The sequence below is a fragment of the Nomascus leucogenys genome, chromosome 25 (assembly GCF_006542625.1).
Source record: "Nomascus leucogenys isolate Asia chromosome 25, Asia_NLE_v1, whole genome shotgun sequence".
Taxonomy (NCBI): Eukaryota; Metazoa; Chordata; class Mammalia; order Primates; family Hylobatidae; genus Nomascus; species Nomascus leucogenys.
In genome coordinates this window covers 3663680-3807858 of record NC_044405.1, presented here as the reverse complement: position 1 = coordinate 3807858, position 144179 = coordinate 3663680, and the positions used below count along the sequence as shown (strand labels likewise).

The following is a 144179-nucleotide window of genomic DNA, read 5'->3' as shown; positions in this document are numbered from 1 at the left end:
GAATCAGAATCCCAGGATCTGAATTTTAAGTACCTGCTCAGATGATTCATGTACATGTAAAGCTTGAGAAGCATAGCTCTAAGGGTCTGCCCTTGGACATTTTCTCTAACCTGCTTTCTTTCTATTCTCAATAGTCTGATCCAAAACTTCAACTAACCAGGCTGAGCATGGCGGCCCACACCTGTAATCCCAGCACTTTGAAAGGCCAAGGTGGGAGGATCACTTGAGCCCAGGAGTTTGAGACTAGCCTGGGCAACATAGGGAGCGGTCATCTCTACAAAAAAAAAAAAAAAAAAAAAAAAAAGTTAGCTGGGTGTGGTGGTGCACACAGTCTCAGCTACTGGGGAGGCTGAGATGGAAGAATCAGTTGAGCCTGGGAAATTGAGGCTGTAATGAACCCTGATGGTTCCACTGCACTCCACCTGGGTGACAGAGCAAGGCCCCGTCTCAAACAAAACAAAACAACAACAACAAAATGCTTTAACTAATTATAAGCAAAAATCCCAAGATCTACTCTTCTGACCATGAGCTCCTTCCATCCTGTATATTATGTCTCCATTTTCAACAAGCTTTTGAACACGTGATATGTGTTTTTATAGACAAGCTATCATCTTCAAAGTAAGTCTTAATCTTTTCTAAAAACTGTTGTTTCTTCCCTATCTCAATTAATGAACATTTTCCCAGGCACTCTGTGTTACAATTTTTTGTTAACCTTGATTCTTTCCTCTCTGCAGATGGCCCTCATATAATAAAGCATACAATCGTGATGGTTTCATCATTAAATGTCTTTTGCATTTCTGTTACTTGGCAAACATAGATAGATAGGTAGGTAGACAGATTGATGTGTATATATAATCACTTATTCTGAGTTATCATCCAGGTGATCTTCTAAGAGCTTTATGAATACAAACCTGATATGGTTTGGGTCTGTGTGGCTGCCCAAATCTCATGTCAAATTGAGGGCCCTCCCAGGTGGGGCCTGTTGGGAGGTGATTGGATCATGGGGGTGGTTTCTCACGAATGGTTTTGTACCATCCTACTAGTGCTGTTCTCATGATAGTGAGTGAGTTCTCATGAGATCTGATTGTTTAAAAGTGTGTAGCACCTCCCACCTCTCTAGCCTCCTTCTGCTGGGCTCTGTAAGATGTGCCTGCTTCCCCTTCACCTTCTGCCATGATTGTAAATTTCCTGAGGCCTCCTCAGAAGCATAAGCCACTAGGCTTCCCAGACAGCCTGCAGAACTGTGAGCCAAGTAATCCTCTTTTCTTTATAAATTACCCACCCTCAGGTACTTCTTTATAGCAGAACAAGAACAGACTAATACAGAAAATTGGTACTAAGGAGTGGGCCATTGCTATAAAGATACCTGAAAATGTGGAAGTACCTTTAGAATTGGGTAAATGGCAGAGGCTGGAACAGTTTGCAGGGCTCAGAAGAAGACAGGAAGATGAGGGAAAGTTTGGAACTTCCTAGAGACTTGTTAAATTATTGTGACCAAAATGCCAGTAGTCATATGGACATGAAGTCCAGGCTAAGGAGGTCTCAGATGGAAATAATGAACTTATTGGGAGCTGGAGTAAGTGTCACTCTTGCTATGCTTTAGTAAAGAGCTCGGTTGGATTGTGCCAGTGCCCTGGAGATCTGCAGGACTTTGAACTTGAGAGTGATGATTTAGTGTATCTGGTGGAAGAAATTTCTAAGCAGCAAAGCATTCATGGTGTGGCCTGGTTGCTTCTAGTAGCCTTTGTTTATATGCTTCTAGTAGCCTTTGTTTATATTTGTGAGCAAAGAAATGACCTGAAATTGGAACTTATATTTAAAAGGGAAGCAGAGCATAAAAGTTCGGAAAACTTGGAGCCTGACCATGTGGTAGAAAAGAAAAGCTCATTTTTAGGGGAGGAATTCAAGCAGGCTGAAGAAATTTGCATAAGTAAAAAAGAGCCAAGTGCTGTTAGCCAAAACACTGGGGAAAAGGCCTCAAAGGCATTTTAGAGACCTTCACAGCAGATCCTCCCATCACAAGCCTAGAGGCCTAGGAGGAAAGAATGATTTTCTGGGCTGGGCCCAAGGCCCCACTGCCCTGCACAGCCTTGGGACCCTGCTCCCCTTGCATCGCAACTTCTCCAGCTCCAGTCTTAGCTAAAGGGACTAAGGTATAGCTTGGGTCACTGCTTCAGAGGGTGGAAACCATAAGTCTTGGTGGCTTCCACATGGTGCTAAGCCTGTGGGTGCACAGAGTGTAGGAATTGAGGCTTGGGATCCTCTGTCTAGATTTCAGAGGATGTACAAAAAAGCCTGAATGTCCAGGCTGAAGCCTGTAGCCAGGGTGGAGCCCTCACAGAGATCCTCTACTAGAGCAGTGCAGAGGGGAAATGTGGGGTTGTAGCCCCCAACACAGTGTCCCCACTGGAGCACTGCCTAGTGGAGCTGTGACAAGAGGGCCATTATCCTCCAGAGCCCAGAATCGTAGAGCCATCAACAGCCTGCACTCTGTGCCTGGAAAAGCTCAGGCACTCAGTGGCAGCCCATGAAAGCAGCTGCAGGTGCTGAACCCTGTAAAACCACAGGGGCAGGGATGCCCAAGGCTTTGGGAGCCCACCCCTTGCCCCAGTAATAACCTGAATGTGAGACATGGAGTCAAAAAGATTATTTTGGACCTCTGAGGTTTAATTACTGCTCTGCTGGGTTTTGGAATTCTGTGAGGCCTGTAGCCCCTTTCTTTTGGCCTATTTCTCCCTTTTGGAACAGGAGTATTTACCCAATACCTGTACCTTCATTGTATCGTGGAAGTAACTAACCTGTTTTTTATTTTACAAGCTCATATGTGGAGGGAGTTTGCCTGGTTCCAGATGAGACTTTGGACTTGAGACTTTTGAGTTAATGCTGAAATGAATTAAGACTTTGGAGAGCCTGTGGGGAAGCCATGATCATATTTTGCAACGTGAAAAGAACGTGAGATTTGGGAGGGGCCAAGGGGGGAATGATATGGTTTGGATCTGTGTCCCCACCCAAATCTCATGTCAAATTGTAATCTCCAATGTTTGAGGTGGGGCGTGGTGGGAGGTGATTGAATCATGGGAGTGGTTTCTCATGAATGGTTTAGCACCATCCCCCTAGTGCTGTTCTCATGATAGTGAGTTCTCATGAGATATGGTTATTTTTTAATTTTTTAATTTTAATTTTTATTTTTTTTGAGACGGAGTCTTGCTGTCGCCCAGGTTGGAGTGCAGTGGCGCCACCTTGGCTCACTGCAGGCTCCGCCCCCTGGGGTTCATGCCATTTTCCTGCCTCAGCCTCCCGAGTAGCTGGGAGTACAGGCGCCCATCAACTCGCCCGGCTAATTTTTTGTATTTTTAGTAGAGACAGGATTTCACCGTGTTAGCCAGGATGGTCTCGATCTCCTGACCTCATGATCCGCCCACCTCAGCCTCCCAAAGTGCTGGGATTACAGGTGTGAGCCACTGCGCCTGGCCGAAATCTAGTTGTTTAAATGAGGGTAGCACCTCCCCCTTCTCTCTTCCTCCTGCTCAGGCCATGAAAGATGTGCCTGCTTCTCTTTCACCTTCTGCCATGATTGTGAATTTCTTGAGGTCTCTCCAGAAGGAGAAGTTGCTACGGTTCCTGTACAGCCTGCAAAACTGTGTGCCAATTAAATCTCTTTCATTTATAAATTACCCAGCCTCAGATGTTTCTTTATAGCAGTGCAAGAATGAACTAATACAACCTACTTAAACTTGATTTTGTTGGACAAGGTTATCTTATTAACTTATTCTCTTTAAGACTTTGGTCACATTTTATCTGGATCTCTGCCATTGCCCAACTACTCTGGTTATGTGCCTACTTGTACACTCTCCCTACCCCAGGACCATCCAGAACACTTATGATAAAAATGCTAATATTTGTGTAGTTCTTTATAGTTTGCAAAGTACTTTCACATAATCATCTTATTTAACTCTCACCAAAAACTATGAACATGATGTTATTTATATTCTCATCTTTTAAATTGTATATATTTTTTACTTTTTGTGAGAAAGGGGCTCACTCTGTTGCCTGGGCTGGTCTTAAAATCCTAGCCTTAAGCAGTCCTCCCATGTCAGCCTCCCAAAGTGTTGGGATTACAGTTGAGCCATTGCACTCGGTTTCCATTTTATAAATAAGTAAAATGATATTCTAGGTATATATATGATTTGTTCAATACCAACATCTGACTCCTTACACTTTGCCTGTGCAGCTTTAGCTTTCTAAAGCACAGATGGAGTCTCCTCTTAACAAAACAGTGTTAATGTCTTCTAATTACCTACAGAATGATGCAACCTACCTTTCCAGTTTTAAATCCTCCACAACCTATTCTACAATTACTCACTATTCTTAGACTGTACAAGTGCTTTCTCAACTCTATTTCTGTTCACACTGTTCCCACCACCTGTAATTCCCTTTTTTTCAATCACCATCTGACAAAATTGTATGCATATGCATCACTCAAGGCCCTGTGCAAGTGGCCTTGCCTTTATGGAGTCCTTTCTCAATTAACCACGACATACCCAACCAATGCATCCTTTCTCTCTTTTGCCAAATCATCCAGAGCAGGGCAAATAAGAATATTGCTTCTGGAGTCCGAGAACCTGGATTCCAGTGTGGCTGTGCCATTTCTGAGCCTTGGGCTTCAGTTCCTATTGATGAAATAGGAATGATAACAGTATCTAGTTCATCAGATTATGATGACATGCCAAACATACTACTAACAGATATACAATAGTGACCAAACTGGCAAGGTTTCTGTGGCTGTGAAACTTTATATCACGGGGGAAATAAACAATAAATTAGTAAACATAAACGTTAATATGTAATGTCTTAGCCGGTCATCTATTAAAAGGTCCCCTGAGAAGTGAGGAATGAGCAGGAGCTGGCCCATTCAACGTGCTGGAGGAAGTGTCCTGGGAGGAGCAAAGAGCATGTGCAAAGCACTAGAATAAAAGAGGCAGATATGTTTGCGGAGCTGACACGTCCAGTAACAGAAGCACAGCAAGGAGAGAGCAGAATAAAATGAGATGAAATTGGAGTGATAAACCAGGCCTCATAAACTGTAGCCAAAAAAAAAAAAAATTCATTGTATTTGATTTATTTCTTTTTAGTTATTTATTTATTTTTGAAACAGAGTCTCGCTCTGTCATCTAGGCTAGAGTGCAGTGGTGAGATCTCGCTCGGCTCACTGCAACCTCCACCTCCAGGTTCAAGCAATTCTCCCACCTCAGCCTCCTGAGTTGCTGAGTTGCTTGAATTTAACCTTAAGCATTTTACAGTTTTGATGCCACTGTACATGGCAAACTTTAATTTTAATTTCTGATTGTTTATTGCTAATATAAAGAAACACAATTGGTTTTTGATATTGACTTTGTACCCTGCCACCTAACTAAACTCACTTTCAGTTCTAATAGCTTATTTGCAGATTCTTTAGGGGTTTTTGATAGATGATAATATCGTCTGTGAATAAATGGAGATTTATGTCTCCCTTTCCAGTCTATTTGCTTTTTATTATTTCTCTTTCCTTATTATAGTGTTAGAACCTCCAGGATAATGTTGAACAAAAATAGCGGGAGTGGCCACACCCAACTAAATTTTGTATTTTTTAGTACAGACAGGGTTTCACTGTGTTGGCCAGGCTGGTTTTTTTTTGTTTTTTTTGTTTTTTTTGAGACGGAGTCTCGCTCTGTCGCCCAGGCTGGAGTGCAGTGGCACAATCTCGGCTCACTGCAAGCTCCGCCTCCCGGGTTCACGCCATTCTCCTGCCTCAGCCTCTCCGAGTAGCTGGGACTACGGGCGCCCACCACCACGCCCGGCTAATTTTTTTGTATTTTTAGTAGAGATGGGGTTTCACCATGGTCTCGATCTCCTGACCTCGTGATCCGCCCGCCTCGGCCTCCCAAAGTGCTGGGATTACAAGCGTGAGCCACCGCGCCTGGCCTGGCCAGGCTGTTTTTGAACTCCTGACCTCAGGTATCAATCCACCTGCCTTGGCCTTCCAAAGTATTGGGATTACAGGTGTGAGTCACCACGCCTGGCTGTATTTGATTTATAATGAGAAGTAGTGAAACATTTTAAGTGAGCAAACAACATGGCCCAATTTTTCTTTTTAAAAAAATTATCTGGGAAAAGGGAAGGAAGGAAGGAGGGAGGAAGGAAGGAAGGAAGGAAGGCAGGCAGGCAGGAAGGGACGCAGGGAGGGAGGGAGGGAAAAAGAGTGTTTTGGCTAACATTTGTAGAAGTGAAACAACCTTGTTCAGACATTAGCACATGGGCATGTAAGCACTTTCGTGCAAATTATATCTGGCATTCTACTGTCAAGAGGTGGGGTCTGACCAGGGGCAGTTGCTCAGGCCTGTAATCCCAGCCTTCAGGGAGGCCCAGGCAGGTAGATCACCTGAGGTCAGAAGTTTGGGACCAGCCTGGCCAACATGGTGAAACCCCGTCTCTACTAAAAATACAAAAAAAAAAAAAAACACAAATTAGCCTGGCGCAGTGGCAGGAGCCTGTAATCCCAGCTACCCGGGAGGCTGAGGCAGGAGAATCACTTGAACCTGGGAGGTAGAGGTTGCACTGAGCCGAGATCGCACCACTGCACTCCAGTCTGGGTGACAAAGTGAGACTTGTCTCAAAAAAAAAAAAAAAGAAGAAGTGATGGGAGACTTAAAGAAAAAAATGTGGGGTCAGGTCCTCTCCCCTTGAAGAGACGTAAGCCTATGACTACAGCAATAGTAACACCATGTGATATCCAAGGCTGAGTCATAAAAAGCAACTCAGCCACCATTCTGTGCAGATGCCAAGCAGCTACACAGAGGAGCCAGTGAAGGTGTTTCAGGCACTGTCCCAGTGGAGGCACCAGCTAACAGCCAAAATCAACTCCCAGACATGTGAGGAAGCAAGATTTCAGATTATTCCAGCCTTAGTCCTTGAGCCACTGCAGCTGATCCCTGCCACAATCCAGACCTGAGCATATCAAATGTCGTCATTGTTTAAGTCACTGGACTTTGCCATGTTTTGTTGCACAGCATTAGATAAATGAAACAGCAACTGTTAGTATCAATATCACGTCTGCTAATTAACCGATAACCTCTCTCCTACCTTCTAAACCTCAATTTTCTTTGATGCAGCAAAATAACCAGTTACAAAAACTTGTTTCCCCAGATACCTCACAATGTGACATGTTAGTTGACATGTAATTCATTTCTGATTAATGAAATGTAAATGAACATTTACCGGTTAGATCTTCCAGGAAAGCTATTTTGTTCCTAATGAAAAGGGACAGAATCAGTTAGTATATACCTTTTGCCTTCAGCTTTTGATCTTACTGCCCAAAAACAGGACTCAAAGTCTGGAGCCATCTTGCAACACTGCATCCTTTGGAAGCAACTTAATTAATTAATTTTAAAAATTAACCATTGCAGATGGCCACTCCTGCTATTTTTGTTCAACATTATCCTGGAGGTTCTAACACTATAATAAGGAAAGAGAAATAATAAAAAGCAAATAGACTGGAAAGGGAGACATAAATCTCCATTTATTCACAGACGATATTATCATCTATTAAAAAACCCTAAAGAATCTGCAAATAAGCTATTAGAACTGAAAGTGAGTTTAGTTAGGTGGCAGGGTACAAAGTCAATATCAAAAACCAATTGTATTTCTTTATATTAGCAATAAACAATCAGAAATTAAAATTAAAGTTTGCCATGTACAGTGGCATCAAAACTGTAAAATGCTTAAGGATAAATTCGACAAAAGATATTCAAGACCTGTACACTGAAAACTATAAAGCATTGCTAAGTAAAATTAAATATTAGAGAAGACCTAAGTCAATTAAGAAATATAGCATATTCCTAGATTAGATCACTCTATATTGTTAAGACGTCAGTTCTTTCCAAATTGATCTGTATATTCAAGGCATTCTAATAGAAATCCCAGCCAGCTACTTTGTAGAAGTAGCAAGCTGACTCTAAAGTTTAAATTAAAGTGCAAAAGATCTAGAACAGACAAAACAACTTGGAAGAAAAAAGAACAAAGTTAGAGGACATTTTGTGTGTGTGTGGTTTTTTTAAAAAGTTTTTTTTTAGGAAGTAATTTCTAAGAGTAGAATTAGTGGATAAAGGGCTAGAAGAAAGCTCAATATCTTATTAAAAGAAATTTCATAGCTCAAAAACTTTTTGATTTGAAATAATTTAAAAATAAATTTGAAGATCTCATGAGCTTGAGCAGTGCCCAAGTGATTCCACCCTTTGGAGACCAGGGGATAATGAAATGGGATGTGGTGGGAGGATGGAGTAGGATTACCTGCTGGTGACATAAATGATGAATGGGAAAGAAAAATTCTGATTTACTAACTAAATTAATATTGTGGTAAATTTACTAATAAATAAAAGGAAAAACATCCTACTATATAGAAGATATTTTACAAATATTTGATGTTTATAATTATGCTTCAACAGAGCAAAGACGATCTTAACATTAATTTTTAGAAGCTCTAGAAAATGTACTGAACTGGGAACCTGCTGATGTAAACTTTAGTGCTCTGTGTGCCACTAACCAGACAATTGACTTTGGGCAGGACTTTACGTCTCTAGGTCTGAACCTTGACATTTTCAAAAGGAGTTATTAAAGGACTATTTTGAGAGTTATACCACAGATTCTATTTAGGCCTTTCTATTAATATTTCATTACTATTACATTTTGATACAACTTCCATCCATTTCTTCCCTATAGAATCCAATTCCTTATAATTTATCTTTATTAAAGAGCAGTACCATGGGATTACGTCCGAGGAATCAAGGGTTCTAAAATGGTCTTCCCCTTTACCATCAAGGATCAGTAAAGAAGGCATTTAAGCCCAGCATGGTGGCATGCAACTGTAGTTCGAACTACTCAGGATGCTTAGGCAGGAGGATTGCCTGAGCCCAGGAGTTCAGGGTTGCAGTGTACTATGACTGCACCTGTGAATAGTCACTGCACTATAGCCTGGGCAATATAGCAATATCCCATCTCTAAAAAAAATTAAAAATTAAAAATTAAAGTTTGAAAAAGAAGACATTTAGCATGTCTCTACCACTCGTTATGGAAACTTCTGTTTTTGCTTCTTTCTGCAGTCCTCCAAATGTAGTCTGTGATATATCATAGGCATGGAATACCACCATTATTTCTCTCTAGTGATTTCTAGAACAGTCTAGAGTATTGGAGAATACATAAATAAACTAAAAACAAGTTCAAGTCCACCAACTGACCTTTCTCTAGCTACATCTGCAAAGCTTTGTCTCATATTTTTGTAAGTTCTGATTGCTTACTTACTGGGAAAACTACTGGGCTCATAACAATTTTACTCCGAAAAGAGCCCTGTTTAGGCTATCTTATTTTAGTGCAGAGAGTCAGACTTTAAAAAGATACGCAACATGAACAAAATTTTGCAAAGTCTTAAAAAGTACTTTGTCTTTTAGCTATGATAGAATGAGGTACAACTACATTATTCTGCCCAAGGTAGGCCCCAGATGAAGGATCCCCCCATATAGGACTTCACTATTTACGTAGAATTTAAGAGATAGGACATCTCTCCTCTGAAGATCATACTCTTGGGTTCATGAGCTTTTAAAATTTTATTTCCTCCTCTGTTATTCCAGACTCTGCCATCAGCCCAAATGACCTGCTAATCTTTACTAGTGTATGTGAGGCTATTCTGAGATATAAGCTTCACATAGCTAATGAAAACTTCAGGGCTAGTCTCACGTTGTTGTAAGGGCAAAAGGAACTTTCTTTTCACCTCCTGAAGGTTTGAGAATTCGAATCTATAAACAAACTTAAGATAGATTAATGGGAGAACAGGCATACAAATTTATAAATGTATAAGCACATGGGAGTCAGACAAAGTATAAAACTCAAAGAAGGGCCAGATTATTGAAGGTTAAATACCTTCTTCATAAGGCAGAGGGAAGGAGGGGATGTAGGTAATTTTAGAGGAAGAGTAGATAATTTTTAGGGGAGGTGAATTGGCTCAAAGAACAGACAATAGCCTGGGACAAAGTTAGTTTGGGTTCTGAGAGAGATGGTGACAATTTATGAGAAGTTTAGTGGCAGAATTGCACTGTGAACAAAGGCTGTCTAATTATGCAGAGAAAGTCTCTCAGGCACCATTCCTCAGAAGAACAGATAAAAAGTGTGTCTGGGACTATGTGGGGACAATCTTTTCTTTTAATTTTTGTTGAGGGGTCTTGCTTTGTTGCCCTGGCTGAAGTGCAGCGGCACGATCACAGCTCACTGCAGCCTCCACCTAGCTCAAGTGACTCTGCTGTCTCAGCCTCCTGAGTAGCTGGGACTACAGATGTGCACCAACTCACCCAGCTATTATTTTTTGTAGAGATGGAGTCTCACTATATTGCCCAGGCTGGTCTCGGACTCCTCGGCTCAAGCCATCCTCCCACCTCGGCCTCTCAAAGTGCTGAGCATATAGGCATGAGCCACCGTGCCCAGCTGATAATCTTTAATTTCTTCTTTGGTGATTAATCTTCCTTGGTTAGTGAGATTTCAGACAGGAGATTGAAGACAATTATGTTTCTTTTGGAAGGAATTCCCTCAGTCAGAACTTTAGGGAGAGCTCTCCCCGTGCCTGGGGGAAGAAAACAAGGGAAGATCAGAGAGACCTTGATTCTGAGGCAGCTTCTCAGGCCTTCCAATTTTCTTTAATTCACTGTGTTCAACATGCTATAGAGCCACACTATGAGACATCGTTTTCTGAGCCCCAACATTATCCAATTATCTTAGCACAGGTTTAGAGAATAAGACCACCTAAACCTTGGGACCACTGTGATTATACACCTAGCCAAATCTGAGCACCCTCCTTCAAACCCTTCACACCCTTCTCTTCAGGTTTTGTTGTTGTTGTTGCTGTTGTTTTGAGACGGAGTCTCGCTCTGCCGCCCAGTCTGGAGTGCAGTGGCGCGATCTCGGCTCACTGCAAGCTCTGCCTCCTGCGTTCACGTCCTTCTCCTGCCTCGGCCTCCCAAGTAGCTGGGACTACAGGCGCCCGTCACCACGCCCGGCTAATTTTTTTTTGTATTGTTAGTAGAGATGGGATTTCACCGTGTTAGCCAGAATGGTCTCGATCTCCTGACCTCGTGATCCGCCCTCCTTGGCCTCCCAAAGTGCTGGGATTACAGGCGTGAGCCACCGAGCCCGGCCTCTCTTCAGTTTTAAGTACAGGTTAATGACCATATGACTTGCCAAGTTTGTTTGTGTCTCCTAAATGTTGCCCTTTGGAAACCTTGACCAGTTTGTTCTAAACCCCTTTGAGTTGAGCCTCCACATCAATATGCAACTGTTATTCTGAGTGCTTTCCTTATCTGTTCTTTTTATAGTTCTTCTTATCCTTGATCTTTCTTAATAGGCTGTTCACTTACATGGTGTTCTCTTAAGTTTCCCCCCAAGCTCTTAAACTTTGTTTTTCACAGACATTTTCATTCAGGCTTCAATCTTAACGTAGACTATAAAACCTTTCAAACTCTTGGGAAGAAGTGTGAATTTTGTCAACTGCAAATGGTCCACTCTGAATCTTTCACTATGTGTTACTGAAACTGGAAATACGTAAATAAATAAGTTATTTATACTCAAATTCTCAAACATGTTTGCTGCTTTCTGTTAAAATTTCCAAATTCAGGCCGGGTGCAGTGGCTCATGCCTGTGGTCCCAAGCACTTTGGGAGGCCAAGGCTAGTGGATCGCTTGAGCCCTGGAGTTCGAGACCAGCCTGGGTAACAGGACAAAATCCTGTCTCTATAAAAAATTGACAAATTAGCCAGGTGTGGTGGTGCACGCCTGTGGTCCCAGCTGCTCAGGAGGCTGAGGTGGAAGGATCTATTGAGCCCAGGAGATAGAGGCTGCAGTGAGCCACGATCCAAATTCAAACATTTTTTAAGCCTCATCTTCTTTTCATTGTCATCATAATCAAGTGGTATCTAGTCTACCACACTTAGGGGTAGCTGAGCAAAACAAATAAATGTCTTTAGCTTAGAGCCTATCTTAGATGGCAGTAATGTGGAGAAATGTATAAAATGACAGCAATACCAAGAGTGAATATAGAAAGCTAAAATCATTAATACTGTCATGTTAATCTCACCAGATCTCTATGAGAACGAATATTTGATATGTTTGAGGTGTCGCTAGAGTTTACACTGATTACTAAACCCTGAATTTTCAAAGCTGATTCTGACAATGCTTTAGTATATTTAGAATTCATCAAAATTATTTCATTAAAAAAGAATACAAGTTGACATCTGTGAGTGCTATCTCACACTTGAGTAAAAATGAAGTCAGCTGCTGCCTGGCTGCAGCAGTACTTTTATTTGACACTTTGAAATACTTGGCTAAAAACGAACTAGTGTGCTGGCCAACAAAAAGCAAAAGAGCGTGAAAAGCAGTGGGATGATAAAACTGGGTAAGAGCAGACATTTTCAGTTCAACTGTTTTATTTTATAGTCTAAGACTATAAAAGCAATGAACTGTAAAACTACACGAACCTATTTACCACTGAATTTTACATGATTCTACCGTAAGTGTCATAATCTATCTTTTCCTCAAGAAAAAAATGGTAAGTTCTATATTTAGGCTAAAGAACCCACAGTGCTAATGTAACAATCTATTTAGTAGGTTCAATACATTTTACTATTCGGATTTCCATCATTCTTTTAATATAATACTGACTTTTTTACAACTATCTTAGAGAGTCTCAAATTTGGTTCACTTTTTTTGGTAAGTACAAGGGAGCCAGGGAGTTGGCTTATCTCTCTCTGAATCATCTCTCTTTCTCCATTGCTGCTTTCTTTGTCTTCTTGTCCGACACCCTGCATTTCTAATTCTGCACTTCCTTCCTCTTTTCTGTAATCCATTACCTTCCTGGAAAGCATCTCCTAAGTTCCTTTGCTCTCATAATTACCTTTGACTTAAATCTGAGTAGGAAGCAGAATTTCTGAAAGAATACAGTGAAATGTAGATTATATTGCAGAAAAAATAACTTAAAATGAATATTATAACAAATTCAATATATGGAACATTTTTAATGACAATAGATGCATTTTCTTCAGCAAATCAATACCATGAGAAACCAAAAAAAAAAAAAAAAAAGAAAGAAGGAAGAAGGAAGTCTTCTCTACATTTAAAAGACAGGAGAGTCAACACATTTAAATATGTGGACTTTGAGTTACCATTCAACTAACCAAAAGTATACAGAAATTTTTTAGACAGTCAGGGATATTTTAATATTGCTGGGTATTCCATAATACCAAAAATACCAGGAATTACTATTAATTTTGTTAGATGTAAAAATGGCATTATGAATTTTTAAAAGACCATATTTTTTAGGGATGCATCTTGAAGTATGTAGGAGTGAAATGACAGGATTTCTGAGATTTGTTTTCAAATATTTAGCAAAGAAAGAAAAAGCAGTTACGCAAGTGTGACACAATCTTAGTAATTTTAAATCTCGATGGGTATTGGGCTTCACTGTGCTTTGCTCTCTATTTTTGGATATGTTTAAAATTTTTCACTTCATACAATTTTCTAATTTAGAAGTAAAAAATAACATATTCCTGTTCTTAGGTCTCTTGATAAATCCCGAATCTTAGAAACTTTCATTCGAGTGTCTTTTTTTAATTCAAGAAAGAGCCCAATATATTTTTGGGTAGCCTTGATTTCTTAGAATCTCACTCTTAATGTCCCAACTACATCCAACCCCCACAAGCCCATTTACTTCCCACCTGGGGCAGTTTGAGACATCCTGGGTTATTCTGGCAATGCTCAGACAGCTTGATAGCCATAAATAAAATGGCCCATCTTGGTGTTTTCCTAAACAGAAACTATTTTCCCTGTAACTTTATTGACTTCACCTTTCTCCACAGGCAGAGTTTATCACCCTCCACTTTGTTTTACTTATTTATTTATTTGCTTATTTGTTTGTGTGTTTATAGCGCCAGGGTCTCACTATGTTGCCCAAGCTGGTCTCAAACTCCTGGGCTCAAGTGATCTTCCTGCCTCAGCCTCCGAGTAGCTGGTATTACAGGCATCCACCACCATGCCCAGCTCCTCCATTTGGTGTTTTCATAGAATTAAAATAAAGACCTAAGGCCGGGCGCGGTGGCTCACGCTTGTAATCCCAGCACTTTGGGAGGCTGAGGCGGGCGAATCACGAGGTCAGGAGATCGAGACCACAGTGTAACCCCGTCTCTACTAAAAATACAAAAAATTAGCCGAGCGTGGTGGCGGGCGCCTGTAGTCCCAGCTACTCGGAGAGGCTGAGGCAGGAGAATGGCGTGAACCCGGGAGGCGGAGCTTACAGTGAGCAGACATTGCGCCACTGCACTCCAGCCTGGGCGACAGAGCAAGACTCCGTCTCAAAAAAAAAAAAAAAGACCTATATTGGACTATTAATTACAAGTTGCAATTTTATTTGTCTGTTTTGTTTTTTCTTCTTTTTGGGTTTGGTTTTGTTTTGTTTGAGACAGGGTCTCACTCTGTTCCCAGGCTGGAGTGCAGTAGCACAATCACAGCTAACCACAGCCTCAACCTCCTGGACTCAGGTAATCCTCTGATGTCAGCCTCCTAAGTAGCTGGGACTACAGGCATGTACCAACATACATGGCTAATTTTTTAATTTTTTTTTTTTTTTTTTTTTGAAACACAGTCTCTCTCTCTCTGTCGCCCAGGCTGGAGTACAGTGGTGCCATCTCGGCTCACTGCAACCTCTGCCTCCCAGGTTCAAGCGATCCTCCCACTTCAGCCTTCTGAGTAGCTGGGACTACAGGCCTGCATCACCATACCCAGCTAATTTTTGTATTTTTAGTAGAAATGGGGCTTTGCTATGTTGGCCAGACTGGTCTCAAACTCCTGGTTTCAAGTGATCGGCCCACCTCAGCCTCCCAAAGTACTGTGATTCATTGGCCTCCTTGTCTCTCACCCCCAGTAAGTTGTAAGCTCCTTGAAGACAGAGACTATGATGGTTAATTGTAGATGTCAACTTGACTGGCCATAGGATGCCCAACTATTTAGCCCAGCATCATTCAGGGTGAGTTTGTGAGGGTGTTTTTGGATGAGATCAACATTTAAATCAGTAGACCTAGAAAAGTAGATTGTCCCCCATGCTGTGGATGTGACTCCTCTAATCAGTTGAAGGCCTCCACAGAACAAAAAGGCTGACCCTCTCCCAAGTGAGAGAGAATTCTTGCTGCCTGATTACTTTCTAAGAACTGGGACATTGGCTGGGCACAGTGGCTCACGCCTGTAATCCCAACACTTTGGGAGGCCAAGGCAGGCGGATTGCCCGAGGTCAGGAGTTCGAGACCAGTCTGGCCAACATGGTGAAACACCATCTCTACTAAAAATATAAAAAAATTAGCTGAGCTTGGTGGCGTGCGCCTGTAATTCCAGCCACTTGGGAGGCTAAGATAGGAGAATCGCTTGAACCCTGGAGGCAGAGGTTGCAGTGAGCTGAGATCACACCACTGCACTCCAGCCTGGACGACAGAGCAAGACTCCGTCTCAAAAAAAAAAAAAGAAAAGAACTGGGACGTTGACGTTTTTCTGCCTTTGGACTCCATCTGAAACGTCAGCTCTTCCTGGGTCTCAAGCCCTGCCGGCAATGGGACTGGAACTACACCATGGACTCTCCTGGTTCCCAGGCTTTCATACTCAGGCTAGAACTACACCATTGGCTCCCCTGGGTCTCCAGCTTCCCAACTTATCTTACAGATCTTGGGACTTGCCCACTTTCATAATCGCGTGAGCCAATTCCTTAAAATAAATCTCTATATATATTCATACACATCTTATTGGTTCTGTTTCTCTGGAGAACCCTGACTAAAACAGAGACCATATCTTATGCATTTCTAAAGGCCCAGAACTTGGAACAGTGCCTAACAAAGAGTAGATGCTTCTTTTAAAGGTTTGCTGAATGAAATGGTGCTTTTATAGTCTCTTAAGTGTATAACTTTTATTTGATTATTGATTTGTTTGTGTATAAAAAAAGTTGGGCTTTGAGAAAAGGAAAAGTTGAGTTCTACATTAGTGTGAAAAAAAGAGAATTACTTGCTTTTAGAAAAAATCAACTAAAAAGTTAATCAACTAAAAGAAAGAATCTACTGAACTAAACCAGAACTGGACTTGTTTCCATATTGTATTGACCCAAACTTTAAATTTGTTCACACATCCATACTTTTACCAATCTGGGTCTTAATTTTCTCATCATGGTCCACAAAGCTGGATCCTAATCTGGCATCTCACTGGCTCTGGACTTTTGTCTCTCTCATCTTTCGAAGTAGCAACTACAAGTTAATTTTCCTAACACTGCTTTAATCTTGTCTCAAAATTTTTAGCAGCTCTCTAATATCTACTCCTTTTGCTCTGGTATTCAAGTGACTCACAATCTTATCTTTTATTTACTTTTAAATATTTTGTAGAGACCATGTTTCCCGATGGTCTTGAACTCTTGGACTCAAGCAATTCTCCTGCCTTGGCCTCCCAAAGTGTTGGGATTACAGGATGGTGAAGCCAGGTGCATGAGGTGCCACATGCAGCCTCACAATCTTAACTTGGCTTTTCCAGCCTGTCTTTCATCAATCTCTCAATCAAGTCCTTTGTCTTTCCTTGTTGGTTAATGACAACCCATTTATTACACATCTAACTAAATTTACTCCAGTTCTCTCTTTTTTTTTTTTTTGAGGTGAAGTTTTGCTCTTGTTGCCCAGGCTGGAGTGCAATGGTGTAATTTCGGCTCACTGCAACCTCTGCCTCCTAGGTTGAAGTGATTCTCTTGCCTCAGCCTCCTGAGTAGTGGGGATTACAGGCATGAGCCACCACGCCTGGCTAATTTTGTATTTTTAGTAGAGATGGAGTTTCTGCATGTTGGTCAGGCTGGTCTCGAACTCCCGACCTCAGGTGATCTGCCCGCCTCGGCTTCCCAAAGTGCTGGGCTTACAGGCATGAGACACTGCACCCGGCCTACTCCAGTTCTTAAAATGCCTTACCCCTTGCTTGTAGCCAGTCCAAATTCTCTCATGGGATAGTGGAGAAAGCACAAAGTTTGAAGTTAGGAAACCTTGCTTCTTGTCTCTTTCAATACCACCATGTTGTGTGACATGGGGCAATTGTGTCAATTACTCTTCTGGAACTCAATTTCTTTATCTATATGATAATGGGGGAAAACAAAAGGGTTCTAAGTTCTTTCTCAACTAAAAAAAAATTATGGTTTCTTTACCTTTCAGCACAGCTTTTGTCATTAATTCAACAAACAGTTCTTGAGTGCTTTTTATGAGCAATAAACACCTGCTCTATGAAGCCAGCCTTAACACCCACTACCCCATTCCCAGCAGCTGCACTTGCTGACTCAAGTGCGCTGATTGTCTATGCCACTCATTATTTATGTTACTTTTATGCCATATCATCTTAAATATAGTATTAGCTCCTTATCAGCAGGGACTTATGCTTCTGCATATCCTTGACAGATAAAGTTGTCAGGCTTTGAAAAGTATAACCTGAGAAACTTGCTAAAAAAAATGCTGATTCCTTGGGAAACTTTTCATCAAGTAAGAAATAAAGAAAAAAAATGTTGATTCCCAAGTCTCCCATCTACCCCCTTCTAATTCTGATTGAGTAATTGGTAATTTACATGGTAATAAATATCATTATCACCACCCCATGATTCAGATTCAGATGGTCCAGGAACCAACTTTGAGAAAAAACTGCTCTGCAGTATATAGCACATTTTCTTGCTTACATTTAGCATGTGCTCAAAAATTATTTTTAAAAAAACCTGTTTTAATTCCAAGGGGATAGGTATGTTTGCATTGACAAAGATCTAAAACAGAAAATGGCTCATGAGAAATGGGTAACTCTAAAATAGTCTGTCTGTATATGAAAAATAATACCCATGAAGAAAGAAAAGGGGGAAATGCATAGGAAACTGAAAAGACTGCATAAGGTAGACCAGCTGCAAATGAAAAAGTCGTTGGCTGAAACCCATAACAATGGGGAAGGGAAGGCTAAATGTCAAAAATGGGCTGATGGTACTCAAAAAGCTGTTTTGCTAAGTTCAGAGAAAGTCTTCAGACTCCCGCTCAGTGCAGATGGAGGCAAAAGGAAAATCTTCAGAATCTCATTTTGTTTCATTCTTTATTCCAAGAAAAGCAACCTTAAATAAAAAAGAACAGAGCTAACGTCCTAAGGTGAGGAGTTAAAGAAAAAGAAGAAATAGTAACTGTGAGGGGATTAATATCTCTGGTGCTAGAATCATTTGTAGATTTAGGGTACACTGTTGATAGTAATTAAATGAGGAAATGTTTAATATAAGAGAAATATCAAGAATTTGCAAATGGTGTATGTCCTGATTTTGAAAGAAGATGAAAAGTGATTCGAAAACTACAGACTTGATCTCGAGCTCTTTAAAGATTTTAGCACAGATTAATAAAAAGTTTATCAGCAATTAGAGATGAAAGAGACGAACATGGCTGGGCGCGGTGGCTCACGCTTGTAATCCCAGCACTTTGGGAGGCCGAGGCGGGCGGATCACGAGGTCAGGAGATCGAGACCACGGTGAAACCCCGTCTCTACTAAAAATACAAAAAATTAGCCGGGCGTGGTGGCGGGCGCCTGTAGTCCCAGCTGCTCGGAGAGGCTGAGGCAGGAGAATGGCGTGAACCCGGGAGGCGGAGCTTGCAGTGAGCCAAGATTGCGCCACTGCACTCCAGCCTGGGTGACAGAGCGAGACTCCATCACAAAAAAAAAAAAAAAAAAGAAAAAGAAAAGAGACGAACACTTTGAGCTAGCTTAGGTATACCAAGGACAGTAATGCCAAGCTACTTCTTTTCTTTTTTGAAATTAATATATCAATTATATATCACAGTTGTACATAGTTTGGGGTACAGGGTTATTTTGATACATATATACAATGTGTAATGATCAAATGAGGGTGATTGGGATATTTATCACCTCAAACACTTTTCTTTGTGTTGGCAACATTAGAATTCTCCTTTTTTATCTATTTTGAAATCTGCAATACATTTTTTTCTTTCAGAGCTTCAGGAGATACCTATAGAAGTTGCTATAATGACCTCAGCAAGGCATTTGACAAACTAATGGTATTCCTATGAATGAGTTTTTTTTTTTTTTTCTTAAAAAAAACCAAATAGTTCCTTAGGTAAATTCAGAGGTTGCGGACTCATGTTTTTGCCCAAACATGATTAATGCAGTGGGGCCTCTGGGGCTTTTTTTGGTGATTCAACAAATATTTATTGAACATTTTACCAAGTACAAGAAACAGATCTAGGTAGGGCAAATCCAGGAGTGAATAAATCAAAGTTCCTGCTCCCAAAGGTCTTAGTAGAGGGAGACATATAATAGATACACAAATATATTCTGTCAGATAGTGGTTAGAGAAAGAAAACAAACACATAATAGATACACAAATATATTCTGTCAGATGGTGGTTAGAGAAAGAAAACAAAAAGCAGGTTAAGGGGTAAAAAAAAGTGTAATGGGGGATGTTTCTTTTACAGGCTGGTCAGAGAGGCTGATAGGATCTGGTGATACCTGGGCAAGGACCTGCTGTGTAATGAGCTTTGTAATTATCCAGGGGAACAATATTCCAGGTAGCAGGACAGCAAGCATATGGGCCCAGAGATGGAAGCATGCGTGGCTAAGAGACCATATGGTAGGCAGATAGTGGTGCCCCAAAGATGTCCATGCCCACATGCCTGGAACCTGTCAATTTGTTACATTATGTGGCAAAGAAATTGCAGATGGAAATGGCATTTCAGACCTTAAAGAGATTAGCCTAGAGTATCCAGGTGGGTCCAATAGAGTCATATGAGCCCTTAAAAGCAAAAAACTTTTTCTGGCTGCAGCAAGAGAGATTCAGCAGAAGGGAAAAATCAGAGATTGCAAACATGAGGATAGCATGCACTGTTTCTGGCTCTGAGATACGGGGACCCATGAGCAAGGATTGTCCTCTAGGAGATAAGGGTGGGTGGGCCCTAGCTGACACCAGTGAGGAAACAGGGACCTCAGTCCTGCAAACTGAAGGCACTGGATTCTACCAACACAGGAAACAGCCAAGACAGTTCAGACTTACAAACTACAGAACTGTTAGATAATAAATTTATGTTGCTTTAAACTGCTAAGTATGTGGCCATTTGTGGTCATTGGTTATGGAAGTAATAGAAAACTAATACTGTGAGACTTGATTGAAATGGGAGAGGAGTATAGCAGGAGATGAAGCAAGAGAGGGAGAAAGCATGGGCTGGGGGAAGAAAGGAAATGTGGGGTCAGCTACTGTGGGGCTTAGTAGAACACTGGAGACCTTTGTCTTTTACTGTGGGTGAAATGGGGAGCCTATGGGGGTTTGGGGCAGGGCATGACATGATCAGCCTTACACGATAAAAGGATCACTGTGAACTACCCTGTGTAGAATGCAATTAGACAAATGTTGCCATCGTTCATGCAACAGCTTGAACTAGGGAAATTACAATAGACATAGGAATGGTCAGATTTTGGATACGTTGGGTTGAACCATTTAAAACTGCTACTTGAGTGTCTCAAAAAGAATTGAAAATTAGGTTGAATCAAGAGGATTTGCTCAGGGATAGCTTATGGGGTGTTGGGGAAAGAGGGGTGTCATTGTTGACTCCAAAATTTTTGGTCCGAGCCATGGAGAAAAAAGACATAATGAGATAACAAAAAGGAGTGGCAAGTTTAGTGGGAGTTGTGGGACAAGGGCAAACAAGGGTTTATCTTGGGACATTGTATGTATGAAATGCCTATCAGCTATCCAAATGGAGATGTCCATCACATTGTTAGATACACAAGTTTGAAGTTCAGAGGATTATCAAGAGCTGGAATGATTAATTAGGGAGTCCTCTCACACAGGCAGTACTCAAAACCATGGGGTGAGTTCAAACACGGAGGAAATGAATGTAAAGAGAGGAGTGATGCTGCCTCTGGGCTTAATTGTTTTCGAAGGTCTCTCTTACGTTACAATTTTTTTTTCTGATTTGTGAATACAAATATATCAGTAAGCACACACACCAAAATATTGTTTAAAACATTTAGTTATGTATTTAATGAATTATCTGTCTATAAGATAATAAAATTGAATTAAAAATACATCAAAGAAATAAAGGGTCCAGAATAAATACTTCCAAAATAAAGAGTCATCACTTTGGCTGGGTGTAGTGGCTCACACCTGTAATCTCAGTACTTTGAGAGGCCAAGGTGGGTGGATGGCTTGAACCCAGGAGTTCAAGGATAGCCTGGGCAACGTGGTGAAACCCCATCTCTATAAAAAAATACAAAAATTAGCTGTGCATGATGGCACATGCATGTTGTCCCAGCTACTCAGGAGGCTGAGGTGGGAGGATTGCTTGAGGTGGGTGACACAGCAAGATGCTGTCTCAAAAAAAAAAAAAAAGAGTCATCACTTAATTTTAGATATTCCAAATTAAAGAGATTATATACTTGAGGATCCCCAGTGAAATTAGCATAAGCTACACACCCATATTGAAGGACCAGTGAATATATTCTCCCAATAGTTGTTGCTCTGAAACATTTTAGTGTCTTAGAATGGTGCACCTTTTTATATCATATTTATGTTGAAAATTCAGTGAGAATTATTCTCTCCTATTCGTTCCTCAGCTCCATGATAGTTCAATATTTACAAGTCTACAATTACAAACAAAAACAAAACAAAACAGAGTCACCAATCTAACAACTTCGTTCTACTCTCTTTCCTTCTATACATAATACCTCCATTGTGTTTTGGTCAATGCTAATGATACACATCATAGTTTATTAGTCTCACCAACTTTCCCTCTGAAAAAAAAAACCAGTTATTTGTGAGCACATCAAGCTAGGATAAAAACACTGACAAAAAATGTTCTGTCAGAAATCTCTTTTCATGCCCCCCTGAAATAAAGCATATACATATATGCAGTATATATAGGTATAGACATGTCTTTTTGCATCACAAAAAGAGTTAGTTGTAACTTCCTACAAGGTAAAGAAAAACCTGACCTGCTGCAATTACCTCCTAAAGCACTTTTATAAGCACATCATTACAAAATATTTTGCCAACCACATCACAAACATTATTAATGTACTAACTAGAGTCCAAGTTTTGAGCTCCTCCTGGGCTGGGGTGGGGTGGGAACAAGCTCTTTATGGTAACATTTTATTGGGTCATCTGCTGACAAAGCACAATTTTAAAAGCCTACCCGTAATCACCCTAATTAAGCCATCAAGTGTCAGGACTTGCTGTGTGAATCTGATTAATTCTAGCCATCTCTGTGGTGCAACTGATGTTGCCTGTATTAAAGGAGTGACTCTGCCTCAGAGGCAATTTCTTTATGTTTATGCCTTCTCCCTTTCCACCAGTCTGTATCAGAAAATTACAAAGAAGGTTTGCAATGATGCCCTCATAAGTCTGTGAAACTTCCTTTCAGCTGGGAGCCCAATCACATACAAACCCTTTTATATACCTACACCATTATTGTCTTTATACTTTAATGTGGTATTTAATTCATAATACAACTTGTAATGTGTAAAGTAGATTGCTCACATATGTCTTAGTCTGTGCTGCTACAACAAAATACTTGGAACTAGGTAATTTATAAAGAACAGAAATTTGTTTCTCACAGTTCTGGAGACTGGGAAGTCCAAGATCAAGTTGCCAGCAGGTTCTATTATCTGGTGAGAGGTGCATCCTGTAGAGAAGAGGAATGATGTGTCCTCACATGGCAGAAGACAAGTGGGATGAAGAGCCTCCATCAAGCCCTTTTATAAGGGCACCTAATCCTGTTCATGAGAGAGGAGCCCTCATGGCCTAATTACCTTCTAAAGGTCCCACCTCTTGGTACTGTTGATAGCATCAGCAACACCTGAATTTTGCAGGGGTCACATTAATTTATAGCAGTATCTTTGACTGGATTGTGAGCAATTTATTGTTTCCTTTTGATCCTAACGTGTGCACTGTTCCCAATGCTCTAGCACAAATATTTGACATGGTTATGCTGCAGATGCTCCTGAAAACACACATCCAATCCTCCTTCCCCCATCCCCACCCCATCCTCACTGCCACACAATTGACTGAAAAGAGCAAAGAAAAATAAAAGCAAGGTAATTTGTTTTCTTAATAAAGGCATGCTTTATGTCATTCACTAGGGGATTTATGTTTTAAAACCTATTTATCATCATGCCTGTAAGAAAATGCTATTGAATGAAGGTTGTCGTGATGGTTGATTGTATGTGTCAACTTGGCTAAGCTATGGTGCCCACATCCAAATTGCTAGATGTGAATGTGCTTAATATTTATACTCAGTTGACTTTAAGTAAAGAAGATTATCCTGAATAATGTGGGTGGATATCAATCAGTTGAACACTTTAAGAGCAAAAACTGAGGTTTCTTAGAGAAGAAATTCTGCCTCAAAACCATAACATAGAAATCTTGCCAGTGGATTTTGGGTTTAAGACTATAACTTCAACTCTTGCCTGAGTTACCAGCCTGCCAGCTTGCCCTATAGATTTCGAACTTGCTAGCTCCCACAGTTGCATGAGCCAATTGTTTAAAATAAATCTCTCCTCTCTGTCATTTTTCTTTTAAAATTATTTATTTATTTTCTCTCTGTGCCTCCTATTGGTTCTGACTCTAGAGGACCCTGATTAATGCAGTTGTATTTCAAGCAGTTATTTTTTTTACATTATTTCTGAACCTTTTGCTAATTGAATGCAGGCATATCTAGTTTTATTGCCCTTCACTTAATTGGAACTTGCAGATACTGCATGTTTTTTTACAAATTGAAGATTTTGGCAACCTTGTGTCAAGCAAGTGTATAAGCATCATTTTTCCAACAGCTTGTGATCACTTTGTGTCTCTGTGTCACATTTTGGTAATTCTCACAATATTTCAAACTTTTTCAAAATTAATATATCTGTTAAGGTGATTTGTGATCAGTGATCTTTGATGTTACTATTTTGATTGTTATGAGGTGCCATGAACCACACCCATATAAGACAGTTAACTTAATAGATAAATGTTACGTGTGTTCTGACTGCTCTACCGACCTTTGCCATTCCACTGTCTCTCTCTCCTTGGGCTTCTCCATTTCTGAAACACAACAACATTGAAATTAGGCCAATTAATAACCCTACAATGGCCTCCAAATGTTCAAGTGAAAAAAAGAGTCACACATCTCTCATTTTAAATCAAGAGCTAGAGATGATTAAGTTTAGTGTGGATGGCAAAAGTCAGTGGAGACAGGCTGAAAGGTAGGGCTCTTGTGCCAACCCGTCAGCCAAGCTGCGAATACAAAAGAAAAGTTCTTGAAGGAAATTAAAAGTGCTGCTCCAGGGAATACACGAATGATAAGATAGCATGATACTGCTGATATGGAGAAAATTTTAGTCTCTGGATAGAAGATCAAACCAGCCACAACATTCCCTTAAGCCAAAGCCTAATCCAGAGCAAGCCCCTAACTCTCTTCAATTCTACCAAGGCTGAGAGAGGTGAGGCAGCTGCAGATGAAAAGTTGGAAGCTGTCAGAGGTTGGTCCATGAGGTTTATGGAAAAAAGCCATCTCCATAACATAAAAGTGCAAGGCGAAGCAGTAAATGCTGATAGAGAAACTGAAGCAATTTATTCAGAAGATCTAGCTAAGAACATGGTTGAAGGTGACTACACTAAACAGCAGATTTTCAATGGAGACAAAGCAACCTTATAATGGAAGCAGACGCCATCTAGGCCTTCATAACTGGAGAGAAGTCAATGCCTAGCTTCAGATCTTCAAAGTATAGCCTGAATCTCTCTCTCTCTTTTTTTTTTTTTTTTTTTTGAAACAAAGCCTTGCTCTGTTGCCCAGGCTGCCAGACTGGAGTACAATGGCACCATCTTGGCTCACTGAAACCTCTGCCTCCTGGGCTCAAGCGATTCTACTGCCTCAGCCCCCCGTGTAGCTGGGATTACAGGCATGCACCACCATGCCCAGCTAAATTTTGTATTTTTTATTTTTAGTAGAGATGGGGTTTTGCCATGTTGGCCGTGAACTCCTGTTGGTCTTGAACTCCTGGTCTTGAACTCCTTGAATGCTATGTGGGTCTTGAACTCCTGGTTTTAAGTGATCCACCCACCTCACTTTCCAAAGCGTTGGGATTACAGGCTTGAGGCATTGCACCCAGCCTGGCTGACTCTCTTAATAGGGGATAATGTAGCTGGTGACTTTAAGTTGAAGTCAGTGGTCATTTACCATTCTGAAAACCCTAGTGCCCTTAAGAATTATGCCAAATCTTCTCTGCTTATGTTCTAGAAATAAAACAACAAAGCCTAGATGACAGCACATCTGTTTACAGCATGGTTTACTGAATATTTTAAGCCTACTTAAAATAAGCCTACTTAAGTGACTTATTGCTCAGAAAAAAATATTCCTCTTAAAATATTACTGCTCATTGACAATTTACCTAGTCACCCAAGAGCTCTGATGGATATCTACAAGGAGATTAATATTGTTTCATGCCCTCTAACACAACATCCATTGTGCTGCCCATGGATCAAGGGATAATTTAGAATTTCAAGTCTTATTATTTAAGAAATACATTCACGGCCGGGAGCGGTGGCTCACGCTTGTAATCCTAGCACTTTGTGAGGCCAAGGCGGGCGGATCACGAGGTCAGGAGTTCGAGACCAGCCTGGCTAATATGGTGAAACCCTGTCTCTACTAAAAATACAAAAATTAGCCGGGCGTGGTGGTGCATGCCTGTAATCCCAGCTGCTTGGGAGGCTGAGGCCAGAGAATTGCTTTAACCAGGAGGCAGAGGTTGCAGTGAGCCAAGATTATGTCAGTGCACTCCAGCCTGGGCGACAGAGCAAGATTCCATCTCCCCCCCAAAAAAAAAGAAAAGAAAAAGAAATATATTTATAAGGCTATAGCTTCCATAGGTAGTGATTTCTCTGATGGCTCTGAGCGAAGTAAATTGAAAACCTATAGAAAGGATTTACTATTGTAGATGCCATTAGAAACATTCGCAATTCACAGGAGAAAGTTAAAATATCAACATTAATAGAAGTTTGGAAGAAGCCGATTCCAACTATCATGAATGACTTTGAGGGATTCAAGAATTCAGTGGAGGAAGTAACTGCAGATGGGGTAGAAATAGCAAGAGAATTAGAATTAGAAGTGGACCCTGAAGATGTGGCTGAATTGATGTAATTTAATGATTAAATTTGAATGAATGAGGAGCGTCTCCTGTTGCCCAGGCTGAAGTGCAGTGGTGCAATCATGGCTTACTGCTGCCTTTAACTCCTTGGACTCAAGCGATCCCTCCCAAGTTGCTAGGATTACAGGTGTGAGCCACGGTGCCTGGCTACAAAATGGTGTTTTGAGATAGAATCTACTTTTAGTGAAGATGCTACGAACATTGTTGAAATGACAACATAGAATTTAGAATATTACATAAACTTAGTGATAAAGCAGCAGCAGGGTTTGAGAAGATGGACTTGCATTTTGAAAGAAGTTCTACTATGAGTAAAATGCTACCAAACAACATCACAATCTACCAGAGAAATCTTTCATGAAAAGAAGAGTTAATCAATGGAGCAAACTTCCTTACTGTCTTATTTTTTTAAATTGCCACAGCCACCCCAACCTTCATCACCCGCCACACTGATCAGTTAGCAGTCACCAGCATCGAGGCAAGACCTCCACCAGCAGAGAGATTAGGACTCCCTGAAGGCTCAGATGATCATTAGCATTTTTAGCAATACATTTTTTTTTTTTTTTTTTTTAAGACGGAGTCTCGCTCTGTTGCCCAGGCTGGAGTGCAGTGGCGCAATCTCGGCTCACTGCAAGCTCCGCCTCCCGGGTTCACGCCATTCTCCTGCCTCAGCCTCTCCGAGTAGCTGGGACTACAGGCGCCCGCCACCACGCCCGGCTAATTTTTTGTATTTTTAGTAGAGACGGGGTTTCACCGTGGTCTCGATCTCCTGACCTCCTGATCCGCCGGCCTCGGCCTCCCAAAGTGCTGGGATTACAAGCGTGAGCCACCGTGCCCGGCCAGCAATAAAATATTTTTTAATTAAGTACTTTTTAGACACAATGCTACTGCACACTTAATAGACTACAAATAGCATAGACATAACTTATAAATATGCACAGGAAATCAAAAAGTGTGTGACTTGCATTATTGCAATATTCACTTAATTGTGGTGGTTTGGAACTGAACCCGCAATATCTCTGAGGTATGCCTGAACACCTATATTCTTATTATATTCTTAATTTTGTTGCACTAAAATACAGATAGGAGTTGTGCTCACTTCGGCAGCACATATACTAAAATAAGGATAGGAGTTTATGCATTACTCACTAATAAAAGTCAGTTTCTCTGCTGGCATGGAGAATAGGAGAGTATTGCCAAACAACAACAACAACAGCAACAACAACTATAATGGCACCTCTCCTGCCAAGCTGGGAAATTTTACACCAGGGATTTCCAATATGAAGCTCTACCCAAGAATAGAGTGGCCCACTTGAGTGTCATAACTTATACATCACCCTAACCTAGTTCGCATAAATCCTAACCAATTACCAAACAATAATATGAAAAGTTTGATCAAAACATTTTCTTCTGAAAAAGATGAGCCAAGTTTGAGGCCTCTTTGAGGTAGGGAGGAAAGTTTCCACAGTTAATGCAACTCAAAATAGGAGGTTGGTGTGCCCAGTTTCCATTGCCTCATTCATCAAGAGAGTTTGTGTTTTGACTTTTGGAAGTCAGTTTTATGGCATGATGTAATGGAGAAAATAATGAAGATTGCAAATTTTCTTTATGCTTATACTTTAATCACTGCTGCTTTACGGATATTTAAGAAGCTAATGCAAGAGAAGTAGATTTAGTCTTTTTAAATTTAGTTACATGGCTAAGTTCTAGAAATTTTTGAAGAAATGTGTTGAAGTGTTCTTAAAATTATAGTCTTAGATCCTACTTGCTGAACCTCCAAAGACCCCAGAAGGCTGCACACACTTTTCCTTGATGTTACATAGCATAATGTAACATATGCAATGTAATGTAACATCCTCTATGTTACATACCAGTTTCCGTACATAGCTAATGCAACTAACATAACACAAAATCCTCCATGTCCATTATAAAAGTGACTGTTTTGGCAGATCAAGGTCAGGAGATCGAGACCATCCTAGGTAACACAGTGAAACCTTGTTTCTACTAAAAATACAAAAAATTAGCTGTGCGTGGTGGTGGGCGCCTATAGTCCCAGCTACTCAGGAGGCTGAGGCAGGAGAATGGCGTGAATCCGGGAGGCGGAGCTTGCAGTAAGCCAAGATCACACCACTGCACTCCAGCCCGGGCAACAGAGCAAGACTCTGTCTCAAAAAAAAAAAAAAAAAAAAAAGACTGTTTTGTATTCAGATTCAAACTTGACAAGTGAATTGAGAAGATAGTACCCAAGACTGTTTTCTTTTTCTTCTTTTCTTTTTTAGATAGTGTCTTGCTCTGTTGCTCAGGCTGGAGTGCAGAGCACGATGATCTCAGTTCACTGCAGCCTCTGCCTCCCAGGTTCAAGCCATTCTCCTGCCTCAGCCTCCTGAGCAGCTGGGATTACAGGAGCATGCCACCACGCCTGGCTAATTTTTGTAGAGATGGGGTTTCACCATGTTGGCCAAGCTGGTCTCAAACTCCTGACCTCAGGTGATCCACCTGCCTCAGCCTCCCAAAGTTCTGGGATTACAGGCGTGAGCCACCATGCCCTGCCGACTGTTTTGTTTTTAATGCTGAACTCTTGAGTTCAAAGGATTTTAAAGAATCACATATTTAGTGAAAATAAGTCCTAATTTTGAAAGCTATTTCACAGATTTTGTTGATTCTAAGTTGCATTCTCTGAAACTCTGAGATACAACCACAGGATGTGTGTGATGATTCCTGTGATTATAAAGCCCTGGACCTATCAGAGTGGCTCATTTTCATAAGAAACCACTTGTGCTAAAAGCAAACTACACCATTAACACACAATAGAAGTAAGTATCTTAAAGTTAGCTGTGAAATGGAAATACATATTAATGAGTATAGTAGTTCCCTCTTATCCCTGGTTTCATTTTCACCAGTTTTAGTTACCAGTGGTACAGTACAGTAAGATATTTTGAGAGCGAGCGAGCATACATTCACATAACTTATTACAGTATACTATAATAATTGTTCTATGTTATTATAATTATTGTTAATCTCTTACTGCTCCTAATTTATAAATTATACATAGGGTTTTGTACCATGTGCAGTTTCAGACATCCACGGGGGATCCTGGAACATATCCTACTGTGGATAAGGGGGAACTACTGTAATTATTTACATCAGCTCTGCTCCTGTCTTATTCCAGGATGCTATAACAGAATACTACAGACTGTGTGGCTTAAACAACAGAAATTTCTCACAGTTTGGAGGTAGGGAAGTTAAAGATCAAGGTGCCAGCAGATCCGGTGTCTGGTGAAGGTATGCCTTCTGGTTTGCTGTCTTCTCCTTGTATCCTCACTTGGCAAGAGAGCAGAGAGTGTGATCATCTCTCTCATGTTTCCACTTACAAGGGCACTAATCCCATTCATGAAGGTTCCACCCTCATGACCTAAGTGTCTCCCAAAGGCCCCACCTCCAAATACCATCACATTGGGGATTTAGTCTCCAACATACGAATATTGCGGGGGACACAAACATTTAGTTTACAGCAGGTCTCCTCTTTCAGTCCCATAAAGAGGAGGGCTCTGCCTTGCCAGACCAATTCATTTGTGATTTTGTGATTCCAACTCAGAAGGAAAGAGAGCTGGGGCAAAGCATCTGAAGCACACAAGAGCAAGGCAAGTTTTGAAAGAGACATAAAAACAAATACTGTGTGTGCAAGAGAAGTGGATGAGAGAAAAAGTGTTTAAGATATATTGTTTGCTATGAGAATATAGCAACAATTCTATTCACAGTGTTCAGCTATGAGAATTTTTTTTCTTTTTTTAGACACAGTCTTGCTCTGTCACCCAGGCGGGAGTGCCACAATGTCATCATAGCTCACTGCAGCCTCAATTTCCTGGGCTCAGGTGACCCTCTCACCCCAGCCTTCAGAGTATCTGAGACTACAGCTGCATGCAACCACACCTGGCTAATTTGTGTATTTTTTGTAGAGACTGGGTTTCATGATGTTGGCCAGGTTGGTCTTGAACTCCTGGGCTCAAGTGATCCTCTCTCCTTGACCTCCCAAAGTACTGGGATTACAGGCATGAGCTACAATGCCCAGCCTGAGAATTTTTTAAAAGTCATTTTGAAATTGGGTTTCAGGTTCTTGCCTGTGTTTTTTGAATATGGTACTGCTCTAAGACTGGAAAATGTGGACCATAGATTTATAAATACTACACAAAATACTAATCCTAAACTACAGAAATTTCTGGACAAATTTTGAGTAATGTGGGTGGTTACCTAGCTATTTTATGAAACTGCAGAATTAAAGGCCTTTATCTGTAAAAATAACCTCATCAGATTGTTATCATTTTAAAAAAACATCTTCACACCTCCTAGAAGACTCCAAGGTGTAAATATCCTCTTTAAATGTACCAGTAAGTAGACTAAGCCCTAGAATGGTATAATTCTTTTTTTTACAAATAAAGTTTATTGTACTGTTTGGGGGATGGTATATTTATTACTGCCAAAAAAATTATCATTTTGAATTGCTAATAAGCTATAATAACAAACATCAGTAATAAAAACTTAAAACATTCATAAAACTGAGCTGAAAACATGCTCCCAGGCCTAGTAAGGAATCTGGCCAATATACTGTATAACTTGAACGTTCAGTTCCTAAGTTATTTACAACATGTTTTAGCCCTCTTTTAATAATAATAACAAAAAGGTAGGAATATCTTGTATTCCTCCCGCTAGTTGGATGTATTAAAGTGCTTTCACAAAACTAAGACCATGGTGCTAACTCAATATAAAAAGGTTGAAAAAGATGTTCCTTCTTTTCTTCAGAAAGTTAATGTTCCCTCTCCATATCTGTATTTGCTCAAAGATGAAGCTTTGCATCTGGGAAGTCCTTGAGTAGAGTATCTCAGAAATAGAAAGCCTAGACTCTCAAGGCTTCATTCCTTTGGCCAACATCTTTGGAGCCTCTCCTTTGTGCAAAACACAGTGGCCGGTGCCAGGGCAGCACACAAGCGTCCACAGGAGGCAATCCCTGCTGTGAGGGGCCAGGGAAGGGCCCAACTAGGAGTGCCAACGACCGCCTAAAATACAGCAGGGCGGCTGCACGGCTAACGTGCGTGTAATTGACTACAGCAAGAAGGATGAGGATCTGTCCATAAATGCAAAGTTCCCCTTCCCGTCGAGTCCGTGTCCCCCATGAAGCCCCGGGTCAAGACAGCTGGGTCTAGAGAGCTGGGTCTAGAACTCGCCATCCCGCCCTGAGGGTGTCAAGTGCAGCGTGGAGAGATCTGAGGGGGAAACAAAAAGGCCGAGATAGCCGAAAGGACCAAGCCCGCGCGACCCCCGAAGGCACTGACGCACGTAGCGCGGCCGGGCTGGGGTCCCACAGGCCCTCAGCGCCGCTTTTTGCCGGGGAGGGAAGCCCGCGGTTCTGCGGACCGCGCGGTCGCAGTCGCGGGTCTGCGCCAGGCTCAGGACAGGGCGAGGGTGTGTCGCCTCCCGTGCGGCTAGGCCCGGGGTTCGGGGGCGGCCTCGCGGCGAAGCCCCGCCCCCGGCACCGCCCCTCAGGCGCGCGAGCAGATCCCGCGCGGCGCCAACCCTTTCCCGGGTCATCGCCCCTCCCCTCTTCCGGGCCGCGAGCCCCCTGCGCGCCGCTTTGGGGCTGCGCTCACTCGTGTGCGCGCTCGCCCGCCCGCCAGTCCTCTCAGCGCGCGCTTGGCCGCCCGACGACGCGGGAGCGGCACGCGCCGGACGAGGTTCGCTGCGCTCCCTGTTGCCCAGCGCGGGCCCGTTGAGGCGGAGCCCTCAGTTCCCGGCCAGGACACGGTCTGGGCCGCCGAATCTCCGGCCGGAGAGCGGCGGCGGCAGCGGCGGTGAGGAGACCGGGCCGGGGAAAGGCAGACATGGCGGGGCTGTGGGTATCGGGGGAGGGTGGTCCGGGCGCCCCTGCGGCCACGTCGAAGGCTCGCTGGCGGGCGGCGCACCGGGGACAGGGGAGGGGCAGGGGATGGAACCAGGTTGCATGGGCTCCGGCTCGGCGCCAGAGCAGGGCTGCGGGCCGCGAGGGCGGCCCGCGAGGCTTTCCGCGGGACCCTCGGCGGGCGCCTGAGGAAAAAGACGCCGCCTCAGGGCTCCTGCCACGTTTCCCACAGCGCGTTACCTTCCGCCTCCGGGTGGGCGACAGCCCCGCGGCTTCCCACTCTCTGCCCACCCCCTTCGCGTCGGTGGGTTTTCTGGAGCCTCGCTTGTTTGCTGGAGAGTCGCGCCTCTGGGAAGCCGGGTTCTCGAACCCAGGGCCGCCCGCTGGGGACAGCGGACCTGCGGGCCAGCGGGGCAGGCGCACCCTGGCGAGGATGTTGTCGGGGAGGCTGGGCGTTGGGCGCCAGGGCCCTTCCCCTTGAACTTGGGGAAAACCGGGATTGCAGAAGTTGGGCGCAGCTCAAGGCGGTTCTTTCAAGAGTGGGTGGAGACGTTTGATCCCTCCTCACCTACCTCTCTCAAAACCCCAGCGGGAGAGCCTAGCAGCAGGTTTCGATGGTTTCAAAAAGTCCAACTCTTAGCCCCTTGGAAAATTATTTCCCGTCTTCATGGTTTGGAGCCCGCTTTGTGGCGCCGCTGAGGCCGGGCCGGGGCTCCTCACCCCACGGGCCAGTCTTCTCGCGCCCTCCACCTTGGGAACGTCTATCAGGAGAAAAATGTGTTCCTAGAAACGTTTGCGATTAGCTTTTCGTTACAAGGGAGGGAAAAGTACAAATTTATAAACTTCTGCGAGGCCGAGCTTGATTCTGGATTCCCTTTGGGTTTTATCCACGCAACCGTGAGCAGAGGAGCCTTGTGGAACAAAGTAGAACTTGAGGAGCAGCCGCCGCGGTGACGAGGTCCCAGGATGACGTCACCGTGCGATATTTAAAATGGGAGCCTTTTGCTCTGAGTGTGGGTGGAGGACGCCTACTTACTCAAGACGCCTGAGGTCTTCTTGGCCCTGCTTGCCTCTGGTGGTTCTCGCCCTGACTGTAACTCTCCCTCTTTCACCTTTTGGTACTCCTAGAATACTGGTGGGAGTGGGCTTATTTTTCAGCTGTTCCAGCTATCATTTCTTCAAACGGGGAAAACAAAAGTCCAAGTGAGTCATCTTGTGTTACAACCAAAAGCAACCACTAAGTGGTTCTTTCCTTCTTTTCTATTTTTTTTTTTATATGAAGCAGAGCAAACAAAAACAAATCCAGAACTCAGATATGTGGCACATAGTTGGCAAATGTAATGAATGAGGAGAATGATCTAGTTAAAGATTCAGTAAATTTCTTTAGTGTGGTTCCTTGTTTGCTTTGCTGGAGTGGAGGCTAATGTAGTTCCATCAGCAAAACTTTCTTCCCAACCCGTATATTAAATTGCCTTGGGTTTTCTTTTTCATTGTATGGTGGTGGAATATAAATGTAGCTTTACAAAGTGGAAATGGCTCACATTTTTCAGGAGGAGGCTGCACAGCAGTCGTGGTGGGCTGGGGTTATGTGTACTTGCACACTCGTGTGTGGACCCATGCCCAGTGCCTGGTAGCTGGCTGTAGAAGGTGAATTTCCCATTCTAGGGTTCTGGGAGGAAGATTTGTGTGCCTTCCCCTCCAGGATCAGGCTATCTGTGGATGCCAGCACACCTCTCAGATAACTGTGTAGAATTTATTTAACAGTGAGGTTCCTTGTTTGAATTTGCACTTGGAATAAAGGAGTCACATTCTGAAGAGAGACTTAAAGAGCAATTTGAGAAAAGAAAGCTAACAATCAGCTTTATTTTTTTGGAAATGTGGGAACACAAACTACTGCTAGGTTAGTCGTTTTTATGCTAAACATAGCAGAAGCTGTATGTTTTTAATACGTAATTGGCTCCCAATAAGGTGATGTTGCTTACTAAATGCAGCATCTTAATAACTCCAGGTTACAGCAGCCAGATGAATGAGCTCACTGAGACAGAACATACATCAAAACAATCTTAGGACAACGGTTTGCCTTTAAGGATTAATCAGTGATAAATCAGATATACCATTTTTAAAGTCCTTTGAGGCAATCCAAAATGTAGCTAAATCTCTGATTATTTCTTTTAGTTTGTTTTTCTGTGGGTGACCTGAATTTCCATTTCTTAAATATGTCCTGATAGAGCCACTAGTTTTTGTGTCTGTTAACTTCTGGATAAATGTATCTCTCTTCCTGAAAGAGTACTTTCGGAAAGTCAATGCTGAAATTTTTTATGTAGAACAGTTTTGGGATTTAATTTATATACCATGCAATTCACCCATTTAAAATATACAGTTCAATGGTTTTAGTATATTCACAAAGTTGTACAACCATTACTATAGTGAAATTTAGTAAATATTTTTATCACCCCAAAAAGTAACCCTGTACTTATTAGCAATGCTCCTTTTCTCGGCTTCCCACTTCCCCATAGGCCACTAATCTGTTTTCTGTCTATATACATTTGCTTATTCTGGATATTTCTTATCAGTGGAATCGTACAATATGTGGTCATTTGTGACTGGCTTCTTTCCCTTAGTGTGATGTATTCAAGGTTCACCCGTGTTGTAGCTTATATTAGTACTCATTCGTTTTAATTGCTGAACAATATTCCATTACGTGTATACCACAGTATTTGTCCATTCCTTAGTTGGTAAACATATAGATTGTTTTTACTTTTCAGCTGTCATGAATACTGCTATGGGCATTTCTGTATTCAAGGTTCACCCATATTGTAGCTTGTATTAGTACTCATTCCTTTTCATTGCTGAATAATATTCCATACATGTGTATACCACAGTATTTGTCCATTCTTTAGTTGGTAAACATATTGTTTTCACTTTTTAGCTATTAAGAATACTGCTATGGGCATTTCTGTACAAGGTTTTTGTGTGGACATATGTTTTCATTTCTCTTGGGCAGATAGTTAGAAGTAGAATTGGCCGTGTCGTATGATAACTCTGTTTAACCTTTTTAGGAACTGCCGAACTTTTCTGTTATAAAATAGCTCTACAGTTCTAGATTTTAAAGTAGACTTTTTTTATGTTTTAAAGTTCAAATCATTTCACAGAATTTTAAACTTACATTATTGCAGCTAAATATTGACACACACAGTAACATCTATGTCGTATCATTTATTATAGTGCTTCTCTTTTACTGATAGGTCTGGTTTTATTTTGGCCAACAGGAGCAATGTGCTGTCTTTATGGAATTTCTTCATGAAGCTAAGTGATAAGATTTTTAAGTAGTATTTTATAATAAGGCCTTTATGGCTTAAAGATAAGTAGATTGTTTTCTACTCCAGATATAAGCCAAAGAAATACAAGATAAAAAAAAAAAAAAAAAAAAAATAAAAAAATACAATGTTTATGGTTTGCAACAGGTAATGTTTTGGAGAGGAGAAACTTGGGTCGATGAAGACTTAGGTAAAGAGAGGATCCATCATGCCCTGTAGTAAGGAGCTCAGTGGAGTTTCTTACTCAGAGCTTCATCTTCCCAGTTTTTATATTTTGGTTTTTTGAGAAAACATGTTTTATCTTTGCAGGGAAAAAAATGAAGAACGAAATCGCTGCCGTTGTCTTCTTTTTCACAAGGCTAGTTCGAAAACATGATAAGTTGAAAAAAGAGGCAGTTGAGAGGTTTGCTGAGAAATTGACCCTAATACTTCAAGAAAAATATAAAAATCACTGGTATCCAGAAAAACCATCGAAAGGACAGGCCTACAGGTAAAGGATTAGATTGGATTAAGCAGAGGCTGATCAACCCCTGAGGTGGGTTCCAGGCCAGATGATTAAAGGGCGTGCAGACCATGTCTACAGGTGTTTCATCTGCAAAATATAGAACTCTGGGGTGTTTGTGTATTTTGTCTTTACTCATTTTAAAACAAGTATTTGTTGGTGGAGTGGTAGAGTCCCACTGCCTGGACGCAGGAGGCCAATGCTATGGGGTCATAGGAGTTAGTCTTTTGTGGTTATAGCCTGGCTCCTAACAGTGCATTTCTGTTTATCACACATACTTAGGGATTTTCACAATTCTAGAGGACCCCTAATAACACATTAATGGGCATGGTAGGAGTTGAAAGAAGTGAATCTTGCATCTAAAAGTAAATTACATGTTATATGTTCTTTGAAAAAAAAAGTTTTATGGAAAAGGGGAACTAAGATTATTAGACACCTGATATGTCGTTAATACAAGAATAATCTCATTTATATATTTGTGGTAGAAGTCAGTGTAACTATTTTCTAGATGAATGTGACTCACCTGTGATCCATGACTAGTAAATAATGGCTCTGGGATTTGCTTTTTTGGGGGCTTTTTTTTTTTTTGTGGTATTGTTTTTGCTCTGTCACCCAGTCTAGAGTGCAGTGGTATAACTATAGCTCACTGCAGCCTCAAACTCCTGGGCTCAAGCAATCCTACTGCCTCAGACTCCAAAGTAGCTAGGATTATAGACATGCGCCAACACACCAGGCAAATTAAAAAAAAATTTTTTTTTGTAGAGATGGGATCTTACTGTGTTAGCCAGGTGAGTCTCAAACTCCTGGCCTCACGCGATCTTCTGCCTTTGCCTCCCAGAATGTTAGGATTACAGGCGTGAGCCACCATGCCTGGCCAAGGTTCTGGGATTTGAACTCAGGTCTACATGACACCATGTTTTCATGGGCTTTCTGCACACCACAGTGCTACCACTGTTTTGGCACTGAGAAGGAAGATAATTCTCACTTGCAGCTGTCTTTTGTACTATGCTTTATAAGGTACATTTACAGGTTAAAGAAGAGCAGACTCCTATAAAACATGCCCTGGCATGCTCACTGTAGTATTTATGTGACTGCTCAGGAACCTCAGTTGAGAATGTTCTGCTAAACTTAGCTGTCAAACATTGTCCCATTTGTGGATGTGGCCACAAGAAATGAAAGTGGAACAGTGACTATAGTGATAACTACAGAAATTCTCTTTTATTTGTATATATTGATGTCCCCAAAGTTTCCTACACAAATCAACACTTTGTGCTTTGATGTCAGAAAGACTTCCTTTCTGCCACTGAGCTCTTGCAAGTACAGCACTATTCAAGGAATCTAAAAAGGAGGCAAACATATTATTTGCTAATTTCTCATGTACTGAAAATCAAATGAGCTTGTGTTCTGTTGACAAGGAGAGAATCAAAATAGTATATTTTCCTTTTCATTTTTAATCCAGAGATTTCCAGTAAATTGGAAAATGTGAATTAAAATAGAAATGTGCATGCTAACACAGGCTCAAGTCATTTTTTATCTTATCACTTGATTCTCTTAATTTTTTTTTTTTTGCATATTTTCATTTCTGATAGAGTGAACAGCTTTCGTGAGTTAGAACCATTGAGGCTTTTTACTTTGATTTAATTGACATTGGATGAAGGCTTTTTGGAAGTGCCAAGCCACCATACTATTACTGAAAAAAGAGGCACTGTCAAGTAAATACTTAAAGGTCAGACAGTGTACAATTTCATTTCCATTAATTCTAAAAACTTGAGAAAAAAAACTGAAACAAGATTAAATTGGCATGTGATCAGAAGTATCATTACTGAGTCATTTTAAAGCTGTATTTGAAGTAGAGAAAATAGTGGGTTGTTACTGTTATAAAAATGAATAGAATATAAGATTAACCAAGTTGGTAGAGACTTCAGTCCATAGAATAGGTGGAGACTCTTCAGTCCATAGAGTAGGTGGAGTGTTCTTTCTCTTACAAAATGTTTGTAAGTTGAAATTGTTTTTCTGCAGTATAAATAAGATACTTGTGGAGAGCAATTTGGCAATATTATCAAGATCTGTAAAAATATTCATACCTTTTGAACAGTAAGTCTCCCAAGAATCTATTCTAGAAGTATAATTAGAAATGCAGACGAACATGTATGAATATGGATGTTTCTTACACTTTGTAATTGCAAAAATGGAAAGAACTAAACTGTCAACATTAAGTAAATGATACAATATTTTTATGCAACTTTTAAAATTTTGTTTTTGAAGAGTAGTTAATGGATAAGTAGTCAGTATGTAGAGTGAAAAAAACAGTACAAAACATGTAAGGTATGCAGATTTTGTTGAAGCACAGACTCTCTTTAACCATCTATATTTATATATAATTTGTAAGCTTAGAGCCTGTATCACCTTCATTGTAGATAAGAAAACACACACATCTAAGATATATCTTTTTATCCTTAACCGTTTTTTATCTTTTATCCTTAACCAGAGCACATGGGATCTTTCAAATTACCCTATACAATATTAGAATCTATAGCATAAGACCATGTGTTTAAAAGGACTAAGCAGTATTTTACATACTAGAAAATAATTTTTCTCACTTAGCCTTTGTTATATTGTTAATGGTGATGCTAAGATAAGTACATATATACAGGGTTGAGTATTAAGGAAATAACTTGCCCTTTGGAGTCTGGTGGCCTGGATTTGAACCCTAGATCCATCACTTACTAGCTGTGTAATGTTGGGAAGTTACTCAAACTCTCTCTGCCTCCCTTTTTCTTTATGCTGAGGAAAAAAGTATCTAACTCACAGGATGATCATGAGAATTAAGAGTTAATACATGCAAAGCATTTAGGAAATTGTCCATTGCATAATAAATTCTTAAAAATGGTTATTATTGTTAATATTACTATGTAGAAACATTTATTCCTATTACCTATTGAGAACTTTTTCATTTTTTATTTTTATTTTTATTTATTTATTTATTTATTTTTGAGACGGAGTCTCACTCTGTCCCCCAGGCTGGAGTGCAGTGGTGCGATCTCTGCTCACAGCAAGCTCGGCCTTCCGGGTTCACGCCATTCTCCTGCCTCAGCCTCCCGAGTAGCTGGGACTACAGGTGCCCGCCACCACGCCCAGCTAATTTTTTGTATTTTTAGTAGAGACGGGGTTTCACCGTGTTAGCCAGGATGGTCTCGATCTCCTGACCTCGTGATCCATCCACCTCGGCCTCCCAAAGTGCTGGGATTACAGTGGCTCACCACTGCGCCCAGCCAACTTTTTCATTTTTTAAATAGAAATTAAAACCAACTAATAATTTAACTTTTACAAAATCTTTAAATAGCACATTAGCCTTTATATCATTGTATTTTACAGCATAATTACTATTTATCAATTAACTTGTATTTCCATGTTGTATAGTCTCAGGTCTGAGGAAGCGGTATGGTGACTTAACTAAGCTTACCTGATAAATACTAGGATTAGTGCTGAAATCCAAGTTCTCTTGATTGATTCTGGATTGTAGGCAGTAAATACTTTTCCTTCATAGGCCCTATTTCCCTACTTAATCAGAATGCTTATCATTTAACAGAATGCATATTTTTGTATTTATTAAACATTCCATTAGGTAGATGTCGTATAATAGGTTAAAAAAAAGATGGGACAGGGGCTCTATTGGTTTAGAAATTTTCCTCACTTAATTTTGACAACTATTTAAATAAAAGTCCTTGGGTAAATAGAAGTTAAATGAAATAAGCCAATAACATGTTAGTTAGGTATTTTAATCATAAGTATGTGATATGAATGAATCTGTGTCCTTCACTTACCATGTATTTATAGAACAATTATAGGTAAAGCAAGGGTGTCCTCTTACCACTTTACTATCTGAGATATAAAAGCAAGTTAATGACAGATCAGAACTTGTCATAAGCATTTCCAAATACCATCTGAAACATTAGATGAGGAGGCCTTTTGTTAGAGATTTTTTTGTATAGGAACTTGGCCTACAGAAACTTTTACCTTCAGAGTTCTAAAATTTTGTGCAACTTTCATATTCCTTGCTCATTTAATGTACATGGGTGGTCAAGTCTCTGGGTAGACTGAGGTAGACCCAGTACCAGTGATTTCCTTGGGCTCACATAGGTGCCATCTTTTTTTCAGGCTGCCTCTGTGCCTGTAGTTCACATTTATTATCTCTTTAGGATAGATATGCTCCTAGGTTGTCTACCAGGGTATTTTTTTATTACTGTTTTATTACTCATCTTGGCAAGTATGAATAGATATTACGGCGTTTATGATTAAATTCATTTAAATCCATTAACGTAACTCCACTTTGTTGTAGATGTATTCGTGTCAATAAATTTCAGAGAGTTGATCCTGATGTCCTGAAAGCCTGTGAAAACAGCTGCATCTTGTATAGTGACCTGGGCTTGCCAAAGGAGCTCACTCTCTGGGTGGACCCATGTGAGGTGTGCTGTCGGTGAGTTCTCAAGTTTAGAGGCTGAACGGATGATCATGCTGGAACTAATTTTATGACATTCTGTCATGTACGGCCTGCCTGTGTATCTTTATGGCCAGGAGCTGGTGGTTTAACTCTCTCAGATGTAAATTTTATGAAATACTTTTCTGGAGGTGATGTTGAAGGACTAGTTACATTCCTGCTTTATAGCTGAGAAAAGAAACTGATTAGGCGGGAGTTTTCTAGTAGTGCTTTGCCAAGAAGCTTATTGTAGACCAAGAAGTAGACACCTAGATTCCGCTAGGTGTCTATTATCTTTAATTGGCGGTGCACTTGTCTATCTTCAAATTAAGAAGCTAATCCCAAATAATACTGGCTAACCACTTTTGGTTTGTTTCTGTTTCTGTTTATTCTCCCTCTCTCCTCTTTTTTTTTTTGGGACGGAGTTTCACTCTTGTTGCCCAGGCTGGAGCGCAATGGTGCATTCTTGGCTGTCTGCAACCTCTGCCTGCCGGGTTCAAGTGATTCTCCTGCTTCAGCCTCCTGAGTAGCTGGAATTACAGGTGCCCACCACTGTGCCTGGCTAATTTTTTTTTTAATGTTTTTAGTAGAGACCGGGTTTCACCATGTTGGCCAGGCTGGTCTCAAACTCCTAACCTTGTGATCCGCCTGCCTTGGCCTCCCAAATGCTGGGATTACAGGCGTGAGCCACTGCGCCCGGCCTCCTCTTTTTTGATTATGTAAGTGACTGAGTGATACTTTCGTGGTTTTATTTTTACAATGGAAGTTATTTTTCACATCTAATGAATAGAGTTGTGAAAGATCAGTGCTAGGTATGAAATCTTTTTGAACTCCGCTTGCTCAAAAACCATTATTTGTGGACCAGGCACTCTCAGTTGTGGGGTTTTCAAACGAAAGCAACATTCTGCTTTTAGGTAGTTCAGTTTGAAATTAAGGAGAAGAAAAGTAAGCAAATTCGTTATCTGATTTATGTTAGAAATGTGTACAAAATGCAGTGGTAGGTTGCACAAAGTAGAAAGTTACTGCATCTATTGAGGAGTCAGGAGACTACTGAGTAGGTGATACTTGAGCTGGGAGGTGAAGGATGAGCCATGGTTGACCACGTGACAAGGTGGGAAGGATGTTCTAAGTAGGAAGAAGATGAACAGAGGCATGGAATTCCTGCAAGAATTTTCCTGTGGCTCTACCTTTCGGATGTTTCTATTTGGTTTTGAGGTACAATTCACCTGACCACCTGGCCTCTTTATTGATTGTAGTAAAGCTGCTTTTTGAAGGAACCCTAACTATGTACTCCTAAGGTGGTTGCAGACTGACCTGATTCCAGCAATGAAGGTGGAGGCGAAGACATGAGAGCTGAATTACATGATTATTCTTCCATTAAATTTTGTCAGGACCACCGCTTGAGGTTACTACCTGATTTGCCAGTGGTTGGTGTAAGTTTACTGCTTCGGGAAACCAGGTGTAGGTGGTAGAGTTTTGTGATAAACATTCTCCAATACTTCTTTCTCGGGTAGAAAAGGGGAGCAAGCTATCTCAAATTTAGGTCTGAGAAAATAAACATGTTTAGATTCTGGGACTAATTAAAGACTTGCTTTAGGCTAGTTTCAGACTTGGAAAACTTTGGCCACTGAACTTGTGCAGAAGACCTCCATTTATAAGAAATAGCTGTCAAAAAGCTACTATATTGAATTGTTTACTTTTTAATTTGACCTGCACTTAGATCCTAGTTGGCTCCTGTTTAACACACAGTTAAGTTAGTTGTGTGGTTTCTTAACCCATGAAATGTGAGAAGCAGCATTTGAAAGAACGTTGATCAGTCAGATGCTACCAAAAAATGTCATGTGGTCTGACATAGAGGCAAAAATGAAAAAGCTAAAAAATCAGCACAATTATCACACAATCAAATAGTTTATGTTCAATGTAATGATCCTAAACCATCAGGGGAAAGTTTTTATGTCCAAGGATGTTTAACAAGTTACATAATTATATAAACATTTTGGACCTATGTATTTAAAATGCTTAAAATAAGTCTCAGTACCTGAACATAAAAACTTTAGTTATACGGACAGTCTACTTCAGTAGACATTTCATTACTTGATGATGCCTGGTAGGAAAAAACTGCTACTTTGCTTTCATCTTATTAATCTTAGAAAACCTTTGCATTCAGGAGGCTTCTAATTTATATGTAAAATTTTGCCAAAAATTGGCTCTGATGTGATTTTTTTCACAGCTAGTAGAAATCACCTGCGAGTGTCAGGTGTTCAATAACAGAACCCCAAAAAGAAAGACGTATTAACCGTTGAGTAGAGGTGGTTGATATAACAGAGGAAAAAGACATTGAGAAATGTTTTTTCACCAAAACTGGAAACATAGATATTTTGAAAATTAAAGCTGATCTAGCAAGTATACAATTGATCAAATATCTGAGAATCTTTAAAAATAATAACTCATTGGTATACTAGAGACTAAGATTGTAAAAAAAAATTGAGATGCACTGAGAACATTCTTCATAGTCTTCACTTACTCTGACAGAATAAAATGTTGCAAGAGTACAAAGAGTGCCATATAGTTAGAAAGGTTATCACTTAGTGATACAGAATAGAAAATAAATCTTGCCTATGATGAGAAGTTCTGAGAATAGATGCCAGCTTCATTATCTACTCAACATATTTTACAACTTTTTTTTTTGGGTGATTTCTGCAATCCTTTTTCCCCCAATACAGAGTGTTAGATACTATTGATTGTTTCTAAATAACTAAATTAGCCTTGATGTTTTACCAGTGATCATTGAAAAATGGAAAGTTTATCACATTCCGGGGACTGTTGTGGGGTGGGGGGAGCGGGGAGGGACAGCATTAGGAGACATACCTAATGCTAAATGACGAGTTAATGGGTGCAGGAAATCAACATGGCACATGGATACATATGTAACAAACCTGCACATTGTGCACATGTACCCTAAAACCTAAAGTATAATAAAAAAAAAAAAAAAGAAAAAAAAAAAGAATCAGAAAGAGAAAAAAATAAAATAAAATAAATAAATAAATAGTAAAAAAAAAAAAAAGAAAAATGGAAAGTTTAAAAGTTGTCCAGGTGTTTACTAATTCTCCTAAGAGATCGACTGCACATTGTAATGTTATAGTAGTATAGTCAGCAGCTTCTCTTACCATGAAGAGAGAGCCCTCATACCAAAATAGTACAAAGGGAGAAATGCAGAACCGAATTGGGTGTCAAAGAAATCTGAGTTAATAATGCTGATCCTTCAATCATTAGATATTTGCCCTTGGTTGAGGTTTCTTTCTACAAAGGCAGGAATTTTTCTCAAATTTCTTGCCGTTCCATTTTTGAATTTTGATTCCATTAACGGGCAAAACTGAAGATAGGCCTAAGCCATTGTTACGTTAGTGTCATTAACACATGAATTAACCCTTGATTGTCTTGAAATTTGTTGAGTCTTCCAACTGTGGAGAGGACATGGAGTAAATGTGTATTGCTAAAACCTTATGCTAAGTAAACTTGAAATTAGAGAACACAAATTTTATGTTGTGAGGAACTCAGTTGTTTAGGAATTTTATTTTTTGTTTTGTTTTGTTTTGTTTTAGAGAGAGGGTCTTGCTCTGTTGTCCAGGCTGGAATGCGGTGGCATGATCATAGCTCACTGTAATCGTGAACTCCTGGGCTCAAGCAATCCTCCTGCCTTGACCTCTCAAAGTACTAGAGTTACAGATGGAAGCTACCATGTCCAGCTTCTGTTTAGGTATTTTATACTACGAAGAGTCACCAGCCGTAGATCAACCACTATCTAGCCAGCTCCAGCTTCCTCGTCCAGCATATAGGAAACTAAGGCCTAGGGAAATTAAGTGACTTGCCTGTGGTGACCAGAGCTAGTCAGTGGCAGAACCAGAATGAGAAACTAGTCTAATGCCCGCCACCCCCGCTTTTATTTATTTTATTTTTTTTTTGAGACAGAGTCTCGCTCTGTTGCCCAGGCTGGAGTGCAGTGGCACCATCTCAGCTCACTGCAACCTGTGCCTCCCAGGTTCAAGCAATTCTCCTGCCTCACTCAGCCTCCCGAGTAGCCGGGATTACAGGTGCACACCACCATGCCTGGCTAATGTTTTGTATTTTTAGTAGAGATGGGGTTTCACCATGTTGGCCAGGCTGGCCTCGAACGCCTGACCTCATGATGCGCCCGCCTTGGCCTCCCAAAGTACTGGGATTACAGGCGTGAGCCACCGCGCCCAGCCCCTGTAGCAACTTTTATGAGGTAAACTAAAAAAGAATAGAAAAGTGAAGTTATGTACTATATTTAAGTAGTATTTATAGTTTCATTTGGCCAATAGGAATGGAAGACAGCATAGCCATCTGAAGAAATAGAACTCATCTATCTGATCTATGAGACTACTAGATTTCCACATACATTTTTTCTGTTTTTTAATTTTTTGTTTTTTTTTTGTTTGTTTGTTTTGTTTTGTTTTTTTGAGAGACAGGGTCTCGCCATGTTACCCAGACTGGTCTCAAATTCCTGGGCTCAAGCAGTCTGCCCACCTAGGCCTCCTGAAGTTCTGGGATTACAGGTGTAAGCCACTGCACCCAGCCTCATGTACATTTTCAAAGGCTTTATAGCAGTTAAGCCTTTCACTTTATAATAGATAACCATTCAGATTCAGAAATAATTTGAGATGTGTGCTATCTTGAAATGAATTAACATCAGCTAACTATTTTTATTGAATCAAAAGCTTGGCATTATTTCTACTTAGAGTTACTTATTTTTATCTTTTTTCAAACTTAGAATCACTTTAATTGCATTTCTAACTGTATATGTTTTGTAAGAACTGCTTAACAATATCCTTTGTCCTGATGCTAGAAATTGTTTGATAGTGTTGACATTGTGCAATCTATTTAAATAGATTTGTGGATTTCTCCTATGTCCACTGAATAAAAACTCTTGGTTGTACTTGAGTTTATTACACTATTTTCCTACGTTTCAGATTTTCTTTTTAAGTAACCAGCAGCATAGGTTACATATTTTGACAACTTAAAAAAAAAATCAAAAATCTTCAAAAATGTTTTGGAAGAATAACAAGATATTTTCCATCTAACCTTAAAAAAAAATTAAGATGAGAGGTGAGTAGTTATCCTAGGAAACTCTGAAGTAAGCAATATAATTTAAGCAAAACCTCTATATTCTTCAACAACTATCTTTTTTCTTTAATCTCAATAACTGCCTCAGTTCTCATTTTTGTGAGTATAAATAACAGGCCCCCTTTTTTATTTAATTGGGGTTAAAGTCAATTTTATGGGAAATTTCTAGTTGATCTGTGACTTGAATTACTAGGATATATATTACATTTATAAGTACAGCTGGGGCTGGGCGTGATGGCTCATGCCTATAATCCCAGCACTTTGGGAGGCCGAGGCGGGTGGATCACCTGAGGTCAGGAGTTCAAGACCAGCTTGGCCATCGTGGTGCAACCTCATCTCTACTAAAAATAGAAAAATTAGCTGGGCGTGGTGGCGGGCACCTGTAATCCCAGCTAGGTTGAGGCAGGAGAATCACTTGAATACCTGGGAGGTGGAGGTTGTAGTGGGCCGAGATCACACCCGTTGCACTCCAGTCTGGGCAACAGAGAGAGACTCCGTCTCAAAAAAAAAAAAAAAACAGCCAGTGGCGCATGCCTGTAATTCCAGCACTTTGGGTGGCTGAAGTGGGTGGATCTCTTGAGCCTGGGAGTTCAGGACCAGCCTCAGCAACATGGTGAAACCCTGTCTCTTAAAATGTATATAAATTAGCTGGGCATGGTGATACACTCCTGTAGTCCCAGCCTCTTGGGAGGTTTGAGGTTGGAGGATCGATCACCTGAGCCCAGGAGGTAGAGTCTGCAGTGAGCTGTGATTGTGCCACTGCACTCCAGCCAGGGCAACAGAGTGAAACCCATCTCAAAAAAATAAAAATACATCAGAATGTTTTATTGTACAAACAATTTCATTGGTACATACAAAAATGTAATCAAAACAATGGACTTTTTTGATGTTTTAAACAATTTTTTTTTTTTAGAAATTAGTAGAAAGAAAATAAGGAAAGAAAATGGGGTTACGTTTATGAATACTTAAATAGACCAGAAGTAGAAAACTGTGGTTTGCTTGCTGGCATTGAGCTGTATTAGGATATTAAATGTGTAGGGTCAAGTTCTATGATGATTCCATCTTTGCCTTGTATTGATGGCATGTCCATATCTCTTTGTTTTTATGGACATTTTTTGCTTGCTGATGTGACTTCAAGATTTGTAAGTTTTTAATTTTATTCTTAGGTATGGAGAGAAAAACAATGCATTCATTGTTGCCAGCTTTGAAAATGAAGATGAGAACAAGGATGAGATCTCCAGGAAAGTTACCAGGGCCCTTGATAAGGTTACCTCTGATTATCATTCAGGATCCTCTTCTTCAGATGAAGAAACAAGTAAGGAAATGGAAGTGAAACCCAATTCGGTGACTGCAGCCGCAAGTCCTGTGTACCAGGTAACCATGAAACAGCTCAGTTTTAAAGGCATGTGCAGGGATTGCCAGGACCTTTCAGGTAGTCCTACTTGGCATTGCCCAAGGTTTCTGATTTGAGATTCTGGATAATAGTTCTTGCCTTCCCCCATGCTAAGGGGAAGCTGTTTCTCTGGCACGTAAATAGGCATCCTGAGTCATTTTATCAAAGGTCAGCTTCACTATACAATAACTAGGATAAATATATTTCAGAAAAATTGGCAAAAAGTAGAAAATTCATGATGGTAAAACATTCCCGATACTTTAAAATCTCATTCAAAAGTTACCACTTATTTTTTGTAGTATGTAACACTTTGTTTTGTACCTTTGGGTTTAACTTTCTATTCTCTCCCCTTCCATGATTAAACAGAAACCTCTCTAAATTTATTATATTATAATTAATATTTTACTCAAGCTGAAACATTGTCTCCCTTTTTGCTTTACTAGTTAAAAGTCATATAGCTAGTGTGCCTGCACTTACAGATCCATTCACTTATTTACTACTTATATCTACATACCAAAGAACATTTAATGGACTTTAAAAAATTGTTGACCAAACAGCATTCTTCAACAGGAAAGATATTTTAAAGTCAGAACAATTTATAGAGATTTTTTGAGTTAAGCCTTATTCTGTACATGTACTTATTATTAATTTTTAAAGGTACCTATTTTTACTTACTTGCTTTGATTAAATGTAATGAAACATACCAGGTTTGTGGAAAGGTTGAGCTGAAAATGAAAATTTAGACCTAATGAGTAAGAAGCAGAATATTGGAGCTTTTAGTATGATAAATTAAACTTTTAAATTCAGCATACATTTACATAATGAACATTATTTCAGTGTAACTTAATTTTTGGTTTCTCATTTTTTTCTTAGTTGAATTATTCTTCCTAGACTTGAGGGGAAGATTAGTTCCGAAGATTATTATAATTTAGGGATATATGTATATGTGTATGTATATGTATATGTATATAACATGTACCTGGCTTTATGAAACTTCAAACAGTACAAGACAGTATAATAGTGAGAAGTCCTCTTTCTCCCCAACCACCAGTCCTATGCACTTCCACAGAGACATTCATTACCAGTTTTTTTTTTCTTTTTTTTAGTGTCCTTCCAGAGAGATTCCCTATATAAATAAGTAAACATAGTAGTTGTACTTCAGGATCATTTTTAAAACCCTTGCCATAAATATTTGAGGCTTTGTTTTTCTCTTTGTGATGGACTATATGTTGCAAATTATGTATATTGAATTTTCTGGAATTCATCCAAATGTGTGGCAATTTTACCTCAGAATTTTATTTGTTGTTAAGCAAGAATGTAAGTCTCAAATTAAATTGATTGCTGCTAATTTTTTACAAGCAAATTAACCTTTAATTTTTAAGATTTCTTTTAAAATTAAATTGCATTTATTTTCCCTCATGTTGAAAGACTATTAGGATAACAGAAAGGTATGGAAATTAAGGTGTCTCTTACGTGCTTTTTAAGGAAAACATTTCTCCTTGGCATAATACTCATTAGCAAAACATTTTATAATAGAGAAACACTACTACTGTGAGTCCTTGTGTGAAAGCTAGTGCAAATGGCCCACTTTGATTTTCTTCTTTCTAGTATCTTGAATCTGGCATTGCCACAAGCTTTAAAAAAGTTTTATCAAATAAGGACAAAAAAATTTCTAGCTTGGAATTTTTGTTCTCTACTGTTTTATAAAAGGTATCCCAAGAGGGGATAAAGAATTATTCATATCTTAAAAAATGAAGAAATGAAGATTGTGTCGGTTCTCCTGAAATAGATCTGTAGATCCAATTCAGTATCAATGAACATCTTAAAAGGTTTTTTTCTAGGAAGTGACAAATTGATTCAAAATTTTTAAAAAGGAGTATCAGTTGGAGGGCTCACACTAGTTCAAAGCTATTATATATTCATCAAGACAGTGTGGTAATGGTTTAAAAACATACAAATATATTGATGGCACAGGATAGAGTCCAGAAGTAGACCCACATACATACAGTTAGTCTTTTTTCTCCCTTTTAACAAAAATGCCAAAGCAATTCAATGGGGAAAGTCTTCAAGAACTTGTGCCGAAACAACTGGATGATCTGTGTAGGAAAAAAAAAAAAAAAAAAAGAACCTAACTTAGCTGACACCATACACAAAAATATTGATTTGAGCCGGGCGCGGTGGCTCACGCTTGTAATCCCAGCACTTTGGGAGGCCGAGGCAGGCAGATCACGAGGTCAGGAGATCGAGACCACAGTGAAACCCCGTCTCTACTAAAAATACAAAAAATTAGCCGAGCATGGTGGCAGGCGCCTGTAGTCCCAGCTACTCAGAGAGGCCGAGGCAGGAGAATGGCGTGAACCCGGGAGGCGGAGCTTGCAGTGAGCTGAGATTGCACCACTGCACTCCAGCCTGGGTGACAGAGCGAGACTCCGTCTCAAAAAAAAAAAAAAAATTTTGATTTGAGATGGATCGTGTACCTCGACATAAAAGATAAATCTCTGACACTTTTAGAAGAAAACAGGGAAATATAATCTTTATTTTGTGACAGGCAAATATTTCTTCTAGAGGGTCACAAAAAGTAACTAATAAGGGAAAAAAATCGACAAACTGGACTTCATCAAAATTAATCTTATCTTTTTGTTCATCAAAGAAACCATTAAGAAAATGGGCAAACCATAGACTAGGACAAAATATTCTCATTACATATATCTATAAAGGAGTTATTTCCAGAATATACTTTTTAAAAAATCACTAACAAATCACTAGTAAAAGGTAAATGACGCAGTGAAAAATAATGGGCATATCCTGCTGTAATCTCAAAAAAAGGGTGGGAGGAGCAAAAGATGTGAATAAACACTTTACGAAAGGAGTTATGTGAATGGCCTCATTTATCATCAGAGGAATGCAAATTAAATCCATATGAAACACTAGTTCTTCCAGAACTGCCCAATTTAAAAGTCTGACAGCATGAAATGTTAGCAAGGATGTGAAGCAGCTAGATTCATAAACTTGGTAGCCGTGTAAAATAGTACCACTACTTTGGAAAACTGGCACTTTTTAATGTTAAATATGTAACTCTTCTATTACTCAGCAGTTCCACTCCTAAGTATTAAATATTTACCAAAAGAAACGAAAATATGCCTATAAAGCCTTATATTAGAATTTACTGTGCTGTTACTCATTGCAGCATTGTTTTGTTCATTGTATATCTTTTTTTTTAATAGTAAGAGACTGAAAGCAGCCTCAATGTCCCATTACTAGGAGACCATTTAATTTATAGTCATTGCTATACTATCTAGCTATAGAAAAATGAGAAAGATCTTTATGTATTGATATATTTCTGAAATGTATTATCAATGTAAAAAGCAGGATACAATCCAGTATACATACATATTTTTAAAATGTGTATAGATGTGGATAGAATATCTCTAAAGGTATATTTTAAAAAATGTTTGGTGTCAGTTGCCCTTGAGATGGGTTAAGATAAAGAAGATGAAGGGTGAGATAAAAAAAAGAGGGACTTTCCACAGTTTACCCTTTTGTACCTTTTGAATTTTCTATCATGAATGCAATGCTATATAGAATATAATTTTTAAAAAAAATCCTATACTTAGAAATGCAGATTAGAGATTAGCAAAATCAGAAATTTAAGAAGATGTGGCATTGTAGGCAGAGAGGTCTAAAACTGCTGATAAAAACACTTTGAATAATGTGAACCTGATGTGCCCATCTGATTTATGGGATAATCTAAAACTATTATTCCCAAATACTAAACTGGCTACATGAGAATTACCTGGGGAGCTTTGTCAAAATACCTGGCCTCTAGTTCTGAGATTTTATTATTGTTCATTAGACCAGTGCTAGGGCATGAATGTTTCGTGTTTATCTATTTTTTTTTTTAACTTTTATTTTAGGTTTAGGGATACACATGAAGGTTTGTTCCATAGGTAAACATGTGTCACAGGGATTTGTTGTACATATTATTTCATCACCCAGGTGTGAAGCCCAGTACTCAATAGTTATCTTTTCTGCTCCTTTTCCTTCTCCCACCCTCCCCTCTCAAATGGACTCCATTGTCTATTGTTTCCTTCTTTGTGTTCATAAGTTCTTATCATTACCTCCCACTTACAAGTGAGAACATGCGGTAGTTGATTTTCTGTTTCTGCATTAGTTTGCTAAAGATAATGGCCTCCAGCTCCAATGTTTTGTATTTAAAAGCTTCCAAGTGACTCCTGGCTTAGCCAGCTGTGGAAACCACTGGACTAAAACAAGGATGTCCTTACAAGCTTCCATTCGTTCCATGTTTTGGTCTTTTCTGGTTGAAGTTGTTTAGGAAATACCGTGTTTGAGTGTATTCATTTCTTTATGCATCAGAAAACACTGGTCACCTGTTACACATTATACGCCTATTACACATGAGGTTTTTAACGTATTTAGACCTGACAATAGGAATGTCACTTAGATGTGATCTTAGGGTTGTGGGTAACTTTGTTTGTCTTTAATGAGAAATCTGGAACATAGATGATGAATTTTTCCTTTGAATTAACTTAATGTGTTCTCTTCCCTACAGATTTCAGAACTTATATTTCCACCTCTTCCAATGTGGCACCCTTTGCCCAGAAAAAAGCCAGGAATGTATCGAGGGAATGGCCATCAGAATCACTATCCTCCTCCTGTTCCATTTGGTTATCCAAATCAGGGAAGGAAAAATAAACCATATCGCCCAATTCCAGTGACATGGGTACCTCCTCCTGGAATGCATTGTGACCGGAATCACTGGATTAATCCTCACATGTTAGCACCTCACTAACTTCGTTTTTGATTGTGTTGGTGTCACGTTGAGAAAAAGGTAGAATAAACCTTACTACACATTAAAAGTTAAAAGTTCTTACTAATAGTAGTGAAGTTAGATGGGCCAAACCATCAAACTTATTTTTATAGAAGTTATTGAGAATAATCTTTCTAAAAAAATATATGCACTTTAGATATATTGATATAGTTTGAGAAACTTTATTAAAGTTAGTCAAGTGCCTAAGTTTTTAATATTGGACTTGAGTATTTATATATTGTGCATCAACTCTGTTGGATACGAGAACACTGTAGAAGTGGACGATCTGTTCTAGCACCTTTGAGCATTTACTTTATGGAGTGTATGTAAGTTATTTATATACAAGGAAATCTATTTTATGTCGTTGTTTAAAAGAATTGTGTGAAATCATGTAGTTGCAAATAAAAAATAGTTTGAGGCATGACAACGCGTGTTTCTGTTGTGTGCATAAAAAAGGGAAAAAGAACAAGGGTATTTCCCTTCAATGTATTTAACTAAATAGCAAAAACAAACAGAATGTAAGAATTTTAAAATTTCCTTTGAAAAATCAGCTATTACCCATACTTTTCCTAAAAGACCACATATCAAAATATGCATATGAAAAGTTAAAAATTTGTTAGTGGTAGTTATTGAAAATATAATAAAACATCTTTTAACTATCAGTGTCACTATGCATAGGGTTTTTTTAACCAAGAATTTGGTTCGTACTAATTTTGACATGACATCTGACTTACATGTCTAATGCCATTGCATAAAGTGGCTGTGTTCTTACAGCTGCTCTAATCTCTGTGCCTTGTGCTTTTTAAAAAAAAAAATTTAAGTCTTTACTAGAGGCCTAAAATAAAGTCAAATAATACAATACTTCAGATTCTTCAGTAGTCCTTCATATTTATACAACTGTAATTCCATCAGTCTTGTTAGGGTACTTGAACTACAAAAAGAAAAAAAGAGATACCTCTATAAGAGTTTTGATTTTTCTCCAAAGGTAAATTTTTAAAAACTAAGATCAGCAATACTTTTTCCATTACCTTCATCTTTAAATTTGCAGTCTTAAATTATTTGACTTACCAGAAAAATCACAACTTGCTAATCATTGCATGGTCATGGCTATTTCACAAATTATTGTTATTTTTTAGGAAGATAAATTCTATTGAAATACAAAACTGCACAAATCATAAAGGTATAGCTCAATAGTATGAAAATGTAAAGTCAGTTTTTAAAGTTCGCAACTTCAGAAAACTCATTTTTAAACCTTGAGACTTCTAGTTTTAATATTGTACTCTTTGTTAAGCCATACACGATTTTAACATCTCTCTAAACCATATCTACTTTTTTCCTGAAATCTAGTGACTGCCTATTCAAACGTGAGCATGTTTATTAGTGTCACAAGGGAGATGTGTTTTATCAGTTTTTTTAACCAAAGTTATTTAAAGAAAAAAAGGAAAAAAAATTACTTTCAAAGCCATCACACTGCTTCCTTATGGGTCCTTGAGAGTTTTGTGGTGATGACAGATTTGTAGGTGATGGGTGTAAAGTTGGAAAGTTTCAAGTATTTTTATCATGAAGTTAGCAGGTAGAATTTATTTGTTGCTTTGCTTATGAGCATATTGGTCCTCATCTGTAGGTTTTTCATCTGTATTTAACCATGTATGGAAAATATTCAAAATAAAAAAATACAAATTTTAAAATATAACTATTTACATTGCATTAGGTATTATCTAGATTTAAAGGATGTACATAGGTTATATGCAAATACAAAGCCATTTTATATAAGGCACTTGAGCATCTGAGGATTTTGGTATCCAGGAGGGTCCTGGAACCAATCCTCCAAGGATACTGAGGGGGACGACTATATAGGCTTGTTGGGAAAATCAGAAGCATAATAGTGTCAAGAAGGAAGTGTTATTTTTGGCACATACCTAGTAGCCAGAACATTCCACGTTACTACAAAATCTCCTTAATTAGTTCTGATGATTAAATGACAGGGCCTCTTGGGGAAACTACTAGTTTTGAATTCGACTGCATACAGGTAGATGTATTACTCAGAAGATTCTGCCAATGTTTCTATTACCCATCCTCCACCGTGTCCTGAAACTTTAGAGCAAAAGAAAGCTCTCATAAATAGGGCTTTTCCAATCTATTCCTAATGAAATAAAACAACCCCATCAAAAAGTGGGCAAAGGATATGAACAGACACTTCTCAAAAGAAGACATTTATGCAGCCAAAAAACACATGAAAAAATGCTCATCATCACTAGCCATCAGAGAAATGCAAATCAAAACCACAATGAGATACCATCTCACACTAGTTAGAATGGCCATCATTAAAAAGTCAGGAAACAACAGGTGCTGGAGAGGATGTGGAGAAATAGGAACACTTTTACACTGTTGGTGGGACTGTAAACTAGTTCAACCATTGTGGAAGTCAGTGTGGCAATTCCTCAGGGATCTGGAACTAGAAATACCATTTGACCCAGCCATCCCATTACTGGGTATATACCTAAAGGATTATAAATCATGCTGCTATAAAGACACATGCACACATATGTTTATTGCAGCACTATTCACAATAGCAAAGACTTGGAACCAACCCAAATGTCCAACAATGATAGACTGGATTAAGAAAATGTGGCACATATACACCATGGAATACTATGCAGCCATAAAAAATGATGAGTTCATTTTTTATGAACTCATTTGTAGGGACATGGATGAGGCTGGAAACCATCATTCTCAGCAAACTATTTCAAGGACAAAAAACCAAACACTGCATGTTCTCACTCATAGGTAGGAATTGAACAACGAGAACACGTGGACACAGGAAGGGGAACATCACACACCGGGGACTGTTGTGGGGTCAGGGGAGGGAGGAGGGATAGCATTAGGAGATACACCTAATGCTAAATGATGAATTAATGGGTGCAGCACACCAACATGGCACCCGTACACATATGTAACAAACCTGCACGTTGTGCACATGTATCCTAAAACTTAAAGTATAATAATAAAAAATAAAAATAAAAAATAAAAGAACAAAAACAAAAAAAAAATTAATAGGTATTTGGCTATCCATTTTTAAAAATTAAACCCCTACTTCAAACCATAAAAATAGATTCCAAATATATTAAAGAAATCACGTAACCACAAAAACCCTAGAAGAAAACCTAGGCATTACCATTCAGGACATAGGTATGGGCAAGGACTTCATGTCTAAAACACCAAAACAATGGCAACAAAAGCCAACATTGACAAATGGGACCTAATTAAACTAAAGAGCTTCTGCACAGCAAAAGAAACTACCATCGGAGTGAACAGGCAACCTACAGAATGGGAGAAAATTTTTGCAACCTACTCATCTGACAAAGGGCTAATATCCAGAATCTACAATGAACTCAAACAAATTTACAAGATTAAAAACAACCCCATCAAAAAGTGGGCAAAGGACATGAACAGACACTTCTCAAAAGAAGACATTTATGCAGCCAGAAAACACATGAAAAAATGCTCATCATAACTGGCCATCAGAGAAATGCAAATCAAAACCACAATGAGATACCATCTCACACCAGTTAGAATAGCCATCATTAAAAAGTCAGGAAACAACAGGTGCTGGAGAGGATGTGGAGAAATAGGAACACTTTTACACTGTTGGTGGGACTGTAAACTAGTTCAACCATTGTGGAAGTCAGTGTGGCAATTCCTCAGGGATCTAGAACTAGAAATACCATTTGACCCAGCCATCCCATTACTGGGTATAAACCCAAAAGACCATAAATCATGCTGCTATAAAGACACATGTACACGTATGTTTATTGCGGCAGTATTCACAATAGCAAAGACTTGGAACCAGCCCAAATGTCCAACAATGATAGACTGGATTAAGAAAATGTGGCACATATACACCATGGAATACTATGCAGCCATAAAAATGATGAGTTCATGTCCTTTGTAGGGACATGGATGAAACTGGAAACCATCATTCTCAGGAAACTATCGCAAGGACAAAACACCAAACACCACATGTTCTCACTCATAGGTGGGAATTGAACAATGAGAACTCATGGACACAGGAAGGGGAACATCACACACCGGGGACTGTTTTGGGGTGGGGGGTGGGGGGAGGGGGGAGGGATAGCATTAGGAGATATACCTAATGCTAAATGACGAGTTAATGGGTGCAGCACACCAACATGGCACATGGATACATATGTAACAAACCTGCACATTGTGCACATGTACCCTAAAACTTAAAGTATAATAATAATAAAATAAAATAAAAAAAGAAAAAAAAGGAAATCATGTAAATTATGAAACTATAGGAGTACTGAGAAGAGGCTGACTCACACCTGTAATCTCAGCACTTTGGGAGGCCAAGGTAGGAGAACTGCTTGAGGCCAGAAGTTTGAGACCAACTTAGGCAACAAAGTGAGAACCCATCTCTACCAAAAATAAAAATAAATAAAAGAACTGAGAGGAAATATGGAAGGATATATATATATATTTCCACATATATATATATACATTTCCATATATATATTTCCATATATATATATACTTTAGTTTCGGGAAATATTCCCAAAATTGGAAGACAGGCCATTTGGAATGGGGAAAAAATTTTAAATTTTCACAAAATGTGTAAAAGAAAATGAATTAATGTCACTATATACAAAAAGGGTCTGTATATAATTAAAGTAAATCATTTAGTGGGGCCAAATCAATAAAGAAACACAAATGGCTAAAAACATTAAAAGATGTGACAATGGCACACTAATGAAAAGGGAACTATAAACTGAGACCATATTTAGACCAGGTGAAAAGGAATAAATCTCCTATAAAAATTACTGGCCACAAGAGGGCATCAGATTTCCCTTTCCAACTTAGCCAAAGATTATATTCGCAAAGAATAATCTAGCTTCTACATGAAAAGTGTTAGTGGTTATAATTTAAATCACTTATTTTCCTATGGGTCTACATGTAAAAATTGTCACTGGTAATGGAGAATTTTAATGAATTATGTCATAATTATACAAAACATTTATTATGATTATTTTTCTGTTAATAAAAGTAGTATTGTTCATTTAAGAAAAGAATTAAAACCCGGCGCGGTGGCTCATGCCTGTAATCCCAGCACTTTGGGAGGCCAAGGCAGGCGGATCATGAGCTGAAAAGGTCGAGACTATCTTGGCCAACATGGTGAAACCCCGTCTGTACTAAAAATACAAAAAAATTAGCTGGGTGTAGTGGCACGCACCTGTAATCCCAGCTACTCAGGAGGCTGAGGCAGGAGAATTGCTTGAACCTGGGAGGCGGAGGTTGCAGTGAGCCGAGATCGCGCCACTGCACTCCAGCGTGACGACACAGCGAGACTCAGTCTCAAAAAAAATAATAATTAAACACCCAGAAGCACAAAGACAGATCATCAGAATCGAAAACCACTATTAATAGTTTAATGGATGGGGGAGCTTTTACTTTATATACTCCTATACTGTTGTATTATGATATGAAATATATTCATTTTATGGTCACACAATTCGAAAACATGGAATGTTTTCTTATGCCATTGTTTTTTTTTCCTAAAGCATGATTTTTTATAGTTTCACCGTACTCATGTATGTGCCGTAATTGATTTAACAAATCTTTGTTACTAGATTTTAAGCTACAAATCTCTTTCAGAAATATCTTTTCAATCATATATCTCAATGCATACCAATGTTAGATGTTGGTCAGGAGTATTCATTTAAATTCCAGAAATAAACAGACAAGTTAATCTCAGAACTACCAACTTTATGAATTCACACATAAAAAATATAGACAATACGTTTTTCAGAGTTAATTTAATAAGTAAAGCCATAAAATTCAATGGAAAAACAGCCAGTGTGATTTTGTTTTACTAAACTCTATGGAAAAAACAAACATTGTTTTTGCATCTTGTAAATCATCCATCAACCACTTCTAAAGAAGAAGTGATAAAATATACTGATTGAAAATGAAAATGTGTTTAAAATTTTTGAACTTTTGTTTAAAGTGACTGTAACATGAAAATATAAAGTCAGTTTTGTTATTTGAGTTTTTGTTTGTTTGTTTTTGAGACGGAGTCTCTCTCTGTCGCGGAGTGCAGTGGTGCAATCTCGGCTCACTGCAACCTCCGCCTCCTGGGTTCAAGCAATTCTCCTGCCTCAGCCTCCAGAGTAGCTGGGATTACAGGCGCCCGCCACCATGTCCAGCTAACTTTTTGTATTTTCAGTAGAGACAGGGTTTCACTATGTTGGCCAGGCTGGTCTCAAACTCTTGACCTCGTGATCCACCCGCCTCGGCCTCCCAAAGTGCTGGGATTACAGGCGTGAGCCATCACGCCCGGCCCAGGGGCAGGACTTTTTAAAACTTTCAGATTCGCAAGACCTTAATGATAGTAAGATGTCCAAATCCATTAGGAACCATTTGAACGTTTGCAAGACACAATAACCAAACTTGTGAATGCAGGATGGCACCATGATGTGTACATTAACCACCCTGAGCCACAATACTCTCCTTCCTTAGAAGATGATCTTCACATCGCTGTTACAGACCAAAATCAATAAAATAAAAAGCCAAAGCTACGTCTTTAATTAAAAATCACCACTTATTGGTGGCTTCATACCAGCCAAATGCTGGGCTAGGTGCTTTACATGGCCTATCTCATGTGTGTTCTTCAGGTCTATACAGTTTGTTCTTCACTTGTTCAGTGGCTGAGCCAGGATAACCTCTAACTCCAGAGTCCGAACTCTTAACCATTACATTTACTTCTTCTAACAGAATCCTTCCATTTATCTTAAATCATGAGTAAGCACAAATCTTTCCCACCTGAGTTGATTGCATACACACGCACACACACACACACACACACACACACACACACACACACACACACACCCAGGAATAAGCATGTCCTATGTATGCAAGCCTCGAAAGCACTAACGTGTGACTATAATGGATCCCTTTCTAACACAGCAACAAAAGGAAGGAAGGAGGTTCAGATCCATTCTGTGTGAGGTACTACACCCGTGAGCAGCCCTGTAGATCCATTACAAGGTAATTTTAACAGAGATGGGACCAGATCATAATGAGGTCTTTCTGGTAAACTGTCCTCAAAAAAAGGGTCCAAAAAGAAATCCCATGTGATCATTAGGATAGTGCTGAGTTTTAAAAATCTGTTTAAGATATTTCTCTCTTCTTCCTCAGCCTTTGAGCAAACTCAAAGAGAGGATTATATTATACATGCATTTCTTAGTTAACATTTGGGTACTTAATCATTAAAATATGTCTGTTCACTGATACCAGGGGGAGCAGAGTGGATTTTCGAGTGTGTGTGTCAGCACGGCCAAATCATCTGATGGCTATTTTGGATGAGATGGTAGCGTATTTCAAGTATGGCTCTGATACTAAAATGGATGATGTACAAAAAGTTATACATACATGTTGGAGAAAATTTGAAAAACAACCACCCCAAGTTAATCTCTTAAAATTTGGTGTATCTTTCCTTGACTACTATAGACATTTAAAGGTTTTTATTTTAACATTTAAAATAGCCTATGGACATTTCTGTTTTTTGCAGAACTTTAACTGCTATGTAAATTTCTTCACTTAACTGTACCACAAATCTTTTGCCCATAACATTACAAGAAGTTTAAATCGAATCTATATATACATACGTTCATAAAGCTCTCCTGGTCTACTACATAGCGCATCTTTCTCGTGTCCCGAACATAGCAGCTAGTATCTTTTAGTTGACAAGGCAGAGATTACGCTTCCTCTCATGTAATTGTTTAATTTTACTTCGTGTTCTCTCGTTTCTGTGAACACATAAAATGTCCCCTCCTTGTGAGATTAAAAGACTGGTGAATGTTAGAGGGCTATGATTTTCCAACAGGTTGCAAATTGCAGTCACTGATATCTTTTCTATCACGTTCTCTCCCCCCAGAATCGCAAGGTCATTCTCCTGTTCCCAAAAAATTATCTCATTGTTGACAGTTCTGGGACTAGTGAGAAGAAAAATGTCTTACTTAGCAACATTAAAAGAGCACAGTGCCAGCAGCCAACATTGAACTTGGGATAGTGTGTGACGGCTGACGTAAGATGTAACCTAGACACATCTTTTCAAATGCAAGATAACTCATTTTCTTCATTAGTTTGTGCTGATTCCATAAAACTGCTCTTGGCAAAAATTCCGACAACTTGAAGAAACCAAAGATAAATCAAGGAGACACACTGTTATAAGGATACATGCGGCAATGGCTTGATATGAACATAGCCAGAGCTGCTACAATTATTATCATCAGCAAAGATTACTGAGAGTTTATGTGTTGAACAGTTAGATGTAAAGATGTTTCTGCCTTTCAGAACTCTGACATCTGCTTAGAGATAGGAGACAAACACATGAAAAGATAGGTGACCCTGAGCTCCCAGTGAGGGTGCAATTTCAAGGAGGGAGAGATGAGTCAGGTTGAACCAGAATGGTTTGGAAATGGCTTCTCTGTGGGACTTAGAAAGGATTAAGATTACATAGCCATAAAAGGGCAAATATAAACTGTCAAAGATAACTTGGGGGGAAAAGTTGTGGGTCAAATCACAAAGAACTAATATTATTAATATTTAAAAGCTCCTCCAGTGGGGTGTGGTGGCTCATGCCTGTAATCCCAGCACTTTGGGAGGTCGAGGTGGGTGGATCACTTGAGGTCAGGAGTTCGAGACCAGCCTGGCCTACTTGGTGAAACCTTGTCTCTACTAAAAATACAAAAATTAGCTGGATGTGTTTGGCTAGACCAGGAATCAGGAAGTGTTCAGCTAGATTCCATTCCTAGCTATGTGGCCTTAGGAAATGGTGGCAGGCACCTGTAATCCCAGCCACTCAGGAGGCTGAGACAAGAGAATCACTTGAACCCGGGAGGGCAGAGGTTACAGTGAGCCGAGATTGTGCTACTGCACTCCAGCCTGGGCATCAAAGAGTGAAACACCATCCAAAAACAAACAAACAAACAAACAAAAACTGCTCCAAAGTAGCAGAATAGTAGTACAAAAGAAAAATGGCAAAAGATATCAATGGAATTCTCAAAAATATATATATATATTTTTTGAGACAGAGTCTAGCTTTGTTACCCCGGCTGGAGTGCAGTGGTGTCAGAGCTCACTGCAGCCTCACTCTTCTGGGCTCAAGTGACCCTCCCACCTCAGCCTCCTGAGTAGCTGGGACTGCAGGCACCATGCCACCACATCCAGCTAATTTTTAATTTTTTTGTAGAGATGGGGTCTCAACTATGTTGCCCTGGCTGGTCTTGAACTCCTGGCCTCGAGTGATCCTCCCACCTAGCCTCCCAAAGTGCTGAGATTACTGGTGTGAGCCACCATGTCTGGTCCTACAAATGGTTTTTAAACAAAGAAAAAGATGCTCAATTGAACAAATTGAAAGAGAGGTAGACTTTTAAACCATGTGATAATTTTCTCCTGAGGTCAGGAAAGATCAAGAAGTTGGATAAAAGTATGGTGAAGATTTTCAGGGGATAAACACTCTCATATATTGAAAGCATAAGCTGCCACAACACTTAGGATGCTGTTTTAATAATATCTTTCAAAATATTCTTTACTCAGTCGCTCCTCTTTTAGAAATTTATTTTAAAGATATATTTATGGCCGGGCGCGGTGGCTCACGCTTGTAATCCCAGCACTTTGGGAGGCCGAGGCGGGCGGATCACAAGGTCAGGAGATCGAGACCACAGTGAAACCCCGTCTCTACTAAAAAATACAAAAAATTAGCCGGGCGTGGTGGCGGGCGCCTGTAGTCCCAGCTACTCGGAGAGGCTGAGGCAGGAGAATGGCATGAATCCGGGAGGCGGAGCTTGTAGTGAGCCGAGATTGCGCCACTGCACTCCAGCCTGGGCGACAGAGCGAGACTCCGTCTCAAAAAAAAAAAAAAAAAGATATATTTATACATACACAAAATGACATACATATATATTGATTATAATTTTACTTGTTATACCAAAAGGATGGGATTAATTTAAATGACCATCAATTGGAAACTGATTATATACATTATAGTGTATCACTTTGATGTAATACTATACAGTTTTGGGAGAAAAAAAGCTTGCTTTGTACCGAAGATAGTAGATACAAAGGGAAATACAGAATGGCCTGAGAGCAATTGTTAAACTAAAAACAAGTTTGGGGCCTAGCAAGGTGGTTCATGCCTATAATCCCAGCTCTTTGGGAGGCTAAGGCAGGAGGATCACTTGAGCCCAAGAGTTTGAGACCAGCCTGGACAACATAGTGAGACCTCCTCACTACAAAAGAATTAAAGATTGGCAGGTGTAGTGGTGTGTGCCCATAGTTACAGTTACTTGGGAGGATGAGGTGGGAGGACTGCTTGAGCCCTGGAGGTTGAGGCTGCAGTGAGCCATGATCACACCCCTGCACTCCAGCCTGGGTGACAGAGCAAGACTCTGTCTCAAAAAAGAAACACTCTAGGCCGGGCGCGGTGGCTCACGCTTGTAATCCCAGCACTTTGGGAGGCCGAGGCGAGCGGATCACAAGGTCAGGAGATCGATACCATGGTGAAACCCCGTCTCTACTAAAAATACAAAAAAATTAGCCGGGCGTGGTGGCGGGCGCCTGTAGTCCCAGCTGCTAGGAGAGGCTGAGGCAGGAGAATGGCGTGAACCCGGGAGGCGGAGCTTGCAGTGAGCCGAGATTGTGCCACTGTACTCCAGCTTGGGCGACAGAGCGAGACTCTGTCTCAAAAAAAAAAAAAAAAAAAAAAAAGAAACACTGTATAAACGTTTATTTTTTTAAAAATACATGTATATGCCAGTATAAGGATAGAGTAGGTATAATAGTGGAGGGTCAGATGTAAAAGTCTAAAGCCACTAAACCTATGGTTTAGACTTTAATCTTTATTTATGTATTTTTGGTTTTGAGACAAGGTCTCACTCTGTCACCCAGGCCGGAGTTCAGTGGTGTGATCACAACTCACTGCAGCCTTGACCTCCTCAGGCTCAGGTGATCCTCCTACTTCAGCCTCCCAAGTATCTGGCACCCGCCACCACGCCCAGCTGATTTTTGTATTTTTACTAGAGACAGGTTACGCCATGTTGGCCAGGGTGGTCTCCAACTCCTGGGCTCAAGATATCTGCCTGCCTCGGCCTCCCAAAGTGCTGGGATTATAGGTGTTAGCCAACACGCCTGGCCTGGAATTCTTTAAATTGGAAGTTGTCTAGGAAAGCTTTTGAGCAAGAGAGTGAACATAAGTGTTTTAAGAAAGTTAACCTAGAAGCGAGAGTTTCGTCAACTCTCGTCTAGGAGAACATACTTAACTGCAGAGGCTGTTTAATAAATTAATACATTTAATAAATGGCTGTCTTCATAATCAAATGGATTCATATTTCTTTCTAAAGTGGTCCAGGGCCAGGTATGGTGGCTCATGCCTATAATCCCAGCACTTTGGGAGGCAAAGGCTAAAGACTGCTTGAGGCCAGGATTTTGAGACCAGCTTAGATAACATAGCAAGATCCCATCTCTATAAAAAATATAAGTAAATAAATGAAGTAGTCCATCACCTCTTCATGTCTTCCTGAGGTTAGATGCATCCAAATCCTCTATATGCAATAGTAAATGAATAGGAAAGGTTGTTTCTTTTTATAAAATACAACAGGAATGGAACAAATCAGGAGGCCTTCATACAAACACACTTTTATTGAGCACTTACTCTGCCAGCTAATATCCAGGCCCTAAATGGCCAGTGTAACAAGTTTGTGATTCAAACCTCACCAGCACCATACCATTCAAGGACTGCTTTCTGTGTTCTAAGCCTCTTCTCTCTCCCATTCTTCATCCCAAATTTCCTAAATTTCATCTCTTTTCTGTCTTCTTACCCTACCCTACAACTGCCAACCCGCCCAGGGAATGGCCTCACCTATATGTGATAAAGAAAAGTGAGACTGGCGGGACGCAGTGGCTCACGCCTGTAATCCCAACACTTTGGGAGGCCAAGGCGGGCAGATCACGAGGTCAGGAGATCGAGACCATCCTGGCTAACACGGTGACATCCCATCTCTACTAGAAATACAAAGAATTAGCTGGGTGTGGTGGCATGCACCTGTAGTCTCAGCTACTTGGGAGGCTGAGGTAGGAGAATCGCGTGAACCTGGGAGGCGGAGGTTGCAGTGAGCCAAGATTGCGCCACTGCACTCCAGCCTGGGCAACAGAGTGAGACTCCGTCTCAAAAAAGAAAAGAGAAGAAAGGAAAAAGAAAAGTGAGACCATCTAATAACATCCTATCCACACAGTCAGAAATGTATTAAATCTGCATCCAACTCTCTCACTTTCTTCATTTCATCTTGGCCCCTTCTTTCCAGGCTCTCTTTCCACAGCCTACATTAATTATGCTTGCATCTCTCCTATCTTAAACTAACCTTTGCCCTGCTTCTAGTTACTGTTCTCTCTTGCTTTTTCCTTCCCTTCACCACCAAGGACTTTGAAAGAATAGTCTATTAGCTTTTATATTGGGTCTTTTGAATCAAATGTCTCTGGAACTAGTGGGGGAGCCAGTGAAGGGGGGATGTGGTGAGGCAAAGAGAAGATAAACAATAACTATTTCATCTGATATGATTTGAACCTTACATAGGATTTCATTTGAGACAGGTATATGCAAAATGTACTGCTTCCTTAGATTTCTTAACTTTTTTTGAAGACAAGGTCTTTTGCTGTCACCCAGGCTGGAGTGCAGTGGCGCTATCATGGCTCACTGTACCCTTGGGGCTCAAGCAATCCTCCCACCTCAGCCTCCTGAGTAGCTGGGACAACAGGCATGTGCCACCATGCCCGGCTAATTTTTGTATTTTTTGTAGAGACGGGGCTTCGCCACGTTGGCCAGACTGGTCTAGAACTCCTGGGCTCTGCTTGCCTTGGCCTCCCAAAGTGCTAGGATTACAGGCGTGAGCCACTGAGCCCAGCCCTGCTTCCTTAGATTTCTTTAATCCACTGTTCTTAAGTGTTGACCCAACCATCCTACCAGAAGTGGTCCATCATCATGTATGATTTCATTTTCACAGTAGGGTTTTCTTAGTTCCTGCATGCCCCAGGGCGCTGACTTGGGCTTCTTCTCACTCTACACTCTTACCTGGTGATTTCACCATATGCCTTTCACTTAGAAAGGCCAGAACTTATCACCTCACACCTGTTAGTTTAGCTACTAAACAAACAGACAAAAACAAACCAAAGGTAAGTGCTGGTGAAAATGTGGAGAAATTGGAACTCTTATACACTGCTGGTGGTCATGTAAATTGGTACAACCATTATAGAAAACAGTATGGAAGTTCCTCAAAAAATTAAAAATAGAACTACCCTATGATCCAGCAATCCTACCAATCTTTTGGTATTTTCAGAAGAACTGAAATCAAGATATTGAAGAGCTATTTGCACTCCTATGTTCACTGCAGCATTATTCACAATAGTCAAGATGTGGAAACGACCTAAATGTTAATAGATGGATGAATAGATAAAGAAAACGGTATCTAAATACAATGGAATATTACTCGGCCTTAAAAAAAAGTCCTGCTATATCCAACATGAATGAACCTGAAGGACATTTTGCCAAGTAAAATAAGGCAATCTCAGGAGGACAAATATTGCATAAAACCACTTTTATGAGGTATATAAAATAGAAAGCAGAGAGTAGGATGTGCCAGGAGAAACGGGGAGGGAGAAATGGGGAATTGGTATTCAACAGGTAAAAGGTTTTAATTATGCAAGATGATTAAGTTCTCATGTTAAATATTTTTACCACAATTAAAAAAAAAAAGGGCCAGAAGTTCACTTTTTTTCCTTACCAAGGTTTCTTAAATTGTGTTCTAGAGATCAATGCATCAATTAAAAAAAAAAAAAAAAAAAAGCTTGCAGAATGGTCTGACACGTGAGAAAAAGTGGTTTCACTTAAATTTCATTTCATTTTCCCAACAACCCATTGTCTTAATACCCGTGCGCTGAATGCTCAAAAGAATGAAAAAGACTCTAGGAATGCAACATTACATATGACATAAAATTAAAAACAATCTCTAGGTCCAAAAATAAGAAAATGATGAGTTATGGAACATCAACTTAATGAAACATCATGCTTCATTAAAATGGATATATATGAAATACTTCCAACAACAGATGTTTATGACACAATAATATTAAGTAGAAAAAAAATTAGAGAACATGCACTTTAAAAATAAAACATATACTTTGGGAGGCCGAGGCGGGTGGATCACGAGATCAGGAGATTGAGACCACGGTGAAACCCCGTCTCTACTAAAAATACAAAAAAATTAGCCGGGCGTGGTGGCGGGCGCCTGTAGTCCCAGCTACTCGGAGAGGCTGAGGCAGGAGAATGGTGTGAACCCGGGAGGCGGAGCTTGCAGTGAGCCGAGATCGCGCCACTGCACTCCAGCCTGGGTGACAGAGCGAGACTCCGTCTCAAAAAAACAAACAAACAAACAAACAAACAAAAACATATATATTTAAATATGCCAGAAGTGAAATAGGACAGACAGGTTTTGATGATGATGTCATGTAAAATATTTTAAAATTCATTTACTATCGGTCACAGTGTTATCTTAACAAGGAAACAATTTTTTTTTTTTAAGACAGGGCCTCACTCTGCAGCCCAGACTGAAGCGCAGAGGCACACTCACAGCTCACTGCAGCCTTGATCTTCCGAGCTCAAGTGATTCTCTCACCTCAGCCTGGCGAATAGCTGGGACTACAGGCATGTGCCGCCACATCCAGCTAATTTTTGTATTTTCCGTAGAGACGGGGTTTCGCTAATGTTGCCTAGGCTGGTTTTGAATGCCTGGGCTCAAGCAATCCACCCTCCTTGGCCTCCCAAAGTGCTCGGATTACAGGTGCGAGCTACTGCGCCAGGCTGGAAAACAATTTTTTAAATATTTCACAATCAAGTCAGATGAAAATCAAATTTGAATTTGGATAATAAATGAATTAAACACATGCTGGCTTATAGGGAAATTATTTCAATAGTTCTCGTTCCTGGCAGGTATTTTGATATAACACAGTAAATGATGTCACACATGATAGCAGTACTGGTGTATATCCTAGAGTTTTGGAGATAGTCTAAACAGCATGGAAATGTAACGTATTTAACTATAAATATAGTGCTTTTTTGTTTTTTGTTTTAAAATAAAGACTAGTCAAGTGCAGAAGTGAGAAGGGGCAAAAGAGTAGAACAAAGAGCTTGACCTGTAACTGTGAACATTTAATGGAGATAACTCACTATCTTTGCACCTGCTGGTTCTGCTTTTGATTGAACAGTGACAGAGGAAGTGTGAGTAGAGACATTTATTTTTCTCATGGTTAGTACATAACACCAAGGGACTACTTCCGAGTTACTGTAAAAATCCCAAAGGCAGGGTAACCATAAATCTTACTGCTCAATCCAACATACTTTTGAGAGCAAATGATTTATTGCTGTTATCAATTACACCGAAGTAACAGACATAAATCTACCCCCAGAAAAGTGGGATACAGTCACCTTATATTAGTGAGATATGAGGCAAATATTACTAATATAATACAAGAATAATAATGATGCTAAAAGCTAACACTTAACTGAGCACTGACCAAGTGCCAGCCTGTATACCTGACATATGTAAACAGCAATGCCGTAAAAATTGGGATAGACACTACAAGGCAGATACTATTATCCTATTTTATTTGTGAGGTAAAGGAGTATAGAGAGGTTAAGTGGTTTGTCTAAGGTCATCCAGCTAGTAAGTAGTAAAGCCAGAGATGGAACCAGAGCCGGCTATCTCCCAAGCTCCTTTTATGGTGTTATCCTGTCCAAAGTATTTTTGGAGGATTCCCCATCTCCTCGCCAACAGCCTATTAAGCACTTACTGCATTTGTACCAAACTGAATTTGTTCAATCAATGGAACCCTGTTGGGCTTGTTTCTTTTTCCTCCTTTTCAAAGCCCTTAAAAACTTTTTTTTTTTTTTTTTTTTGAGATGGAGTCTCGCACTGTCACGCAGGCTGGAGTGCAGTGGCACGATCTTGGCTCACCGCAACCTCTGCCTCCCGGGTGCAAGTGATTCTCCTGCCTCAGCCTCCCAAGTAGCTGGGACTACAGGCACCCACCACCATGCCTGGCTAATTTTTTCAGGGTTTCACCATGTTGGTCAGGCTGGTCTTGAACTCCTGACCTCAGGTGATCCACCAGCCTTGGCCTCCCAAAGTGCTGGGATTACAGGCGTGAGCCACTGCGCCTGGCCTAAAATCATTTTTTTTTAACTTTAAAAATTTTACAAATTAATCCCAGCAGTTTGGGAGGCTGAGGCGGGTGGATCACAAGGTCAGGAGATCGAGACCATCCCGACTAACACGGTGAAAACCCATCTCTACTAAAAATACAAAAAAAAATTAGCCGGGCGTGGTGGTGGGCACCTGTAGTCCTAGCTACTCGGGAGGCTGAGGCAGGAGAATGGTGTGAACCCGGGAGGTGGAGCTTGCAGTGAGCAGAGATCGTGCCACTGCACTCCGGCCTGGGCGACAGAGTGAGACTCTGTCTCAAAAAAAAAAAAATTTTTTTTACAGTTGAGGACAGGCATGGTGGCTCACACCTGTAATCCCAGGACTTAGGAGGCTGGGGCAGGGGTATCATTTGAGTTCAGGAGTTCAAAACCAGCCTAGGCAACACAGCAAGACCTCTCTCTATCAAAAATCAAAAAAATTAGCCAGGAATGTTGGCACGCCTGTTATCCCAGCTACTTGGGAGGCTGAGGCAGGAGTATTGCTGAGCAAAGAAGATCGAGGCTGCAGTGAGTTATAATTGCACCACTGCACTCCAACCTGGGCAATAGAGCAAGACCCTGTCTCAAAAAAGCAAAACAAAACAAAACAAAAAACAGAAAAGCCTTCCCAACAGGAGCAGCAGCAGATAGAATGAGGCACTTTATTCAAGGTTGCCAGGGATATTATCTTTCTCACTGGCTAACAGCATTGGACCCCTAAATATCAACCCTTATGTATGTGTGTGTGTGTGTGTGTGTGTGTGTATGTAATATATATATATTCCATATTTTTCCATTTCCCTACTTCCTATTTGAGTGAAGGGCCCATAGTTTGGGCACTTGTTTATATCACACACATCCTTGGTAATCAACATTTTTCTATCTGCAGTCCTCTCTCCTACTCCAGATACATCTAGGTATCGATCCAACATCTCCATTTGCATATCTATAAATTTCTCAAACTCAACATGTTCAAAACTGATTTCCTTAGCTTCACTTCCGAACATTCAAATAATTAGCGCTCTGACCACTGCCTTTACTTCTCTCTGCATTCTCTACCATGATGACTTCATCTATTCCTGTATAAAATCTGCCTTAAGGCTTACAGCTACCAAATTTTCTCTCCATTTCTGAATTTTCTACTTAGGTCCAAGTTGGTAATTCACCTGCCTTCTATCATCATGCCTGGATTCTAATAGACATTTTATATGTTGCATGGCTAAAGCAGGATTCTACTTTCAAATTTGCTAATCCTTCTGTCTTTCCTAGCTTCGTATCACAATTTCCCACAGTTGCTCCAACCAAAAACCTAATATCCACTCACCCTTCATGACCAATCCATTCACTGTTAACTTTTTAAAATAAATATTCAGGATAAACTCACAAACACACATACACAAGTACTGGAATATGTATAGAGCATTCCTAGAAGGGTAAATAAAAAACTGATCATATTTTTCACTATATACTCAGACCTTTTGAATTTTATTCTGTGAAATAGATGACCTATTCAAAAATTATCAAAATTGAAGAAGCAATCAGTTAATGCCTTTTGAAGGCGAAGTGGGGACAGAAACTGGGAAATTATGGGTGAGAGGGTTAGATTTCACTCTATACTTTGTGCATTACCTTTCTGAAATACTTTACAAACTATTTCAGGTTAATAGTTATCTTGTGAATAACTTAAAATGTAGAAGTAATTATCACTTCTTGGCCTTTTGGCTAAGATCCAGTGTGAAACGTAGAAGTTCCTTTAAGCTTTACTTCCCTCAAAAAGTAGTTTTATCTTGTCAGCAAGATTCACTTAAAAAGACGAATTCATAATCTTTTTTTTTTTTTTTTTTACAGGGTCTGCTCAGTTGCCAAGGCTGGAGTGCAGAGGCACGATCTCGGCTCACTGCAGCCTCCGACTCCTGGGTTCAAGCAATTCTCTTGCCTCAGCCTCCCGAGTAACTGGGATTACAGGCATGCGCCACCACCCAGCTAATTTTTGTATTTTTAGTAGAGATGGGGTTTCACCATGTTGGCCAGGCTGGTCTCGAACTGCTGGCCTCAAGTGATACACTCGCCTCGGCCTCCCAAAGTGCAGAGATTACAGGTGTGAGCCACCGTGCCCAGCCTCATAACCGTTTCATCAACTACTTTTTCACTTGAAAAGCAGATGTGAAATTAACAAAGTCACCCATATTTGAAATAAAGAGAGTATATTCCTGGGGCAGGCGGAGGCAGTTGAGGACCATGAAATAACTATGTTGGCATCGTTATTTAGGTGTTGATACTGTTATTATGCCACTGAAAGTTAAACAGAGAACCCTCTGGGTACATGTTTTACACCAATGCACACTGTCTTACTAGTCCCTCTCATAATGTGCAGTCATCATTCCTGTTAGGGGTTGAAGTGTCGCCATCCTCTAAATTCCTATGTTGAGGCCTCAGATTCCCTAGAATCTCAGAATGTGACCTTGTTTGGAAACAGATTTGCTACAGATGCAATTAGTTGAGATGCGGTTATATGGGTAGGTCCTAATTCAGTGACTGGTATCCTTAAAAAAATGGAAATGTACACACAGTGACAGACACGCATAGAGGGAAGAGAGATGGAGAAAATGGTCACCACCTACAAGCCAAAGACAGGGGTCTGGAGCAGATCCTTCCCTCACAGCCCTCAGAAGGAACCAATCTTGCCAACACCTTGATTTTGGACTTCCAGCTCCAGAACCATAACACATTTCTGTCCTAATGTATTTCTGTTTTGATGCAGGATAATATATATCCTGCATCCCAAGGATAAATACAAAGAACTTTCATTATTATATCAATTCTATCTCTTTGCAATCTTCCAACATCCCCTGTGAAGTAGGTATTTTGTACCATTTTAAGCACTAGGAAACTGAAGCAAAATGAAGCAACTAGTAGTAAGTGGTATTTACACATGCCTGACTCTAAGTCCTGTGCTCTTCACCTTTTAATCCCTGAGTAGAAAATTTCACATCAGTATAAATCGGTGGTTCTCAAAAGAAGTCGATTTGGCTCCAACCCCAGGGGAGGTATTTGGTAATGTTTGGAAACACTTTTTATTGTCACAACTGTGGTGGGGATGCTGTGGTAGGGGGGACCAGGGTGCTACTGATATCCAGCGGGTGGAAGCCAGGGGTGCTGCCAAACATCTTGCAATGCACAGGACAGTCCCTTACAACAAAGAATTATCCAGCCCAAAATGTTAATAGTGCTGAGGTTGAGAAACCTTAGTATAAACAAAATATTCCTCAACATGCTTCTTACAGCAGCATCAACAGCCCATTCTAGTTTTTCCTGAAATCAACATTTACAGTCAATGAAAATACTTTAAGCCATAACAAGATGTTACTTTGGTTCGAATATCTGTGCCTCCCTAAAATTCTTATGTTGATATACATTTTATTAGCCAGAAGCCCAAATCTCACCATTATGTTGAAATCTTAATACCCAACGTGATAGCACTCAGATGTGGGGCCCCTTTGGGAAGTGATCAAGTCAGGAGGACTCCACTCTCATGAATAGCATTAATGGCCTTATGAAAGAGGCTACAGGAAGCTCCCTTTCCTCCTTTCTGTCATGTGAGAATACAGCAAGAGGCGCCATCTTTGAAATAGAAGGTAAGCTCTCACCAGACACCAAATCTGCCAGTGCCTTGATCTTTGACTTCCCAACCTCATATCTGTGTATATATACACACATTGGGCAATGTATCTGAAAAATGTTTGAGTTTATACTGTAAATTCTGAAATGATCACAGAATGTTGGAGGCTTCAACCCCAAATATTATATACTGTTATATAAGCACACAGGAATGGGGAGATAATGGCCTGTATGCTTGAGATGTTTTCAATGATGTATTAATATGATTGTTGCAATCTTTATTTTTTCTGTTTAGAGGATACACGGGAGGGGGGAAGGAAACCATGACACAGCAAGCAGGGAGGAATAAAATATTAAAGCTTTAGTGGACATTGTATAAAAGGCACAATAAAGCCACACCATGAGGCAGAGAACTGCTTTCTTGATTTTATTTCAAAAGTACACGAGGTCACAAAACTAGAGCAAGTTGTTTTTCTTAACAAATTTTGTTCTTACAAATTTCAAAATCTGCACCATTGGATATATAAGCCCGAAATTGTACATACAAAATCTGAAACTGACACTGTCAATTCTATACTTTGCACACGTGAAGTGTCAAAATATTTTTCTCAGTAGTACAAGTGTATTTATCACTAAAACTCACAATTAGGGAAAAGAATAAGTGAATCAATGAATTGTGGTTCTCTTAAAACTTGTGTCATTAAATAAGTTAGCAGAAAGCACAAAGTTCTGTTGTGATGGAGCTTTTAGTCTCGATGACTAAAATCAAACCCCACTGATATGCACTATATTCTTAAATTATAAGATAAATTATAAAAGTTAACCTTCATGAATAAGAGGCTGGAGTTATCTGCTATAAGGTAAATGATCAGCCTTCCCTAAAGATAAATAAACTGAACCACAATTCACAAATGTGTTTATTATTCTTCCCTGCTTCTATAACATTTATAAAAGGAATTTGTGCTCAGTTGTGGTCTATTTTAGTGTTAAAATAGGTAAATGAGTAAGAAATCCTATTGCAGAACATGATGCCTTTATTGCTGGAATATCCAAAGGCATTCAAAACATTAAAACTTGCCCAGAACATTTACACTACTAAACACAGGAATGTTATAAAGATATATGTACATATATATAATATATATAATGTCACAAGCCACTAAGAAGTTAAAATTGTGCCAACATTTTCTACAAACTACTCTTTACGTGACACATCAAAGCATTAACCACATAAAATATGAACTTTTTCTGTTCACACTGGAATAAGGCATCTGAAAGCCCTAAACACTGCTGAAGTGAAAATTAGAAGAAAAAACTCTTAACATTCACATAACATCAAATGTACATGCTGCACACACACAAAAGACACTGAGAATATTTTTAAGAAGCCACACATCACAGAATTTGATAGTCAACTTCATGCAATGAGTTCCTTTTATATTTAATCAAAAGGTTTACTTGCCCCTTTACTCGTTCCAAATTTCCAAGATTAACTCTTAAATTTGAAAAAGTATCTTTTTAATAAAAATCAGGTATCTCTTTATATCCATGATCTATATGGATAGTGATTTGGATTTTTTCAATCAAACTCTCCCTAAGATACACTCAGGCTGTGTTTCCATTTTAGAACGTCCATGGCAGATAGCTCAAATAAAAAAGAAGCAGTTTGTCTAGAATAATTGGTTACTGTCATGAATAACAGACATTTTTGGGGGTGGGGGAGTGAGAGGCTCTCTCATAAGGGAATCATATTAGTTAAGATTGCCAGTAAGAAAAAGAATAGCTGTAAACTACTCCATATTCAAAGTACAGAACTGGCTGGATGCTGCGGCTCACACCGGTAATCCCAGCAATTTGGGAGGCCGAGGCAGGAGGATCTTTTGAGCCCAGCAGTTTGAGACCAGCTTGAGCAACATAGTGAAACCCCATCTCTTTTTTAAAAAAAAAGTACAGAACTATATATTCTACAGTATCATTTCTCTTCAAATTATCTTCTGTAACCTAAAGAGATGGATGGTATCAAGTCTCTCAGTTATAAAGTAGAATCAAATGGCTTTGCTGTTAAGATGCAGTACTGGGCCGGGCGCGGTGGCTCACGCCTGTAATCCCAGCACTTTGGGAGGCTGAGGTGGGCTGATCATGAGGTCAGGAGATCGAGACCATCCTGGCTAACATGGTGAAACCCCGTCTCTACTAAAAAATACAAAAAAATTTAGCCGGGCGTAGTGGCGGGCGCCTGTAGTCCCAGCTACTAGGGAGGCTGAGGCAGGAGAATGGCGTGAACCCGGGAGGCGGAGCTTGCATTGAGCTGAGATCGCGCCACTGCACTCCAGCCTGAGCGACAGAACGAGACTCCGTCTTACAAAAAAAAAAAAAAAAAAAAAAAAAAAAAAAAAAAAGATGCAGTACTGTCCTTGACTGATCTAACTGAAACGCTTTAGTTATTTTTTGTTCAACTACTTGATTACCAATAGTAATTTGGGAGCAAATATTTGATCTCTGGTTCAACTAAATTATCAGTGAGAACTACTTGAAAATCTATTGGTACTATTTGGCTGACAGAATTTTACAGTGAGACATGAGCCTTTAAAACAATGTCCTCTAAAATATGAAGTATATGGGAAAAAAAGTCTTGCTCCTCATGTGTTATTAAAAAAAAAAGGAAGCAAAGTCTTATACGTGTCCACTTTCTAGGATAACTTCTACTTAGATCAATAGGATAATATTCATTGTATGAAAGTCAGGAATAGGAAGAACCAAAACTTTATTATTAATGTTCTGTTTATTTACTTATTTTTATAATATTTTATAAATAAACTTTATTCATATAAAACAGGCCAAACATCTGACATTCAAAAATGGCTACTGTTATAAAACCAGAAACATAGTCAGAGTGTTGGGAATATTGAAATTTCTAAATCTTTATGAATAACACAATTGCTTAAGTTATATCCACAAAGAACAGAAAAGAGGCAAGCTTGAAAATGTGAGGGTAGAAAGGTATCACAGTGATGTGTTTTTAGAAACAGTACCTTCACCTCTAAGCACCTTTCAGGTAGGTGATAGCTAGCTCATAGGCACCAGAAATTCATAACAGAAATTAAATTACCCAAAAGGCACAGATGAAAATGTTAACACAAGTATAAAAGTAATTTTATGTAAGGTTAAAACCTATTTTTAAAATGCTTCCAAATATGTAAAACTATACACAAATCCATTACACATTCAGCTTAAGTTTACCATTAAAAAGTGTACACACAATACTCTAACTGTAAATACATGCCACCGTTTATAATGTAGCATTTACCACCACAGCACCCAAAGATATTAACAGAAACCAACTCCCTACTAAAATCTAGGGAAAGGTTTTAGAGCTAGTGAAATAATTTATTGCAGACCATATTTATTATAAAGAAACTGTTGGCTCATTCTACTATATCCACACTCCCTCACAATCTTCAGGGAAATACAATAAATCCACTTTCTTCTCCTAAAATGATATTTAGCACATTTGGCAAGGAGGAGTAGTCCCTTTACTCCTTTTTCTTATCTTTTTTTCTTTTTCTTTTTTTTTTTTTTTTTTTTTAAGAATAAATCACTTTCACAAAACTAAGACTCAAACTTTTTCGAAGCTCAGCTTGATTTGCTGGAACTACACAGAGACATGTTTGATCACACAACAGCAACTGTACATCCTCCCAAGTCTGGAACACAGAATTGATGGAGGACACTTACTTGCTTAAAATGAATTTGATTATTCTGCATTTATGATAAAAATATCATCCAGGGATTATATTCAAGAGGGTAAATTTAGGATTACATGTTTCTAGAATGTATAATATGTAACACCATCCAAAAACAACAACAACATAAAGCACTGAAACCGAAGAACCACTTAAAATTTAGAATAAATTAGGAAATTTCAGTCTATAATTGTCAAACAATAAATGAGTTATAATATTTTTCTAATAAGAAAAATATCACCTGGGAACTATGAGATACTACCTCCTTGATCTGGCTGGCCACCATTTTGAAGACCACCACGGATCTCAAGGCATGAGACCACTCACCAACAAAATCTATCCCTGCTACTGCACCTAGTATCATCTCAATATGTGGCCGACAGCAAATGTTCTAACTTAATCTGATAGATGCTCCTTCAGCATATAAAAGAGCTTGCTAAGTCCCTATTACCTGTAGCAGTCTATCAACTAAATATTTAAGAAGTCATTTCATAGACAAGGTTTATGAATGACTTTGAAGTAAAATTAGTAATTTCTAAACCACTGTAGTGTTTTCTGTGTTTTTAGAGATATTCCAAACACGCAGTTTTCAAAGGAGCTGTAAAAACAAGTACAAACATACATGTGTAATTTTGTCATGGATACTTCTGTACTAATTTGGGGGAGACTGGTGGGCCATAAATAAATGAGATACACATCCTAAAAATAATGGTAAAAATTATCAAGTACCACTTTCAGACGGTTATTCAAGTATCAACTTGGTATGCAAGTAAGTTCACCAATTTCTTCACCTATGATTTCATATTCAAAGTGCTACATCTTACTTAGGTACTGATAAATTTAGAAATCTTTATAATCAACCTCTTAAAGAAAATCTAGCTTTTTCAGATGGTAAACTTGTCTTTACTAACTTTAATGCCTGTAATTATTTCGATATAACCAAACAAAAATTTTTAAAAATATATTCCGTACAGTTCCTGATTAACTTATTTTTTGATATACTTTGAGGCTAGTAACAAAATTTAGACCAGAATAGGTTTTCATATATCAAACAAAGGAAAGGAACACAGAGAGCACAGATGAGACGTATGGAGGCTCTATACTATAGACCCATCCTTGCTCTGTGCTGGAATCATCACAGGAATCGCGCCCATTCGACTTAGATTAGGGGCAGCTACCTTAGCAGGTGGGAGAGTCGGACTCTGAGGAGTGCGTTCAAAGTCTTCACTTGGTACTTGGTTATACTGAGTCTTGGAATATCCTTCCATGTTGGAAGGAGACATGGATCCCAGGGATGAATGATTACTGCCAATGTAGCTTCTGGCAGTGGACGTACGGCTCTTTGGAGGCGGCACATCTTCCCTGGAAAGCAAAGTCCCCAATACATGTCAAGAGAATAAGTTTCTAAAAACCTACAATTATGCAAGCTATGAATCATGGATAAGGTACCTGTATTTAGGTACCAAACATATAAAAATGTGTGTGTGCCACAAAAAAGCAAAAAGCAAAAAGTACAAGCCATAACGTCATAAATTGTGTATCTGTCTCCAATCTGTCATTTTGATTAAAGAGTTATAACTTCACACTTAATGAAATATAGTATTTACACAAATGTAGATGATTCTAGAATGTTGTCTTACAAAACACAAATCTCAAATAGTTTCATATTCTAGTATCACTGGTCAAGATAATCTAGTTAAAGCCATGTAACACTTTATAGTTGAGAAAACATTAACACCTAATATATTTCTATCTTAATCACACCTGTAATCCCAGCACTTTGGGAAGCTGAGGTGGGCAGATCACCTGAGGTCAGGAGTTCAAGACCAGCCTGGCCAATATGGCAAAACCCCATCTCTACTAAAAATAAAAAAATTAGCCAGGCTTGGTGGCAGGTGCTTGTAATCCCAGCTACTCGGGAGGCTGAGGCAGGAGAATCGCTTGAACCCAAGAGGCGGAAGTTGCAGTGAGCCAAGATCGCACCACGGCACTCCAGCCTGGGCGCCAGAGTGAGACTCTGTCTCAAAAAAAAAGAAATAAATAATAAATTTTAAATTTTTTTTAAAAAGGAAAAGAAAAAATTATTTTTATATTAAAGTTATCTAAAACCTTAGCTGAAAACACTACAGATTTAAGTTTGCTGGGAATTTAGGCATAAGAATTTTCATACCAAACAGACAGAGAGCTCAATGGGCTCTCCACATCCAAGGGTTCCACATCTGTGAAGCCAACAAACCACGTATAGAAAATTTTGTTTTAATATTTTTAAAATACCTAACATGTACAGCTTTTTTCTTGTCATTATTCCCTAAACAATACATTATAACAATTATTTACATAGTATTTACATTATATTAGGTATTATAAGTAATCTAGAGATGATTCGAAGTATACAGAAGAATGTGTGCAGCTTATATACATTGTATCTTTTTCTTTTTCCTTTTTTTTTTTTAATAGAGACATCTTGCTCAGGTTGGTGTCTTGAACTCCTGGGCTCAAATGATCCTCCCATCTCCGCCTCCCAAAGTGCTCGGATTACAGGCGTGAGTCACTGTGCCTGGCCGCCATTTTATATCAGGGACTTCAGCATCCTTGGATTTTGGTATCTGCAGGAGGTCCTCCACGGATACCGAAGAATAACTCTATCTGAGTTATCTTTGGTGCATTTAAAAAATACAGCCATACTCATTTCATTGTGCCTTGCTTTTATTACACTTCATAGATACTTACTGCATTTTTTTTTTTTTACACAAATTGAAGGTTTGTGGTAACCCTGTGTCAAGCAAATGTACCAGTACCTTTTTTTTTTTTTTTTTTTTTTTGAGACAGAGTCTTGCTCTGTCACCCAGGCTGGAGTTCGGTGGCGCAATCTCATCTCACTGCAAGCTCCGCCTCCCGGGTTCACGACATTCTCTTGCCTCAGCCTCCCCAGCAGCTGGGACTACAGGCGCCCGCCACCGCGCCCAGCTAATTTTTTGTATTTTTAGTAGAGACGGAGTTTCACTGTGGTCTCGATCTCCTGACCTCGTGATCCGCCCGCCTCGGCCTCCCAAAGTGCTGGGATTACAAGCGTGAGCCACCGTGCCCGGCCCATGCACTCCATAATTTGAACTGAGTTCTGCTGTGCCCGGCCACCAGTACCATTTTTCCAACAGCATGTGCTCACTTCATGTCTGTGTTGCATTTTGGAAATTCTCACAACGGTTCAAACTTTCTCATAATCATACCTGTTAGGGCGATCTGTGATCAGTGATCTTTGATGTTACTATTTTAATTGTTTTGGGGCACCATGAACGATGCCCATAAGAGACAGCAAACTTAATAAATGTTGTGTGTGTTCTGGCCATCCCCCCAACGTCCTCCCCATCTCTCACCCCTCCCTCAGGCCTCCCTATTTCCTGAGACACAATAATATTGAAATTAGGCCACTTAATAACCCTACAATGACCTCTAAGTGTTCAAGTAAAAGCAATAGTTATCATGGCTCTACTTTTTAAAAAATTATTTTATTTATTTTGAGACAGTCTCGATCTGTCAACCAGGCTAGGGTGCAGTGGTGCGATCCTATCTCACTGCAAGCTCAAACTCCTGGAGTCAAGCAATCATCAGCAAGGCTCTCTTTAAATCAAAACCCAGAAATAATTAACCTTAGTGAGGACGGCATGTTGAAAACCAAGACTGGTTGAAAGCTAGTATCTTGCACCCAACAGCCAAACCAAATTGTAAATGCAAAGCAAAAGTTCTTAAAGTAAAGTCAAAGTGTTACTCCAGTGAACACGTGAACGATAAGAAAGTGAAGCAGTCTTATTGCTGATATGGAGAAAGTTTAGTGGTCTGGATAGAGGATCAAAATAGTCACAACATTGCCTTACACCAAAGCCCAATCCAGAGCAAGGCCCTAACTCTATTCAATTCTATCAAGGCTGAGAGAGCTAAGGCAGCTGCAGAAAAAAGTTGGAAGCTAACAGAGGCTGGTTAATGAGTTTAGGGAAAAAGGTCATTTCCATAACATAAAAATACAAAGTGAAGCAACAAAGTGCTGATGAAGAAGCTACAGAAAGTTATCCAGAAGATCTAGTTAAAAGATTGTTGATGAAGGTAACTACACTAAGTAACAGACTTTCAATAGAGACAAAACAGACTTCTACTTGAAGAAGACACCATCTAGGCCTTTAATGGCTAAAGATGTCAGTGTCTGGCTTCAAAGCTTTAAAGGACAGGTTGACATCTTGGCAGGAGCTAATGCAGTCCAGGAGTTCGAGACCGGCCTTGTCAACATGGTGAAACCCCATCTCTACAAAAAATCCAAGAATTAGTCAGGTGTGGTGGCTCATGCCTGTAGTCCCAGCTACTCGGGAAGCTGAGGTGAGCGGATCACTTGAACCCAGGGGGCAGAGGTTGCAGTGGGCCATAATTGCACCACTCCACTCCAGCCTGGGCAACAGAGAGCGAGACCTTGTCTCAGAAAACAAACAACAAAAAAACCCAACAACCGAAGAAAGAAATTGCCATAGCCACTGCAACCTTCAGCAACTACCATCCTGATCAGCCACCAGTCACCAACAGTGAGGCAAGACCTTCCACCAGCAGAGAGATTAAGACTCACTGAAGGCTCAGATAATCACGAGCATTTTTTAGCAATAAAGTATTTTTTTAATTAGGGTATCTACACTGTTTTTTAACACATAATGCTACTGTACATTTTAGACTACAATATAGTATAAACATAACCTTTTATGCACTGGAAAAACAAAAAAATTAATGTGATTTATCGCAGTGGTCCAGAACCAAACCCACAATAACTCTGAAGTGTGCCTGTACAAGTGTCCTGACCCCACCCTAGACCTGCCAAATGTCAATTTCTAGGGTGTGAAGTCATGTGTTATTACTTTCTAAAATTCTATTATCTAATATGCACACTTCTCGTTAAGACCTACTGATTTAGAATATTTAAGGAAAATGAAAATTAAACTACCAATTGTTCTACAAACTTCCAGATTACTTGATACAATCAGGTCAGTTTTTTTTTTTCAAACCTCAATATCCACTTCATCCCTACCACTGCAGGCGGGGATTCTTCTCAAGAAGCAGGCAGTCTTGAGATAATCATTTTGCAGTGGTTCTTAAAATGGGGTACGAGAAAGCTGGGGAGCGGGGTGCAATGAATGGTGGTTGGAGCTCTGCACTTGCAGTTAAAAGTAAATGCTTTCACATGTATTGAGAAGAAGGGGGCCAAAGCTTTCAACCATTCTCCTAAGAAAGATGCTTCGGGTGGTTAATAAAAGAACTAATGCTTTAGAGACATGACGTATATTTGGTATACATCAGTCAACTCCTGTCTCACTTAATTACCTGATATCGTGGTGAACTTCCTTTTCATATTTTTCTTCTCTGCGCTTTTTACGACAGCAAAAGATGATAAGACCAATGAGCGCTAGAGCAAGCAAAGTTCCTATAATGGCTCCTGCAATTAGTCCAGCTTTATTTGAAGCTAAAATAAGAATAGTAAAAAAAAAAAAAATATATATATATATATATATATACACGTATAGATATTGAAGGTTGGCTATACATTTTTAGATTGATTTCATCACATGTATTAACTTTAAGAGACAAATTATTTAGTCTTTTTGATCTGGGGGAAAAATTCATAAAAAGAACTGTCTTCTGAACTGTATAATCTATTTCATGCATTAAAATGATAAAACCTGTCTGAAAGATTTTAATATTCAAAGCTATCTCGGTTAACATATAAGAATGTTCTAAGCTACTCATAATAGCTAAATATGGTACAAGGGTTGATTTGACAACTCTTACCTTCTTAATATATCATTGCAATTACGAAGTTTTTTTAATAAAATATATTTTTCTAGAAAAGCTAATAATCAAACCACAGTGTTCTGATCAAAGTCAGTGTCCCTTTGCCCTTAACACACACTTGCTGACTGAACTAAAGGAGGTGGTATAAAGATAACAGAAACAAAACCACCAACAGAAAGAAGATACTTACGAGGGACAACGTTTAGACGCAACAGGCACTGATCAGAGCCCACTCTGTTTCTGACCGTACAGCTGTATGTCCCAGAGTACTCAGAAGAGGCATTTTTTACAGATATAACAGATGAAGTCATTTCTATGGAAGGAGGAAAAAGAAAACAAACTCATTTTTATAGTATGTATTGTTATCAGGTGTTAGTAAACGTAGCCCTCTCCAAATTTAGCAATCCAGTTAAAAGCAAGACAGACCAAGGCTGGATGCAAGCAAACTGGCACTGAGCCACACAGATGTTTCCAGAATCCAATCATGCTTCCAGTTCACAGTATCAAGGTGAAAGTAACCATGATCCCCTGCACCACAGAGCCTCAGCTGGAGCAGGGGGGTTGGTTCACTGTGTAGCTGCTGCAAACCCATTTTGGGGCACATCAAAGACTATAAACGCTACCGCATTCCACAAAGGATCTTTCATGCAGCAGGAAAACATACAAAACCTACTTTATTCCCCCCTAGATGGAAGAAACATACAAAAGGAAGTCAGAAGAGGACTCCCAGATTGGTCTCTTAGTTTGAAAAAAAGAGAGGCAGAGAGAAAACCTACTAAAGACCAGGATGCAGTGGATGGCGGGGTGGAGCCTGGTCATCAGTTTGAACTAAGAAGTCAATTATAACAAATAGGTGAGCAGATTTGGCCAATTTGTAACTTTCTAGTTAGTGTCACACGGGTTTTCTTTTAATTTATACACACACCATGGGTAAATTACTATATTTTCAATCTAAGCAAAACACTAAAGATCCAACTTTTATTATACTTTAGCCACTATCTAAGTTATAATCATGAACATGTCTCATCAATTAAAAAAAAAATTGGCCAGGCACAATGGCTCACACCTATACTTTGGGAGGCTGAGGTGGGTGGACAGCTTGAGCCCAGGAGTTTGAGACCAGTGTGGGCAACATGCAGAAACTCCATCTCTACAAAAAATACAAAAATTAGCAGGGTGTGGTGACACATGCCTGTAGTCTCAGCTACCCGGGAGGCTGAAGTGGGAGGCTCACTTGAGCCTGGGAGGTGAAGACTGCAGGGAGCCGAGATCCTACCACTGCACGCCCAGCCTGGGTGACAGAGCGAGACCCCTTGTCTCGGAAAAAAGACAAAAAAAAAAACAACAAAAAAAATACCAAAGTAACTAATATCCTAAAAAAATGAAATCATAGAATAGCTCTTCATTTATAATAGATGACACTAAATTGATATTATAAAACACTGAATAATTCCCATGGAAATCCTGATTATTCTATGTAGAAAAGGGAAACAAAGCATTTGGGAATCTACAATATATAAGCAGGCTGGGCACATGCCCGGACTCATGTCTGTAATCCCAGCACTTTGGGAGGCCAAGTAAAGAGGACTCCTCGAGCCCAGGAGTTTGAGACCAGCACAGGCAACGCAGGGAGATGCTGTCTCCACAAATTTTTTTTTTAAAATTAGCAGGGTGTGATGGCATGCACCTGTAGTTCCAGCTACTTGGGAGGCTGAGGTGGGAGGATGACTTGAGCCTAGGAGGTCGAAGCTTCAGTGAGCTGTGATTGCAGTGAGCCTGGGTGACAGAGCAAGGCCCTATCTCAAATCACACACACACACACCCCTACTAGATCTTAGTCCAAATCAATGGCATGTGGTACAAATACTATGATCAGCAGTACCTGCTAACCATGAAGTGGGCATTTTCTGTGAGTCAGACAATTTTTGCCACTCATACTGTAATGGAAGTGAACCTTCTTTTGGTTCACATTTTAGTTTAAAGTCGCTTCCAATTTCTTCTGATCCATCAACGTAACATCGTGCACCTGAAGGCTTAACTGAAAAAGAAAACAAATTATAAATTTACACAAGAGAATGGAACTTACTTTTATGAATACAGCATTGTACACAACCACTGACTCATTATCAGTTGGTTCTCGGTGCAGAATTCACAAAAGAATGAAAGACCACAGTAAGTGATCAACATCAGTTTATTCAGCTTTATCTGACACAAAACAGCAAAGAATAAGCTCAGACAAGCAGCCACTGCATTAGTAGATATGGCAATATCTCAGGCATAGCTCGGTGCCTGTCCATTTCATGGGGCACACCTGAAAAAAAGCAAGAATAATGCACTTGCTTTTTTCAGCAAGACCACTTGAGAGGGAAGGAAGCTCCCCCTTCCATTCCTTAGCTATTCTTCCCCATGCTTGACATGTAGCCCTCTGGCAGTATGTACCAAGTCACATCCCTCTAGGTGCCATAACCCTGACAATCAGGCAGTTTATCATCAACAATACTAACAACACTCAGTGTAGCAAGGAACAACTAGCATTCTGCATTTACATCAACTCAAATCCATCCAAAGAGCAGGCTACAAAAAAGAAAACCTGGGCTAGGCATAGTGTAATCTCAGCACTTTGGGAGGCCAAGGCAGTGGGGGGATCACTTGAGGTCAGGGGTTTGAGACCAGCCTGGGTAACACAGCGAGACTCTTGTCATTATAAAAACTTCGAAAAATTAGCTGGGTGTGGTGATGTGTGCCTGCGGTCATAGCTACTTGGGAGGCTGGGGTAGGAGGATGGCTTGAGACCAGGATTTTGAGGCTGCAGTGAAGCTTTGATCATGTCACTGCATTCCAGCCTAAGTGACAGAACCAGACCCTGAATCAAAAAGATATTCACAGCCTGGAAATTCATGCGTAAAAAAGAATATTTAATTAAAAAAAAAAAAAAAGGAAATCTGAGGTTATATTCCAGGTGTTTCTGGGTAACTGTTTAGAACAGCTACTAATAACTCCATTACCTGCGACTCACCCCAATCCTGGATTAACACCTTGGCATTGCATACTGTTCTGCTGAACTTTAATAAGGTATAATATTCACACAATAAAGTTAACATGTTAATCACGTGGGCTGATTACTTTTAACAAATGTGTCTATATCCATTAAGCACCACTCCAACCCTCTCCCAAGAAAGTTCCCTCATGCTGGTTACAATAGATGTGACTCCAAAACCCTGGACCCAGGAAGCCACTGATCAGATTTCTACCACTGTAGATTAGCTCTTTTTCTGGAATCACATGAATAGAATACTACAGTATGTATTTTTTTTGTCTTCTTTTATTCAGCATTAACATTTCTGAGATTGAGCCATGTTATTGTATATACAGTTATTTTAGTATTTCAATGGACTGTAACCCAAGTTTGCTTTTCCAGTCACCTGTTAATGAATACTGTGTTTCCAGTTTGGGGGCTACTGTCAAAGCCTAGTTAGCCAAACTGACAAGGGGCAAGTGTGTAGTCTATCAAAATCAGATTGACCAGTGAGGACGGCATTACGAGGAACCACGGAATGCCACTGGACAAGAGCAGGGATGCTGAAGGACTCTCAGGAAATTGTAAGGAAGTAGCCATCAGCTCTCAATCAGCTGTTTCTGAGATTAGGAAAAATGGGGATTAAACAGGAAGTGGGAGCTGTGAGGAGGTGGGGCCATTTAGTAATTGAGTATTCCAGTAAAGGATGGGTAGAGAAATGTGGGTCTGGGGGCAACATTAGAGAAGACAGCAATAGTCTATGCTTTACTACTGCTCTATAACCTTGGGAAAGACAATGTTTTCTATAAACTCTGTGGCTGACTTTAATCTGTATCTGTCCTTCTGGCTGACACACGTCAAGACTGATTTTTTCTTTTTTAGTTTAAGCTGATTTTCATTTTTTCAATCGTGAATGGGTTTTTATTCTTTCACTACTATGAATAAAGGTAAATGCATTTTTGTTTTGCAGTATTATGAACAGTGCTGCTTGAACACTCATGTGAACACTGGCATATGCTTTCCTTTGTCTTAGTAATTGCTGGATCATATGGTGACTGTACATACTTTAACAATGTAAGGAATTGTCAAATTGTTTCCCAAAACTGGCTCAACACGATTTATCATATTCAGTGGGGTATCTTCAACTAAGGTTATCAACCATGACCTTACTCCTTCTTAGTAACTCCTTAACAAATTTAATTGTATTCCCCTTCATCTGCTCCTACTTACATTTTTAAAATAAGGGTCAACACATATTTAACTGCACTGTTGATTTTTCCAAGCAAATCTGTTTATTTTTCAATCTGACCAGGTGCTCTGGAGAGTACATCAATTGGACTTTTAAATAAGTTTTGCAAATTATTTCATCCTGGGAGTCTTCAATGAAATGAGCCTTGTTCTCTTCCATTTCTTCAAACTACCAATAAATCCTTTATTAGAATAAATTACTAGCAAATAAATAACTGATGCAATGCTTTGTGCATCAAACATCTATGGGTAATATGGTATTCTAACTCTAACACTCATCCTTTCTATATCCATTTTCTCCCATATAACCAGCAATCAAAACATATCTAATAACGGATAGCTATTTAAAATTGCTGCTAGGAAATTCAGGGCCTCACTACAACCTGGCCACAATAAAACAAGATTCTACCAACACAGGTTTCTGAATGACACTTTGGAGCAGCCCACCTGCTTTCCACTGGGAAGAGAAAGTACAAGTCTTTTACATGCCAACATCCAACCATTATACTACGAGGAAGATTAATTCTTAACCCACGGTACTCTGCTGGAACAGACGAAAGCCACAAAAAGAGCACGAATAAAGTCTTGTCTCCTAAATGTTTCTTTGGTCTGGGCTTCCCACATACTGGCTGCTGTTCTCAGAACATCTGCCTCCATGATCACTAACACAAACAATAGTCCTTCTCAGATAAGGGTATGTGACCATCAAGTTGTAGTTGGACACGGTATCCCACCAATTTAGTAATGCTCTGCTCCATACATGTATTACTTCATCATCTTTCCCTGCTAGTGGCTACACCAGTCTACTGGAAATACTCTCTAAATCCCTACATGGGACAGGGGATACTTTTATCATGACGTCATCCTTCCAAGAAATATAATTTCTTATTGGTTCAAAAATACCCTGACTCCAGGCAAAATCTATAAATAGATGCTAAAATCAATAGGCAAAAGTTAAATAAACAACATATCTGCATAGTCTCAAAGTAGCTCCCCCAAGACATTTTTTAATTATAAAGGGAAAAATAATAACTCTAGAGTGGAGAAGCCCATCAGATAAAACTTAAACCAAGTGATCACGATTAACAATAAGACATGACATCATGTGCCCCCGGACGTGACTGGAGGAGATTAAGGAGATATAAATGCAATGTGGATTCTAGAATGCAATCCTAGTACAAAAACGACATTACTGGAAAACAGTAAAATTCAAATTGGGTCTGTAATTTAGTTAATAGTATTGTATCAATGTTAATTTCTTGGTTTTGATAATTATAACATGATTTTGTAAGATGTTAACATTAGGGGAAATTAGATGATGGGTCCACTCTCAGAAACTTCCTCATATTTTTGCAACTTTTCTATAAAACTAAAAATTACTGTAAAATAAAAAGTAGTGAGGGGCCGTGCCCAGTATCAATGGTTTGCAAATCCCTTAGGACCTTTAAGGCCAGTGATGACTGAGCCCACTTGCTGTTGCCACTGTGATCTGGTGGCATGGTGCAGTGGGAGTATACCATATATGTCCAGGAATTGTTAACTGTGCATGTTCTGCTCTTCAAAACAACTCTGTCCTTTATACCAAAAGGTTTCAATAAACAGGCCCTTCCAGAGCTCCAGGGGAAGGTGCCCGTGATATAAGGCCACAACGGTAACCTTCTATCAATTCTCTTTGTTAACATTTCCCACTTCCGCTTCTTTACTGAGCTGCATCCACACGAGCTTGTGCTGTGTCTGAAAGAGCAAGGCAGGCATGGCAATGGAGCAAGCTACAGCAACATGCTGCCCCTCACATCCAGACGACTATCAATCATCTCTCTGGGTTAGTGGCCACATAACACACAAGCTCAATGAATGCATTGCCATTACCCTGTGAATGCCATGATGGCAACTACTTCAGATTTCCCACAAAAGAACCAAAGCATTAGATAGAGCCACTATCAGTCAATCAGATGAGCTCCAGTGACCACCACTTAGTTGGGTCACTAGAGGGCACTTCATCTTATCTTTTGCCCCAGATAATCCAGGCAGAATTTCCAGGCAAAACTAACAGATAAGCTTCAATCCAATTAATTTTCACCTTCAAGAGAATACAATTCTGGTGGTTTCTCCCAGCAGCAGTCATGACTCATCTAAAAACATGGAAGAAAGAGCTACAAGAAATTCTCTGGCTCTGACACAACCTCGTCCAGATCAGAGTACCAGTCATCCCTACTTCTTCTCTTCGGCAATCACTTCCCTGCTTTCTCCTCTCATCCCCAGTTTATCCCCTCTCTCCCTCCTGGGTTTGAACTGAAGGCTGACTTGGCTATAAAATTCTCCCCAGGAGTAACTCAGGGTGAACTGTGTCAATGCTTCCCACCTACCCATTCTTAGGACATGCTGCGGTTCAAAGTTTAATATAAAAAGGCCATTCCTACTGCCGGGCAGTCATGGCTCCTGCCATGAGTGAACTGAGCCACATTATGTGCCATCCCTACCACCCAACTCAGGTTCCTTTTTGGGAAATGTTCTGCTGTAATGTTCTCTTCAGTTGAGAACTGCAAATGTGACCCTGAACCTGGTCCCACAGGATCCAGACAATACACAAACACACAAATATGCTTGTCCACAACTCTTCTGGGAATATGTGCCAACCCCATTAATCCCAGTGTACCTGTCCCATCAAACAGGGGTTTCACAATAAATAATTCTGATAATCAAATATCTTCTGCTTCGCATATCATGAACCAATTAATATTCTGTATACATCTTCCAACTTAATACTTCCTAGAGAGCAATGTTGGAAGAAAGTATAGTCAGGGTTATAATCTCAGGAATTCCTGGGTCTGTGATAAGAATTCAGACCAGGCAGCTGGGTGCGGTGGCTCACACCTGTAATCCCAGCACTTTGGGAGGCTGAGGCAGGCAGATCACGAGGTCAGGGGATTGAGACCATCCTGGCTAACATGGTGAAACCCCGTCTCTACTAAAAATAAAAAAAATCAGCCAGGTGTGGTGGCGGGCACCTGTAGTCCCAGCTACTCGGGAGGGCAAGACAAGAGAATTGCTTGAACCCAGGAGGCGGAGGTTGCAGTGAGCCAAGATCGTGCCACTGCACTCCAGCCTGTGTGACAGAACGAGACTCGGTCTCAAAAAAAAAAAAAAAAAAAAAAGAATTCGGACCAGGTGTTAATCTTTCACTTGCTTATACATTTATAACAAAGAAAAGTTACTCCATGTTTACTCAATGAAGACACAGAAAATTCAAATTTCCAACATTACCATATTCCTTTTCCTGGTTCCTTTTTTAGACTGACTTACTTTCACACCACAAGAAACATTTTTAGTTAGTGCGATTCAGAATGATGCATTTCACCAGGACCTCTTCAGGTCCCCATTCAATGATGCTGCCAGCAGATTCTATCTACCAAGACAATGCATGGATTTGCCATGAAGGTACCCAAAAATCCCCACTCTTGTTCCTAGTCTCTAGGAGTAATAGTTAAGTGCTGGGTCTACTTGTAGGAGGAGTAGTTAAGTGTTGGATGCCCAAGTCATCTTGAACATTGCTCTCCTAAAGAGTATTCTTGTAATCTCAGCACTTCGAGTGGCCGAGGTGGGTGGATCACCTGAGGTCAGGAGTTTGAGACCAGCCTGGCTAACATGGTGAAACCCTGTTTCTACTAAAAATACAAAAATTAGCCAGGCGTGGTGGTGCATGCCTGTAATCCCAGCTACTTGGGAGGCTGAGGCAAGAGAATCACTTGAACCTGGGAAGCGGAGGCTGTAGTGAGCAGAGATTGTGCCACTGCACTCTAGCCTGGGCAACAGAGTGAGACTCTATCTCAAATAAAATAAAATAAAATAAAATTAAAATTAAAATAAAGAGTATTCTTTAGAATATTCTACCCCACCCCTAAGCAGTTCTCTAAACAGAAGGAATGAGGTAAATGTTGATGTGGGAGGCCTGCCCTGATCAGTTATTTCCAGTCATGCTAGACAATTCTAGCATCAGCTTTTCCTATGAAAGTCAATCCCCAAGTGTCCCCTAAAACATGAGGACAGAGGAATTTACTGTCATTAAATAGAGAGCTAGACAGCTATGTTTTTCTACATGGTAGCCAATGTACATTTTGTGTAAAGCTTACCACAGTATGGTTTTAGAAGTATATTTATGAACTATTATCTTTCAGTTTCTCAATTTGAAGGGATTAAGAGTGCTTGTAGACATTATCACAGAATCTAGAGAAGGATAATAAACGCTGTAGTCTTTGGCAGTTTACAAAGCAGTTTATACTACCTCCCTCTTAACTATTATAGAGAGCGCTATATCAGTGAATGTCTCATCTCCTCACTTTAATGATGAAAAACAGTGACACCAAGAACCTTAAATACTATGTGATGCCTAATGGCCTTACTTGAATTCAATATTCCTTCTTCCATATTTCTTCACCTCCATTCTAAATGCTTACATTATTCACCATAGAAACATGGTTCTACATAATTCTCAGGGCAAATTCTGAGGACAAGGCAAAAACCCTAGATCTCCTAACTCCTGGCTTAGGGTTCTTCCTCCATACCATAATACTCGTTCACTTATTTTCAAACTCTTACGAATTTCACAAAGAAGTTGATCACTTCTTACTTTTCCTATCCAAACCAAAAGCTAGTTTTATATTTGATGCTGTCCAACATAGAAGTACTTCAAGTGTTTAAAATTGTTATTCTAAAAAATTAAGCTTTGTCTTATACAAGTGCTGCTACTACAGTACTATGACTAATCATTCTCTTACTCAGTAACCCATTAACACAAATAAAAATAACTTACCAAGAACTACCAGATGGATCTTCTTATTTGCAACACCAGGAGCTTTTTTCACTTTGCACTGATATGTGCCAATATCTGACAGCTGTAAATTCGTTACATTTATTGATGCATCACCAGATTTGAGATCATTACTCGTAAAATGTACTCGGCCTTTCAGATCTGGATAGTAGTCATCATAAATTTTGTCTCCAGAATATAAAATAATCTAAAAGAAAGCCAAAATTAGATAGGAGGAAAAACAAACACACACACAAAAAACTGTCTCTTAAAGGAGCCCTGGATACACCTGCTGCTACAGAACCCCCACCCCACCCGACCCCGGCAGAAAAGAAAAAGAAGAACACAGTATTATGGGGAACCTAAAACTATCCAAACCACAGAACGAGAAAATGGAAAGGAATCAAAGTGATCCTTGGGTATAGTCCCAGACTTCTATTTTTAATGGGGAAACCAAGATGCAACATGATAAAATAGTAAAGCCCTATACTGTCCTAGAGAGCAATTTAGTAAGATTGGGCAGGAACACAGACTTGCTTGTTCGTTGTCTTTTCCTTTTCTTTTCTTTTTGAGACAGAGTCTGTGTCTGTGGCCCAGGCTGGAGTGCAATGGTGAGATCTCGGCTCCCTCCACCTCCCGGGTTCAAGCAGTTCTCTCGCCTCTGCCTCCCCAGTAGCTGAGACTTCAGGCACATGCCACCACGGCCGGCTAATTTTTGTATTTTTAGTAGACAAGGGATTTCACCACGTTGGCCAGGCTGGTCTCGAACTTCTGACCTCAGGGGATCCACCCGCCTTGGCTTCCCAAAGTGCTGTGATTATAGGTGTAAGTCACCATGCCTGGACTGCTCATTCTTATATACTCTATTTTTCAACTGCCTCTGAGACTGTAGTTTGCCAACCAAGTGTAACAAAATCAAGTACCTACTGCCTCCTGCCCCTACAAAAGGCTTATCATAATTTGCCTGTGGAATCTAACAAAAAGATAACTTTGTTTGGTCTTAATACTAAGTTGGAGTTACTTGAGGGCTCTAGACTCTAACAGATAAAATCGTAAAATAAACCTCTTAAGATATGTGTACCCAGGTTAACAAGTCCTTTGAATGAATCTTCTGTAACTAAAGCAAAGACCTGTGCCTAATCCACTGAGTTTTCTGAATCACACACAGCCTTTGAAGGCAATTACTAAAGGCTGGATGCTTTAGAGGGAAATAAAATTTGTGTTCGGAATATTTTCTTGGAAGAGAACTGTAGTAGTCATCTCTAACATTAATTTAACACATTTTATAATTTTTCTTTTTTGCTAATGAAATCTCTTCATTCTGGTTCTATCAGACCCATGGGCCAAAGAGCAGTGATGCCAAAACTCAGATAATAATCAGGAAACACAACTACAGCCTGTATCCTGCAATTAATTTCTTTTACCTGAGTGCTAATTATGGGCAGTATAATCAGAAAAAATGTCATCTAAGAACACTGTTTTCCAGGTTTATTCCACAGAAACTTCTTGACTGGAGGAACTTGGGTTCTCTTCTATATTATCTCCTTCCCAACCACACTGACCCCACCCTAATCCACCAAAGATCTTTTTTTTTTTTTTTTTTGAGACAGTCTTGTTCTATCTCCCAGGCAGGAGTGCAGTGGTGCGATCTTGGCTCAATGCAACCTCCACCTCCTGGGTTAAAGCGATTCTCCTGCCTCAGCCTCCCGAGGAGCTGGGACTACAAGTGCCCACCACCGCGCCTGCTAATTTTTGTATTTTTAGTAGAGACAGGGTTTCACCACATTGGCCTGGTTGGTCTCGAACTCCTGACCTTGTGATCCGCCTGCCTCAGCCTCCCAAAGTGCTGGGACTACAGGCATGAGCTACCGTGCCCAGCTAGATCTTTTATTTATATATGAACTGTGTGCATCTAGGTTGCACTCAATACCAGTTTGCTAAGCAAATAAAAGAAGTAGTCGAAGGGTCCACAGCTGACTTACTCTGTAAACACAAGCCATTACTTTATTTGCTCAATCTTCTTGACACACCCACTTGTCAAAGACAACACTGACTACTCCACAAATCTGGCTACTCTATCTTCCTTTGATTAATTTCTTTTGATTAAAAGGCTTATCATAATTTGCCTGTGGAATCTAACTCTAAAGGTGGTAGACTTCAATCTCTTGTACTTCCAATAGCTCGTTATGCTTCACACACACCTTAGTAGTCTCTTAAGGGTGGCTTGAGAAATAAGATGCATTCCCGCTCTTGGTTATTTTATAAGCTAGTTTAGTGTCTTCCCAGAAAACGGTGTTATAAATATTAGTTAAGGAATGGGAAATTTACCATAAAATTTTACATGTCTTCACTGATTCCCCTTCGCAACCCTGCAAGGACGATGGCATTGTCCACACTGACATTTAGGTGAGGAAAGAAGTGGCTCTCACTGATCAGCTTTTGCCAAGTCACACAACAAAGATGCAGACCAGATCCATTTAACTTGGCACAGTACATGATTATCATTTCAATATCATTTACAAGCTTACAGAATGCTTGTGAATACAGTATTTTGCTGAATTCTCATAATGACCCTGAGATGCTAGGTATAGCTGTTCCTACTTTACACATGAGGAAACAGGTTTATGAAAAACGGGAGGCAGCACAGGACAGTGCAAAGGATAATAGAGCAGCTGTGAGAGTCAGAGGGACCTGGGTTCAAATCCCAACTGCATTTGTTACTCTGGGCATGAAAATCTCTGGGCCTTTGTTTCCTCCTTGCCATATGTATAATAATTCTCACCTTACTATGTTGTTTTAAGGCTTAAGTATATACAATTAAAGTATATAAAACACTGCCCAAGCACGCTGTTCACAGTAACTGCTGACTAAAAAGATCACACAAGGAATAAGAATGCAAATTTCTCCAGCTCAGTCCTCCAATTCCTAGTTTTTAACCATTCTGTCTACTAGCTGAAATATATTAACATAGGGGGTCAGTTAAAAAACATATGTAGCTTAAATTCCATGTATGCATCCTCTTCTGCATCAATCTCTTCCTAACCCTTCTTTCTTTTGGTCTGATGTGACTGTGTTTTAGATTAGAAGCTAGGTTTTTAACCCAGAAACAGTCACTCAGAGTCAAGTCCCAGTTTCACATTTATCTTACAACTCCTGTAGATGGCAAAGCCGTGCCTCTCACTCAGCATGGACGACTTGGAGTCTTCTTCCCATTAACAGACACACTAATGGCTCAGGGCACAGTGCTTCTTGGTTTCTACATGCACCTGGTCACAAGCTTCACTCAGCAGAAGCACTGAAGACCCACGCTCTCCATATGCATCCTAGGCTTCCCCTATCTTACACACAGGGTCAGAGTCCTGGGCTCTAAAGCGGGACAGGCACTGCACTGTCACAGGAACGGGGAACTGCAGGACCTCAGACAGGAGCCTGTACTCTAGGTGCCAGCACCTCCAGAGAGAGAGAAGGGAGAGAAGGGGGAGGTAAGAGTGACAGGGAACAGGGCAACGAGGCTGAGTAGATAAAATGAGTCAGGCCCGATTTATTTTGCTCGGGGAAACAGAAAGAAGTTCTGGTAACAGAATCAGGGCAGAGGTTACATCTTTGGAGGGGGTGGCTCTAGTCACTCACAACTTGGGAAAGCATCTTAATTATTTCCTTAACATAAACATCAAGGGCAAACTGACTAGATTTTCCAAAAATATTAATTACCTAACTGCACTGATTCAGCCATTAAATGGAAGCATGTTACTTGTAACTTTTAAATATCCCCTTCTTTTACATGAACAAATGACGTAAAAACAAAATTTCTCTTCCAAATATACATATTACTATATTTACTTAAATATTTGGACTTATTTTCCTCTCCCTGATCTAATATAATTTATTAACTTTTTAAAATATTAAATGTGTCAGACAAAGACAATATGCAACATTCTAAATAAAGTATTCTGGAACCATTGAAAAGGTAAAACACGACATGTATTTGGAGATGAGATTATTAGGCATGTTTCCTCCTCTGTGCTATTTTTGGCGTTCCAAGTTTTCTACATTAGACTCTTATTACTTTGATTAGAAAAAATACTGAAACAATGTTTTAAGATTTTTTTAATTTAAGACTAAATATTTCATAGATTGTTTTTTGCTCTAAAGACTTCATTTTTATACTGGGAAGTTTTAAAAAAGTAAAAAAAATTAATTTAAAAAGACTCGATTTTGTTTTTTAAAAAATTCATTGGACAGGATATTTAACTTGAAAAAATAAGGAAAATAGACTGTAATACTATGTAGTTGTTACACCATAGCTAATGACACTTCTACTGCTGACAGAATCCTTGGGTAAAACTTAAAAATTTCAATTCTGTCTAACGTTTAACAAAGCACAGTTATGTGCCATCTCCTAACACGACACACACTCCTGTCTCAACGTCATGCCTGCTCCATCTAGGCCTCTGCTATTCCCCGCCTCAAATCCAGATTGTCAGAACTTTCATAAGTTCCTCTTCTTCCCTGAAGTGTCTCTAAAACTCCAGTGATCTTTTCCTCTTCTGTAACCTTAGGTCACACTCATTATCTATTTCCCTCCATTACATGTGTCCTCAATTTCCACCAGAGCAATTGCCTTCCTCACCCAGACCATAAAGCCTGAGAAGTTGGGGGGCTTCCTTCCTAGCTCCCTGCAGCCCATCCATGTGACTGGCAAGGTGATGGACACATCAGATAGTTGCACAGACAGCTGCTAAGTGAGCAAGGACATATCAAACTTACCACTTGATCCACCTTCTGATTATCAGCTGGTGATATCAGCCACTCGATGTCCAGCGGTCCCTGGTCTTCGGGACTAAGCGTAAATTTGCATGGCAGATAGGCAGTTTCCCCTTTGGCTTTTTCAATCATCTCTTCAGGAGTAGTGATACTCAAACTTCTGGCGAAATCTAGAAAAGAAATGTACATGGGACTAAGCATTTGCTATTACACTAACAGCCCACGCAGTGCCCTCCAGCCATTGAGAAGCAGCACATTGATGCGAGGGATACAGGATGGGGTTTGGGTCCCGAGGAATGGAGTCCAAACTCAGAGATGCCCAGTTTTTAATTTGTGCCTTTGTAAAAGTAGAATGACACAAGTAGTATCATCTTATCTGATACAATTCCCTTAAGGAAAGCTGTGAACTTCCTGACATGTAAGTTTCTACTGGTAGAGGGTTTCTATATGCAAGCAGATGTTTAAAACTGAATTTGGCTAGAATCTCTGAAAAGTGAGTGATATAGTTTGGATTTGTGACCCCGCCCAAATCTCATGTTGAACTGTAATCCCCAGTGTTGGAAGAGAGGCCTGGTGGTAGGTGACTGGATCATGGGGGTGGATTTCCCCCTTGCTGATAGTGAGTGAGTTCTCAGGAGATCTGGTTGTTTAAAAGTGTGTAGCACCTCCCCCTTCTCTGCTCTGGCCATGTAAGACGTGCCTGCTTCCCCTTCGCCTTCTGCCATGATTCTAAGTTTCCTGAGGCCTCCCTAGCCATGCTTTCTGTACAGCCTGCAGAGCCAATTAAACCTCTTTTCTTTATAAATTACCCAGTTTTAGGTATTTCTCTATAGCGGTGTGAGAATGGACTAATATGGTCAGTCATGTCATACAAATTCAAGGCTACATTATTTCATGCTCACCACAAACACACAGGGAACTAAGTCACTGTCAGTAGGGTATATGCTGATCACCTGTAACACAGTTTCTGCCAAGGCTTCTTTAAATTTTTATTAGATTTAATTCTATAACCTTCTATTGAATGCTTAAAAATATTTCTTTTTTTTTTTTTTTTTTGAGACAGAGTCTCGCTGTCGCCCAGGCTGGAGTGCAGTGGCGAAATCTCAGCTCAGTGCAGGCTCCGCCCCGGGGGTTCCCGCCATTCTCCTGCCTCAGCCTCCCGAGTAGCTGGGACTACAGACGCCCGCCACCTCGCCCGGCTAATTTTTTGTATTTTTAGTAGAGACGGGGTTTCACTGTGTTAGCCAGGATGGTCTCGATCTCCTGACCTCGTGATCCACCTGCCTCGGCCTCCCAAAGTGCTGGGATTACAGGCGTGAGCCACCGTGCCCGGCCGCTTAAAAATATTTCTAAGCAGTAAGTTTTGATGAGGATAATTAAAAAAAAAAGGGAACACTGTCAATTTACTTATCTTTTAAAAATATACAGCCAGGCATGGTGGCTCACGCCTGTAATCCCAGCACTTTGGGAGGCCAAGGTGGGTGGATCATCTGAAGTCAGGAGTTTGAGACCAGCCTGACCAACATGGTGAAACCCCATCTCTACTAAAAGTACAAAATTGGCTGGGCATGGTGGCACATGACTGTAATCCCAGCTACTTGGGAGGCTGAGGCAGAAGAACTGCTTGAACCTGGGAGGCACAGGTTGCAGTGAGCCGACGTCACGCCATTGCATTCCAGCCTGGGCAATAAGAGCAAAAACTCTGTCTCAAAAAAAAAAAAAAAAATTACCAAATAGTTGACTCATTATTTCTGAGACACTTCTTACTGTTCATCCCTGTTTATTTCCCCTCTGAAAAAGCCAATAATCACATTTATTTTATTTTATAAAAGACATCTTAAAATTACATAACTTAATTTCACCAATATGGTGAAATTCCATCTCTACCAAAAATACAAAAATTAGCCTAGCTGGGTGTGGTGGTGTGCACCTGTAATCCCAGCTACTCAGGAGGCTGAGGCAGGAGGATCGCTTGAACTGGGGAGGTGGAGGCTGCAGTGAGCCAAGCTCGTGCCACTGCCCTCCAGCCTGGGTGACAAAGCAAGACTCTGCCTCAAAAAGTTAAAAAATTAAATGCAAATTTAGTCTGTAAGTGAACAATCACATAAAACTTTTTTTCCTATTCACAGTATAAAAGCATGCATAGCACTAGTTTGTCACATCTAGGTTTATTTGTGATTACCCAACATTTTCTTAAGTATAAATTCAAACATCGAAAGTACGCATAACCGTTAAGTTTCACTACTTTCTGTTGAAGAGCAACTCTATCTGGACCTATGTCACCTGACTCTGACAACCTTCAGAGCTGGACGATGACCTGGAAGAGGCCCTAAGCACTAAGATATGGTATGGTGCACAGGGCCTGCCTCTCTCTTCCTCTCCCTTTTCCCCTGCTCCCACCAAAAAAATAAACACATTAGAGCAAAATTAGGAGTAAATCAATCCAAAGTCCTAATTCTCCACGTGACTATCTTGATGTTTTTCAAATAAATTTTGATAGAACAAATCAAAATGAAGAGGAATTAGTCACTGCATGATTCTTTCCATTAGTCCTAAAATAAGCTTAATATATACAGACTATCAATTCTAATAAAATTTTAATAAAGTCAAAGCCAACAGACTGAGAACTAAAGAAAATCCTGGTTACATTCAACACCATTTACATTTAGGCACCATCGTAAGCTTTCAATCACATGTAAATGCACTCCTGAAATAAATTTAAATTGGGATACCAATTATCTGCAACTGCTCCCTTAAACCTGAGGCCCGCCCAGCTTTGACCAACAGGATGTGCAGGAATGACCTGTGTAGTTCCGAGGTTAGGCCTCAAAAACCCTTGCTGCACCCACTCTTGCCTCCTTGGTCACTGGCCACTGTGTGAACAAACCACAGAGGGGGCAACGGAGGTGTCTGGCCAACCCTAGAACACTCAGCCCTAGTCCAGACCAGCTCTCTGCAGCCCCACTGTTGAGACCGTAATTTTCCATCCTAGCCTAGTCTAACTAGCAACCCACAGGATCATGAATATATGACTTTTGTTTTAAGCCTCTAGAGTTTGAGTTGTTTTGTTATACAGCAAATATTGACCAGACATCATCCAAACCCACTGATCCAGCCCAAAAGTCCAACTACTCTGGCCTCCATTTCATGCCCATGTTTCCATTTAAAATGATATGATTTGGTATTTATGGACATAATCTCAAGTGTTTCTCCTAAATATTTAACCTAAATACACTCTATTACTTCTAATAAACTCAGTTCCATTCCTATCTCATTCATTAAGGCATTTCTACCTCTCCACCCTACAATGATTTTTCTTTCTTTCTCTATGAATGCTGATTGTACTTTACTTTCTACCATTGGTATCACTTACTCGGCACTTAGCATATGTTGCCTTGGAATTTTTTTTCCTCTATAAATTTTATGGTGAAGCTGACTTAGGTGGCATCCAGAGTTGTGTCACATCTTCTATTTTTTATTTTTTTAAGAGATGAGGTCTCACTATGTTACCCAGGCTGATCTCTAACTCCTGAGGCTCAAGTAATCCTCCGCCTTTGCCTCCCAAAGTACTGGGATTACAGGCTTGAGCCACTGTGCCTGACCTGTCACATCTTCCTAGATGTTGAGAAACTTATCTTCTTCCCATGTTACCTTGTACTTTTGCGAACTTTTAAAATGCATGCCCTGATTTACTATTAAATCATTAGCTCTATTAGGGTAAAAGAAATTGCAAATTGCGGCTACCTCTATCTCCTGCGGTAGTTCTTTGCACATAATAGAAAAGAATTAATGAGTGAATTATAAATTTGAAATTTAGTTTGGTTATTAACACATCATGCATTAAATAATATGAGTAATCTAAGTACACTTAAAAATAAAAATCTCATTCCAAAACGAATCAAGAAATAGTTCAAATATGGAGCTAAGAATATATAAGTGAGAATGAAAAATCGCTATCAATAACAATAAAAACTTCCTGGTTACTGTGTGTTTTTAGAGTTTTCATTTTGTAGAAATCAAATAAAAATGTTAAATAACTTCAATTAGACACCCACATTTGTAAAAGTTGAAATCCCCCAAATTCATGCTCTCAGTACTTACACTACACAAAGTGGAGTGTATTTATCAAAATAAAATACAACTTAGTTTTTACATTATCTTTCTTTCTTGTTTGATACATAAAAATTAATTTTAAAAAACTGCCTTAAATAGTCATATATGTGTAACAAAATAATCTGAAAAGATATATGTCAAATTGTTAACAGCAATTACTTTTGAGAATTAGGATTTTAAGGAAGACAACTGTCCATTTCTGCTTTATTCTGAGATTTTTTAAAATGAGTATGCTGCTTATGATATTTTAAAATGATTTTTTAATGACTTTTAGATTTTTTTGTTTTTTGTTTTTCTTTCAAAAAATGGTTACAGCCTTGAATTCCTCTTCACTGCGTTGCACTAGAAATGAATGAAAATCTTGAGATCATATAAAACAGTTCCTGGGTTTCCTAGCAACACTGAAGGGCCTCTTTTCACAGAGGCATAGTTTTTCAAGTGCTGAAGTATGCAACAGACACAAATTATAAGACAAAAGACAGACACTTGGTCTCACGCAGCGGCCCTGGGCATCTTTCCTAATACTGCCCAGTTCTATTTATGCAGCAAGTAGATTAACAATTTAACTTGCAAACTACTTGCACGTTGAAACACGGTTTAAAAGGTAAATCAAATATCAAATCTTCTTACAATTTTATTCAAATTTATATTCAGGATGTGATAAAATATGCAGCACATTATTAAGCTGCAAGTATTTGCAGTCTAGTTAATAAGTGCACAGCACTAGATCATATTATATCAATAAACAGACGGAACCACATCCCATATTGGCAGTGACTGAAATAACATTTCCCAGTTTTCTGCTTGCTTTTCTTATCTCCAGTTCCTAAATCACTTGGATCTTTAGAGCTTCTCTTCTGCACAGTCTGACTTATATCTGAGCATCAAAGTAACATGAGTTCATCAAAGAGTATTTTTTTAGCCCTTGATGTCACCTCCTACTAAGGCCTTAGAAGATCTGGTTCCACTATAAGATTGGAAGAAAACTGGAGAGAATGGAAGAAGCTATTCTTCTAGAAGGGAGGTAATGTTATGAACTGATAACATGCGTTGGCTTCTTTCATTTGCTTTTTCAAATTTAAGCTGTTTGTTAACCTAGATGGTCTTCAGTGATCTTTTCCTTCTGGCAATCTTAAAATCATAAACATTAGAAAATGCTCATGAAATGTTATCATTAGTTTTTTAAAAAGAGAAGTAAACATGAGAATTTTTAATAATGTTTTGAGTGAGGAAAGCCTTAGAGAAAAGTAGAAGAGAAAAATACAAAAGCTATGGAAGAAGACAAAAATTTAACTATACTAAAAATCTTATTAGAAAATCACCATTTGGCAAAAACAGAGTAATAACTGTTTCAGGCAAAATATTGAAAATTGGTGCTGAAAGGTATGATGAGAAACAGCATTTGTTACATAATGTTAAAGTATCTTCCCACAAAACACTTTAATTACAGAGGAAAAAGTAGTAACTTTACAGTGAAGAAATCTGGTATACATCACCTTAATCAAATGATCAAATTTACCTTCACTAGAACAAATGGACACTATGTACCTCCTGATTAGAAAAGAACATAGTATTACTTCTGTAGTATTGCATACCAAGTCAAAAATGCATACTCTAGCCATGAAAAGACATGGAGTAAACTTAAAACACAAATGCATACTACTAAGTGAAAAAAGCCACTGCATGATTACAACTATGTGACATTCTGGAAAAGGCAGAACTACAGAGAGTAAAAAAAAAAAAAAAAAAATCAACGGATGCAGGGGAAAGAGGGAAGAGGAGAATAGGTGGAACACAGGATTTTTTTTTTTTGAGACAGAGTCTCGCTCTGTCGCCCAGGCTGGAGTGCAGTGGCACGATCTCGGCTCACTGCAAGCTCTGCCTCCCGGGTTCACGCCATTCTCCTGCCTCAGCCTCCCGGGTAGCTGGGACTACAGGTGCCCACCACCATGCCCGGCTAATTTTTTTTGTATTTTTAGTAGAGACGGGGTTTCACTGTGTTAGCCAGGATGGTCTCGATCTCCTGACCTCGTGATCCGTCTGCCTTGGCCTCCCAAAGTGCTGGGATTACAGGCGTTAGCCACCGCGCCTGGCCGGAACATAGGATTTTTAGGGCAAGGAAATGCTTCTGTGTAATACTATAATGGTGGCTGCATGTCATCCATTTGTCCAAACCCGTAGAATGTACAAAACCAAGAGTGAACCCTGATGTAAACTATGGACTCTGGGTAATGTTATGTCAATACGGGTTCATCAATCCTAACAAGGTACACTCTGGTGGGGGGCGTGTTGACAAGCGAGGGAGATGGTGGTGCGTGGGGGAAGGGGGTACAAGGGAACTCTGTACTTTCTGCTCAATTTTGCTGTAAATCTAAAACTGCTGTACAAAATAAAGTCTGTTTTTAAAAAAGATTAACAAGAGAGCACACAATCATATTTATAATTAAATATAAATTAGAATAATGTAACATATTTCAAATATAAAATTGATGGTGATTAAAAAAATTCAGTACGGCCAATCTTGGCAAAAGTGTTGGAAACTGGCAACACAGAAAGTAAATCAATACAACCTACTGTCAACACAGTAGAAGACGTGTGAAATGTCAGTGTGCTAACCTACTTCTAGGAACTGCAGCTGAACTCTCATAACTGAACAGTTCATATGTACAAGGATATTACTCACTGATGCTCTCTGAAACAGAAAAACATCTGAAAACAACCTAAATGTCCAACAACAGGCAGGAAAATCAGAGTAAGAAATTCAAGCTCATCTACCTCAGACAAAGAGCAAGCACAAACAGATCAGGTAGGACCAGTCCCCTCCAGCAAAAAGATGCTACTAAAATTTGGCTTCTGGGGAGTAACGCTGACTTTCACTCATATAAATAGAAGTATGACTAAATATTGCCACCTTCAGCTTTGGTTCCATTCACCCAACAGCAAATACAATCATCGAATCAAATTAGGTCTTTCAAAAGGAACATAGCATTAAACATATAATAATGTTTACTAATAAATACATTAATAGAATAAAAATACTTTTGGGGGACAGCGGTAGAGTAAATCATGTCCCCCCCAAAATTCATGTTGAATCCCTGACCTCCTATGTGACTGTATTAGAGGTACGGCTTTCAAGGAAGTGATTAAGATTAAATGAGGCCATAGCATAGAGCCCAGAACAGATGGAACTGACACCCGCTTAAGAGAAGGAAACACCGGAGCACTCTCCCTGCCACGTGAGGACAGAGGGAGAGGGCAGCTGTCTACCAGCCAGGAAGACGGCCCTCACCAGAAACCAAACTTGCTGGCACCTTAATCTTGGACTGCCCAGACTCCAGAGCTGTGAAAAACCAAGTTTCTATTGTTTAAGGCATCTATGGTATTTTGTATTGGTATTTTGTCTATGGCATTTTGTTATGGCAGCGTGAGCAGACTAATACAGACTGCATACAGAGCAATGAAGTTTCTCATCATAGATAGGGTATACTGTTCAACTGGACATGAAGTTAATGAATTCAGCGGAAATTCTCAAGAAGATTTAAACATACTGGGAATTTGCAAAATGATAGAAAAATGTACTTTTCAATCCATAGCCAATAAAGACATGAGGGAACTGCCTGGATGGTCCTTCTCAGGAGAAAAAAAAATTATGTACATTAATATACAGAAGTGCACAGGAATTTAAATTTACTGCTTATCTGTAAGTCAAGCATTATGCAAAGGGCTTTAATTATTTCATTTGATCCTTACAAAACCTGTGGAACAGGCATTACAGACAATGACATCAAAGAACTGCTTCTTATGCAAAATCCAAGTAAATGTTGAATAACACCACTTACTTAATCCAGACTAATGTGGAAGGAGAAGAGGGAAGTGAAAGATTATAAAGGCACTGAAATAAGAAAAATGAGGATATGAGACAAGAAAATTCAAGAGCAGGAAGAAGTCTGTTTAGGTAATAGGGATATCCTTGTAGATCCCCTGAGAATCTAAAATAAGGAAAGCACAGACCAGCGACAGTTTCAAAGCTGGGCTGGAAGACTTCTAGTAACACAAGAAAATATGGGGGTAATTTTGTAATTCAACCCACATACTTGATTTGGAGGCAGGGGGACCAGTGGCAGCAAGCTGAGATGATGTTTGATCAAACTGTCTGTTTCCCCAGCAACGCTAAATTTCTCCTTTGAACTCCTTATCTCAGTGACGTGACCTACCACCAACACTTTTGGCAATCAATCCCTGCATAAGATCACAGACGCGAGAAATAGCTGCATCACCAATCATCTGCACAAACCTGGATAAAATGAAAGGCAGCAGGGTATCAACGTTCACTCATTCAAAGCATACTATGTCCTATTAATTCTGCCTCTTTAATACATTCCAAATCCAACCATTTTTACCTATATCCAGGCCACTATTATCTTTCACATGGCCTGGATGTAGCCTGCTAATTGGCTTCCCTGCATCCACACTTTCTCATTCTAACTTGTTCTCCATACTTCACCCAGAGTGTTCTCTATATAATTGCTTTTATTTATCTATTTTTTTTAAACAGGGTCTCACTCTGTTGCCCAGGCTGAAGTGCTGTGGCACAACCAAGGCTCACTGTGGCCTCAAACCCCTGGGCTCAAGGGATCCTCTCCTGCCTCAGCCTCCCAAGGAGCTGGGACTACAGGTGTGTGCCACCATGCCCACTAATTTTATTTTTATTTTTATTTTCCCAGTGGAGATGCAATCTCGTTATGTTGCCCAAGCTGGTCTCGAACTCCAGGGCTCAAGTAATCCTCCCACCTCAGCCTCCCAAAATGCTGGAATTACAGGCATGAGTCACTGCATCCAGCCTATAACTCCTTTTGTAAAAAAGATGTCATTGACATGTCTGACAATCTCTGGTCGCTCCTCATTGATTCAGACACCTTAATTCTCCCTCAAGGTCCTTTATGACTAGAGGCCCTCTAGCACCTTTAGCTTCTTACCACTTCCCACTCCCACAGTATAATACAGCCATCATCATCTCCATCATCATCTTGCCTCACTCAGCACGAGCACAGTGCAAGATACCTCCTCTTGCTGGGCGCGGTGGCTCACACCTGTAATCCCAGCACTGTGGGAGGCCAAGGCGGGTGGATCACGAGGTCAGGAGATCGAGACCATCCTGGCTAACACGGTGAAACCCCATCTCTACTAAAATACAAAAATTAGCTGGACGTGGTGGCACATGCCTATGGTCTCAGCTGCTCGGGAGGCTGAATCAGGAGAATTGCTTGAACCTGGGAGGTGGAGGTTGCAGTGAGCCGAGATTGCGCCACTGCACTCCAGCCTGGGCAACAGAGAGAGACTCCATCTTAAAAAAAAAAAAAAAAAAAGATACCTCCTCTTCTGCTCCATCCCACCTTTTAGGCTTACTATGGTCTCAGTTCAGCCCCTTCCTCCAGAACTTATGTCCTCTAATTGCTCCTTGGACTAGCACTAACAATGCTTTCATCACAGGCACTTTCTTCACTTTACTGAAGCTGCGCTTTACTCTGTGTACTTCTCCCACCCTCTGCCTCCAGGGACTATTTCACATTTGACTTTGGTGGCAAAGCTCATGCTGTTCTTGATCATCACTGGTTTTCTTTAGCAGAGCAAAATTTTGGGCACTTGGCATTCAACAAACATTTGTTGAATGAAGGTTTTCTTTTTTCTATCACTGAGGAAACGAAACAAAAGGAACACTTTGAAACATATTTTCTGTGTTTTTAACCTATCCCAGAAAGATACTAGATGTAAACCCTGATCAGTGATGGCACATGCACAGGGATTTTAAAGATCATGACTCACTGTAGAATTCAAGCAGGGACAGAGAGCAGCTATGAATTATGAGTTAGGCAACTGCATGACTGCGTAATCTGTCTTGACATCTAAGCAGTCAACAAAGCACTTTGTTGTAACAATAAAACAGCAATCAGGCAAGTCTGGATGCCTGGGGGTAAACAGATCACAATTTTGGGATCTCTGAGGGAAGCGGCGGGCAAAACAATGTTCACAGGCACAAGTACCTTTGTATAAGAGAAGGGAAATTGCACTAGGAATGAATGACGGTACATTTACAAATAGTGAAAAAAATTGACAACAAAATTAACCACAACAGTGAGATTGTTTTGGTCTAGGACCAATAATAAAAACAACAAATCAGAGGAGGCACTAAGGGGAAAAAAACAAATCAGTCTACATGTGTGGAACACTGTTGGTATATGCTTTTCCTTTTATGTGTAAAAGTCCCTTTTCTCTCTTGCTCCACCTTCTCCCCAGAGAGCACCTCTGGCCATTTATCAAAATACATTTTAGGTCGGGCATGGTGGCTCATGCCTGTAATCCCAGCACTTTGGGAGGCTGAGGCAGGCGGATCATTTGAGGTCAAGAGTTTGAGACCAGCCTGGCCAACATGGTGAAACCCCATCTCTATTAAAAATACAAAAAATTAGCTGGGCATGGTGGTGGGCACCTGTAGTCCCAGTTACTTGGGAGGCTGAGGCAGGAGAATTGCTTGAACCAGGGAGGCAGAGGTTGCAGTGAGCAGAGGTTGCAGTGAGCTGAGATCACACCACTGCACTTCAGCCTAGGAGACAGAGTGAGATGCTGTCTCAAAAAGAAAAAAAAAATAAATAATGCACTTTACTTGTCAGCTCATCTCAGAAGTTCCCCGATCTCCACAGGCAGTGTTAATTGCTTCCTCCTCTGTTTTATACATTTCCTCTAGGTATTTACATGTCCCTATTCTGAAGCACATACTAACTTAACTGGAAGTGTCTGTGCTTCCTCTCTGGAGGGTGTGTCCCAAGACTTAACTCAGTCAGCCTTCTCCCAGCCTTGGACAAGGAGAAGGAGGGAGCTCAGAGTAGAGGGAAAGTGAAATGAAGGAGCTATCTGAAAGCAGAACGGTGATGGGAGAGAAGACCATAAGGCATGAGAAGGGAGCCCTGGGGTGACTGTGCATCCAGAGAAGCAAAGAAACTGAACAATGAAGCCTAGATGGGAGAAACAGCTCAGGGAATTGAGCGAGCCTGGTCACATACTGATGGAAGGAAAGACAGGATACTTATTTTTTGATGAGAAATGTTAGCAAATCTGAGAAGAAACTAACACTGATGCTACTCTATGTATAGTTGTTGACATGAAAGAAGTATGTTAAGGAAAACTTTTATTGTGGATACTCTAAAATCGCAACTACGGATTCTTCATTCTATAGATGCAAAGAGTTGTTATCTCTCAGCTATCTCTAGGACGAAATAAAGGAAAAAAAATTACACACTGATACATGATTCTTCTCAAAATATCTAGCGCCATTCCAAAGAAATTAACAAAAAAATGAAAAGTTTTACAAATAAAAACAGGAGAATTTTTCTTCTTTTTGGAGACAGAGTCTGGCTCCGTCACCCAGGCTAGAGTGCAGTGACACAATCTCGGCTCACTGCAGCCTCCACCTCCTGGGCTCAAGCCATCCTCCCACCTCAGCCTCTTGAGTGGCTGGGACTACAGGTGCACGCCACCATGCCCCACTAATTTTTGTATTTTTTTGTAGAGATGGGGTCTCACGGCGTTATTCAGTCTGGTCTTGAACTCCCGAACTCAGGCGATCTACCTGCCTGGGGCTATCAAAGTGCTGGGAGTACAGGTGTAAGCCAACGTGCCCAGCCAGTAAGAGGAATTTAAATTTATATTCCAAAGTCTTACATGCTTGTTCGGTTGCTTGGAAAGGGGATATGACCTTAATACCAAATGTTATGAAGAATTTATTTAATATTGAGCTTTGTGAATAATCTCAAAACACGTCATAAGGGTTACTATTTTAAAGGGAGAACACATTCTGAATGTGAATTGCTGAATTCGAATCATAGAAATCAGAAGACTTACTATAAAAACACAATAATATGGCTCACCCCTGTAACCATCCCAGCACTTTGGGAGACGCTGAGGAGGAAAGATCACTTGAGTCCAGGAGTTCAAGACCAACCTGGGCAACGTAGTGAGAATTCATACCTACAAAAAATAAAAAAATTAGCCAGGCATGGTAGATCTAAGCAGGGTAGATCATAGTGAGAGCTCATATTTACAAAAAATCAAAACGTTAGCCAGGTGTGGTAGTGCACGCCTGTGGTCCCAGCTACTAGGAAGGCTGAATAGGAGAATCACTTGAGCCTGGGAAGCTGAGGCTGCAATGAGCCACGACTGCGCCTCTGCACTCCAGCCTGGGTGACAGGGCAAGACACTGTCTCAAAACATATACTCAATAATAGTCAAAAAATGATTCACTACAGCAACTTTAAGAAATAAGTTAGAGGCTGGGCGTGGTGGCTCATGCCTATAATCCCAGCACTTTGGGAGGCCAAGGCAGGCGGATCACCTGAAATCAAGAGTTTGAGACCAGCCTGGCCAGGATGGTGAAACCCTATCTCTACTAAAAACACAAAAATTAGCTTGGCGTGGTGGCATGTGCCTGTAATCCCAGCTACCCAGGAGGCTGAGGCAGGAGAATCACTGGAACCTGGGAGGCAGGGGCTGCAGTGAGCCGAGATCGCACCACTGCACTCCAGCCTGGCGACAGAGCAAGAGTCCTTCTCAAAAAAAAAAAAAAAAGAAAGAAAGAAAGAAAAGAAATAAGTTAGACAAACCAGGAACTAGTATGTTAAAAGATTTATAAGTAGATTTAGAGGTTCAAGAAAATGAAGAAGATTGATAAAGACAAGTGTAATTTTGTGCATTTAATTACAAATACTATAGATGTCTAGGTTAGCAAGTCACTGAGATATTCTAAACTCTATACAAAAAGGTGACCACCATGCTATTTGCACCATTTCCTTTCCCCCTCTGCCAGAGCCTAACTCCAACCTTTGCCTTTCTTCTTCCCAGGAAGTTGCTTTGAGATTAGCAATATTTGAAAGTCATCTAAATAGTGAGTATCCCAGTTTCCAGAAGGGAAAAACACTTTAAATATGTTAACACTAATTAACTCTACCAACTAAGCCTTTAAATACTGCTGAGGCCAGGTGCCGTGGCTCACGCCTGTAATCCCACCACTTTGGGAGGCTGAGACAGGCAGATCACGAGGTCAGGACATCAAGACCAGCCTGGCCAACATGGCGAAACCCCGTCTCTACTAAAAATACAGAAACTAGCCGGGTGTGGTGGCAGGTGCCTGTAGTCCTGGCTAGAGGCAGAAGAATCGCTTGAAACCTGGAGGCGGAGGTTGCAGTGAGCCAAGATCGCGCCACTGCACTCCAGCCTGGGTAACAGGGCGAGACTCCATCTCAAAAAAATAAAATAAAATAAAATAAAATAAAATAAAATAAAATAAAATAAAAAAATATATATATTGCTGAGAAAGAGAAGAAAATACAGGGAGGTAGAAATTATGCTCTTCATTGTCTAGGAGTTTTAGTTCTTTAATTCCCATGAGTGTTACTCAGTATAGACTTGTTAATAGGTACTCAGAGCTAAGGAAATTAATACAGCAAGATAAATTAATAACAATGAGAAATGGCATAAGTATACACACTTGCTCTTCTTTGTACTTTTCAAATACCAATTCCCAGCTCCCTATCCCCAGTGAAAAATCAGAAAGCAGGCCCCCAGGAAATAAAGTGGAATAGAAATGGGGAAACCATCACCTTAAAAATAAACAGCAACTAAACAGTTACTGAGTGCTTATGACAGACCAAGCACTTTTCAAAATGCCCTACACATATTAACTCTTTCCATTCTCACAACAGCTCCAAGAAAAAGGTACGAACATTATCCATCCGTGTTTTGCAATGAAGAAACAAATACACTGAGACACATCTAAGCTACTGAAGGAGCAAGATTCCAATCTCGGCCGACTGATTCTGGAGCCACACTCACTCTGTATGTAGAAGTCAATCCACGAACATCATACAACAGCAATAAAGATTTCATTTCTGAAGTCACTATAAAATACAGTGGGTGCATTATTTGAAATCCTATTCCAACTACCATGGTAGAGAAATGTTTGGAATTTATACTCCTCTTCTATGCTACATTTCTAGTAGCATTTTAGGTAGCACATGGTTCAGGAGTTTGGGTGAAACTTTTTCTTTTTTGGAAAAACAGAAAAATAAATGTCAGACTAGGTTATCTGACTGTTGCCAAATTTATTACACAAAAAAGCTCTGTATCATTTTGGACAAGTTGCTTCCCTACGGCTCACATGTAAATTAGGGGTGTTGAACTAAATTATCTATTTCAGACCTAACTAAGTATGTTCTAATTCTAGCCCATCGATCAATCAACCAACAAGAAGCCTTCCCTGACAATCATTTCTTCCCCTCCCCTGTATCCACATCTCAAAGGCATTAGCAGTTCTCCAAGTCCAGCTCCCAACAAATGCAGACATTTCTTAAACAGCAGGAGTTCTAAAGTGAGATCTGGGTTCAGATTCAAATTTATCTTACTAAATGCTTGGCCACAGGCAATTTCCAGCCTCTCTATGACTAGATGTTTTCCTCTTTAAAATGAAGATTAAAAATAATAATAATGCCTACTTCATTGGAGAAATTAAATAACACATGTAAACCTCTTAGATCAGCTGCAGCACATCCTGGTGTTCACTCTTAAATAAATAGTAGCTAGTAGGCAATTACTGTCATCTGATAAGCCTGATACTTCTACTATGATACACAACCCTATGTCTTGTCATCTTTTATTTTTAAAAGGCATTTAGCAGTGCCTTCCACCAGGAAGAACTCACAATTTATTATGTAAAAAAAAGACACTGAAATGTATCCACTAGATTTGGCAATTAGAACATCATCGGTGTCCTAGGCCAAATCAGATTTAGTGAAGGTTTTGGGGGAGCTGCAACAGGGTATTATCTGACCACAGTGCTTGAGAGACGTGAGCAAAGACAGAAGAAATGACTACTAGTTTGAGAAATCTGTTCTCAATGAGGGGAGAAAATAGTGTATGATATGTGGTCAAGGAAAGGTTCTTTTTGAAATGAGAAACATTGAGTACATTTATAAGTCAAAAGGAAAAAGCAAATAGAATAGGAGACGTTAAAAATCTTATAGCCAAACACCAGAGACTAAAAGATCAAGCCCTCAAAAAAGAATGAGACCTAGAAAACTGTGGATAAGGACCTGTTCGCCACACCTGTAACAGCAACACTTTGGGAGGTTGAGGCGGGAAGACTGCTTAGGCCCAGGAGTTTGAGACCAACCTGGGCAACACCGGAAGGCACCATCTCTAAAAAAAATTTTTTTAAGTTAGTTGCACGTGGTGGTGCATGCCTGCAGTCCCAGCTACTACGGAGGCTGAGGTGGGAGCCTGGGAGGTCGAGGCTGCAGTGAGTTGTGACTGCATTACTGCATTCCAGCTTGGGTAACAGAGAAAGACCCTGTCCCCCACCACCAAATAAAAAAAAAACAAAAACAAAAAACAAATATCGGGAATAAGACACCTTTTATTAGACCTTAGGCACTGTAGCTCAAGCCTGTAATCTCAACACTTTGGGAGACAAGGAGGGAGCATCACTTGCTCGACCAGCCTGGACAACACAGTGAGACCTTACCTCTAAAAAACCAAAAAGAGATTAGAGGAAAGATGTAAGCGTTGGCACACTTATCGTTAAGTTTACACATCAGAGTACAAGAAATTGCAAGAATTTGTACCTGATATCCTCTGTGACAAAGGGGGACTACAACATTAACTCAGAATACGAGAGGCTGAAAATTTTGTAGGTAGAGAATTTTAGAGACCGGTCCAAGTCTGAGACATCTGTGAAGAGGAATGGGGAAACAAATCAAAGTCAACAGGGCAGCAGAAAAAGTCCGACATGAGCTGAGAGTCGATAAAGCTGAGCAAAGATATACTGGGATTTGCCATACGATTTTCTCTAGTTTTACATATATTTGAAATTTTCCATAACAAAAAGAATAAGAAAAGAAAATTACAATGAGATGGCACTAACACATCCACCAGCATAGTCAAAATGAAAGAAGGCCATGATAAGGATGTAGAGCAACTGGAACTTTCTTAACTTTCTTTTCTTTTTTTTTTTTTTTGAGACAGAGTCTCGTTCCGTCGCCCAGGCTGGAGTGCAATGGCACAATCTCAGCTCACTGCAACATCTGCCTCCCTGGTTCAAGCGATTCTCCCTGCCTCAGCCTCCTGAATAGCTGGGATTATAGGTGCCTGCCACCACGACCAACTAAGTTTTGTATTTTTAGTAAAGATGGGGTTTCGCCACGCTGGCCGGGCTGGTCTTGAACTCCTGACCTCATGATCCACCCGCCTCGACCTCCCAAAGTGCTGGGATTACAGGCGTGAGCCACCGCGCCTGACCGCAACTGGAACTTTCATACTCTTTGATCAAAGTGTCAACTGGTACAATTAGCTTTGGAAAACTAACTGGCAGTATCAACCACAACAAAACTTATGTATAACCTACAGGACTCAGAAATTCCATTGATAGGGAGAAATTTATGTGCACATGCATGAAAACACACGTAGGATAATGTCACAGTAGTATTTTCTTTTTCTTTTTTTTTGAGACTGAGTCTTGCTCTGTCGCCCAGGCTGCGGTGCAATGGCGAAATCTCGGCTCACCGCAACCTCCGCCTCCTGGGCTCAAGCGATTCTCCTGCCTCAGCCTCCCTAGTAGCTGGGATTACAGGCGTGTGCTACCACACCCGGCTAATTTTTGTATTTTTAGTAGAGATGGGGTTTCACCATGTTGGCCAGGTTGGTCTCGAACTCCTAACCTCAAGTGATAGGCCCACCTTGGCCTCCCAAAGTGCTGGGATTACAGGAGTGAGCCACCGTGCCCGGCCTTCACAGTAGTAATTTCATAATGGCAAAAAAGCTGGGAAAAAGGGGTCCATCGGTAGAATAAATCAATCGTGATACAGTCACATAATAGAATATCACACAGCAATGCAAATGAATAAAACAAAGCTACACGACATGAATAATCTTACAAACATGAGAAGTAAAATAAGACAAAAAACACAAACTGTAAAATTCTATTTATATAAAATGTTAACACTAATCTGCATTGTTAGAAATCAGAAAAGAGTGGAAAAAAGAGTGAAGGAGGCCGGGCCCAGTGGCTCACGCCTGTAATCCCAGCACTTTGGGAGGCCGAGGCGGGTGATCACTTGAGGTCAAGAGTTGGAGACCAGCCTGGCCAGTATGGTGAAACCCTGTCTCTACTAAAAAATACAAAAAAAAAAAAAAAAAAAAAAAAAAAAAAAAAAAGCCTGGCATGGTGGCATGCGCCTGTAGTCCCAGCTACTCGGGAGGCTGAGGGAGGAGAATCGCTTGAACCCAGGGGGTGTAGGTTGCAGTGAGCCGAGATCAAGCCACTACACTCCAGCATGAGCAACAGAGCAAGACGCCATCTCAAATTTAAAAAAAAAAAAAAGAAGAAGAAAAACATAGTAAAGGAAGGGACCGGAAGGGGCGTGACAGGGCTTCTGAGATGTGGGTTGGGTTCTACTTCTGGATCAGGTTGCTAGGTATGTAGGTGTGGCCACTTTGTGACAATGCTCTACCCTGTACGTTTATAAAAATTAATGCTCTAAACTGTGTGGTATTCTGTGCATGTCATAACTTCAATTAAAAGCTTTACTTAAAAATAAATTTTAGAATACCCGAAGGAATAAGCAACAAGAAAACAAATTTAAATTGTCTTTGTGTTAAATACATAATGTTCTAATGCTTTATTAATGTACTTAAAATTAATTCAAAAAGGCAGCTGGGCACGGTGGCTCACACCTGTAATCCTAGCACTTTGCGAGACCAAGGTGGGTGGATCACTTGAGGTCAGGAGTTCGAGATGAGCCTGGCCAACATGGCAAAACTCTATCTCTATTAAAAATATAAAAATTAGCAGGGCGTGGTGGCACACGCCTGTAATCCCAGCTATTCCATAGGTTGAGGCATGAGAATCACTTGAACCCGGGAGGCAGAGCTTGCAGTGAGCTAAGATCATGCCACTGCACTCCAGCCTGGGAGGGAGAATGAAACTGTGTCTCAAAAAAAAAAGCCGGGTGCAGTGGCTCAAGCCTGTGAATCCCAGCACTTTGGGAGGCCGAGGCGGGTGGATCACGAGGTCAGGAATTCGAGACCAGCCTGACCAACATGGTGAAACCATGTCTCTACTACAAAAATTAGCTGGGCATGGTGGCGGGCTCCTGTAATCCTAGCTACTCAGGAGGCTGAGGCAGGAGAATCGCTTGAACCAGGGAGGCAGAGGTTGCAGTGAGCCTAGATTGTGCCACTACACTCCAGCCTAGGTGACAGACTGAGACTCCGTCTCAAAAAAAAAAACAAAAGACAAAAAGTCCAGTCAAATTGGACAATAAAAAGCACCTCCCCAATCCTCACAGCTGTGCATCACAGTCCCTGAGCAGGAGCAAAGAGACTGCCCCGTAGAACTGATCCACCTCAGGAATGGGAGCTGGAGCCTGACCAGGACTAGTGATGAAATTCTGGTTTTAAAGTAGCCAGAAGACAAGTAGGGGTGTCAGAGTTGGGCAAGGGTCTGGAGGCCTCACTGACATTAAGGAGAAGGTGTGATGCAGAATGAGAAAGCTGGGAGGCATGACATTAGAGTTCAAGATTGTAGAAGTGAAGATCTAAGCATTAAAGAGTCTCTGGTTGGCCGGGCGTGGTGCCTCACGCTTGTATTCCCAGCACTTTGGGAGGCCAAGGTGGGCGGATCACCCGAGGTCGGGAGTTCAAGACCAGCCTGACCAACATGAAGAAACCCCGTCTCTACTAAAAAATACAAAAAAGCAGCCAGATGTGGTGGTGCATGCCTGTAGTCCCAGCTACCTGGGAGGCTGAAGTAGGAGAATCGCCTGAACCCAGGAGGTGGAGGTTGCGGTGAGCCGAGATCGCGCCACTGCACTGCAGCCTGGGTAACAAGAGCGAAACTCTATCTCAAAAAAGGGTCTCTGGTTTAGCGTGGGAAAAAAGAAAAAAGAACTAAGCATGTCCAGTGCGGTGGCTCACGCCTGTAATCCCAGCACTTTGGGAGGCCAAGGCGGGCGGATCACGAGGTCAGGGAATCGAGACCATCCTGGCCAACATGGTGAAACCCTGTCTTTACTAAAAATACAAAAAAATTAGCCGGGCATGGTGGCGGGCGCCTGTAGTCCCAGTTACTCGAGAGGCTGAGGCAGGAAAGTGGTGTGAACCCGGGAGGTGGAGCTTGCAGTGAGCCGTGATCTCACCACTACACACTCCAGCCTGGGCGACAGAGCCAGACTCTGTCTCAAAAAAAAAAAAAAAAAAAAAAAAAAAAGAGAAAGAAAGAAAGAACTAAGCATAAGAAGAGCACTGCCTAAGTAAAATTGATTAAAAAAAAAAAATCACTGTATTTGAAAGGTCAAGAGAATGTGCTGTTAGGATGTCAGAAAAGTGCATTGTAAAATGTGAATACTAAAATGCCAGATAATGCTGGGGAAGGGGGTGAATATGAAGCTGAGCATTTCTTGTCAACAAGGAGAAGCAGGCTGCATTCCACCCTGGGCGACAGAGCAAGACTCCGTCTCATTAAAAAAAAAAAAAAAAAGGGAGCAGCAACTATAAGTTAGATATAAGCAAAGGGCAGAAGTCTCAATGGATGAGGGGTTCCCAAGGTGGAGGGAAAAATGGTTTAGAGATGCCAGTTAAGGCATGGAAGGAATAATCAGAATACCTTACATTTTCAGATAGCATATCTGCTATGATCCCTGCCTTGCTCTGCCTGGTACCACAGCTGCATGAATAATTGTCTGACTCCTCCCTCTGGATTTAAGCTTGCCAAGAGTACTAGAATGGTGTGTTATTAGGAGATATACCTAATGCTAAATGACGAGTTAATGGGTGCAGGAAATCAACATGGCACATGGATACATATGTAACAAACCTGCACATTGTGCACATGTACCCTAAAACCTAAAGTATAACAACAACAACAAAAAAAAATGGTATGTTACGCATTTAAATCTCCTAAAGCAACTATTACAATGCCTTGCCCATAAGTACATATTATATTATTTATTTGCCCTCAAACTTCCACAGGAATTGAGGCTGCTTATCAGAAATATTTAATACAAATTTACAATGGAAAATCAGATAAGGGGAGCTAAAAAGTAAACATCCTGGCAGAGATTTGCTGAACTGGATTGTGACTCAACCCTTCCCCACTCCCCTTGCACACAGACACACTCAACTTGGGGGAGCGTTCAAATTCCAATTCTAGTCAAAATTATTATTCTTCTTGGTTGGTCTAAAAGTAGTGAATTATTTCAATCAATTGTTCACAGTTACAGACCAACTCTTTGTTCTTCTCTTTCCCCCCTTCTTACTACTGCACTTGACTAGTCAAAAGAAAAATTATTCTCCTTTTCAACCGAAATAGTATATTACCTTCCCCATATTCTCTATTACATAGATCCTAATTTCAGAATTCTCCGGCAAAATAAATGCAAATAGGGTATTTTGCATTATGGGTAAGGCAGATCAGTTGCCATGGCGAATATTTTCATCACCTTCATAGAATAATATGGATCACTCCATATAAGGAAATCCTCCTTTGCCTCCTTGCTCATATAAAAATTGTAGTTCGCTTCTCTTCCTCTTCAATTAACATGAGACAGGAAAAGTGACTGTTTAGCAAAACAAAAACAAAACACCAAAACCCACCCAGATGAAGTGTCTTATAAAGATGTGATCACAGAAAATAAGAAATCCAAGAAATAGACACAGATGTTATTAGCAAAATGAGCAAACAGTGTATTTCCTTATAGAAAAATCCTGAAGTTAATGAAGAAAAAGTTAACTCCAATAAGAAAATTATCCCTGTTGTGAGCATGTCTAACCTGATTGCCCCAATCTTGGTATAAATTCCTTTTTAGTATCTCTAAGTGAATTAAAATTTCCCCAGCAACCATTACCTGGGGCCATTCTATCCTGCTTCTTTCGCACCTTTCCATAAATGCATTTATTTCCCCCATAGGCAAATTAAAAATATAACTCTTATGCATATATTTTTCTGCTTTATACTCAAGATGTGATTGTCTTTAACTATGGAATAAGGAGAGCTGATACAATTTTGTGTGCCTGTAACAAATGTTTTGATGATTACAAGAGATTAAGTAAGAAATAAGAAACTTTATTTTAGCTCATCGCTAACAGGAAATAAATACTATGTGACAAAAAAAATTAACAATTTTAGAAGTAAAATCTCATGAGAACTATTCCAAAGGCATGTTCCATTTGAGAAAGCTGTTTCGATGGCACACTTTCCCCATGCTTTTTCAGGTTAAATGTTCGAGGACTATGGTGGAAGGTGACTGGAACTGAAACTCCCAGTGCTGACCAATACAGTAGCTGCTGGCACTTGAAACATGGCTAGTGCAAATGAGATGTGCTGTAGGTCAAACACTGATCAGATTCTGGCAAAGTACAAAAAACATTTTAATATCTCAATATTTTTCATTTGATTATATATGGAAAGAAGCATATTTTGTATGTATTGTGTTAAACAAAATATATTCAGTTTCACTTCACATTTTTCTTTTTGCCTTTTAATGTGGCTACTAGCAAATTTTAAATTACATATGTGGCTTGCATTATATTTCTGTTGGACAGCACTGTTCTACACCAATGCCACAATTGCCTTGACTTTAGAACTTGTTTCCTATACATGAGAATAATATGATGTGTCGTTTCTATCCCAAGGTTAAGAGAGTGGCTCTAAATGAGATGTATGTGCAATTGTCTTTAAAAATAAGATATGATCACTTTGCTCATCCAGATTTACAAGTTCATTCTAGAAGTATCAGATTTCCACTGTACAATTGAGTAAGTTAAGAGTCTTCTTAATTCTTCCCGCAGAATTACCCTGGCACAAAACAAAGTCAAAAGTTTGTGTCTGGTCCTTGAGAGAAATCTCCCATGGGAACTGTCCAGTATTCAAGAGTTTAAAATACTTGTGAAAGAGATGAAGAGAATAAGTGATAGTCCCGCCAACAACTGAACACAGGTGGGGCTAAACAAATTTGGTTCATTGTATGTCCCTTGAGTTTCCTTGAGAGAACTTCAAATGTATAGTCAATCCACACTTCCTCTGAAAATGTCTAAAACTCACATAGAACACACATCTAACTATGGGAAAGTGAAAAAATAACTGCAATTAGTTACGTTGTTTCTTCTTAAAATCTTAACATACTTTTATTTCTTAGAAGTAAATGAAATTAAAACCATTCCCATTCCACTTTGTAAGAAATATCTTTGAAAGAATGAAAATGATTTTAAAGTTTCCAAACAAATTTGCATTTTCTTAGTATGTATAAATGTTGGTTAATTTAATTGTTAATCCTTTTTCTCACCAAGTACCAATGGACAAACTGAACCATACCACTGATCTCACACTTACCCTAAAAATATTGTTACTATTATCTCCTTCCCTTTTCCTATCTTCCTTTTTTTAATCAATAGATCAAGAAACAGTCTTTTCTTCTGCAAACACCCTGCCAATTGAAATAAACTACAAATACTGCTGAGTCAAGTTAAACTCAAAGGCTTAATTTAAGTCTAATTGGCTAACTTTTTTTGGACACAGGGTCTCACTCTGTTGCCCAGGCTGGAGTGCAGTGGTGCAATCATAGCTCACTGCAGCCTTGACCTCCTGGGCTCAAGTGATTCTCCTACCTCAGCCTCCCGAACAGCTGGGACTACAGGAACGTGCCACCACACCCGGCTAATTTTTGTATCACACGTGGCTAATTTTTGTATTTTTTGTAGAGATGAGGTCTTGTTATGTTGCACAGGCTAATCTTGAGCTCAAGTGATTCTCCCACCTCAGCCTTCCAAAGTGCTGGAATTATAGGCACACACCACCACTCCCAGCCTCTAACTGGCTATATATATATATTTTTTTGAGATAGAGTCTTGCTCTGTTGCCCAGGCTGGAGTGCAGTGGCATGATCTCAGCTCACTGCAGCCTCTGCCTCCCGGGTTCCAGTGATTCTCCTCCTGGGTAGCTCCTGATTCAGCCTCCTGGGTAGCTGAGATTACAGGCATATACCACCACGCCCAGCTAATTTTTGTATTTTTAGTAGAGACAGGGTTTCACTATGTTGGCCAGGCTGGTCTCGAATGCCTGACCTCAGGTGATCCACCCACCTCGGCCTCCCAAAGTGCTGGGATTACAGGCATGAGCCACCACGCCTGGCCCTGGGTAACTACTGAAAAAAAGAATGGGTGAGGCAATAAGGTGAGGGAAGAAAGACAAGTGGAAAGGCACAGAAGAGATCAATGTAGGCCGGGCACAGTGGCTCACACGTGTAATCCCAGCACTTTGGGAGGCTGAGGCGGGTGGATCACCTGAGGTCAGAAGTTCAAGACCAGGCTGGCCAACACGGTGAAACCCCAACTCTACTAAAAATGCACACACACACACACACACACACACACACACACACATACACACAATCAGCTGGGCATGGTGGTAAGTGCCTGTAATCCTAGCTACTTGGGAGGCTGAGGCAGGAGAATTGCTTGAACCTGGGAAGCAAAGGTTGCAGTGAACCGAGATCGTGCCACTGCACTCCAGCCTGGGTGACAGAGCAAGACTCTGTCTCAAAAAAAAAAAAAGAAAGAAAAAGAACCAACCTAAACCCAAACCCAACTGAACAATTATTATTCTAGATTACTAGGTTTGTTAAGAAACAGAAGTTAGATGAAAGACAGTAAGATAAACCCATAAGGTCATTCTGGTTGGATAATTTTTAATTGTTTTCTGGGTTATTTTAATAATTATCTTATTTTAATAACTAATTTAATAATTATCTTCACATCAACTACTTGCCAGCCACCAACAAACTGAATCCAAAGTTCCCAGCCTCAATTATTTCCTTTATTTAATGACACAAAGCATCAGTCTCATCTGCTGATGACTTCTATGACAGATGAAAGGTGGAAACAAGGGAAGGGGGAGAACTGGCTGCAAGTAGGAGAACTAAATGTGAGTGGTGATATACACTCCACTCCTGAACACCTGGCGAAGCTGACCTGTGCAGGACACAGAGCCCAGCCCTGCTCACCTCTTCCATGAGGTACCTATTCTTGATCTTCAAATGCTGTTTCTCCTCTAGGTCCTTCTCAAGCCTACAAACATGAATTCCTGTCCGGCATAACTTTCCCCATTTATGCAATGAACATGCCCTGTGCCATATACTGGGAGTACAATGTAAACAGTCCCTGACCTACGAAATGTACATTCTGGCAAGAGAAAACCATGACAGTATTGGTATGCTTGATAAGGGTTAGAACGTGCTGCAGTAAGTAACAGGATGTGCCTGGAGGACAGGGTAAAGTTCACTCAACAGGAGGCCAATTATGAAAGCATCTCAACAAGCTGAAGAAATAATGGTATAACCTAGATTACAGGTAGCGGCTGGAGGGACACAATGACTTGGAAATTGGATACGAGCAGATGGGAAAACAGGAAGGGCCAAGTAAGATATTCATATTTTCGCCTGAATGCCAATTAATGAGAGAGAAGAGTGTGAAACAGAATCAGATGGAGATGCCTGTGGGAAGTCTGTGTAGAGACGTTGAGTGGATGGTTTGATATGGGTAAAGTTGGAGAAGGGAGACTAGAAACGTACTGGAGACTGTAGGCAAATAAACAGTAACTGCACCCATAAACTGAGAAACGTTGGCATTTACGGTACAAGACGGAAATGGACCATACAAAGGGAAATGAGGAATAGCTCAAGAGCAGAAAGAAACTGTTCAGTAGAGCTATTCGTGCTGAGGTTTAAGAGGTTGAAGGTATGATGTGACCACCGGATGTAGCCATAGTGTTAACTGCAATCTACAGCAACTGCAGTTTCATAGAAGTAGAAGGGGATGAAAATTAGATTGCAAAGGATGGAAGAATTAGTGGGCCTGAAAGAAAATAATGCAGTCAGTACACGCAGGCCATTTTTTTCCAGAAATCTGGTTAATAAAGAAAAATAAAGGCTGAGCGCAGTGGCTCATACCTGTAATCCCAGCACTTTGGGAGGCCGAGGCGGTCGGATCACCTGAGGTCGGGAGTTCACAACAGCCTGACTAACATGGAGAAACTCCCGCTCTACTAAAAATACAAAATTAGCCGGGCGTGGTGGTGCATGCCTGTAATCCCAGCTACTCGGGAGGCTGAGGCAGGAGAATCGCTTGCACCCGGGAGGCAGAGGTTGCGGTGAGTCAAGATCACGCCATTCTAGCCTGGGCAACAAGAGCAGAACTCCATCTCAAAAAAAAAAAAAAAAAAAGAAAGAAAGAATGAAAAATAAGGCTGGGTGCCTGTAGTCCCAGCTACTTGGGAAGCTGAGATAGACGAATCACCTGAGCCCACTGCACTCCAGCCTGGGCAACAGAGAGAGACACCGTCTCAAAAAAATAAATAATTTAAAAATAAAAAATAAAGGCAAAGCGACAACAGTACCGAAGGGATATAAAGAGGGATAAATAAGCTTGGTTAAAGTTGATGGAATCCAGATATAATAGATGGGATAACAGAGTGACATCCCTGAGAAGCCAAAAGGTTCAAAGTTCAGGAATCAGCCTTAAGAAGAAATACCATGTTTTGTGGAACGATGATGTGGACAAGACTGTAGGCCTAAATGGCGGGAAGTTAAGAGAGTCTTTATTTGCTGGCTTCTACCTTCTCCCCTGGGATATGCTACTGCCCTCTGGAATTAAGGCCACATATGCAAAGCTTCACTGTCAAACCACCTGCAAATGCGAAGTTTATTTTTCACTCTCCACTTACCTGATGTCCACTCCTCTATTAAAATTTGGCGCCTAGCCAGGTGCGGTGGCTTACGCCTATAATCTCAGCACTTTGGGAAGCCAAGGCGGGTGGATCACCTGAGGTCAGGAGTTCAAGACCAGCCTGGCCAACATGGCGAAGCCCCATCTCTACTAAAAATACAAAAATTAGCCAGGCGTGGTGGCGGGCACCTGTAGTCCTAGCTACTCGGGAGGCTGAGGCAGGAGAATCACTTGAACCCTGAAGGTGGAAGTTGCAGTCAGCCGAGATCGTGCCACTGCACTCCAGCCTGGGTAACAGAACAAGACTCCGTCTCAAAATAATAATAATAATAATAATAATAATAATAATAATAATAATAATAAAGTGTGGCTTCACTCTCACCTCTGCAGAATTGTCTTCCCCATGGGAACTTTCTGAATGTTCTCAACAGTCTCCCAGTGCTAAAACCCACTAGCCTCACTTTTGCATCATTCTCTAGGACACCTTCTTCCTCTAGATCTCCTATATCCCCTATCACTCCTTCTTACTCCCAGCTGCTTCCTCATGTACTTATTAGAAGTTGATGTTTCCCCGCCTCACATTTCACCTTCTCTTCTAGTCCTACCTGTATTTCCTCCTTAACTTTACACAGACGCCACCTAACAGCAGTGAATTCTCAAGTCTGTATCACCAATGTCTCTCTTTCCTGAAATCCAGTCCTGTGTTGCAATCTTCCTACCAGATATTTTTTTACCTCCTTCCCTCTCAGGCACCTCAAATACTACCTGTCCAAACTTAAGCTGATTGTCAGCTCCCTAAAACCTGCTCCTTTTTATTTCCTGTAGGTTAGTGACATCATCATACACTCAAGCCAGAAATCTCTCCAACTTTTTCGTGCTACTCATTCAAGCAACCAGACATCAGGTTGGTTCCACTACTATCTTCTTCAGAAAAGCTGGCCGGGCGCGGTGGCTCATGCTTGTAATCCCAGCACTTTGGGAGGCCAAGGCGGGCAGATCACGAGGTCAGGAGATCGAGACCACGGTGAAACCCCGTCTCTACTAAAAATACAAACAAAAATTAGCTGGGCGTAGTGGCGGGCGCCTGTAGTCCCAGCTACTCGGAGAGGCTGAGGCAGGAGAATGGCGTGAACCCGGGAGGCGGAGCTTGCAGTGAGCCGAGATTGCGCCACTGCACTCCAGCCTGGGGGACAGAGCGAGACTCCGTCTCAAAAAAAAAAAAAAAAAAAAAAAAAAAAAGAAAAGCTTTCCAGATCAAAGCGGAAGCCCAACACTGTTCTGCTGTGTTTCAACAGGGACTGCTTACGTCCAGATCATCCCAGAAGATTCCTGTGTTAGCTCTATCAGTTCTACCTTCCTTGAGAACTGCTACATACCTACCATTCAATAAAATAAATCTCAGTGTATAACCTTACTTCTCGACACTTCCACAAATGTCTTAGTACTGTGGGGTTAGGGTGCATAACCTGACAGACCTGTCAGCTCCCACCAAGCTCGCAGTATGGCCTTTAGATCTTTGCCCACACAAAACGTGGTCAGCAGTGACATCATGTAAAACTTGTTAAAATGCAAAGTCACAAGCCCCATCTAGACTTCCTTGTAAGAATCATTCAGATGCACAAAGTTTGAGAAGCATTGGTTAGATGCCTTACATGCACTGAACTACTCAACTCCCAAGACATATCAAACCCTTCAGATCTCTATGTCTTTGCAAAAGCTGTACCATCTGATTGGAAAATTCTACTAAAGCTTTTGCAACTTGCAATGTCATATTCTATTGTAGGGGCACCTAGCACATGGCTTTGCACATAGTAGTATCAGTACTTTAAGTATCACTTAATTAACAGGTGAGTGTACTTGGAGAGTGAAGAGTGTTAGGTATTCAAATGGAAGTTGAATAGTTAGGCAGTTGGAAATAGTGGCCCAGGATTCAAAGCAGAGGTGGGTTGAGGTGCAAATATATATTTTATATATATATGTGTGTATGTGTGTGTGTGCATGTGTGTGTGTGTGTATACATTTAATTTATTTTGAGATGGAGTCTTGCTCTGTCACCCAGGCTGGAGTGCAGTGGCGTGATCTCAGTTCATTGAAACCTCAGCCTCCCAGGTTCAAGCAGTTCTACTGCTTCAGCCTCCTGAGTAGCTGGGATTCCAGACGCACATCACCACGCCTGGCTAATTTTTGTATTTTTAGTACAGACAGGGTTTCACCATGTTGGCCAGGCTGGGAGCTGAAAATATTTTTAATTTACTACCAATACTTGGGAGATTACCATGATGGATACAAGAGGTCACCCAGGTTTGGCCGGACGCAGTGGATCACACTTGTAATCCTAGCACTTTGGGAGGCCGAGGCGGGCGGATCAGGAGGTCAGGAGATCGAGACCACGGTGAAACCCCGTCTCTACTAAAAATACAAAAAAATTAGCCGGGCGTGGTGGCGGGCGCCTGTAGTCCCAGCTACTCGGAGAGGCTGAGGCAGGAGAATGGCGTGAACCCGGGAGGCGGAGCTTGCAGTGAGCCAAGATTGCGCCACTGCACTCCAGCCTGGGCGACAGAGCGAGACTCCATCTCAAAAAAAAAAAAAAAAAGAGGTCACCCAGGTTTAAGATCAAGATTGACTATGGGCTAAACTATAAGGAAGGCTGACATTTAAGGGATCTATTTAGAAGACAGTAAAGGGCAGGTCAACAGGGTGGGAAAGAACCAAAATAGGTGTCAAGGAGTTCCAAAGAGATAAACCAATTTTGGCACATGCATTACTGTAACCTTTGGCAACTGAAGCAGGAGAAAAAATAGAACGAGGTCAAAGATAAAGCAGAAGCTCAGCTCAAAAACTGACTCAGACATGACTAGAGGAATAATCACTGTAAGGACCATCTTTATTAGATGAGAAGGGAGAGAGTGATGAACTGGAGAGAGCTCTATCATACACACAGGCCTACTGGCAAAGAAGTTGACAACGTTTAGTCATGCAAAAAGGACTTGCTGAACACTAGCTGTCTGCCAGGAGCCACAAGACCATGCAGGGAATGCAACAATGAATATAGGCAATGGCCCTGTCCTCTGATCTAGTGCAGTGAGCTAAGTTGGTAATCGATGGAGACCCCACAACAGACAGGATGAGGAGCCAATGTAGGGAGGCTTGCCTTGGAGGGGAGGCATCTTTTCCTCTGATGGTGGTATAATCGCAGGAATGAAAAGATTAAGAAGAGGCATATCGGGCAGCGATCTTGCTCTTGCTGCGTGCTGGTGTTGGAGGACTCTCCCTGCTTCAGATTTACCAACAGCATGAATCAAGAAAAGTTAGCCAAACTTCAGGCTCAGGTCCGGATAGGGGGCAAGGGTACAGCTTGCAGAAAGAAGGTGGTACATAGAACAGCCACAGCTGATGACAAAGAGCTTCAGAGTTCTCTAAAAAAACTGGCTGTGAATAATATAGCTGGTATTGAAGAGGTGAACATGATTAAAGATGATGGGACAGTTATTCATTTCAACAAGCCCAAAGTCCAAGCTTCCCTTTCTGCTAACACCTTTGCAATTACTGGTCATGCAGAAGCCAAACCAGTCACAGAAATGCTTCCTGGAATATTAAGTCAGCTTGGTGCTGACAGTTTAACAAGCCTTAGGAAGTTAGCTGAACAGTTCCCATGGTAAGTCTTGGACAGTAAAGCACCAAAATCAGAAGACATTGATGAGGAGGATGATGATGTTCCCGACCTTGTAGAAAATTCTGATGAGGCATCAAAGAATGAAGCTAACTAAAAGTTTGGTTTTTGGAAGCTGGCATGGACTAGATTTAACAAATCAGCTATGTGGTTCCAAAGTTTTACAGACACAGAGAACATCACCTGTTACTAGTTCACTAATATAAATATTTTGTATATTAATAATGCTGTTTGTTCAGCATTTTTCGGTCATTTGATTTTGCATTTTGCCTTCCTCCCAGGATATTTTTTTGGTCAAAATATTAAGTATTGGTGCAGTTTGAGGGTGTTTTGGGTTTTGATTCCTGGTTTTTTTGTTTTTTTGTTTGGGGTATTTTTGGTGTATGTTTGCTTATGTATGTGTGTGGTTATGTGTATATACAGTGGAGGGCAAATTGGAAAACAGTTCTATTTATCCTCCTCCCTCCCCAGTAGAAATAAAAAAAACCTTTACATTTGTTACTTTTCTTTTCCCCCCATAAGACACAGAATTAATGGAAAATGAGTATCTTGGATTTCAGATCTGAAGAGATTTTTTACCACTAGTGGTTTGATTTTAATTTGCTTGGTTAACTATCATATTTTTCATACACTTCTCTGGGTTTAAAATGTCTTGAGGTATTTTGCCACTGGCTTCATGCTGGAGTAATGGGTAACATATCTTTGGTATGGTTCCCTTAGATTCACTTACCTAGTCAGACCCAGAAGAACTTCTTTTACTACCTTGCTTCCTAAATGCCTTTTTTCCTCTCCTTTTGGTCTCCAAATGGCCTGGTCAGCTTTTGGTAATATTCTTCCTCATCTTCCACCTAGCTTGAGAAGGATGTTCTCCATATAGAGTTAAGCGAGTGCCTAATCCCTCCTTTTGTAAGATTTTGTTCCCTCATCTTGAGGAACAACAACTTCATCTTCAACTTTTTATTTCTCCCCAATTTTACAGTTTGGTAGATTTCAAACTGGAATAGCTAGCATGTGCTTGCTAAATAATTTTATGCCAGCCTTATCCTGTATCCTAGCTGTTCTTAATAGCAGGTACAAAAATGCCTCTCTTTCAGCAAGGTTAAAATTGGGAATGTCCTTTTGAATCAGAAGAAAATAGGCCATAGACTCATCCCCCAGCATAAACGGCCATTCTATGAAACGGTCCTGGCCCTAGGAGGATTTCCTCAACCACTCTCCTACTCTGTGCCTTGAACCTACCTCTGGGTTGGATCTTACTATTGTAGCTGCTCACTATTCCCTCCTGCATGCTTAGAATAATGCTTTGGGGGGAGCACTGGTAAAACACAGTATTTATTTTTTTACCTCCTTTAAGAGAACTTGGAGGTAAGTTGCATTCATTCACTCAAGTTTCCCTCTTGCTGTCTAATAGAAGCTTATGTTTTGCTATATCAGCATTTGTTACAGACAATATTTAAGGATAAAATTTAGAAAATTTATCATTTCCTGGCCCATCATCAAACTACCACAGCTTAACATTGCAGCTACCAACTTTTGTGTCAAGCTAGCTATCTTTATTTGATATCTGAGGTGCAAGACCAATAATATATTAAGAGATCTACAGACATGAAGGCAAAACTCTTGTATTTTTTTTCATCCAAACACCTCAATTTATTTTATAAATTTGGTATTTTTCTTTTTTTTTCTATTTTTCATTGATAAAAATGGTATATGTTTATCTACATATAACACATTATTTTGAAATACGTGTGCCTCGTGAAATAGCTAAATCAAGGGAATTAACATATGCATTACCTCACATACTTTTTGTGGTGAGAACACTTAAAATCCACTCATAGCAATTTTCAAAAATATAATACATTGTTATTAACTACAGTCACCATGTTGGATAATGGATTTAATTTTGTATCCCTTGACCAATATCTACCCAACCCTCCCACCTTCAACCCCCATTACCTGCCCCAGGATCCCCATTCTTGACACATAAGGCAACAGACACACAGTGAGGCTTGGCCACCATCAAACAGCTAACAAGAGGTTGGGAGACCAGACTTTTGTAGTTCCATTCAAGTTGGCAATTGAAGAACACCACCCCAAACTTTAACAAGATCCCTAAGTAATGCTGATGCTGCAGGTCCCTAGGCCACATTAGTTTACAATGTCAACCCAAGCCCTGGAGAATCCTAGTGTCCTCACAATGTCTCAAAGTATTCAATTAAGACTATGACATTAAAGAACTAATAATAAAAGCCTTCAGTGTTTGACACACAGTCAAACAAACAGTAGGTTCTTAATAAATGACAGATGACCAGTGGTAGTAAGGGGAAGTGGCTGCTGTAGGGACAGAAGAGCATAGTGTCATGAGAACACAGATTCAAGAGCAAATCTGTGAGCTTTGCAAGTTAATTATATAACGACTCTGTGCCTCTGTTTCTCTATTTGTACAACAGGGATAAGTATAATAAATACCCTCTCGGGTTGCTTGTGGATTGAGTATATAGGTATGTGAAGCCCTTAGAACAGTATCTGGCATTTCATAACTGATCAAGGGTTTAATTTTACTACTACTGCTACTGCCACTGCTTACTACTGCTGCTACTACTGATTACTAGTAGTATGACTCACTAGTAGGCAGCCAATAAAAATGCATCAAAAGGAGTCCCATCTGCAGCCAGAGTATACCACAAAACTCTTTCAGAGCTGGAGGAATATCTATCACTGATGGTATAATCTGAATGAGTCTTTTCCTTGTTGTACTAATGTAGGAGTCAATCATGTTAACAGTGAACTTGAGTTCATAACAATGCCTTTTTGTTTGTTTGTTTGTTTCAGAGACGGAGTCTAGCTCTGTCGCCCAAGCTGGAATGCAGTGGCGCGATCTGGGCTCACTGCAAGCTCCGCCACCCGGGTTCACGCCATTCTCCTGCCTCAGCTGGTACTACAGGCGCCTGCCACCACGCCCGGCTAATTTTTTTGTATTTTTAGTAGAGATGGGGTTTCACCGTGTTAGCCAGGATGGTCTCGATCTCCTGACCTCATGATCCGCCCGCCTCGGCCTCCCAAAGTGCTGGGATTACAGGCGTGAGCCACCGCGCCCGGCCCATACCAATGCATTTCTAAATGGTCAGAAATATCTGAAGAAATAAAGCCATACATCAATTAGTATGACCCGTTTCCTTTTTTTTTTTTTTTTTTTTTTTTGAGACAGGGTCTCACTCTGTCGCCCAGGCTCGAGAGCAGTGTCATGATCGTGGCTCACTGCAGCTTCGACCTCCCAGGCTCCGGCAATCCTCCCATCTCAGCTTCCCGAGTAGCTGGGACTATGACAAGCATCATTGCACCTAGCTAGTTCTTTTTGGGTTTTATTTTGTTGTATTTTTTGTAGAAATGGGGTCTCGCCATGTTGCCCAGGCTGGTCTCAAACTCCTAAACTCAAATGACCCTCCCGTCTCAACCTCCCAAATTGCTGGGATTACAAGCACCGTGCCTGGCCTCAGCTGTTTCTTAAACTGAAAAATTGGAATAAAAATAGTTGCCTTGTTTAGCTGAGACACTGGCCCTTCGAGTAGATGTTCACTGTACCCGTGTGTATACCTTATGAGCACAATGACTCTATGCATCAAAATATTATTTCTTAGAATTGTGCCTATCAAAGTGAGGCATTCCAAAAAAAAAAATTAAATCCAATTATCTAAATATTCCCGTTAAAACAACAACAACAACAACAACACCAACTAGTCCCTGCCAGGCATGGTGGCTCACGCTTGTTAATCCCAGCACTCTGGGAGGCTGAGGCAGGCGGATCACCTGAGGTCGGGAGTTTGAGACCAGCCTGACCAACATGGTCTCTACTAAAAATAAAAAATTTAGCCGGGCATGGCGGGGGGTACCTGTAATCCCAGCTACTCAGGAGGCTGAGGCAGGAGAATCGCTTAAACGCGGGGGGCGGAGGTTGTGGTGAGCCAAGATCACGCCATTGCACTCCAGCCTGTGCAACAAGAGCGAAACTCCATCTTAAAAAAAAAATGGTTCTTCCACATAATTTATGTTCTTCCACTTTTCTGCTTTAGATGTGGTCTAAAACGTTTTTTGTTTTGTTTCCAGAGAACACACTGTGTTCTCAACTTCATCTTCAGGTTCGGCCTAGACAAAAAAAAAAGAAAAAAAAAAAGAAAGGTGGGAATGTACCTGTAAATTGGTTCTATGACCCTTCATCTTCTCCGGAAGGGTTACTTTGGACATTTCAGCCCGCCAAGTCTAAATGATATATATCAAAAAGGTGGAGGTAGTGCTATAGGCTCAGATCGAAGATTAGACTTGCTAATAGAATGTTGATCCCATGAGTATTGCTCACAGCTGTGGCATCAATGTGGCGACAATGGAATTAACATTTCAACAGGAAGCAGAGAGCCATCCCAACAGAAAGGGCCACTCGATCCTGCTTCAGAGCACCTAACAACAAAAAAATTACCCTTCCAGAGGCTATACTAAGTGCGCCTCCTAGGATCCCACCTACGGATTTTTAAAAATGAATTATTTGGTTATAAAACGCAGCAAGTGCTTAGCTTGACAAACAAGAGCAGTTGGTTAAAACACTGACATGGAAAATCCGGTTTTTAAAGTGTCAAAATGATTATGCCTCCTAATGGTCCACGCATTTTTCACATGCCTTTTTTCCCCTCCCAGGGAAAGGAGCAGTCGACAAACGTACTTGGCAAATCCTCTAGCAATTACCCTGTACAACTCAGCCCGTCTTATCTCCAAAATGAACGACTCATTACAAACTCAAAAACGAGGTCACTGAATTCTCCTTTGCACTTTGCCCAAGGACTGCGGAAACCAATGCTACATTTTTGCAGGAACCCACTTTTGATTTCCCACGGTCTCCTTCACAATGTGCGTCTGGTTAGCAGCTCCTGCCTGGGCTAGCTGCTTCCAGGAGACTAACACCGTCCAGGCTGGCGTTCGCTCAGCGCCTCTTTCCTAGAGGTAGCCTGGCCGATCCGAGGCACGGGGCAGCTCCATGTCCATTGAATAATGGCGTTTGCAATTCAGCCTCCCCGCCTGGGCGACTCGACACCTGAAAACTCGGCGCCCAAGGCTTTTGAAATCGGGTAACGCTGGAGAGAACCGACACGAAAGCTGACAAGGGAGACGGCGACAGCAAAGAAAGGCAAGCCCGCACCGGGGCAGAGAATGCTGTGGGAGAGCTGCGAGGCGCACCCGACACGCCGCGCCGAAGCACCTCCGCCTCCACCCCCCGCCGGGGGCTCGGTCCCCGGGCACTCCGCGCGCCCCGCGCGGCTCCCTACGGGACGGCTCCACCCGGCCAGGCTGGTGCGCCCGACCCAGCAAAAGCGCCCCTGTGCAATTCTGGCCGCCCCGCCGCCCCTGCAGCAGCGCCCCCAAATCGCGCCCGCCCCCTCCCCCACGCCCCATTGTTCCTGGGTGGCCGCGGGCAGCGAGCGCCCCCGGGCTGGGCGAGTGCTGAGGACCCCATGGCCCCCACTCACCCACGACTCCGTACAGGAGCACGAAGCGCAGCAGGAACGCCATAGTGGCTGCCGTGCCGTGGGCGGCGGCTGCAGGTAGGCGGCTCTCGCTCCGGGTCCCAGGCTCCCCGCGCCTCGCGCGCTCCCGACTGGCTCGCGGCGGCGGCGGCACCTCTGCACCCTCCGCCCCTCCTCCCAGCCCCCGCTCGGCAGGTGAACTCGCGTCACTTCCGGCAGCGGCCCGGGCCGGGCTGCGAGCGCCGGCTTCTCCAGCCGCGTGGAGTTGCCTTGGCAACCGGGCGAGGCGCTCCTCGGCCCCCTGGACCCTCCCGGCACCGAACTCTCAGCCTCCCGGCGCGCGGCGTCCTAGGGCGCGGGCGGCCGCCTCCCACGCCGCAAGCCTGCGCAGGGGTCCCCGCCTCCATCCCTTAAGCTAAACCAGGGTTTTGTGCGAGGGGGTGGGGCAGCCGGTCTCCCAGATACTGAAATTGCGTTGGCGCCCTCCTTTAAGGCGAGGCACAGGACACTCAGAGGAGCCGCCACTAGGGTGGCTCCTACCCTCCGCCCCGCCTGCACCCACCCGTCCCACCCCTCGCGGTTTGCCCCAGGGGCAGGGTCTCTGGCCTCATGCTCTCGGGATGCGACCTGTGCAGCCCCTGGCCTTCGCTCTCTTAACGAGTCGCTTTCGCTGACATAAAAGGCGCGAGAGGGCGTTTCTCCATCTCCAGTAAGGATAGAGCCCCTCTGCAGCTACCAATTTGGGAAGTACCTGAGGTTTTTTCCACTTGCACAGAAAGGCTGTTCTAGCCCTGAAGCTGGCTAGTAAGGACGCTGTAGTCCCAGCTACTCCGGAGGCTGAGGCAGGCAGACAAATATCCAATATTAGTGAGTGAGTTTTGAAAGTGGGGCTCAGTAGTGGTGGTTAAAGGCGTCAGTTGGAGTGTGGGGTCGGGGAATTGGAGATCTTGAAAGTTGTTCTCGGCTGCTCTTCCAGATAATGTTTATTTATAGCTACATAGAGACTTTGGAGTGCCGCGACGGTTCCATAACAGGAGTGAATTGAAGAAGAGGAGCGGTGGGTAAGAGCTTGTTCCGCGGAGTGGGGCAGTAACTGGGCAGGTTTCATAGATATGGCACCTACTTCGGGGTTGCTATGAAAGTTAAATGAGATAATGCACAAAAAATGCTTGGCACCCTGCCTGGCACATAGTTTTAATTAGCTTCCACTTACTGAGTTCTTGCTTACAGGGTTCCTGCTTATGTAGTCTATAAGCTTACATAGTTTGTAAGTTCCTGCTTACTATCTAGACTAAGCAGGAACCCCCGTAAGCAGAATTTAGTAAGTGGAAACTAATAAAACTAATACTGGAAAATTCTTATTATGCATTGAACCAGAAAAGAGAAGGGGCAAAGAAATCAGGTATCAAGAAGACCAAAATTGCGCAACTGCAATTTAGCCTGGTGAGTTGCAATTCTGGCTGCACATTAAAATTACTTGGAGAATTTTTTAAAAATACTAGTGCCTGGCTGGGCGCGGTGGCTCACGCCTGTAATCCCAGCACTTTGGGGGGCCGAGGCGGGCAGATCATGAGGTCAGGAGATCGAGACCATCCTGGGTAACACAGTGAAACCCTGTCTCTACTAAAAATACAAAAAATTAGCCGGGCGTGGTGGCGGGCGCCTGTAGTCCCAGCTACTCGGGAGGCTGAGGCAGGAGAATGGCGTGAACCCCGGGAGGGGGAGCTTGCAGTGAGCCGAGATCGCGCCACTGCACTCCAGCCTGGGTGACACAGCGAGACTCCGTCTCAAAAAAAAAAAAAAAATACTAGTGCCTGAGCCTTACTTAAGTGATTCCAATTTAATTTGATTTGAGGGGAATCCTGCTTTACGGCAGCCTAATAAATGACAGATGACCAGTGGTAGTAAGAGGAAATGGCTTTGCAAAATCTATACCATCTGATTGTAAAGTTCTGCCAAAGCTTTTACAACCTAGTAAGAGTTCAATACAGACGTAAGACAACATAAGTAACGGCTAGGGACTTCCCATTTGAGCAAACAGGAATTCTACTGAATATAATTGCGTGTAAATAATATTTGGAATTTAAATTTTTACTCACCACACTAAATGAAATCAAGCAGAGAAGAGCAAGTATTGAAGTTGTTCATCTGTTTAACCGTGTTCTACGAGAACTTTTCTATACTCGCTCTGTCGCCCAGGCTGGAGTTCAGCAACCTCGGCCTCCCGGATTCAAGTGATTCTTCTGCCTCAGCCTCCTGAGTAGCAGGGACTACAGGTGCACTCCACCACTCCTGGCTAATTTTTGTATTTTTAGTAGAGACGGGTTTTCGTCATGTTAGCCAGGATGGTCTCGATCTCCTGACCTCGGGTGATCCGCCCACCTTGGCCTCCCAAAGTGCTGGGATTACATCCGTGCCCAGCCCAGAATGCATTTTTTAAAATGTAAGTTTTACATCAATTTTTTTCTGCTGCTTTAGATTACTGAACACAGATTTTTTTTAAGTGTACCATTCTAAGATTTAAATAATCTTGAAAGAAGCAGTAGATCTTATTTGGGGAACTATTGTTCTTTAAAAAGTTACATGAAGTCATTTTTAGACTTTGGTTTGTGACTAAGTTATTTCATAAACAGTAGCTAAAATTATGCAGTTATGTGAAATATATTAAAGACACCTTAAAATGCATTTGTGGCTGTTGTCAGCTTGGAAATTATGTCTTCTGGAAGCTATAATAAGATAATCTCATTTATTCTGGAACATATAAATTATTCTTTTTTGTCTTCAAACCAAGCTAAGAAATAGTGCACAGCCATTAAGTGAATTGCCCTGTCTTAGTAAAGTACCAAGCAGTCCACATTATATAGCCTCTAAACCAGCTTAAAGGTGATGATCCTTGCTCCATCAAGGCTGTAATTACAGATACACAAATAATTGTGGTTAATAAAGAAAGCATCCATCCTTACAAAAATGTCTCAGGACTAGTAGATCTATGAACACACCCATAGATGATTAAAATCCTACGATCATATTCAAAGGTTAATTTATACTTAAGAATTAAAGGATTTTCACCTCTTCTCAGCTTGGAATATGAAGACATGTGAATTAAACTTTCTTTCTTTCTCTCTCTCTTTTTTTTTTGTGATGGAGTCTCCATCTGTTATCCAGGCTGGAGTGCAGTGGCATGATCTCGGCTCACTGCAACTTCCACCTCCTGGGTTCAAGCAGTTCTGCCTCAGCCTCACGAGTAGCTGGGATTACAGGCCTGCACCACCACACCCGGCTAATTTTTGTATTTTTAGTAGAGATGGGGGTTTCGTCGTGTTGGCTAGACTGGTCTCAAAACCCTGACCTCAGGTGATTTGCCTGCCTCAGCCTCCCAAAGTGCTAGGATTACAGGCGTGAGCCACTGCACCCGGCCAAGAAACTTTCTATTATATATGAAACTGCTAATTTTTATGTTTTCTGAAAAATGATAATGCTGTTCTTAAGAAATGAAGATTTTGCCAGTCACAGTGGCTCACGCCTGTAATCCCAGCGCTTTGGGAGGCCGAGGCAGGCAGATCACCTGAGGTTGGGGAGTTCGAGATCAGCCTAACTAACATGGAGAAACCCCATCTCTACTAAAAATACAAAATTAGCCAGGTGTGGTGGCGCATGCCTGTAATCCCAGCTACTTGGGAGGCTAAGGCAGGAGAATCCCTTGAACCTGGGAGGCGGAGGTGGCGGTGAGTGGAGATCGCACCATTGCACTCTAGCCTGGGCAACAAGAGCAAAACTCTGTCTCAAAAAAAAAAAAAAGAAATGAAAATTTCTTTCTAGTGTGTTCTATTTACATTACCAGGAACATTGGCTTTATGGGTTAATACCATCCAAAAGTTATCTGTTTACTCCCAAGCAATGAATGTATAAATACATACACTTTTTTTTTTTGAGACGGAGTCTCACTCTGTCACCAGGCTGGAGTACAGTAGCGTGATCTCAGCTCACTGCAACCTCCACCTCCCCGGTTCAAGCAATTCTCCTGCCTCAGCCTCCCGAATAGCTGGGACTACAAACGCGCACCACCACGCCCGGCTAATTTTTGTGTTTATAGTAGAGACGGCGGTTTCAACATATTGGCGAGGATGGTCTTGATCACTTGACCTTGTGATCCTCCCACCTTGGCCTCCCAAAGTCCTGGGATTACAGGTGTGAGCCACTGTGCCCGGCCGCTTAACTTCTTTTTAAACTAACTTAAACCAATCGCCCTGTTTTTAGCCCCACCTTCGCTTCACTCTCAAATATCCTGATACCATCAAATCCTGAAATTCTTGGAAGGTTCACTTTGACTACTGCTGGTTTAGAAATCAACTGTCTAGAATGTGTTCAGTCAGTATCTCTCATCTATCTGCTTTCCAGTTCCCAAAATGTTGATATTGTCTTCTACCCTGTTATCTTTGTCTTTCTGCCTTCAGGCTTTTTTTAAAAAAACAAACCTTTTAAATTCTATTAATGTGGTTTTACTAAGGGTTTCAGGAAGAATCACGGTAAATGCATGTGTTTAATTCTTCATTATTTTTCGGAAGTCTGCCCTCAATTGGGATGAAATGCCCCCATGGATATTTAAATTTAAAAGTCTAAAGAAAATGAACATTTTTATTATTTTCCTGAATAATACATAGATCTTAGACTGTTTTAACTCCTATCATATCCCTGTCGTAATTTATAGTGTAATCCAATGTTTCTGTCCTGTCCACCTTCTCAGTTATACATTGACTTGTTTTTTAATAGTTGACAGTAATAATCAAAGTCTGTAAAATATTTGAAGAGATTTATTCTGAGCAAAATATGAGTGACCATGGCCCATGACACGGCCCTCAGGAGGTCCTGAGAACACGTGCTGAAGGTGGGCGGGGCACAGCTAGGTTTTATGCATTTTAGGGAGGCATGAGACATCAATCAAATACATTTAAGAAATACATTAAGTTGGTGCAGAAAGGCGGGGCAACTCAAAGCAAGTCTGGGTTCCAGGCTCTAGGAAAATTTAAACATTTCCTGGTTGACAATTGGTTGAGTTTATCTAAAGACCCGAGATCAGGGAAAGGAAATGTTCAGGTTAAGATAAGAGATTGTGGAGACCAAGGTTCTTTTGAAGTCTTACAGTGGGTGCCCTTAGAGACAATAGATAACAAATGCTTCCTATCCAGATCTTTAAAAGGTGCTAGACTTAGGCCGGGTTCGGTGGCTCACGCCTGTAATCCCAGCACTTTGGGAGGCCGAGGCGGGTGGATCACCTGAGGTCAGGAGTTTGAGACCAGCCTGGCCAACATGATGAAACCCCGTCTGTACTAAAAATACAAAGATTAGCCGGGTGTGGTGGCGGGCGCCTGGAGTCTCAGCTACTCGGGAGGCTAAGGCAGGAGAATGGCGTGAACCCGGGAGGCGGAGCTTGCAGTGAGCCGGCATCGCACCACTGCACTCCAGCCTGGGCGACAGAGCGAGACTCTGTCTCAAATTTTTTTTTTTGACATGGAGTCTCGCTCTGTCGCCCAGGCTGGAGTGCAGTTGCGCAATCTGGGCTCACTGGAAGCACCGCCTCCAGGGTTCAAGCCATTCTCCTGCCTCAGCCTCCGTGTAGCTGGGACTACAGGCGCCCGCCACCACGCCTGTCTAATTTTTTTGTATTTTACTATTAGTAGAGACGGGGTTTCACCACGTTGGCCAGGATGGCCTCAGTCTCTTGACCTTGTGATCCCCCGGCCTGGGCCTCCCAAAGTGCCGAGATTAAAGGCGTGAGCCACCGCCCCCCGCCAGTTAATCTCTTTAGGATTGGGAGGTCCTGGGAGAAGAATATCTAGCTATGTTAATAGAAATTCCTTACAGATGCAAATTTTCCCCCACAAAGGACAGCTTTCAAGATATGGCAAAGAAACATGTTTTGGGGTAAAATATTTTGATTTTCTTCCTTGTCTCTGAATGTTATGCCAGAGTCAGGTTGGAAAGTAAGTCACTATATATAGGGTTAAATAAAACCCATCTGATGAGAATTTATGATTTCTAGGCCATGACTCCCCAGACCCCTTAGATAAGAATTTGGGCAAGATAAAAAAAAAATCAGAGTTTAGTCCTCAATAGAGTCAATGTTCCATTAGATTTGTCTACATATCTTTGTTCACCATTTCTTCTTGCATATCAAACCACTTCTGGGATAATTCCTTCTTCCAGAAGTATGTCCTTTACAAATTACTGAGGATCTTTTTTATTTTGTTTTGGCAACTTGATTACACCAAGAGGATTTTTTTTTTTTTCCAGACAGAGTTTCACTCTTGTTGCCCAGGCTGGAGTGCAATGCTGCGGTCTTGGCTCACTGCAACCTCCCCCTTCCAGGTTCAAGCGATTCTTCAGTCTCAGCCTCCCAAGTAGCTGGGATTACAGGTGGCCACCATGCCTGGCTAATTTTTGTGTTTTTAGTAGAGACGGGATTTCACCATATTAGCCAGGCTTGTCTCGAACTCTTGACCTCAGGTGATCCACCTGCCTTGGCCTCCCAAAGTGCTGGGATTACAGGTGGGAGCCACAGTGCCCGGCCTAAGAGGGTCTTTTTAAAGCAAACTTTGTTTTTATTTGTTTAAAAATACCTATCTGTGTTATCCCTCAATTCTGGAAAAATCTCAATATTTAAATCCTTGTTCAGTGTTGCTTTTCCTTTATCTCTCTATTGTCAGCCTCTGGGGTGCCACTTAGATAAGTGTTATACCTTCTCATCCTATCCTTTATATCTTATTCTCTCGTATTTTCCATGTATTTGATATTATGGGCTGAATTCTGGGTGATTTTTTTCAGTTTTATCTACCTATTAACAACTTTTCTCTTCAGTTGTGTTGAATCTACTTTCAATTATCCTTAAGAGTTTTTATTTAAGTTATGTATTTTTATTCATAATATTTAAGCTTTAAAAATATATATCTGCTTGGTTGCTTATTCCTACTCATACTTCCAGTTATCATTTCTTTAAACATGTTAAATATACTTATATATTATGTGTGCAATAATTGCATGATCTGAAATCATTGTGTGTCTCATTTTGGTTTGTTTTCTTTTTCTTTTTTTTTTGAGATGGAGTCTTACTCTGTTGCCCAATCTGGAGTGCAGAGGTGCAGTCTCCGCTCACTGCAACGTCCACCTTCTGGGTTCAAGCAATTCTCCTGCCTCAGCCTCCCGAGTAGCTGGGACTACAGGTGCACACCACCATGCCTGGCTAATTTTTGTATTTTTTGTAGAAATGGAGTTTCACCATGTTGGCCAGGCTGGTCTCAAACTCCTAACCTCAAGTGATCCACTTGCCTCAGCCTCCCAAAGTGCTGGGATTAACAGGCGTGAGCCACCATGCCTGGCTGTTTTTTTTTTTTCTTTAATTAATTAATTAATTAATTAATTTTTTGAGACAAGGTCTCTCTATGTTGCCCAGGCTAGACTCAAACTCCTGGACTTGGCCAGGCGCAGTATTCATGCCTGTAATCCCAGCACTTTGGGAGGCCGAGGCAGGTGGATCACCTGAGCTCAGGAGCTTGAGACTAGCCTGGCCAACATGGAGAAACCCCGTCTCTACTAAATATACAAAATTAGCCAGGTGTAGTGGTGCATGCCTGTAATCCCAGCTACTCAGGAGACTGAGGAAGAAGAATCACTTGAACCCAAGAGGTGGAGGTTGTGGTGAGCCAAGAATGTGCCATTGCACTCCAGCCTGGGCAACAAGAGCAAAATTCAGTCTGAAAAAACTCCTGGACTCAAGCAGTCCTCCCTCCTCAGCCTCCCAGGTAGGTGAGACCACAAGTGTGTGCCACTGTGCCCAGCTCTCATTTTATTGTCTGCTGTTTATGTAGATTTTTGCTTATGTTAGGCTTCTTATTTCATGTGTTTTATGATTTTTTTTGTTATAAACTCATGTTTATGGAGCTTTATCTGTGTGAATTGTTTGAGGGTTTTAAGTGTTTTTCTTTTTTTTTTTTCTTTTGAGACGGAGTTTTGCTCTTGTTGCCTATGCTGGAGTGCAATGGCGCAATCTTGGCTCACTGCAACCTCTGCCTCCCAGTTTCAAGCGATTCTCCTATCTCAGCCTCTGGAGTAGCTGGGATTACAGGCTTGCGCCACCACGCCAAGCTAGTTTTGTAGTTTTAGTAGAGATGGGGTTTACCAGGTTGCCAGGCTGGTCTCGAACTCCTGACCTCAGGTGATCCACCTGCCTCGGCCTCCCAAAGTTCTGGGATTACAGGCGTGAGCCACTGTGCCCGGCCTTAAGTGTTTTTCTTGAGAGGGGATTTGTATTAGCTTCTGACAGGATGCTAGGGACACTCCTATTCCAGGAAAATGTTTAAAATACCCTCTTGGTGCTACGTTATAGATTATGTTGTTAATGTAAATTAACTACAAGCCCTTCAGACACTAGCATGAGGAAGGGCTCGTAGTTACCAATTTTTTTTTGGTATTAAGGAGTGGAGAGTTTAATAGGCAAGAAAGAAGGGAGAAGAAAAAAGGAAGAAGCTCCCCTGTACAGAGACAGAAGGGGGGGGCTCCAAAGCCAAGAGAAGAGACCCCTTTTTTTTTTTTGAGACGGAGTCTCGCTCTGTTGTCCAGGCTGGACAGTGGCACTATCTTGGCTCGTTGCAACCTCTGTCTCCCAGGTTCAAGCAATTCTCTCACCTCAGCCTCCTGAGTAGCTGGGATTTTTTGTATTTTTAGTAGAGATGGGGTCTCATCATGTTGGCCAGGCTGGTCTTGAACTCCTGACCTCAGATGATCCACCCACCTCGGCCTCCCAAAATGCTGGGATTACAGGCGTGAGCCACCACACCCAGCCCAGGTTCTGTTTTTACTTAGCTTCCTCCATTCAGTTTATTGAATTACTTCTCAAATATTGTATTCGGTTGCTTTTGTGGAATTCTGTAGTGTCTGGGTAGAATAAATAAATAGTCAAGGATGTCCTCAGCAAGTTTTCCTCAAAATATCTAAGATACGGCATTTCCAGGGCCACATTCTGACTTTCAGGGGCCTTAAGTACTTTCATCTTTGTGAACCCCTGCCACCATTAAAAATAATAATTGTTTTTACAACAGCATTGGTGTAAAGACAAATTTAATTCAGCCTGGATCATAACATTATTTCTTCTGATTTTAAAAGAAATTAAAACATTTTCATGGGCCCTAGATAAGTTGGCCCTGGGTTTTGAGTGTCTCACCCTCCCTCCGTCTCTACTGTAAGCTGTATTGGTGAAAGGAAAGAAAAGAGTGAACTACTGGGTGTGGTGGCTCACTCCTGTAACTCCAGCACTTTGGGGGGCTGAGGTGGGCGGATCACCTGAGGTCAGGAGTTCGAGACCAGCCCGGCCAACATGGTGAAACCCCGTCTGTACTAAAAATACAAAAATTAGCTGGGCATGGTAGCATGCACTTGTAGTCCCAGTTACTCAGGAGGCTGAGATAGGAGAATCCCTTGAACCCAGGAGGCGGAAGTTGCAGTGAGCCGAGATTGTGCCACTGCACTCCAGCCTGGGCGACAGAGCAAGACTCCATCTCAAAAAAAAAAAAAAAAAAAAAAAATAGAAAAGGAATGAACCAATATAAATTTTCATCTCATCCCTGTTTCCATTTCACCTCTTTTGCCAAAGTTCCCATTCTTATAGTATCCTCATCTCTACTCCTTTTTCTCTACTTTCCCTCTTAGGCCAAAACAGTTCACAAAGTACCAAACCTGCCCTATAATAAAAATAAGAAAAAGATAACATGTCTACCCAGGAATAAAAATCTGTTGCTTGTTTTATTTAAGCTTTTCCTTATCTTTGTGATCATGTTTGTATTTTGGTGTAGAGATGCTTTTGGTTGCGTGTTTGAATGAAAAGAAAGAAGACTAGCAGAATAACGACTAATTTGTGTTCTTTTTCTGAGATTTTACACTAACTTTGGTGGTGTGCTTTAGGAAAAAAATTCAAAGAAAGAATGATAATGGCTGGTGTTTGTGACATACACACCCACAGGGCATTTCGAGATTAGATGACTCAATGTTTGCGTTGTGCTGTGGGCATTATAGATCAAAGATGCTGGGTTTAACCCAATGTTAAACCCATTTAATTTATACCCAGATTATAAATTTAAATATTACAGAAGTGTATGGCGCCTCATATACTTTATATTTTGCTGGTTTCTTTTTGGCTGGGGACAGCTTTTTGTCTGATAGATAATAACAATGCTTTATGTTTATAGGCAGTGTAACATCTTTCATCCAAGGAGTTCAAAGAACTCAGCAATTATGACTCATTGTTCCTTAAAATACCTTTATAAAACTGGAAGTGACAAGCATTGAGGTAAACTTGTTATAAGTAAGGAAACTAGAGTCATGGAAACATTAAAGCACTAACCAGATATTTTGGGAATCAGAGATGGAATTCAGAATAAGTCCCCCTTCCTTTGATTAGAACGAAACCAGTGGCACCCTCATTTCCTCCTCATGCAGGGATTGATTCAAGGACTTCAGCTGCATTTATGGTAAAGATAATACTTAACTGAAGGGTTTGCATTTACCTGCCTTTCTAAGTTCATCTCAATGTCCCCATCCCGGCTGTGGCTGTTTCCTTTGCAGATGCTGTTCCCTTTGCCTGGAATACTTGACCTTCTCAAGCGGGTATCTCCTAGTCATCCTTACTGTTTCAGAACAAGTATCCTTTCCTAAGGGGCCCCTGTGATTACATTTGATTTAATTTGTATTATAGCTGTCTCTTCCTTTCTTTGCTATTGTGGTGTGTGCTTGACTCCACTTCTCGCCGTGTTTTCTCACGCTTTCAGGATTAAGTGATTCCTGGCAAAGAAACAGAAGCAAAATTATCCCATTCCCCAGTAGATTCGGATGAAAATTGGAAATAAAATCAGGTACAACTCCAAGAGGAGACATTGGAGAAGAACCAAGCCGGGTCTGTAAGGAATTGCATATGAGATGGCACACGTATTTATGCTGTCTCAAGGTCATGACCATGTTACCATATCAAGCTGAAAATGTCACCACTATCTGGACAGTTGGTCATGTTTTATTGGAAATATATTTTTTTCCTCTCTGAATCTATTATGAATGCGCTGGATGGCTGGTTTCAGTAATAAATATGTGAGACCTTTCATTTGAAAAAATAAAAATAATAATAATTTGCATTATATTTCTCAAAGCACCGGTCACCTCCCCTTCAGAGCACTTTCTACAGTTGCAGTTTCAAACTTGAGTGTGTTATTTGTTTGATTGTTTGATTCATGCCTATCCCACTTACCCAACTGTAGGCTCTGTGGGGACAGGGAGCGTGTGGGCTTCTCCTTACTGTTGTAGCTCCAGCATCTAGTTTAGTACTAAATATAGGCTGAAACATATTTGTTGACTGAATGCATTTAGATTTTAGAAAAAGTATTCTTTCTTTCAAAGAACAAAGAGAGAGAGAGAGGGACTTGCTTTGTTGCCCAGGCTGGTCTTGAACTACTAGCCTCAAGTGATCCTCCTCCTACTTTGGCCTCCCGCAGTGTTAAGATTAAAAGCATGAGCCACCATGCCCAGCCAATAGTGTTCTTTCTTTCTTTTTTTTTGAGATGGAGTCTCACTCTATTGCCCAGGCTGGAGTGCAGTGGCATGATCCCAGCTGACTGCAACCTTCACCTCCCGGGTTCAAGTGATTCTCCTGCCTCAGCCTCCTGAGTAGTTGGGACTACAGGCATTCCCCACCACATCCAGCTAATTTTTGTATTTTTAGTAGTAACAGGGTTTCACCATATTGGCCAGGCTGGTCTTGAACTCCTGACCTTGTGATCTGCCAGCCTCGGCCTCTCAAAGTATTGGGATTACAGGCATGAACCACTGTGCCCAGCTGAGTGTTCTTTCAAAATTTGCACCCAAATTCTGCAACTTCAACTCAGAATTATAATTAGGGAGAAAATGATTGGCATTCTAATTATTCTAAAATTTGCTTGAACAGAAAATTTATAGAATGCCTTAACAACTTAAAATATGTCATTAAAACTTGAGTAAGGTAAGAGACAAATTAGGAAGGTAGTGAGAGGGGAGAGCTCAGAAAAACTTGATTAAGGGGATCTACCACAATTAATACAAAATTTAACTCTGGTTATTGGAGATCTGAGATTAGACAGGAAAGCCAAGGGATTATTTCTGTAGCAACTGTCCCCACTTGAATCCAAGAGGCAGATTCCTCTCCATGCATCTTTTTGGCTCCGGGTGAGGGGAGACTCACTGAAGATTTTTCTAGGGCACCTGAAGAGAGAGAAGACTGAATGCATTAGAGCTGTCTATTCCCTGGCCTTATTGAGGGGCTCACATCTGAGACTCCTGGAGAATTGCTGCCAGCAAAATCCTTGTTGTACTGCGCAGGTGCTCAAATGTGATAGAATGGGCAAGAATCCCTCTTCTGAAGTCAGGCTTTTTGATTTAGCAGAGAGAATAATCTAAGTTTGCTTTTTTTTTTTTCTTTCCTTTTAAACAGGGGCCTATCATAATCCTGTCTATGTTTTGGAAAGAAAAGTCTAGAGGCAGTGCCAAGGATGGATCTGAAGAGGGCAGAAAAAACAAAAGGGAAATTATTGAAGAAATTGTTTTCATAGTCACAGTAAAAACTGGTGGGGTCTGAACTCAAATTGTTACAGCAATCTGAGAGGCTTAGGAGATATTTTGGAGGGATGACTAGCAAAATTTGAGCCCAGCTGGATATGGGCAGTGAGGAACAAGAAACAAAGCTGTTTCAGGTTTCTAGGTTGGGCAATCAATGTAAAAAGGTGCTACTAATTGAATAGGGTTAGTGGACAAGCAGGTTTAGTGGAATACAAATGTTAGGTTTTCAATGCCCGAGGGACATACAAGTGAAGATGCCAGAAAGAGAGCCGAGCTGGCTGGAGATCTAGATTTTGGAACCTAGATTGTACTCCTTTGAGGAATTTGTTTGTTTTTTATATTGGATGTAAAACTAAATGAATCTTCTCATAGCAGCTATGCTGTAAATGAATGTAGTTAATTTACCAAGGAAGCCTCCAAACGCCCATTTAGCCTACAGTGTTGTTGATAGAGCGTGTTGAAATATTTATAAGAATGTTTCCAGGAGGACTTGGATTCACCAGGCCAAGTCAGTACTCCAGTAAAGCGTTTTCTTGCTCAGACACAGAATTAGAAGTCAAACCTTATTCTCCTTCCTAACAGAGGAGCGTAGATGGTTTAAGGGCAAAGTGCAGATTCTTTGGTGTTGAACTGATACTGTTTGTAGTTTTAGGGAGACAGGGTTACATTTTCATGTTACAAAGTGAGAGAGAGAATTGGCAGATGTTTCAGGAAAGGATAAGTATCTAGCTTAGGCAGAGGCTGATAGTAATGGAGTGGAAAGTTGGAGTGAAGGACCCTGATTAGGGTTGAAAGAGTGAGTAGCAGGAGTGGTAATTCAGCAAGAATAGGATGCCTGGGAACCACAGATCCCCGGCAGCTTTGGTGACCTTATTAATGAGTTTAGGAAGATAGCAGCCACACATTCTACTAATCAGTAATGAAGAAGAGAAGGAAGGTGAAGTGGAGTGGGTATCCAGGAGCAATAGGAGTGGGCAGGGAATGGTGGTTCTTTGGATACTAGGTGACTCCCTGTTAGGAGAGCCATTTGTAGGTATGTCGATTTAATTTACGATTGCTGGTAGCAAAAACATATTATCTCAACTCACAACTCAAACTCTAAAGGACAAGGAAACTTGCACATTTCTGATAAAGGAGGAACTCTACTATTATGCAAATGGTCATGTTGTTCAGCTGATCTTACCGATCCCTACTTTCATAGCTTTCAAAGCCAGTTAAGCCAAGCTCAAAAGTATGTGCCTTTAGTCCCAGGTACGAGGGAGTCTGAGACAGAAGGATTGCTTGAACCTAGGA

General features: G+C 40.8%; 3 protein-coding genes and 1 pseudogene across 5 annotated transcripts; 2 read left to right on the top strand and 2 right to left on the bottom strand.

The window, feature by feature from the left end:
• Window positions 1–30688: 30688 nt before the first annotated feature.
• LOC115833143 lies at window positions 30689–33138 on the bottom strand. Its single transcript, XM_030806183.1, has one exon. The coding sequence runs from the start codon at window positions 31851–31853 to the stop codon at window positions 31479–31481; it is 375 nt and encodes a 124-aa protein (XP_030662043.1). The 5' UTR covers window positions 31854–33138; the 3' UTR covers window positions 30689–31478.
• BTG3 (BTG anti-proliferation factor 3) lies at window positions 31867–52246 on the top strand. Its single transcript, XM_030806182.1, has 5 exons — window positions 31867–32113; window positions 35787–35967; window positions 40319–40456; window positions 46768–46975; window positions 51565–52246. The coding sequence occupies exons 2-5, from the start codon at window positions 35795–35797 to the stop codon at window positions 51802–51804; spliced, it is 759 nt and encodes a 252-aa protein (XP_030662042.1). The 5' UTR covers window positions 31867–32113; window positions 35787–35794; the 3' UTR covers window positions 51805–52246.
• A 77-nt stretch (window positions 52247–52323) lies between these two features.
• On the bottom strand, window positions 52324–130526 carry CXADR (CXADR Ig-like cell adhesion molecule). Of its 2 annotated transcripts, XM_003263786.4 has the most exons (8): window positions 130266–130526; window positions 95154–95320; window positions 90390–90594; window positions 83198–83353; window positions 81506–81628; window positions 80848–80986; window positions 76674–76857; window positions 52324–52753 (listed from the first exon to the last, which is right to left on the bottom strand). In XM_003263786.4, the coding sequence occupies exons 1-8, from the start codon at window positions 130306–130308 to the stop codon at window positions 52712–52714; spliced, it is 1059 nt and encodes a 352-aa protein (XP_003263834.2). In that variant the 5' UTR covers window positions 130309–130526; the 3' UTR covers window positions 52324–52711. The 2 variants fall into 2 exon arrangements, with proteins under 2 accessions (XP_003263834.2, XP_012357356.1); XM_012501902.2 differs by lacking the exon at window positions 52324–52753 and having other exon boundaries at window positions 74520–76857.
• Window positions 124268–124942, top strand: LOC101178907 (annotated as a pseudogene). The gene has a single exon (XR_004028586.1). The product of XR_004028586.1 is annotated as a transcription factor BTF3 homolog 4 pseudogene (transcript).
• Window positions 130527–144179: the final 13653 nt, after the last annotated feature.

What these genes read in the sequence shown, in the direction of transcription:
- LOC115833143 (XM_030806183.1), bottom strand. Translation starts at nt 31,853, where the DNA reads ATGACCCGGGAAAGGGTTGGCGCCGCGCGGGATCTGCTCGCGCGCCTG.
- BTG3 (XM_030806182.1), top strand. Translation starts at nt 35,795, where the DNA reads ATGAAGAACGAAATCGCTGCCGTTGTCTTCTTTTTCACAAGGCTAGTT. An exon ending in CCATGTGAGGTGTGCTGTCG is followed by an intron (nt 40,457 to 46,767) that starts GTGAGTTCTCAA and finishes TTTTATTCTTAG; the next exon opens with GTATGGAGAGAAAAACAATG. An exon ending in CCGCAAGTCCTGTGTACCAG is followed by an intron (nt 46,976 to 51,564) that starts GTAACCATGAAA and finishes TCTTCCCTACAG; the next exon opens with ATTTCAGAACTTATATTTCC.
- CXADR (XM_012501902.2), bottom strand. Translation starts at nt 130,308, where the DNA reads ATGGCGTTCCTGCTGCGCTTCGTGCTCCTGTACGGAGTCGTGG. An exon ending in GCTCCTGTACGGAGTCGTGG is followed by an intron (nt 95,321 to 130,265) that starts GTGAGTGGGGGC and finishes TTTCTTTTCTAG; the next exon opens with ATTTCGCCAGAAGTTTGAGT. An exon ending in GATCCATCTGGTAGTTCTTG is followed by an intron (nt 83,354 to 90,389) that starts GTAAGTTATTTT and finishes TTTCTTTTTCAG; the next exon opens with TTAAGCCTTCAGGTGCACGA.